This window comes from Geotrypetes seraphini, chromosome 4, assembly GCF_902459505.1.
Source record: "Geotrypetes seraphini chromosome 4, aGeoSer1.1, whole genome shotgun sequence".
Classification (NCBI taxonomy): Eukaryota; Metazoa; Chordata; class Amphibia; order Gymnophiona; family Dermophiidae; genus Geotrypetes; species Geotrypetes seraphini.
Genome location: NC_047087.1, coordinates 284,093,957 through 284,218,501, shown reverse-complemented (window position 1 = coordinate 284,218,501; position 124,545 = coordinate 284,093,957). Strand labels below are relative to the sequence as shown.

Below are 124,545 nucleotides of genomic sequence, written 5' to 3'. Positions count from 1 at the left end.
AGCAGTATTCTGGACTACTCTTATTTTTTTGAGAATTTTCTTATAAGCCCCTAAATATACAATGTTACAGTAGTCAAGAATACTTAAGATAGAGGACTGCACCAACAGGCGAAAGGAAGCTTCATGGAAATACTTTTTAATGGTGCAAAGCTTCCAAAGCACCAAAAAACATTTATTAAACAATAAATCAGTATGTTTTTCCAATGAAAGATGTTTATCCAAACCATTCACGTGTATCGTTGATTCTTTGATCTTATCATTGGGAGTTGCTAAGAAAAATTTAGTTTTTTCCGTATTTAGTTTTAATTTAAAAGCTGTTATCCAGAGCTCAATCTGATTTAAAATGGTTACAAGAAGATTTATAAACTCGGGTGACAGACAGGTTAATAGGTTGACTATAGTAATGTCATCCATATAAATGTATAACTTCAACTTTAAACTTTGCAGCAAATTTCCCAAAGAAACAAGATAGATGTTAAATAAGGTAGGGGACAAAGGGGAACCCTGCGGCACCCCACAAGAATTTTCCCATCGATAAGACAAGATATCATCCTTTAACACCTGGTACGATCTTTTACCCAGGAATCCACAAAACCAATCCAAGACATTTCCCGAAATTCCAATGGATTCCAGACAATCCAGAAGAATGATATGATCAACCAAATCGAAAGCGCTACTCAGATCCAATTGCAGGATCAGAGCACTTGTACCTTGACTAAATAGTGAGTGTAAGTAGTCTAAACAGAGAGGCTATGATTGTTTCGGTGCTAAAACCTGACCGAAAACCAGATTGGTTGTCATGCAAAATATTAAACTTGTTCAAGTATGTAACCAATTCCGCGTTTACCACCCCTCCTGTAGCTTAATGACCAGAGGAATACTAGCAATGGATCTGAAATTAGATGCAATAGTATATGATTCTTTAATATTTTTTTCTAATTGTTGTAATCATGATATGACCTTGTTCCTCTGGAAACATCCCTTTGGATAGTAAAGAATTGACCCAAAGTAACATTTTGGCCTTAAAATTAACCGGGCGGCTTTATGACATTCGGCTTAATGAGGTCCATTTCCAACACTGTATCTTCTCCAACATAAAAGTCCATCCTTTGCCAAAGACCCAGCAGATCCTGACTCTCTCCTCTATACAGTAATTCAGTTTTATATGTTTGGTCAGTTCACTGTGATGATGCTGTATGGGTCCAACTCCTACTATTCCCTTCCTGGCCAACTGGAAATTACTTTTTTCAAGAGTGTAAAAAGCCACTGTTAGAGGAATGAAACCCTGCATGTGGAAGGCAAGGAGAACATTGTGTTTGATCTAAATGTTTTGGCTTATGTATTTGTTTTCTCACCTATTGATTACTATATAAGTTTTTTAATGTGGGTCTTTGGAAGCAGATTTTAGCAGAATTATGATTCAAAATTGTGCTACTAAAATCGTTTTGGGTTAACTTAAATATGGAAAGTGCTTCACCTTTGCTTCGATCTCTGTACCGGTTTCATCATGGTCTGAATTTAAAGTTTGTTATTTATCCTTTAAATTACTGCAGCTATTGTCCGAATTATTTATCATCACAGCTAGTATTGAACTCTATTGGTTATAACAGTGGTTCCCAACCCTGTCCTGGAGGACCACCAGGCCAATCGAGTTTTTAGGATCGCCCTAATGAATATGCATTTAGCAAATTTGCATATCTGTCACTTCCATTATATACAAATCTCTCTCATGCATATTCATTAGGGCTAGCCTGAAAATCCGATTGGCCTGGTGGTCCTCCAGATAAACCAAAACACGGACTTGTGCACTTGATTATGTTATACTTTTTTTCTTTATGAAACCCTCAGATACCTGCGCTTTTCAAAAATAGCATTGAGACAGCAAACGTGCAGGTGGCAAGTTATCTTTCATCGGGCTTTCATGAATTTTAACGATGTGAATAATACCTAATTTAACCTTACAGTTATAAACAGCGATACTTATCTTTTCACTAGGTCGCTTGTTGTGACAGGACAGGGTTGGGAACCACTGGGTTATAATTCCTCTTCAAAGCTTTAAAAATGTTTTTGAACCTGCAAATAGCGTTAAGATAAAAAAAATCTACTAGGAACACAATTTTCAGAAGTTGTCCCTCTTTCCTGGAATGCCTTAATTTGCATCTAGAACAGACATGGGCAACTCCGGTCCTCGAGGGCCGGAATCCAATCGGGTTTTCAGGATTTCCCCAGTGAATATGCATGAAATCTGTTTGCATGCACTGCTTTCAATGCATATTCATTGGGGGAAATCCTGAAAACCCGATTGGATTCCGGCCCTCGAGGACCGGAGTTGCCCATGTCTGATCTAGAATATGATCTACTTCGATTTATAAAATAATTCAAAACTTTTTGATTTCCCCCCCAAAAAATGTTGACAATTTAATGTTTAATCAATTTATTGGTTATTTTTCTTCTTCTTTTGTAAACTGTTCTGAACTCTTGCTTAGAACGGTATATAAATCGGTTATTAATATTATTAACTGCTGAACTGGCTTTGGTTGGACTGGAGAGAGCACTGTGAAGAACTATGACAAGCCCAAATCGTGTTACAGCCTCAGACTTCTACCCCCACTGGTAGAAGTGACCCCGGGGGAGCAGGACAGCTTGGGTAACCAGAGGAGTCGCGTTGCCTTGGCCCTGGTAACTGCTGAAGCTGCCCCTGGAGGGCTTGTTGTAGTAACAGTGACCAGGGGCGGACTGTTGTCTCTCTCACAGCCCAGACTGGACTCACAAGGAAGTCAGAAGGAGGGATATTCAAATCCTCAGAGGATCCCGGAGCTGCAGAGTGGGGAGGGCACTGCACTGTGGGCTTCCTTTAAATTCCCTTTAATGAGGCTGAAAGTCAGTCTCATAACTGCTATTGCAGGAATAACAGAAAACGCTTATTGCATCAGATGCCCAGAAACTAGAATTCACATATGTGTTTCTTTTGATTCTTTTTGTGCCAGCCACTGTAAAGGAAGCGGGTGAGATGGAGAGCAGCAGTGCTAGTGAGCCGGGCAGCTCTGATGACAGCCTGCAGGAGGTGTTGACTTTCTCTCCAGACCTGGGACTATCTCCTGTCCTCAGCTTGGAGCAGCTGACCTGCCTAGACAGGTAATGTTTTCAGAAATACATGTGTATTCTATCATTGCGCCCCCTACCCCTACCCGTCTTTTAGAAATGCAGAGGGGCTGTGCAAAATTCAGGATTTAATTCGCAGATTGTCTTAAACAAGGAGGGAGAGGTTCACACCCCAACCTGGTTTCCAAGGATTTCCACAATGACTATGTATAAGATCTATTTGCATGGAATAGAAGCAGTGCATGTAAATAAGTCTCATAAATATTAATTGCGGCATCCTGAAAACCAGGCTGGGTTGTGAACCTTGAGGATTGGATTTGAGGACATGCAATAAAGCTACTAAGTGGTAGATTTAAAACAAGCCAGAAAAAATATTTCATCACACAACATGTAATTAAATGCTTGAATTCATTGCCGGCGAATGTGGTGAAATTAGTTAGCTTAGCGGGGTTTAAAAAAGGTTTTGATAATTTCCTAAAAGAGAAGTCCATAAGCCATTATTGAGCTGGCTTGTGGAAATCCATCTCTTATTCCTAGGATAAGCAGTGTAAAATCTGTTTTACTACTTGGGATCTGGGTTGGCCACTGTTGGAAACAGGATATTGGGCTCGATGGACCTTTGGCAGCTCTTATGTTTTTATGAACTGTTTTTTTACATTCAAGAAGGTGGACCTCCCTTCTGTTTTCCAGTTTGATAACCAGAAGCCTGAAGGTCGACCAAATGATTTAACTTTTCAGCAGGATGTTACCACAGAAATGCAGATCAAATGGCACCTTGTTTCTGCTTGACTTGTGAACATTGTGTAGAATAGTTAAGCATGTGTACACTGTGGACCAGATTCACTAAGGGCTCCTTTTACAAAGGTGCGTTAGGACCTTAACGCGCGGAATAGAGCGCGCTAAAATGCCGCGCGCTAGCCACCACCGCCTCCTCTTGAGCAGGCGGTAGTGTTTCGGGTAGCAATCCGGTGCATGCGCTAAAAACGCTAGCGCACCTTTGTAAAAGGAGCCCTAGATGGCACCCAAAGTTAAGCGCCGCTAGGCAACCTTTACAGAAGAGCGCTTGGCACAAGTTGCTGTGCCCAACTTTGGGCGCAAGGATTTACCCCCCACTGAAACCTGGCATAAATGCTGGCACACAACTAATGGCAGTTGGGCACATAAAAGACCCTATTCTTTAACACTGCGCTTAAAATTTGGGAATGCCCCTGACTCGCTGATGCCTCTTCTCTGGCCACACCCCTTTTAAGTTGCACATGAGACAATTTAGGCCTGCAGAGTTATAAAACAGCACATACCCAGATCCACGTTTAAGTCCTAATTAGTGACAGTTAAAACCAACAGAAGAATAACTATGCTGGGTCAGACCAGTCAGTGGTCCATCTAGCCCTGTATCCTGTTTCCAGAGTGGCTAATCCAGGTCGCAAGTACCTGATAGAATAATAATAACTTTATTTTTGTATACCGCAATACCACAAACAGTTCAGAGCGGTTTACAATGCAAGAGACTGTACGTACACAGCGAAGATACAATGCGAGGGAATGTACTATGCAGTTGAGAGCAGTTTACAATGCAGGGGACTGTACATATTCAGCATGGGTGTTTATACAGAGAAGATACAATGCAGATTTACAATGCAAGAGAACTGTACATATACAGCGGAGATATTTATACAGTGAAAATACAGTGCGAGAGACTTGTAGATCAAGATACGATGCAAGAGACTGTAAAATGCGGTTAAGTGGATTACTATGCAAAGATAGTTACATATATAGGGAGGATACAGAATCCCACATAGTAGCAGTATTCCAGAAACCCAAAGAGTAGCAAGATTTTGGAATCCCAAATAGGAGCAACGATCATGCTACGATCCAAGACAAGCAGTGGCTTCCCCCACGTCTGTCTCAATAGCAATACCTTTCCTCCAGGAACATGTCCAAACCTTTTTTTTTAAACCAGCTACGCTAGGATCAAGATGGCCGCTGATTGTCTAAGCTGAGCGTCACGAGTTGGTGAGCTCTTTACTTACTTTCAGATTGCCGGGTAAATTTTCCACAAGATGCCCAAAAGGAGAGGTCGGAGCACGGCTGGGGCCTCGCGGAGCTCCGGCGGACCCGGGCTGGGTAATATTGAGGAGCTGATCCGTCGCATGCAAAGTTCCCTGCAGTCAGAGGCGGTCCCGCTAGAGACGCCCCGAACGGGCAGAACGGAGGCGATCTCTCTGGGACTTGAGACCACGTTAAGCCCCGACACAAGGGCCCCGCCCCCACGCCCTCAGGTTACCAGCTCCCCGCGGGCGGGGGAACTCTACAAAGAGGGAGTATGTCCTGCCCTGGAGGCCGTTGTGAGTCATGGAGGGAGCAGGGATCCAGACTCTCTACATTTTCAAGAGAGTCTGTATGAAGAAACTGAGGAGTCGACAGCAGAGGAGAATGGACAGATCCAGGAGAGTGCTCAACAGGCAGTTTCACCAGTGGGAGAAGCGTCTGCAGTCTATTCTTTTCATCTTCAGAGACCCCGTGAGGTAACACTAGAAGCTATCTGGGACCTGGTTGCCAATATTCCTAATTTGTTAAAACCTCAATTAAATCAAATAGAAGAAAAAATAAAACATCATGATAAAGATATTCAAGATGTGAAGAAGGAAACAACAGAGCTTAGAAAAGAGTTTGTCAGCATTAACCAGGAGTCATCTAAGTCCAAACAAATTTATGAAACATTAATTAAAGATAATACCAATCTTAGGAGAAAGTTAGAGTCCTTGGAAAACTTTTCCCGTGGAAATAATCTAAGATTGGTAAATTTTCCTAAGATCTTAATGATTACTCCTGGGGAGAAGCTGAAAAGATATATGATGGAAATTTTGGGTTTGTCTGAAAATATGATACCACCATTTACACAAGTTTACTACCTTCCTATTAATCAACGGAAACAACAAGAGGTTGAGCAGGAAAATTTGGAGGTGACCACTTTACTGGAATCCTCGAATATTGAAAAGGCAGTCCCAGCAACCCTATTATTAACAGTGGCATTGGCCCCGGACAAAAACTGATTACTGAGACTTTTCTTTAAAAATAAACTGAAAATATTCTTAGGAATGCAGATACAAATGTATCCTGATCTCGCCAAAGAAACCCAGAAGCGTCGTAAAGAATTTCTATTATTAAAGCCAGGGGTGTTGGCCTTAGGGGCAACTTTTCTATTTATGTCACCCATGTAAATGCGTGGTGTATTATTCTTCTCAGAAATTTGTCTTCTTTGATCCTTCCCAGCTGGTGACCTTCCTGTCATTGTCTCGCTTGGAAAAAGAAAAGGATGATAAGATCTAGCCCTAGATCGGATGTTTTTTGGGGAACTTTGAGCCCAGCTTAGATCAATCTTAGCATTCTTTGTTTTCTTTCTTATTTTAAACTGTCCTTTGTACATCTAGATCCTCAAGTGGACTTGAGTTTAAAATTTAAGTAATATAATGGAGTTTTGTTTTTTTCTTAAATATGATGTACATGGTTATGTATCCTTAAACTTAAATTTTACTTTCTGTACAAGTTTATACTTGATAATTAATTATAAAATGATAAATTAAAAAACCAGCTACGCTAACCACTCCTACCACATCCTCAGGGAATGCATCCTATTGCTTAACTATTCTCTGAGTGGAAAAAATTCCTCCTAATGGTCTTAACAGTATTTCCCTGTAACTTCAAAAAGCGTCCCCCTAGTCTTTGTCATTTTTGACAGAGTAAAATATCGATTCACTTGTACCCGTTCTACACCACTCAGGATTTTGTAGACTTCAATCACATCTCCCCTCATCCATCTCATAACATTATTGTTGATGGTTCATTAACTAATTCAAGTTTCTAAGTGTATTAGGCACTTAATATACTGCCCATCAAAAAGAGTCTGCGTGGTTTACAAGATGAGAAAATATAGAATTCAAAAGGTTTAAAGAGGTTTCCTGACAAATTGAGGAGGGCGATGCATTATTAGTCTGGGCAACCTTTACAGAATCCAGTGGTGTAGTAAGGGGGGGACAGGAAGGGGGTGCACAGCCCCGAACACAGTTACGGCTCCTCATCTCTGCTCCCTGGTCCTTTCTCACCCCTCCCTTGCCATGCATGCACCTTCCCTCCCCCTCCCCCGTGTCTCTAACTCTTTGCCAGTGCAAGCACCTACTGCTCGCACCAGCCTCGGCTCTCCCTCTGAAGTCACTTCCTGGCCACAGAACCTGGAAGTGGCATTATAAGGAGAGCTGAGGCCGGTGCGGACGGCAGGTTGGAGATGCTGCTTGTGCCGGTGAAGTTAAAGAAGTATGGGGGGAGGGAAGGGGCGCGTGCATGCAGCAGGGGGAGGGCTGAGAAGAGCGGGTGAGGGTGCCACTGCCCTGGCCACCTTCCACCCTCACGACGCCACTGACAGAATCAGAGGAAATATGCATCGTCACTCAGAAACAGGCTACCAATACTGACACCGAGTTCATGATTATAAAGTAGGAACATGATCTATAATAAGTGGGGAAAAAGCAGCAAGGAACAAGAGGGAGAAAGCTGCTGTGAGCCTTCAGTTTACTTGCACATCATGTCCTCTACCTCCCCTTTACTGTGGGACCTCAATTGTTCATGGTGCAATCCTTCATTTGTTTCTTCCTTGCCTATTTAAAGCAGTCTCTCAAATAATCCCAGATTTGTACTGTACATCAAATGGAACATTTTGCAGGAAGCGTCATTGCAGTAAATAGAAAACGCATGGCCAGTAACTGAAGCAAACTTCAGAAATCTGCATTGTTCCACAAACAGATTTTCACCAGCGGGTTCAACAGTGCAGCCACTGGTGCAAACTCTGTACATGTCCTCCAGTGGAGCTACTGTAATTTCAGTTACAGGGCTGAGGATGGAGTCGGTCCAGAGAATGGCCACCCGGATGGTCTCGGGACTCAAGGATCTCCCGTATGAGGAACGGTTAGAAAAATTACAGCTATACTCGCTCGAGGAGCGCAGAGAGAGGGGAGACATGATCGAGACGTTCAAATATCTCACGGGCTGCATCGAGGCAGAGGAAGATGTCTTCTTTTTCAAGGGTCCCTCGGCAACAAGAGGGCATCCGTGGAAAATCAGGGGCGGGAAACTGCGAGGTGACACCAGGAAGTTCTTTTTTACTGAAAGGGTAGTTGATCGCTGGAATAGTCTTCCACTTCAGGTGATTGAGGCCAGCTGCGTGCCTGATTTTAAGGCCAAATGGGATCGACACGCGGGATCTATTCACAAGGTAAAGGTAGGGGAGGGTCATTAGGGTGGGCAGACTGGATGGGCCGTGGCCCTTATCTGCCGTCTATTTCTATGTTTCTATTCACTGCTGCAACACCTGTACCAGTAACCACAGTGCATTTGTGGAGGTGCCAGTGTGAGCCAGCAGAAACATTACTTTGCTAAGCCGCAGCAGGGAGGCAGGGAGTGTGCTTGGAAATCCTGCTGTCTCAGAATGACTGAAGGATTACGTTAGATCTCCATGGAACTGGACTTTGACCTTTCTGTATACCCTTCTAGTGACCACAGCTAGGCACTAATGTTCCTTCTTGCATTCTGTCTGATTGAACAGAGTGGTGTTCCTAAGCTAAGGGCTCCTTTTACGAAGGCGCGTTGGCCATTTGACGCGCGTAAGAGAGCGCGCTAAACCGCCAGCCGCGCTAACCGCTACCACCTCCTCTTGAGCTGGCGGTAGTTTTTCGGCTAGCGCGGGGGGGTTAGCGCGTGATGAAAAGTCGCACGCGTTAAACCCGCTAACGCACCTTCCATAAAAGGAGCCCTAAGAGTGAAAATTGGGACTTGGAAGGAAAAGATGGGGGAAAAAAAGTTGTATGGGACAGAGTGACAGCTACGAGGAGGTTCTCATCCCAACCAACCAATACTCCTAAATTCTGAGCGTTATTTTGCCACTGTAGTTGAAAAGAGTGTTATCTTATTTTGTTAAGTGACAATTTGCAGAAACACAATTTTATATATATATATATACCGTATTTTCACGCATATAACGCGCGATTTTACAAACCATGCATAACCATGCGCGTTATACGCTTGAGCGCGTTTTACAACTTTTTTTTTACATAGTTCCCCCCCCCCCCCGATGTCCGATTCACCCTGCAGGACCGCTCGCACCCCCACCCCGAAGGACTGCTCGCACCTCCACAGCCTCCCCACCCCCAGCCCCATCATGGAGAAGCTCCTACCGTTGTCCTGCTGCTTCCTCTGCTGGCGGTCCCGGCCCTTCTGTGAGCCCTGCGTCCACGCTGCTTCCTCTTCCGGTGGTACTGCCCTTTCTCTGACGCCAGAGGAGAGTCGGGGCGGGCGAAAGGAGAGTCGGGGTGGCCAGAGGAGAGTCGGGGCGGGCGAAAGGAGAGTCGGGCGGCGACGGGAGAGTTGGGGCGGCATGCACGGTATACGGGTGTGCGCGGTATATAAAAATTTCTTTACATAAATTACAGTTTCCTGCGCGCTATACCCGTGTGCGCGTTTTACATGGGTGCGCGGTATATGAGTGAAAATACGGTGTATATATATATTTTTTTTTTTTTTACATTGTTTCAGATCATTGATTCAACCATATCCATGTCATTCTCTTCTTGGTCAGGCTGAGAACTTTTCAGCACTCCCTTGTAATACTGCAGCGTTTCAGATTAGCCGATAGATATAAAGTAATTCAATTGCAATGCTCAGAATAATGTGTGGCTTGAAAAATTGTGATAAAACAACCCTGAGCAGACTGTCAGGTCTAAGGATAATGAGCAGAATAAATGATCAGCTCTTCTTTCGTACAGCATCACTCCAAGGAGACGATTGAAGCTGTCTCCAGATTCCCAGAGTCCGAGCCCCACTGCCACTCAGAGCCATCCTGCTGCTCTCACAGGTCAGGACAAGCATCTCTCTGATGGGAAAGTCCTTAATCAACCAGCTACTGTCCCAGGACAGACAGGGCTGTGGCATTGCCCAAAGTATGCTAGTCCTTTTAGGAACCAGAAATGGGTAAACTGGTGAAGAAGAAAGCAGAGGAAAATATTACCTTTGCATCTAAATAAACAAGACTGCAAGGTTAATATTTGGGGCAAAATGTGTAAAGGTTTTTTTTTAAATTGCTGGGTTGCTTTCGTTTGAAATTTTCTTATGGTATCACTTTTATGTGGGCTTTTGGTTTTACAATCAGAGTGTGCTTAATGTATATTTGCTTGCTTTTTTAGTAATTGTAATACCTTTTTCTTTTATTAAATATAATTTTTTTAATTAATAAATTACAGTAATATATGAGAATGCAGGGTAAGATAAGCAGAGATGCTGCTCTCTCTCTCTGGAATGTTCAGTGATACCTTTAAGCAGGACTTTAATAAACTGGCAGAAAATTATATCCTCCTGGACTGTCTTATTTAAAAATGAAGAGAAAACCAAAATATTTATTTATTCAATTTTCTATACCATTCTCCCAAGGGACCTTAGAACGGTTTACATGAATTTATTCAGGTACTGAAGCATTTTTCCCTGTCTGTCCCAGAAGGCTCACAATCTATCTAATGTACCTGGGGCGATGGGGGGGATTAAGTGACTTGCCCAGGGTCACAAGGAGCAGTATGGGTTTGAACCCACAACTTCAGGGTGCTGAGGCTGTAGCTTTAACCACTGCACCACTCTAGAAATCAAAATGTAGCAAAAGTGAGCCAAGTACAGAACGATCAAGCCATTGTGACATCACTGATGAGGTTGGCTCTTAGGCATTGGTGGAATGAGGTATTGTGATGTCACAATACCTGCTCTGGTTATCAGAGGCTGAAAATTGCCACACTATTTATTCATTCAATTTTCTATACCGTTCTCCCAGGAGAGCTCAGAACGGTTTACATGAATTTATTCAGGTACTCAAGCATTTTTCCTGTCTGTCCCGGTGGGCTCACAATCTATCTAATGTACCTGGGGCAATGGGGGGATTAAGTGACTTGCCCAGGGTCACAAGGAACAGCGTGGGTTTGAACCCACAACCTCAGGGTGTTGTGGCTGTAGCTTTAAACACTGTGCCACACTCTCCTTATGAGATAATAAGAAAACTAACAATAATTAGCATAACTATGGGGCTTTTAATTCAGGCAGGATCCTTAAGGCACTATACAGTTGTAGCTCATTCGACAGATGAATGCAGACACTTCTAGGGTGCAAAACCTGGCTGCAAAGCATTGAGAGGGTAAAATTAAAGTGTGACAGAATATATTGAAGGTTTTACGCATGCTGTATCTGTAGAACAAAGGGCTCCATTCAATATGGGGCACTAACGATTAGCATGCACTAAATGCTAAGAAGTCTATAGGAATAAAATAGATTTTTTTTTCCTAGCATTTAGAACAAGATAATCATTAGCACACATTAATAAAAGGAGCTCAAAGTACTGCATAGAGGGCTCAATGTTATTCTGTTTTATTTTAGTCCAACCATTATCCAAGCATAGGAGTTGCCCTAGAGCAGCGGTGGTTGACAGACAGAGTAAAATTTAATATTTTAAGTATGATGTCTTGGAGAGGGGATCAATTAGGAACCTAAAGCTGAAGGTATGGCAAGGGCCCTTGCACTGGCCCTGTGTTGTTGTTACCCCAATTACGCCTATTAAAAATCAGAGCCAGGCACACGATCGGCCCACTTGCCCACACCCGGCTGTCGCCACTGCTGTTTCTCCAGACTAACGGCCTCTTTTACAAAGCCAAACTAGCGAGTGCCCTGCGCTAACGACCCCGAAGCCCATAGAGATTTAAAGGGCTTCGGGGCTGTTGCTATGCGGCTTTGTAAAAGAGGCAATAAGTGCAATGGCAGCAGCAAAATAAAGTTAAACCCCCTGTTAGTCTGGAGAAGCAGAAACGGTGGCCGGGGTGTCGGGAGTAGCTGGATGCCGGAAGGGAGAGAAGGAAACAGATACACTGGATGTCAAAGGGGAGAGGAGACAGAGTTGATATATGGGGGAGATGGGGACAGATATGCTGGATGGAAGGGGAGGGGGGCACAGACGTTGGATGTGGGAGGGGAGAGGAGAGGATGTCAGACACATATTTAAAGGGAGGGAGCAGACACAGAGGATGAAAAAAGCAGGTGCTAGATGGATGTTGGGAGGGGGCAAGAGATGGCAGGTACTGAATGGAAGTGGGGAGGGAGATGAGACAATGAGGGTGCTGATGCTGGTTGAAAGAGGGGGCAAATGCTGAAGGGGGGAGATAGAGAATGGGAGCTGGAGCTGGGGATAGAGCTTGGCCCCACTCCCCCTGAACTACTACTTAATGTTTCTATTGGACTACTAGACATACACAGTGCTGTACATTAAACAGATCACAGCAGCCTTTTTAGAAGGCAGCCATCTGGAGGCAGAAGTGAGAGGTACCTTGGTAGGCCTGGGGGGGGGGATTGTGGGGTTGGAAGGGAGATTAAAGGGTCAGGGCCTGGAGAGGGGAGAGAATCTTGGCTAGGGGTTGGGAGAAGGTGGAGGGAGGGAAGAGAGGTACAGAAGTGCAGAGGCTTGCGAGAGTTGGAAGGAAGAAAGAGGGGAGAGAAGCTAGACCTTGGGGAGATAAGAGAAAGTGAGAGACCTGGAATATCTCAAACTCCCTTCTCTACCCATTGTGGCTCTGTAAATCTTGAGTCAAATTTTTAGGATAAATTGGCTCTTTGCTTTAAAAAGGTTGCCGGCCCCTGCTCTAGGGTATAGGGTTAGAGCTGTCCTAGACTAGAAGATGTGTGCAGGAAGCAACATTTTACATCTAGATTCCTGTGTTAATTGGTCTCTACATTCATCTAACTAATGTTCTCCTCCTGACAGGTATTCCTGTGGAATCATCCCCTAGCCCTGCAGAGCCTAAGAGCAATATAAGGTACTCCATATTCTCAGAGTCTTAGAAGGCAATTTTATAAAATGGTGTCTATATGTAGCGCAACAAAAATGCGCACCTAGCATCAATTCTCTAAATAAGTGATAAATAGTAGTAGAGGCACACCTAACTCATTATAGAATACCGTATTTACCTGATAATAAGACCTAACTGGAAAATAAGCCCGAGCATTATTTTTCAAGATACTCATAATATAAGCCCTACCCCAAAAATAAGCTACTGTAAAGATCGACCCCAAAGCCCCCCCCCCACGAATGTCCACGACAGGAGGAATGGCCAATTCCTCTTGCCGCTGGCCCCATCATCCCCCGCACCCCACCAAACACTCCCCAACTCCACCCCTGACACTCCCCATCCCCCCAACATGCCCCCGACACTCCCAGACTCCACCCCGACACTCCCCCAACACCCCAACATCCCCCTGACACGCCTCCACCCCGAATGCCCCCCGTATCTTTATCTGACAGCTGGCAAAAGGGATGCCCACTCCCTCCTGTACATGAAAAAACAAGACATCCCCTGAAAATAAGCCCTAATGCATCTTTTTGAGCAAAAATTAATATAAGACCTGGTCTTATTTTCGGAGAAAACCAGTAGAAGCACAAAGCCAATTTGGCGTGCCAAAGCTTAGGCACAACAGCTTATACCCATTCTGAACTCTCTGGGGAGGACGGGATGTAACAGCAAATAAATAACTAAATATAATATCAGGCATAAACTGGCATTTCTATGTGCACCTTGCAATGTGTGCATCTGATACTATTCTATAAGGTACATGCATTAGCACAGTGTCCCTCAAACAGTGTGGCACGGCAGTGGTGTGCCCCATAGAGATTCTGGGTGTGCCACGAGAAATTCCAGAATTTTACTTTATTTTTAAAAATTCCCTTCACTAGTATACACTAGAATATTTAGTAACATAACATAGTAACATAGTAGATGACAGCAGATAAAGACCTGAATGGTCCATCCAGTCTGCCCAACCTGATTCAATTTAAATTTTTAAATTTTTTTTCTTAGCTATTTCTGAGCAAGAATCCAAAGCTCTACCCGGTACTGTGCTTGGGTTCCAACTGCTGAAATCTCCGTTAAAACCTACTCCAGCCCATCTACACCCTCCCAGCCATTGAAGCTCTCCCCAGCCCACCCCCGTACATCGCATACGCAAGAGCCCGTCAATGTTGTGAGTGTCTTGTGTGTGTAAGGATGCAACCACACAGACAAGCATCATTTTTTGACGTGATTGTCCTTGAAAGCTAACGGCAAGTAATTTTATTTTTATTTAGATTTTTGATGCAGTAGCTATCCGAACTTGAGCAACAAAGCAATCAAGGTTTTGTTACCGTTTGGATCATCTTATCTTAGCTCATATCACCCAACACCCACAGTTGCACACGCACTCTTGTCACGCAAGAATAGTTTCACATGCAACCGCTCAAGGCAGTGGTAATAACTCAGGCCTACCCAATTTTCTGCTCTGGCAGAAATGAAATAGAAAAAAAGAGAACAACTGCAGATGGTGGATGATAAAATGCATGTTTGTTTGTCGACTATCAAGCTGCATTTTTAGTTAATTTGCACTCAAAAACAAGCACATCCTTCGCATGAAGTGGTTCTATGTACAGTACTTTAGTTTCACCTTACCCATATTTAGCTTAAAGAACTTTAGATAAATTTAATTAATTTTTTGTTGGTTTTGCAATTTTATAATTGCAATTATTATGTGCCGCGAAAAACATTTGCTCTGCATAGTGTGCCCAAGTGAGACACTGCATTAGTAGGTGGACTGCCTATGACACACCCATACTCCACCCACTGGTAAGGCCCATTTGCTGTTATGCACCATTCCCCAGATTCTGTATCAGGGATGTAGCTAGACGCCCAATTTTGGGTGGACCTGGATCCAAGTCGGGTGGGCAGATCTCTCCCTCTTTCACGCAAGGCCACCCCTCTCCTGTCTGAGTGATCCATCCCTCCCAGCACTCCAGTTTCTCAAACCACCCCTCTCCTGCCCAGGCGATCCCCGCTACCCAGCACTCTGGTGTCTCAAGCCTGCCGCCACATAGCTTTTAGAGAGCCAGTCTTCCGAAGCGAGCAGCAGGAGTAATACACACTGCATGAGCTGCATGTTTCAATCACGTTGCTTACTTACTGCCAATGAAGATCAGCTCTCTAAAAGCTATGTGACAGAGATTTCATGAGTTTTAAGCTAGTGGGGCTTGGGAATCCCCCACCAGCTACATCAGTGGTCTCAAACTCGCGGCCCGGGGGCCACATGCAGCCCGCCAGGTACTATTTTGAGGCCCTCGGTATGTTTATCATAATCACAAAAGTAAAATAAAACAGTTTCTTGATCAAATGTCTCTTTAGCTATAAATTACAATATTATTATCAAGACTTAGCTAAAAGGAAAGATTTATAAACTATAAAGAGTTTTACCTCATGCAAAATTGTCATTTCTTGAATAAGACATTAACAATTTTTTTTCTGAGGCCCTCCAAGTACCTACAGAGCCAAAATGTGGCCCTGCAAAGGGTTTGAGTTTGAGACCACTGAGCTACATGTAGATGTAATGTAATGTAATTTATTTCTTATATACCGCTACATCCGTTAGGTTCTAAGCGGTTTACAGAAAATATACATTAAGATTAGAAATAAGAAAGGTACTTGAAAAATTCCCTTACTGTCCCGAAGGCTCACAATCTAACTAAAGTACCTGGAGGGTAATAGAGAAGTGAAAAGTAGAGTTAGAGGAAAAATAAAAATAAAATAAACATTTTAACAAGACAGCATTGATCTAAATACTTTGGAAGGTAGAAGAGAGGAGAGAAAGGAATAGAAGCAGAAGGGGGAGCCGTTGAACAGTAGAATTCTGGAGAAATTTAAATGATAGAAATAGAACAAAACAAAGACAAAAGGCAAAACAATAGATAAGATTAAAGATAAATCATAAGCTGGAAAGAAAAATAAAATAAAACTTTGTCTTCAATCCACGGTTTCAGCGTCAGTGATGAAGTGGAGCAAGTAAGTTTAGGAGGAGCGATTGACGTTTCCAGAAAGGGCTTCTTCAGGGAAGAGACTTGGCAGACAGTCCCAGGATGCCTATGTCTCCTCCCCTGCGATGTTCTTCCATCCATGCATTCCCTCCCAGACACACTGCCCGTGCCCCAGCCGCTCCAAGGAGGCTGCCCCAGATGAGGCCCACGGTGAATGCAGGATTCTCTCCTCTGCGGGAAAGCCGCCCGGAGCAGACAGTCGATCTTCTTAGCGGATTGCATGGGGGGAAGAGTTCACACTCTTGGTAGGATCGGGTCTGTGTGCTCTCGGTGGTTGTGGCTGGTCTCGTTGCTGCTTAGGTGTAAAAGCAGTTGATCTCCACTGCTGCTGATATTTAAAAGCAGGCAGATTGATCTCTCCAATGGACTGCAGGGGGAGGAGTTCACACTCCTGGCAGGATCGGGTCTGTGGGCTCTTGGTTGCGGTAGGTCTCGCTGCTGCTTGTATGTAAAAGCAGTTGTTTTTCTACTGCTGCTGATATTTAAAGCAGGTAGATTGATCTCTTAAACGGGATATAGATGTGCTGCTACTGGTGGCTATTCCACTATTCTGTATACCTCAAGTAAAGTTGTGCACACAAATCTATGCGTATTTTGATTTGCGCCCACAGCTTGAAAACATAAGAATAGCCTTACTGGGTCAGACTAATGGTTCATCTAACCCAGTATCTTGTCTTCACGGTAGCCAATCCAGGTCACAAGTACCTGGCAAAAACCCAAATAGAAGCAACATTCACTGCTACTGATCCAGGGCAAGCAGTGGCTTCCCCCCCATGTCTGCCTCAATAGCAGACTATGGACTTTTGCTCCATGAACTTGTCCAACTCATTTTTAAAACCAGTTACATTAACCGCTCTTAACACATCCTCCGGCAACGTGTTTCAGAGCTTAACTATTCTCTGAGTGAAAAAAATATTTCCTCCTATTGGTCTTAACAATATTTCTCTGTATTTTCATCAAGTGTCTCCTAGTCTTTGTCATTTCTGACAGAGTAAAAAAAAAAAAATCGATCCACTTGTACCCTTTCTACGCCACTCAGGATTTTGTAGAGTTCAATCCTATCTCCCCTCAGCTGTCTCTTTTCCAAGCTGAAGAGCCCCAACCGTTTTACTCTTTCCTCATACGAGAGAAGTTCCATCTCCTTTATCACCCTGGTCACTCTTCTTTGAACCTTTTCTAGCTCCACTATATCATTTTTGAAATAAGGTGACCAGAACTAAATATAATAGTCAAGGTGAGGTCGCATCATTGAGTTATACAGAGGCAATATAACATTCTAAGAGCTCTTTTTACTAAGCTGCCCTAGCGTTTTTAGCACGCGCTAACCCCAAAAATTCTAACGCAAGCTCTTTGGAGGCGTTAGCGTGGCAATGTAGCGCGTGCTAAAACCACTAGCGCAGCTTAGTAAAAGGAGCCCTAAGTCTTGTTTACCATCCCTCTTCTAATAATTCCTATCATCTAGTTTGTTTTTTGGCTGCCACCGTACATTAGGTGGAAGGTTTCAGCATATTGTGTACAATGATGCCCAGCTCTGTTTTTATGGGGTGCTGACTCTCAAGGTGGACCCTAGCACCTGGCAACTATGATTCGGGTTATGCTTCCCAAAGTGCATCACTTTGCATTTGTTCACATTAAATGATATCTGCCATTTGGGTGCCCAGTCTTCCAGTTTCCTAAGGTCTGCCTGCACATTTTCACGGTCTACATGCATTTTAACACCATTGAACAATTTAGTGTCATCTGCAAATTTAATTCATTCCAATTTCCAGATCATTTATAAATTAGTTAAATAGCACCATTCCCAGAACACAGATCCCTGTGGCACTTCACTATTTACCCTCCTCCTTTGAGTTAAATGGCCATTTAAGCCTACCCTGTTTTCTATCTGATAACCAATTCCTAATCCAGAATTGAACATTGCCTCCTATCATGTGACTCTTTAATTTTCTCAGGGGCCTCTCGTGAGGAACTTTGTTTAAAGCTTTCTAGAAATCTAGATACACTACATCAACTGGCTCACCTTTATCTACATGTTTATTCACACCTTCAAAGAAGTCAAGTAGACTGAGGAGGTAAGACCTCCTCCCTTGGATGAACCCATGCTGATTCTGTCCCATTAAATGAAATTTGTCTATGCGTTCCACAATTTTATTTTTTTTATAATTGTTTCCAGTCAGCGCTGATAATTGTCAATTAGCAAGCAATTATTTGCACTAATTGGTACTAATTAGATTTTGCACACATAACTTTCTAAGCATATTCTATAAAGTGGTGCATGTAATGGTTTATTTTGGACATCCCAAAGAGGAAAAAAAAGCACACTTATTTGCATATGCCAATAAATAAACAGCCATATATATCTTAAGAATACCGAGTGGTTAGATGGATGTACCAAGAGAAAGATTTTATCCCAAACCCTTTCCTATCAGTTTACAAAAACCATGTTTTCAGTTCCTCTTCAGTTCTGATTTTCACTAACCAGTTTCCATGTGTTGTGTTTTGCCTTTTCTTTACTGCTACAGTCAGCCATCCTTAGGAAGCAGCAGCCCCAGATTGGTAAGTGATTTCTGAGAAATAATGAAGGGAGAGGGGAGCTTTGGTGTAATTGGTCTGGAGTTTCAGACATTAAGCTCTGAGACAATAATGACTGTACTGTGCTCAGTGTCTTTCCCCCTCCAGAACATTCCAAGATGCTGTGAAGTTCTTCCAAGTTATCTAGTTACAGGAGGGAGATTTTAGGACAGTCTTGGATTTCTGGCAACTCTATCCTCCTGCATTATGTGACCTGTAGATAGGTTTACCAGATGTCCGGATTTTCCCGGACATGTCCTCCTTGTGAGGACATGTCCTCCTTGTGAGGACATGTCCAGGGGTCTGGATGGCTTTTCAAAACCCGGCACTTTGTCCGGGTTTTGAAAAGCTTCCGACGTCGGGATGGCATCCGCGAATGTGCGGATGCAACGCAACATCATCGTGTCGCATCCGCGCCTGCTGTCCTGACACACAAACAAGTTAATGGGGTGGAGCCGGGGGCAGGATGGGGTGGGACACGGGCAGAACTGGGCGGGCCTGGGGACGTGGCCATGAGTCTAGATTTTCTTTCAGGAAAATCTGGTAACCCTACCTGTAGTACATATTCAAATAAGTAAAATCGGAGACTACAAATACCACATTGCTTTCTGATATACACTTCTCCCTCCGTATTCGCGGTTTCAGCATTCGCGGTTTCGATTATTCACAATTTTTAGCTTGCTGGCTCCTCCCCCCAAAATTACATCAGCTTGCATAGAGAAATCAATGATTCCAAGCATTTACAGAGAAAATCACCGATTCCCAGCACTTTCTTCACCGTGTTTTGCCTCTCCTTCAGGAACAGGCCACGTCTCCCACCATGTTATTCGCGGTTTCACCCTATTCACGATGGTTTTTAATAGAAAACAGCGAATAACATATGAAAAAGTTATTTGCGGTTTTTCTGTATTTGCGGTTCTGTTAATCCCCTATCACAGCAAATACGGAGGGAGAAGTGTAAGTTCAAAACTAGGACTGGCCAACAAACCTCTCTCCTGGTAGCTACCAAGAACAGTACATTGACCACAATGCAGAGCCACCAAGTTATCCAGTCCCAGGAGGGAGATTTGTTGGCTAGTCTTGGCTTTGAACTTCCATACCAAAGTCGTGTGGGAGGTGTAGCCCTTGATTCTACCCATTGAAATCAATCCTGCAGGCAGGGCCAGCTTAACCTATGGACCAGGTGAGGCTACGGATTAAGGAAGCAAATTGAAAAGCCCATAGGTTAGGCTTAGCTGCCGGCCCTATCTGATCCGCAACAGCCCACATGAGCATTTTTGTCTCCCCCCCCCCTTTCCACTATCTCTTCAGTCTTCCATATCACCTTGACCCCCTCTGTCTTGAGCAATTCAAGGTTAGGGGCGTCCCATAATGCATTAGTGGAGGGTTGTCAGAAATCCAGCAATAACTCAAAAATCACCCTCGGGAACTACGTGACATCAGTTTGGGCCTGACCATGGAGGATCATGAGATATTACATTTTTCACCCAAGTGCACTGAATTGAGAAACCATTTTTTATATTTTCCCTTTCTTTCTCACTCTCTGTCTCTTCAAGAGGAAATCTCTGAGAAAAGCCAAAGTGAAAGCAGAAAAGGCGAACAGGATGCTATTAGATACAAGGAAGGTGAGTGCCACCGCTATCCTGAGACTACAGTGTATGTAACAAGGGTGCAGTGCTGCTGGAAGCGCCTGAGCCCAAAATGGGAGAACCCAGGCCCACCCATGGCTATGTAGCTGATTTTAACCCTGATAAGTTAACTGTTGGCTGAAAAGATAGGGGGGAGGAGGGCGGAGTCACCCCTGCCCTCAGAGCTCTGCATACTCTTCCTAATCTCTATGCATTGTCCTCCAATTGACAAGAGGGTTGGGTTACCATATTTTGTGAAGAGAAATCCCCCCACCCAGTTTCGCCCCCCCAGTTTCACCTTGTTCCACCCCCAGCCCCACCTTATTTGGCCTCCAGCCCCGCCTCATTCCTCCCCCAGCCCTGCCCCTACAACGCCTCATCTCTTCATTCCCAACCTCTGGGCTGTGTCCGGAGGGCCTCCAAGCATGCACAAATGGGTGTGACGTCTTCCGCAGACGCAGCTGGAGCTCGGGAGTTCCCAAAACCTGGGAGAAATGCCAGATTTTGGAAAGTCCGTCCAGGCACCCTGACAGCCTTCTAAAAAGAGGAAATGTCCAGTTTTTCCCAGATATCTGGTAACCCTACAAGAAGGGGGTCAAGTGAGAAGCACTTGTTATCTGCTTCTTCCTCTACTGCTGGTTTTCCTCTGCATAAAAATCGGGGGGGGGGGGGGGGAGGGAGAGGGGGCATTTGGAGGGCTTTAAAATGTATTTGTTTAGAAGGGGGAGCAAAGTGCTTTTTTTGACCTAGGGCCCACCAAATAGCTAGTTCTGCTCTAACAGTGGCTGTAAAGTGAGTAAGATCTCCAGGGCAAATAGAAAACACATAGTTTTCAACTCCACTTGATTCAAACAGTTCTGTTTGGGGACTTGGATTACATAGAAACACAGAAACATGACGGCAGATAAAGGCCAAATGGCACATCCAGTCTGCCCATCCGCAGTAACCATTATCTCTTCCTCTCTTTGAGAGATCCCACGTGCCTATCCCAGGCTTTCTTGAATTCAGACACAGACACAGAAACAGTCTCTTTCTCTACTAGAGAATGACATGGTGGCTGTTACCCGCCGAAACGGTGTGGGGGAAAAAAGTGCTCACTTCGGGTACGGGGACAAGGCCATCCACCGCCCTGTGGAGCAGTGAATGGCCTTGTCCCCGCAGTTAAGGGAGGAACGCGCGCAGTCACCAATCACGCGCAGCCCCCTCCCTCCTTCCTAACTCCTGAATCTATCTATCTAGCTCCCTCCCTCCCCCTTACCTTTGCGGCGCGTTTTGAGTAACTTCTTCACAAAGCTGTTGGAGCCTGCAAGCAGTAGCGTGCGTGTGTGGGCGGAAGCTTCTCCTCATGAAATCACCAGACAACAAAGGTAGGAAAAATGATTTTATTTTCAATTTAGTGATCAAAATGTGTCCGTTTTGAGAATTTATATCTGCTGTCTATATTTTGCACTATGGCCCCCTTTTACTAAACCACAGTAGCGTTTTTTAGCGCAGGGAGCCTATGAGCATTGAGAGCAGCGCAGGGCATTCAGCACAGCTCCCTGCGCTAAAAACTGCTATCACGGTATAGTAAAAAAAGGAGGGGGTACGTTTGTCTATTTTTGTATAGTTGTTACTGAGGTGGCATTGCATAAAGTCATCTGCCTTGATCGCTTTGAAAAAAAAAACCAGAATATAAATGATAATTAACATTTTCTCTGCATACAGTGTGCTTTGTGTTTTTTAAAAAATTTTATGGTTGGTAGATCATTTTGACTTGGTCATTTTAAAAGTAGCTCGCAAGCCCAAAAAGTGTGGGCACCACTGGTCTAGAGCCCGAGACCATATCTTGTATTGTAATCCTTTCCATTCTCATTTGTACTATCATGCACACTCTCCAAACATTGTACAGATGATGACTTGTGCATTTTTAATACCTTTCAGCTAAGGAGAAGTCACTTGGGATCCAATACCAGAGCCCTTGATGGTAGCACAGTTATAATCATTTTCCATAAAGATTTCTCTTTATTTCTAATTACTCTATTTTACTTTCAGCAGAAAAAATCCCAGATGAAAGCTGCTGATCTTTTCCAGAGCTCTGAGTCTCTGCAGGCCGAGAACAAGAAACAGTTTTGGGGTAAGAAGAAACCAGACCTACATGGCAGAGGAAGACAGAGTTCCATGAGGAATGGTAGACAGCTCCTGCCAGTAAGTACAATGCATATATGCAAACCTCAGAGAGCGCCCCTTCCAGGCCCAAACAGATTGCTTGCATCTCTATAACACAAGGAACACTTATCTTGCTTTATTTAATAATAAACCACTTAACCACCATCTATTTGACACTTAATCACTGTATCCTCTCCTCCCCCTCCTACCCTCCTCTTCTCCTCCTTCCTCGCCCCCCTCTTTAAGTTGCCTTGAGCCTACCTAGGTATGAGGGACGCAGAAATAGAAGATTAGATTAGATTAATTAGTTTATCACAGGAGTTATAATATACAGTATAAACTAAAAATACCATTGATTAATCATACTTCAGGTAAATCAGCAAAAGAAAGGTAAAAAGCCAGCCGTAAATAAAAATGACCAAATAAACACATCAGAAAACTGTCACAAAGTTTTGCTGCGTTCAAAGCAAAGAAACCAGAGGTGGTAATGCAGAGCTGGAAGGAAGAGGTGTGTGGTGAGACTGTGGGCCATACACTTGCTTCAGTTCTACTAAATTTCCAAGCTACAAAAATAGCCAAATATTCTGCCTGTGTCAATTATCTCATCCAGAAAAGAGAGAAATATTTGGACAGTGCTGGGTCCATTTGAAGCTATTCCTTAGATTTATAACTCTACACCTCCAGATTTCACAGATTTGAGGCCACTGTACATTTATTTAGCTCGTATCACCCAACACCCACAGTTGCATGTACACACACACACTTGTCACGCAAACATAGCTTCACATGCAACAGCTCAAGGCAAAGGTAATAACTCAGGCCCACCCAAAATTTCATCTCCTTTAGTGTGGCTTGCAGCGTAGGGTTACCATATAGCTCCAGAAAAAGGAGGACAGATTGAGACATCTGGGTTTTACTTCCATTGCTTTCAATAGAAGTAAAACACAGATGTCTCAATCTGTCCTCTTTTATTCCACTACTTTCAAAACCCGGATATCTCAATCTGTCCTCCTTTTTCTGGAGCCATATGGTAACCCTTCTTGCGGGGATTCAAAGCCCCATAAGCCAAAGACCTCTCCGCTAAAAGAATTTACATTTTGGGCAGCCGCTGGAACTGTCCTGGAGCTGCCACTGTTCCCAGCCATAGGCCTCTCCCTCTCTCACGCATGTTCGGTTTTCACGTGTGCGCAAAACTTAGCAAATTTGCATGCAGCAGCTCCAGGACAGTGCTAGTAGCTGTCCAACATATAAACTCTTAGGTGGGTAGGAGGTCTTTGGTTGACAGGACCATGCTGGAGGGGGAAGAAGCAGAAATTAAATTTGGGTTTGCTTTAGTTGGGGGAGATTAAATTTTTAAGCCACTCTCTTTGCTCTCAGGCCCACCCTAAATCAGCTGCCTGGTGGGTGTGTTACATTTCAAATGTGCTAATAAAATGTCTTTGGCAGATGATGTGGCACCTGAAAACAGAAAGTTTGACTTGTCTCACTTGAACTCACTCCCACTTTGCACCTCTAAGGTATTATTAATTTTTTTTTAATCTTTATTGATTTTCCAAACTACAACTGTGCAAAACAAATATATATATACATATAATAGTACAAGAAGAGCACATTGATCCTACAGACATAAATAAACATCTATTTTAACCCTCCCTCCCACCCAATAATCAAGAAAAACACATACATAGAATCAATCAATAACTTTCCCATTTTGAGATTGCAATGCAAATCCCACCCCCTCACCCTCCCATCCTGGATGTGTATATGTATGTTAAAAGGGCCATAAAATAAAATCAGTTATCAGTCCTTACAGAATTTTGTCAATGGTTCCCAGACATCCAGAAATTTCCTATACTGTCCCTGTTGTATAGCCATCATACGTTCCAATTTAAAAGTATTACACAGAGATTCCCACCCGAAAGTGTAATTTAACCGATCCCAGTTTTTCCAATTCCTCAAAATAAGTTGTCATTATTAAGAGAAGTTTGTTATTGCAAAAAGATATTTGGCTTTTAGCTCTCATTAACGTACCAAATAGGATGGTATCCTACGCCAGTGCCACTTGATTTTCCAATAGTTTATTCACTTGATCCCAAATGGATCTCCAAAATTTAAGCATCAAGGGACAATAGTACAATAAATGATCCAATGTCCCAACTTCGAGATGACATCTATTAGACTTGGAACTCTCTAATTTCTGTAATCGAACAGGGGTCCACCTCTAAGGTATTGAGGCTGAATATGGGGATAGCACAGCCAGGTAATATGAGGTTACAATATTGTATCCTGACATCAACCTTCAGATCCTGGCTCAATTCTCCCAAGCCCCCACTATCAATTAGCCTATGATCTTGAAGGGCTTATTTCCAAAACTCTCTAAATTCAATGCAACTAAAGGTGGCAGAGGCGTAGTTACCATTGAATGAGCCTGGCAAAATGCCCAGGGATGCCCAATGGTAGGGGTCACCTGAAGCTGAACCCATAGGCAGCGGAACACTTTTTTGTTTTTTTTTGGGGGGGACCCAAAAGCTCTGCCCAGACCCCCCCCCCCCCTCAATAATAATGATAGTATTAATTGTAACACCATTTTTTCCATTCATTTTTCATATATACACACAATATAATCTTATTAAAAACACATAATGGTTAACCACAAAATTAAACCACACTAAGGGGTCCTTTTATCAAGCCGCGCTAGCGGGATTAGCGCGTCAGACATTTCATCACGCGCTAACCCCCGCGGACGGCTAAAAATCTAACGCCGGCTCAATGCAGGCATTAGCGGCTAGCGCGGCAGGCGGTTTAACGCACGGTATTACGCGCGTTAAACCCCTACCGCAGCTTGATAAAAGGACCCCTAAAAGTACTAATATATATAAATGAAACCCTAAGATTCAAGACTCTGCAGGCAGTACAACCCCCAGAGAAAAAGAAACAAATGTATTTCTTCCTGAACAGTGCAAAATATAGACAGCAAATGTAAATTGTCAAAACTAACACATTTCAATTAGTAAATTGAAAATAAAATCATATTCCCTACCTTTGTTGTCTGGTGATCTAATCATCTCTTCTCAGTCTCTGGTTGCACTTTCTTCTGTCTGTGCTCTTGTTTTTCCAGGGCCTTCTTATCCATTTGCTGTTTTTCTCTTCTTCTTCACTTTCTGATCTACATTCATCTTTGGCATTAACTTTTAACATTCAACTATTTTACATTTTTCTGCTTTCTTCTCAAAATGTACTTTTCCATGTCTTCCCTTCCCTTCCCATCTATCCATATGTACCATCTTCTCTCTCTTTCTTTTCCCCTATTCCCATCTATCCCATAAGAAGCATTTCTTCTATCTCTCTTCCCTGCCACACCCATTGCTGTGCACCATATTCTCCCTCTCTCTCCCCTTCCCCTCTATCCCTGTGCACCATCTCCTCCCTCTCTCTCCCGTTGTATGACATCTCTGCCTTCCACCTTATATGGTCTAGCATCTCTCTCTCCTTCCCTCCCTCTTCCCATGATCTAACATCTCTCTCTTCTCCTTCCCGCAGTCTGATATCACTTTCTCCTCTCCTTCCTTTCACTGGTCTGGAATCTCTCTTTCCCCTTCCAGTGGTCTGACAACTCTCTCTCTCCTTTCATCACCGTTCTCCAGAATATGACATCCCTCCTCTCTACCACTATCATTTCCAACAATTCTCCCTCTTTCTTCCTTTCCCCATGTATACCATCTTTTCCCCTCCCACTCCATGCACCTATGTGCAACAATTTCCTTTTTCTCTTCCCTCCTCCACTGACAGCATCTCTCTTTCCCTCCCTTCCCAGCACCCCATCCATACAGCATCTGTCCTTTCTAATCCCCCAGCCTATGCAGCATTTGTAATTTCCAACCCCCTCCCAGTCTGTGCATCTGTCCTTCCCAACTCTCTCCCAGCCCGTGCAGCATCTCATGCACGAGTACAGGATGTCCGGGGCGGTACTTGGAGAGACCTCCCAGGAAAGAGACTTGGGAATTCTGATCAACAAGTCGATGAAGCCGTCCACGCAATGCGTGGCGGTGGCGAAAAGGGTGAATAGAATGCTAGGAATGATAAAGAAGGGGATCATGAACAGATCGGAGAAGGTTATCATGCCGGTGTACCGGGGCATGGTACGCCCTCACCTGGAGTACTGCATCCAGCACTGGTTGCCATACATGAAGAAGGACACGGTACTACTCGAAAGGGTCCAGAGAAGAGCGACTAAAATGGTTAAGGGGCTGGAGAAGTTGCCATACAATGAGAGATTGGAGAAACTGAGCCTCTTCTCCCTTGAAAAGAGGAGACTGAGAGGTGACATAATCGACACATTCAAGATATTGAAGGGAATTGACTTGGTAGAGAAAGAGAGATTGTTCACCCTCTCCAAAGTAGGGAGAACGAGAGGGCACTCTCTAAAGTTGAAAGCGGATAGATTCCGTACAAACGTAAGGAAATTCTTCATCATCCAGAGAGTGGTAAAAAAAATGGAACGCTCTTCTGGAGTCTGTCATAGGGGATTCAAGACAAAGTTGGACAAGTTCCTGCTAAACTGGAACGTACACAGGTGAGGCTGGACTCATTTAGAGCACTGGTCTTTGACCTGGGGGCCGCCGTGCGAGCGGACTGCTGGGCACAATGGACCACTGGTCTGACCCAGAAACTCCCCCACTGTTATTTTAAATGTTCCGTCAGCCATGGCACAGCATCCAAGAGATGAGTCTTCTGCCGTCATCCTGCCCTGGAACCCTTCATTAAGTAGCAGCCTGCCTTGGCAGGAACAGGAAGAAGCTGCTGAATGAAGATTTCCGGGGCAGGCTGACAGCAGAAGGTTCATCTCGTGGATGCTGCGGTGTGGCTGCTGGAACATTTAAAATAACAGTGACGAGGGGGGCAGATTGGGGGGAGTCTGGAGCTGAAGAGGTCATGCCACAGGGTCCCACTGGGGGGGGGGAAGGGAGGAAGGAAGGAAGGAAAGAAGGAAGGAAGAACATATGCTACACAGCAAAGATTTAAAATTACAGCTGTCAGATGAGGAGGTAAGGAGGGGAGTTGAACCATCGCCAATTTTTGGTGAGGCCACAGTCCCCCATCCCACTCCCCCCCCCCCCGGTTCCAACATCTATGGCTGAACCCTCCATTCCAAATGTCGAAGTCTGGCACCTCCCCACCCCTCATGCTCAGCTACTTACCCACCCACAGGGTCCTTCACAGCTAAAGCATCAGTGACAGTGCTAAAGGCTGCCTCTTTGACTAATGGGACCTATCCTCTGCCACATCCTGCCACGTTGATGCAACTTCCTGTGGGTGAGGCACAGCAGAGGAAAGGTCCCGCCAGCCAGAAAGATGGCCTTTAGAGATCTGTATCTGACACTGTAGCTGTGAAGGACTTGGCAGGTGGCTAGGGAGGTGCCAGGCCTGAGGGGGTGCCGGACCTGGAGGTGCACTGTGGGAGGGCCCTTCTTGGTCCTCTTGCCCAGGGCCCATTGAGTCCCAGATATGCCTTTACTTAGTAGGTTTTGGAAATAAGCTCTTAACTTTTTTTTCTGCTCTAGATTCAACTATATAGTCAGTGGGGCAGAAAGTTTAATTGTGTTCATTATAAAATATATTAATGGTTCTTGATAAAAAGGATTAATTACACTGTCTCTCTACTATTAGGTAAGATTCAACATTCAGCAGATCCCAGGTTTAGAAACTGAAGATGAAAATCTGATTGGGGATTTCTCCAAAGTAAGTTGACAAGAGTTCTTTGAGATGGGCAGCTTTTCTTCTGTTCACATCCAGCCCATTAAGCTGTAATGTGCTGCCCACCTATCCTGTTTTTTGGTCCTGTGGTGGGGCAGAAAGTATTAGGGATATTTATCCAAATCACAAGGTTCAGGGTGGGAGAGTTAGGCATTAGGAAAGAAATGAGAGGGTCATGGTTTGTGTCCCAGTGGAGCCTTTTAGGTGCCCAGAATGTCTTATTTTTATGGGAGCAATTCAATAACCGTGTGCCTATAATTAGGCTTCCAGATTTAAAAAGCTGAACCTCTCAGAGCATCTAATCTTGCCCCAGCACTATGGAATTCATTACCTCAATATCTTAGGAATGAATTAAATTTTAAGATGTTTAAGATGGGTTTAAAAACATACGAGTCGACATTCAGCCCACGGTGGTGAGTGGCTTATCCCACAGCTGGATGTGGTTTGTGACTTAAACGTGGGTATTCAGTACCAGGGTCAGTGCAGCTCCTGGCATTTAATTAGATATGAGCGCCAATCCAGAAATTAACCGATTTAGACCAGTGACCAGTTAATTTGTCACATAAAGCTGGAACAGCTGTTTTACTGTCCTTTTTGTGGATTCTGGCCCTCAAGGACTGGAGTTGCCCACCCCTGCTCTAGTTCAGGGGTCTCAAAGTCCCTGCTTGAGGGCCGCAATCCAGTCGGGTGTTCAGGATTTCCACAATGAATATGCATGAGATCTATGTGCATGCACTGCTTTCAATGCATAGTCATTGGGGAAATCCTGAAAACCCGACTGGATTCGGCCCTCAAGGAGGGACTTTGAGATCCCTGATCTAGTGCGTGCGGTATTGCGCAGCTTAGTAAAAGGAGCCCTTAGTACTTTATACATTTTCTGTGGATATTTCCCATGGAACTCTTTAGAGGTACACATTACTGCCAGCTCATTTGTAAGTCTGACAAAGTCAAAATTTTGACTGTGAGCTAGATGCATGAAACAGGATCGGTAAGACCGCGTGGGTCCACTCCGATCCGATTTTTGGCTGACTCTAAAAGAGCCTCTCAAGAGGAACTTTATCAAAAGCTTTCTGAAAATCTAAATACACTACATCAATTGCTGGCATTCTTAACAAGGTCACACTAGACCACCAGGGTAGGAGACCCTTTTGGCAGGAGGGAGTGGGGCATCCTTCTTGCCGATCTTCCACATGGGTTTCGGTGGGGGAGGGGCATCAATGTTGGGGCACTAGACCACTAGGCTTGTTTTTGGGCTCTGCAGGAGGGGGGGAGGGAATTGGGGCCATTCATGGTGGCGGGAATGAGCTGCTTTATTTTCCTGTCAGTGCCTGAGCCAATCAGCACTCAGGCCCTAACAGGAAAGTAAGGCATACAACAGCTTAGACCCTGCCAGTAAATATCGGCCTCAATTCCTTGTAAATAGAGGGGCATTCCTTTTTCAGCATCACCCGGAGAGCTCATTTTAATATTAATGACCTTGTTATACTACTGTTTTAATATTAATTACCTCATTGTACTATATTTGCATAGTATAATTGGAGGCTGCTAGAAAGCAAGGAAATTTGATAATAGGGTGGTAAAATACATGCATTTAACGATGGTTTAGACCAGGGTTCCACAAAGTCCCTCCTTGAGGGCTGAATCCAGTTGGGTTTTCAGGATTTCCCAATGAATATGCATGAGATCTATGTGCTTGCACTGCTTTCAATGCATATTCATTGGGGAAATCCTGAAAACCCGACTGGTTTCAGCCCTGAAGGAGGGACTTTGGGGATCCCTGGTTTAGACCATCGTTAAATATGCAGTGACTTTAGAGAATCTGGGAATCAGTGTGGTGATTGTAGTTCTCTGGCCTACTGGAGCAAGACCAGCTCAAGCTGGCCTGTGCCCAGCTCGACTGTAAGAACTGCCCCACTTAGAAATCACTTTTGTGAACCCTTGTCATGGGTAACCCGACCCTGAAGAGCTGGCCAGCGCCGGCAGGTGGAGCCAGGGATACATATTTAATCAAGGAGAGCCTCTTAAAATGTTACAGCTCAGGGGCCACAATACACATAAATCTGGCCCTGATTATTTCCCATATACAGCTCCCGTTTCATTATTCATATCTGTTCCCCCCCCCCTATTTATTAGACCTACTGCCTGCCAGTGGAAGATGGAAAACATCAGGATCTCAAGTATATCAGCTCAGCCACTGTAAGTAAATCAGCTATCGTGCTCATTTTCTCTAGCCTTCCCACCGACCTGGCAATCTGAGCCAATTTGCAGTTATTTCTCCTTCTTGGAGTGTGTTTACAACAGTATGAAGTAGAAGATCATTGAGACTGATAGACTGAAGTCTGGCATTGAAAGAAGTTGGAAGATCTGAACATACTAGCCTATCTTTGCTTGAAACTGCTCTAAAAAGCCAGTGTCTGTCTCAGTGTGTTTAAGTTCTAATCTAAGCAGACTTTGGTTCCTAAGACAAGAGTACTGCCTGAAACTGCCACCTGGTGGTCTGTCTAGGGCAGTGCTTTTCAAACACATTTGGTACACACACACATTCATACATATACTGTACAGTATTTATTTATTCATCGCCTTTTCAAGGCATTCATTCAGAGTGGTATAGCAATACATAGAGGGGCATTTTAGAAAGGACATGTATTTTAGATATAGCCTGTTCTAACATACTTGTGAGATGGATGTCCATGTTGCCTGAAATATCAGAAAGAACATCTATTTTACAAAATGAAATATCCAAATTATGAAAGGGACACACAGATGTCCATGTGCAGAAATAACAGCAGCCAGCTGAGAGACAGAGCAGTGATCCAGAAGTTGCTGCTTCAAGTCCTAATGCAGCTTTTTGTTTCGTTCTTCATTTTTTTTAAACTGTGAGCACTCATGGGACAGAAAAATAATAATAACAGTTTATATACCGCAGGACCGTGAAGTTCTATGCGGTTTACATTGATTAAAAAGATGCTACAAATTGAATGGAATTAACAAAGTTAAGAGTTAGTGATTAACAGTTCTAAAGATCAGTTGTTGTGGACCAAGATTGTATAGGTCAGTTACCTAAGTACTTCAGGAACAGATGTGGTTTTAGGTGTTTCCTGAATTCCCTATAAGTAGTAGGCAAGAGCAGTTGTTCCAGATCTTTACCCCATAATGCTGCCTGATGTGAGAAAAGATGTTGATGATGTCTTTTAAATTTACAACCTCTAACCGGTGGAGGAACAAAGTTCGGATGTGAGCTTCTCTTATGTCTGTTGGTTGTGAAAGAGAAAAGGTCTGTTATATATTTAGGGGCTAAACCGTTAGTACCTTAAAGCCTTCTATGACTTCTTTTATCACCATTTAATGGAGAACTGCCTCAATCAGAAAAACTATCTGTAACCTGGACATGCCAAGTCTAAAAAACAACATCCATCTTTTTGAATATGGACATCCCTTCCCCTGGCCCCTCCCTAGTTCTTTCCAAAGCATGCCCATAACACTCCCCCTTGCCATATGGAATATTGAAATGATAAACATCCAACTTGGATGCAATATGGATGTCTAAATACTGATTTTCAGGTGTCCAAAATACAGAGTTTCTACAGAAAGCACCATAGCCAGTCAACAATGCTCCTAGCACAAAAGGCATATGAGTTTTGGTGAAGAAATCATTATCTACATTTTGGCTCCTCCTTCTGTGCTCCAGAGCAGAGAATAAGCTCGTCCTCGTCCCTGCGAGCTCGGTCCCCGTCCCGGCAAACCATCTAATCCCATCCACACAAGCCTCAAATAGTTTTATACTGAACTTATTTTATTAAAGTATAAAAAGAAACAATATTCTGTACAATTGTCATTTTATAAATCAAAGTTCTGGCTGCTGAACTAGAGAAAGAGATGTTCAGCTGGCATAGCTTTGTTTATAAATGTTTATCAACACAACTAATAACTACTTTATCCTAAAATGAAAATAAATAGAATTTTTTTTTTTAGTGAAAACTGTTTTTTATTAAACAACGAACCACAACAAGTACAAACAGTAGGCAAAAAAGCAAATATTGATTACATAACTCCCCTCCCCAAGAGGACTGGACTCTTATGTCCTCTCAGGTTACACGGTTCCCCATCCCCCCCACCCCCCCCAAGCACACCCCCTCCCCCCCCCAGGACCCCCCACCCCACCCCCCAGATCAGACAGGCGGAATGGCATACATCTGCAATCTATTCAAGATACGACTACGTATCCGGGGAGATAAACTGTCCAAATATGGTGTCCAAATATGAACAAAGTCTCTGCTTCGGCGGCGAGAAGCAGAAACCAGCGTGGCCTCCCACCCTAAAAGGTCGTGTAATTTATTTCTCCAGTACCAGAAGGAGGGCGGGGTATCCGCCAGCCAGAAGTTCAATATACATTTCTTCCCCAAAATATAACATTTGCTCAAAAACATTTTCTCTGCCGAGGTATACACCGAAAACAAAGAAAAATGAGCGAACAACATATGGTATGCAGAGACAGGAACAGACACCCGTAGGAGACCCTGAAGATAGGAAGCCAAGGCCCCCCAAAAACTCTGGATACTCTCACATTCCCAAAGTCCATGAAAATAAGAGTTCACCTCCGCCTGACAGGTGAGACAGTATTGGGTAGCGACACACCCCATATGGTAGGCCCGGCTCTGGGAGGCATACCCTCTTAGCAAGGTCCTAAAATGACATTCTCGAAGCTCCGCACTATGCACCAGAGTAGGAATATGACGAATAGCCCGCAGCAAAAACCCCACCCCCAGCTCCTGCCCCAAATCCCTCTGCCAAGCCTCCAGCACCACAGTAAAATCCCTCGGGGGCCCCAGTGCCCCAAGCTGCTTGTGATATACAGAGACCGAGATCCCAGAGGCCAGGTCCTCTCCCCCCTCCAAAAAGGCACGAAAACTGATCCCAAACTCCAAAGAAAGAGCGCTCCGCGGAAGGGACTTCACATAATGCCGCAGTTGACAATGAGCAAAGAGAAGGCCCGATGAAGGCAGACCACACCGCAACAACTCATCGCAAGAGAGGAGCGTCCCATCCTCCCGCATCATATGAAAAAGACATTCAAACCCTCGAGCCCGCCAACGCCCAAAAACAGAAGGAAGCAGCCCCGGGAGAAAGGAGCGATTACCAGTAATGGGCAATAACACACTAACATGAGGATCCTGACGCCATAAAGACAACACCCGTCTCCACACTTCCCAAAGGGGGCGAAACAAAACACTACGGCGACAAAACCTCGGCAGAACTGACAGCCGAGACTGCAATAGAAAGAGCAGATGAGAAGGATAAAAATAATCGCGCTCCAGGGATATATCAGTATAAAGGTCAGTACCCAAAACCCAGTCCCGGACATGGCGTAAAAGACACGCCTGATTATAAAGAGCCATATCCGGCACACCAAACCCACCCCGAGCCCAGGGACCCACCAGCAACTGCCACCGCAACTTCGGTCTCCGACCCCCCCAAAGGTATTTAGACAACAAGGACGAGAGAGCCCGGATATCATTACGCAAAAGATACAGCGGTAAAGTCTGTAAAACATAAAGCCACTTAGGGAATAAAACCATCCGAAAAAGCTGCACCCTCCCCATCAACGAAAGCGGCAGAGTACGCCAAGCGGCCAACACTGAACCGGTAATGGTGAGCAAACGAGCGACATTCAACCGGTAGAGCTCCCGAACATCCATGGACAACTGCACGCCCAAATAGCGAAACGAGGAATCCGCCCATTGCAAGGGAAAAGTCCCACTCCACGAACGCTGCAGGCCTGCATCGGAGGCCAAAGCCTCCGATTTCCGTAAATTTAAGGTGAACCCTGAGAAATCACCATACTCCAGAACACTCTCTAAAAGAATAGATAAAGAACGCTGCGGATCAATCAAAAAGACCAAAAGATCATCAGCGAAGGCCGCAATCTTAAAATGAGCGGCCCCCAGTTGAAGTCCCCGGATGTCAACATTAGATTGCAGCTCTCTGATCAAGGGATCCAAAGACAACACAAACAGCAAAGGCGACAGGGGACAGCCCTGACGGGTCCCCCTACAGATGGAAAAGGGGTCCGAATATCCACCATTCACCGAAATCCGCGCCACCGGGTCACTATACAACGCTAAAAGGGCGTTAAGAAAAAAAGGGCCAAAGCCATATGCCCGCAGCGTAGCAAAGAGGAATCCCCACTGCACCCGATCAAAAGCCTTTTCAGCATCGAAACTCACGAGTACAGCAGGGTCTCCGTCCACAGCAGACTTCTCTAGGGCCAGCAAGATACGACGAAGATTTTTAGATACCGGCCGATCACGCACAAATCCTACCTGCTGGTCCGATATTAAAGAAGGCAGCACCCTAGCCAAACGATTCGCCAGCACCTTAGCCATCAATTTCGTCTCATAATTCAGCAGGGAAATGGGTCTATAGGAGTCCGGCAAAGTGGGGTCCCTCCCCGGCTTAGGAAGAACTATTATCTGAGCCGAATTCAAATAACGCGGTAAAAACCCCTTAGCCACATTCAAATTAAAAATTTCGGACAACACCGGAGCAACCTCATCCACCAACACCTTATAGAATTCACCCCGGTATCCATCGGGTCCCGGAGCCTTGCCCAACGGGCTGGCACGAATCACCCACGCCACTTCCTCTACCTCCACCGGGCGCTCCAACATCGCCAAGTCTACAGGAGAGAGATGGGGTAAATCCAAGCTGTCCAAATAAACCCCCCCATCAAGCACATCCGGGCCAGGCGTGGCATACAAGTCAGCGAAAAATTCCCGCAGAATACGCCCAATATCCTCAGTCTTATGGTAAAGCGTTCCTTGCGCATCTCGCAAAGCCGAGACCCCCGCGGACCCACGAGAGGAGCGAGCTAAACGCGCCAACATCCGGCTACTCTTATTAGCGAACCTGAAGAGCTGGAATTGATAGTGTTCCCGAGACCTCTGAGCCCCCCTATGCAGGAGCTCATTCAAGGCCTGCTGCGCCTCCAAAAGCTGCCTCTTAAGCGCCAACGTGGCAACACTTGCGAAACGTTGCCGCAAAGTCCGAACCCTATGCTCCCAGGCCAGAATCTCCCTCTGACGCGCTCGAGCCTCAAAGGCAACAAAGGACATGATTTCCCCACGCAACACCGCTTTCGCAGCCTCCCAATAGAGTATGGGGTCCTCTCGATGTTGCAAATTCGTACTTTGAAAATCCCTCCATCTAGCCAACAAAAATTCATGAAAGCGGGCATTGCGATATAAATGACAAGGGAACCTCTATGAAACACCTCCTCCCCGAGGGGACCCCCACAGCCACCGCAGGCCCACCCATGCATGATCCGATATTTCAATCGGACCCAGCATGGCCTCCTGAACCCTCGGGAGAAGATTCCGGGAAAGAAGAATAAAATCAATACGGGAAAGCGACCCATGCACTCGAGATAAATGAGAATAGTCCCGCTCCACCGGGTGAAGAACCCTCCAAACATCCAATAAATCCAAAGAGGAAGCCAGCATGGTAGCCCCAGTACAGGCCCGCAGCGATTCCCGTCCCACCGAAGAAGAACGATCTAGCCGAGGATCAGGGACCTCGTTGAAGTCGCCACCGAGAATTAAGGGAATATCCCCAAACTGCAACAAAAGGTTACGCAACGTCTGAAAAAATTTGGCAGAAGGATTATTAGGGGCATAAAGATTACAAAACAACAAAGGCTTATTATTTAGAGAGACCGAGGCAATAACGTACCTACCCCCAGGATCCCGAACCACCTTATGGACCTGCAGGTGAAGGCCCTTACGAAAAAGGATCACTACCCCACCCTTCCCCCCCAGAGCCGGGGCCTCCAAATGCGTACCCACCCACCAAGAACAGAGCTTAGCATGCTCCACAGAGGACAACCGGGTCTCCTGTAGAAAAGCAATAGAGGCCCTCTTACGATTCAGTGCTTGCAATATTTTATACCGCTTAATAGGCGAGTGTATCCCCCCCACATTCCAAGAAATCAAATTATGTTCCAGAAAAAACTAAAAAGAGCACCACAAGCAGATACTGAATAACCCATCGCAGCATGCCAGAGGAGCGTCCCAGCCACCACCCCTCCAACCACACACTCAAAAATCCGCCCATCCCCCACCTGTCTGACCCAAAGGAAACCCCCATCCCCCACCCCCCACTCCCCCTTCCCCTAACCCCCCCAACTCCCCCCGACCCACCCCCGCCCCCCAACCCTTGCCCATCCAAATACTGCACCCCAATAGGTGCCACTTCCAGAAAGCTGGCGCGCCCGCAGCAGGCCTCCCTCAAACCCCTCAGCCCCCCCCCAAGCTTCCCATAAGCTAACAAACACTCTCCATTCCCACCACCAACAAGCGAACCCAACACCCCCACGGCTCTCCCCCATCCACTCCTCCACCCAGGCTATCAACCTCCCCGATACAACCCCCCTAGACAAACCCTACCACCCTCCTCCCTAGAGCCTCCCCTTCACCCAACCACACACAAACCAACACAGCCCAAACACTCTCCCCCCGCCCCCAACACAGCAAGGCACAACTAACACAAAATGCAGAGAACCCAACAAAAATGCTGAGTGTAAGCAGGGGAAGTCTCAGCGGCCATGGGGAAAGACCCACAAGGGAGACAGCGCAACACCCACAAAGTCAGAGTCTACAGCTGTCACTCCCAGCATCGCCAACCCCACCGAAGAAGACAGTCAGAAGATCACAGCGCCACCTCCGGAAACTTTTCCTCCACAAATCGCTGGGCCTCCTCCGGCGTATCAAACTGGTGCGACCGGCCGGAGTGCATCACCCTCAGCCTCGCTGGATACTGAAGAGAAAAAGGAATACTGCGCCGGACCAGACTGGAACAGAGTGGAGAAAACTTGCGTCGAGCCTGAGAGACCTCCGCTGAATAATCCTGGAAACAGAGGACCTGCTTGTTGTTGTAGAGCAACTTCTTCCCCTGGCGCAGGGCCCTAAGGACCGCAATCTTATGGCGATAGTTGAGCAGACGGCATATAGCCACCCGTGGACGATTCAGACCTTCTCTCCGGGGCCCCAGACGGTGTGCCCGCTCAATATAAAAGGGGCCCAGCTGCTGGGGGGGGGGGGCCAAAGACTCCATCAGCCACTTCTCCAGAAAGTCACCCAGGTCCGAGTCCCCCAGAGATTCAGGCAAACCCACAAACCGCAGGTTGTTCCGGCGGGACCGGTTCTCCAGGTCCTCCACCTTTGCCCGGAGCGCCGCCATAGAGGTAGAGTGGCCCGCCTGATCTTGTGTGAGCCGCTGCACAGCATCCTCAGTTGAGCTGACCCGTTGCTGTGTCTCCCTCACCTCCGAGGACAGAGCGGCAAAACGCTGATCCAGGGTGTCTAACTTATCCAAAATACGTTGCAGCTTGTCCCCCAGCGTTCCCTCCAATGCAGCCTGCACTTCCGCTGTTACCTCCGCGACCCAGAGGGAGCTGTGGGTTTCGGGCGATGCAGGCGCCACGTGCGCCGCCATTTTAAGTTCAGGCTGCTTCCTGCGCTCTCGGTCCGTCTTGTTCGGACGCGCGGCCATCCCCCAGACCGCCTCGAAATCACTACACGGACACCCGACAGCGCTCCCCGACGTGCTGACACCGGGAGCCGAGGTATTCAATGCCGCTCAATAACAATTACTGCCGCGGGCGCGCCGGAGCCACGAGCCTGACCTGCTCACAGCCCCATGCTTCCGCCGGAAGTCAGAATTTTTTTTTTCTACCATTGATGTCTGGTTTCTGCTTTCCTCATCTTCTCATTAAATTCCTTCTATCCGGAGATCACGTGACGCCATGCAGCGGGACAGACGCTAACCTGTGTCTCTCCCGCTGCCCTTCGCAGTTTCCCCTTTATTCTCGGGGTTTTTTTCGGCTTTTCAGCCTTTGGACTGGGCCCTCCGTCACCTCCACCCCTCCGGATCCTGTGGGTGAGTTCCGGGTCGATTTTAAAGGGGCATGTCGCTGAAATCGGCCCGCAAGGAAAAGGACCGCGGCAAGCAGGGAGACCTTAAAATGGCAGCGCCGCTGAGTCCTGGAGCCGCTACGGGGGGGCCGGCTTGGATCGCCGAAATCACATCGGGAGCAGAAACTCCTGCCTCTGGACCACAAGCTGGCTATGGTCCAAGCCTCGTTGGACGCTATGGGCCAGGAAGTGGGAGCGTTCCGGCAGCGGGTGAGTGCTGTGGAGGATCGGCTGCAGCACGTGGAGGATGCCCAGACTCAACATCAGCGCCTTGTCTCTGCCCTCGAGGACCGCATTGAGGACCTGGAAAATAGATCTCGCTGGTCCAATTTGCGTTTTATTGGTTTTCCAGAAGCTGTGTCAGAGCGGGACTTGAGGGGGGAGCTGGAAACCTGGCTGGCTGCCTCCGTCATCTTCCCTGCTGATTTGGGCCCGCTCCGTATTGAGCGGGCGCATCGCCTGGGCCTCCGTTCTGCTCATCAGGCCCGGCCGCGGGTGGTAATAGCAAAGATTTTGAACTATGCTCACAAACAGTCTATTCTTCAGGCGGCTCGGGGTGAGCCCTCTCTCACCTATCAAAACGGCAGGGTGCTCTGTTTTCAGGACTATTCTACCAAAGTGGCTCAGCAACAGCGAGCATTTGCTCCGGTGTGCTCTACCCTGGCAACCCGCCATGTTCGCTTCGCCCTCCTCTACCCCACGCGGTTGCGGGTTCATCACAATGGCGCTACTCAGTTTTGCTCTACCATAGCGGAGGCGCAGAACCTGTTGGATGCGTGGAACGCGGACCTGCCTTCTACTAGTGCTGCTGGTGTGATCTCCTCTACTGCTGGTCCGGCCTGATGGATGTCTGTCTTCGGAGATACTCTTTCTTCGGGCTCGGCTGCAACCCTGGGCTCCTCATTGGATTTCTGTCAGGACCTTGGATGGACTTGCCCGGCTCTGCCTTTGACTGTGGTGTTGCTCTGCTTTTTTGCTTTGAGCTGTGACTGTGCCCCGGGGCAGTTTTGTGGGGCTTTTCTGTTTACTGAAGGGGCCCAGGGTCTCTTTCCACTCCTGACCGGCCAGGGCTGTTTCGGGTGGCCGGCGGTCCTGGTTCACCTTCTGGAGTGGGCGTTGTTGAGCTTGATGACTGGGGTGAGGTGCGTGTTTGGGGATGTATGGTGGGCTGTTTGTATGTTGCGCTGGTCTAGGAGGGGGGGAGTGGTGTTGGGGTGGGGGTGTTGTGGTTCTTGTTGAGCTCATGTTTTGGGGTTCTTGGTGTGTATTTTTTGAGGGCTGTCTTGGGGTGGGTGGGATCTGAGATTGGGATCTTCGGGGTAGAGGTGCCCATCCTGGGACATTGTGGCATTATATGATGTCTTGGGTTAGTGATATGGGTTCTAATTATGTCTGATTTGCTCTTTGGGTCTAGCCTAGTCCCTTTTGTTGTTATCTGGGGGATTCTGGAGAGGGGGCGTCTGTAGTGATTGGTTTCCTTCGGGGACCGGAAGGGATGGGGAGGGTGGGGCAGGAGGGTCTTGGTGGGGTAGGAGCAGGTTGGTTGGGTTCTGGGGTTTGGATTGTTTTGGGGGGGGGGTAGGGGTGGGTTGGTTTTGGGGGGGAGGGGAGGGTTGGGTGGGGAGAGTTGTTCTTCTCGATCCAAGGTGACTGCTGGCACTGGCTTCCGCATGGGTATGGCCTTAGGAGGGGGGCTTGCTGGGACGCCTCTTCCTAGGCTTTTGAATTTTTTGATTCTTTGTTGGTTATTTTTATTTCACTTTTATGTCCCTTAAGCTATTATCTTGGAATGTGGGGGGCATTCATTCCCCAATAAAGTGACAGAAGGTGCTTCGACAGCTTCGGAGGAACCGGGCGGACGTGGCCTTTCTGCAGGAAACGCATTTGACAGCTGCGGAGCATGCCAAGTTGCGAACCTGGTGGGTGGGAGACGTCCTGGACTCCCCTGCTTTGGGTAAGAAGGCTGGGGTGGCTATTCTGGTAGGTAAACATCTTCATTTGGTGGTACGGGATGTCCTTAAAGACCCAGAGGGTAGGTATGTGATTGCTTCGGTTAGTTTGAACTCTAAACCTTATATTCTTTGCAATCTTTATGCCCCCAATAGCCCGGGTGTGGGATATTTTCATCACTTAGCGGATCTTCTGTCAGTCTATGGAGTGTTCCCCTTGTGGTGGGGGGTGATTTCAATGAGGTGGAAGATCCTCTTTGGGACCGCTTGTCTGTGGTGGGGAGGGAATCTCGAAAATCTGCTACTGGAATTGCAATTTTTTGTGCCTCCCTCGACTTGGTGGACGCCTGAAGAGTCTTGCATCCCCTGGAGAAGGATTTTACTCACGTTTCCCGGGCCCATGCTTCTTTATCCCGTATAGACTATATTCTTTGTTCCCGCTCTTTGTTTTCAGAGATCGTAGATTCTACGCTGGGACCTATAGAGGTCTCTGATCATGTGTGGGTGGCGCTGGTCTGGCAGTTATCTCGGACACCAGGGACCCCTCGTGGTTGGCGCTTTCCTAGCCATCTTTATCGTGACAGCAAATTTCATGAACATCTGGTAGCCCGGTGGCGCTTTTTTCAGGATACTAATGCGGCTCATTTTGCCACTCCTTCATTAGCATGGGAAACGGCAAAGGCTGTCCTCCGGGGTGAGATTATTTCTTATGCTAGTTTTCAGCGTAAAGCGCGCCAGCGAGAGCTGCTTCGGCTGGAGAGATTGGTTTCTTCTCTCCGTCGACGTTATGGCAGTACCCGGGCACTCCCGGATCGTGCTCGATTGTTGGAGGCCCAGTGTTCGCTTAATTCTCTGTTACACCAACACGCTCGTCGGTCTATGGAGCATTATAGGTTTCATCTTTATCGTTTGGCGAATAAGAGTAGCAAACTTCTTGCAAAGTTAGTTCGACAGCAGCGGGGTAGCACGCGTATTGCTTCTCTTCAGACATGGAACTCGGAGATAGTGCATACTGATAGGGACATTAATAGGGTTTTGCGAGATTTTTTTGAGCACCTATATTCTGCTCCCTCCGATCCTCCGCTAGATGGGGCGGTATACTTGGCTGGTCAGGATCTCCCGACTCTTTTGGCTTCTTCTCAGGCGCAGTTGGAGGCTGAGTTTATGGCTGAGGAGATTGAGCGGGCTATCTGGGCTAGCGCATTGGGTAAGTCTCCTGGCCCGGATGGTCTACATAGTGAGTTTTATAAGATTTTGCGAGCTGAGGTGGCGCCTTTGTTGGCTTTGGTGTTTAATGAGGCGGTTGGGTTGGGGGTGCTTCCTCGCCACTTGAATATAGCTCAGCTCATCGTTCTGTTGAAACCTGGGAAGGATCCGAATAGACCCGAGTCGTACCGACCGATATCTTTGTTGAACTTTGAGGCTAAGCTTTTCGCAAAAATTTTGGCTACCCGTCTTGCCTTGGTACTCCCGAGTCTTATTTCCGATCAGCAGGTTGGCTTTGTGAAGGGCTGCGCGATTGCTAAAAATGTACACCGTATTTTGGCGGCTTTGGAACGTACTGCACAGGATCAGGTGCCTTCTTTGATAATCAGCTTTGACGCCGAGAAGGCCTTTGACCAGGTGGATTGGGGTTTTCTGTTTGAGGTCTTGCGAGTGTATGGTCTAGGCCCTTGGTTTATTCAGGCGGTGCGGACTCTTTATGTAGACCCGGTGGCCCGTGTGTGGGCCAATGATACTCTTTTCGATCCTTTTCCAATTTGTAGGGGTACTCGCCAGGGTTGCCCCCTTTCGCCTTTGTTATTTATCTTGACCTTAGATCCTCTTATTCGGGATGTTCAGGGTAACCCGGACGTCATGGGAATGGTAGTGAGGGCTCATCATTTTAAACTGGCGGCTTTTGCAGATGACCTTTTGGTCTATTTGACGGATCCTCGGGCCTCCCTCCCTGCTCTCTTGGAGTGTTTTCGTGAGTATGGGGATTTCTCTGGGTTCCGTTTGAATCAGCAGAAGTCGGAGGCTTTGGCGTTCCCGGACTCTTTGCGGGTGGATTGGGGACCGGATTTTCCTTTGTGTTGGGCAGGTCACTCTTTTAGGTACCTTGGTATTTTGTTGTCCATGGATGTCTCCGCATTGTACCGTTTGAATGTTGATCGCTTGTTGCAGGAGACTAAGGGGCTCTTGCGTCGCTGGTTGAATCTTCCTCTTTCATTATTGGGCCGTGTTCATCTCTTTCGCATGATTATCTTCCCTAAATGGTTATATGTCTTGCAAACGCTTCCTTTGTTTCTTTTGAAAAAGGATCTCCTGAGTCTCCAGAGATTGGTGATCTCATTTTGCTGGGGAGGCAAGAAAGGTAAAATGCATCGTTCTTTTCTTCAAGGGTCCTGGGCATTGGGTGGTTTGGGTCTTCCCTTGGTTCATCTGTATAATTTGGCCTGCTTGCTTCGGCATGTCCGGGATTGGATTTTTCTCAGTTCTCAGTATACTGATCGGGAGTTGGAGGTTGATTATTTCTTTCCGTGGGCTCTGCCTTATCTTTTACACTGGGATGGGAAAGTGCGGTTGGGCCCTGGGGCCCGTAGTTGCTTGGTGGAGCCGCTCCGTCGGGCTTGGAGATGTGTTTCTCAGTTTTGGGGTCATTCCCCTTTTAGTTCTGTTTTGCTGCCCATAGTGGGCAATGCGGCCTTTAGTCCTGGACAGGAAAATGTTGTTTTCAAACGTTGGGCGCGGAAGGGGCTCTGCTCTTTGGAGCAGTTTCTACAGACGGATGGCAGCGCTGTTCCCTTTTTGACTCTCCAGGCGTCCTGGTCCTTGGGTACGACAGACCATTTTGCTTATATGCAGCTTTCTCATTATGTAGCCTCTTTGCCCAGAGACTCTTTGACTCAGTCTTTTGAGGTCACTTTACACGAATTTTTCTTTGATGCTCAGTGGGATTGGCTTTCTATCTCTCAATATCATCGTAGATTGGTGGCTTTGCAGCCTAGGCGGGATTACCAGCGGCTTTTGACTTTATGGGCCCGGGACCTGGGATGTCGCCCGCGGGTGGCGTCCTTGGCTCCTTTGGTGCGACAGATTCCTCAGGTGGTGCAGAGCGCTGAGAAATGTCAATTTCGGGTCCTTCATCGGGGTTATGTTTCTCAGCAACAGGCCTTTTATTTTGGGTGTGCCCCTACAGCTATTTGTCTGAAATGTCGCCGGGTGGCTAACTCTCTGGCACATGGGGTGTGGTTGTGTGCCTCTATCTCTGCCTTTTGGTTGGAGGTCCGGTGTTATTTGGAATCTTTGGTGGGATATCAGCTCCCCTCGTCGGTGGAAGGGACTATTTTTTTTTTTTTGGCGGATGGCTCTTTGGGGGGACTTTCTGCAGGCGACAGTTTGCTTATTCGTAAGGGTTATATTGTGGGGAAGAAATGTATTCTTAATCATTGGATTCAGGACTCCCCACCCACCATCTGGTATTGGCGCAATAAATTTCATCTTTTAATGGTCTGGGAGTCCATGTCCGCTCGGTTTTCTAGATCTCGGAGCAAGCTTTTTCTGTCCATTTGGGCCTCCTATTTGGATACTTTGCCCCCTATGATAAAAAGCCAGGTGGTCAATCGTTTGCGGAAGCCAGTAGTCACTGTATTGCCAGTGGGTTGAGGGAGGGGTTTTGGGGGTTGGGGGGATTGGGTTGAGATGGGTGGGTGGGTTGCTTTTCGGATTGGATCTGGAGGGCTCCAGGCTATCAGAACACAGGCCTGGACTCTCAATGTTGTCTAGGGTCTCTTGTTGGGTGGTTGCCTTTTATTTTGTATTGGGAAAAAATAATTGAGATCCCTATGTTATGCGTGTATTTTCTGCTCTTGTGAATAAACAGTTTATACAAAAAAAAATTCCTTCTATCCAAGGTCTGTCTTCTCTCTGTCTCTTTCATATACTCTGTTACTGTACCTCTCCCTCCACCCCCACCCCTCACCCCATTGGCACCCATCTTCTTCCTCCACTCCCCCCACAGTCTGGCATCTGTTTTCTTCCCTTCCAGCGTCTTCTCCCCAGTCTCTTCCCCATTTCCCTTCAGCGTCTTCTCCCCACTCTCTTTGTTCCTCTCGACCCCCCCTCCCCCATACCTGCAGCAACCACTTTCTTCCCACCGTTTTGGCAGGTCACCCACGGCTGCCACTGTGTCATTCTCTACCAGAGCAGACAGAGCCCACAATGCCTGAATATGTCCTGCCTTGTGTGTTATGGATAGCGCCTGCAGGTGAGCCTCGGTCCAACGAAACAACAGAGAGGTCTCTCTTTGCAATAGAGCACTCTTGGTACCTCGCTGTCTGTTGACATATGCCACTGCAGTGGAATTGTCCAAGAAGACCTGGACTGCCTTCCCCTCCACAGTCATGGCCAGTGACCATAAAGTCAAATGAAGGGCTCTTATATCCAACTTGTTAATGGACTTCCGCTGGGAGGGAGACCACTACCCTTGGACAGGATGGTCATTGCAATGCCTTCCCCTCCCAGCCAAAGAGACTGGCATCTGTTGTTAGTATTATCTACAAGGGAATGCGTAACGGAACTCCCTTTGTCAAGGACTCTGACCATAGTCACTGCTGTAAGTCCTGCATGCATTGAACATATTCCAATCTTTGAACTCTCCAAGCCTCGCTCCTGTCCCCAAATACTGAAAGGAATCAACAAAATAGAGCAGAAAAAACTATTTACATTGTCCAATTTGACACGGACAAGAGGACATGGAATGAAACTGAGGGGGGACAAGTTCAGGACGAATATCGGGAAGTTCTGCTTCACGCAGAGTGGTGGACACCTGGAATGCTCTCCCCGATGAGGGTTATTGCGGGACTCGACCGTCCTAAGATTTAAAAGCCAAACTAGGATGCAACATCTCCGTCTATGAGAGGCATCTTGAAGGATATGGGTGACTACAAATTATTTCAAAAAATAGCAAGAGGAATATATATTCAAAAAAACCACAAAAAATATTCCAATTTATATCCACTATTATAGAGGAATAAGACACCAGATAAGATATATATTTCTAAATGGAGAAAAGACCTCAGTTTCTTCCAGGGAAAGATAGCAATCACCTGGAGGATCTCTATGTCTGCCGTATACAACTTCAAGCAGCATAGGAAAAAACATCCCTGGTCAAAAACTCCATTATCAATAAATATCTGAAAAACTGTTAATATACAGTCCCGAGCATTATAAATCACTTATCTTTTGGATTCATTGTCCTCCAAGTGGAAATAGAATCAAAACAGTTCTATCAATGTCCCCACATCGACTTTCTTCCAAACGTGGGAACAGGTATTGTTGAGACTCCCGACAGGCCCTGTTTCGCTATGAAAAACGCTGCATCAGGGGAGGTCTCTAAAACGATACAATATCCATACATGAGTATTCTTCAAAAGATTCCAACAAAAGAAATAACCCATATTTACTTACACTAAAACTTTGAGCTACCGCTTCACAGATTCTCTTGAAAGAAATGGCCGCCTGGCGTTCTAGGAGGGGTTTAAGACGGAAAGTCATACTAATTCGTGAACCAATCGTCTTAGAGGGGCGTGGCCTATATTTTTATTTTTTTATTTTTTTTTTAAAACTTCAAAAAAAGGCTTGCCATTCCACTTTAAAGTTTAAACCTATAGGCATATATGATTTTAATTTAAACACCCACTTTTGTTCATTGTCTTAAAAACGTCTGAAAATCCCCACCTTTTCTCGAAGGAGATAACTTTTCAATGATCCAGCATTTCATTTCATTAAAGGAATGATTATGATCTAAACAATGCTGTACCATTGGTGCCTCTAGTTTTTTGCAACTTAAGCAAGATCTATGCTCAATTATGCGAGTCTTAAATGACCGAGAAGTTTGTCCTATATAAATTTTCTTACAGGGGCATTGGATTGCGTAAATAACTCCCCTAGAGTCGCATGTTGTAGAAGTTCTCAGTTTATATATCTTATGGTCTACTGGATTAGTGAAATGATCACAGTCTACCGTGATCTGACATATCGAGCAGTGCCCACAATGGGTATGACCAGCCTGTTCATCATTTTTCATTGTAATAAGGGAATCTAAAGTCCCTTTATTTGTAGGACAAATAGTTTCTTGTAGATTTTTATTACGAGAATACGCTGTTAATACTTTAATATCTCTGAAACAAGAATGAACAGCTAAACAATTCCAATATTTTTTGATAATATTCCCAAATTTCCTTGCTTGTTGGGAATGACGTAGAACACAGACTATTTGATCTTGTTCAGGTTCAGGTACTGTGTATTGTAATAAATATTCTCTATGATTATTTAACGCTCTATTGTATGATGATTTAATACATCGCTCAGGATAACCACGGTCTGCTAATTTTTTACTCAAGATATGAGCTTGCTCTTTAAATTCATGTCTAGTTGAACACAGTCGTCGATAGCGCAAAAACTGCGAGTTAGGCAAGCTCTCTTTAAGGTGCTGAGGGTGGGAGCTGGAAAACTCTAAAAAAGTATTTCTGTCCGTGTCTTTCCGATGTACTGTAGTATGAAAGGCATTCTCTTTAATTTCCACACTCACGTCCAAAAATGAAATGCATCTCAGGTCAAAGGATAATGTAAACTTAATAGTAGGCAGACAGATATTCAAAAAGTCTATAAATTTTTGTAGTTCCCCAGAAGTATCCTCCCAAATAATGAAGATGTCGTCTATATAGCGACACCAAAATGCTACTTTAGAAAAAAATTTTGAATTATACACAAATTTTTCCTCGAAATCAGACATGAAAAGGTTGGCCAGAGAGGGGAGATTCCCTTATTACAATGAAAAATGATGAACAGGCTGGTCATACCCATTGTGGTGCAGAGCCTGACAGGGCACTTGAAAATAAATCTCATGGCTTATATTCGAGTCAACTTTTTTCTTCCATTTTTGGGGTAAAATAGGTTGCCTCCGTTTATATTTGGGTTCGTTTATATTTGAGTGTACTCTATATGGTAAGTGAGGTCAGAGAGTTTTTCCTTCCCATGTAGGGATATAATTGTGTGATTTATTAATATTATGATATTGAGAAGACTGACTTTTCTTTCTATAGCATTCAATTGTGTCTTTCAGTGGAATTTTTCTTTTGGACCCTTTTTATAACTCCCAGATTACAAAATGTACTTCTGAACTCTCTCAACATACGAGTAGAAGCAGAGCAGGAGAGGGGGACAAGAGTTCGCTGATTACTTGGCATATCTAATAACAAAATAATTGAGCTAGTGACTTCAAAAAGTGAAAGTTATGCTACTCTCTTTAGGAATTCTTTTCTTCTCAATTGCGTAGCTCTTGATATATCAGGAAAAATCCTAACCAAGTCTCCACAAAATTCTGTCAACCTATTTTTAAAGTAAGTTTTCATTATTAACATTTTATCTATCTCACTCATGCATGTTATTACCAGAGTGGACCTACTCTGGATCACATCCTGACTATCCTCCATAAGAACATAAGAAATGCCTGCACCGGATCAGACCTGGGGTCCATCCAGTCCGGTGATCCGCACATGCGGAGGCTCAGCCAGGCGTACCCTGGTGCATACATTAGTCACTCATATCCCTCAATGTGTCCTGCAAGAAGATGTGTGTCCAATTTTCCCTTAAATCCTAGAATGGTAGTTTCCTCCACCATCTCTTTTGGGAGAGAGTTCCAGGCGTTCATCACTTGCTGTGTGAAGCAGAACTTTCTGACATTTGTCCTGGCCGTGTCCCCTCTCAGCTTCAGGCCATGACCTCTGGTCCGAGTCTGGGTCACATTCGCCAATGTGAATAAAGCTATTTCTTGCTCTCCATCCTTTCCCCCTGCTGGTGAGTGAGCTTGCTCCATTTTGTCGATTCCTTTTAGCAATTTAAAAGTCTCTATCAGATCCCCTCTCAGTCTTCTCTTCTCAAGGGTGAATAATCCCAGTTTTCTGAGGCGATCCTTGTAGCTCAAGTTCTCCATACCTTCTACTAGCTTCGTCACTCGCCTCTGCACCTTCTCCAGCAGTGTTATATCCTTCTTCAGGTATGGAGACAGTGTTGGACACAGTATTCCAAGTGTGGTCTGACCATTGCTATATAAAGCGGCATTATGACCTCCCTTGATCTACTCGTGATTCCTTTCTTTATCATACCTAACATCCTGTTAGCTTTCTTTGCCGCTGCTGCACATTGAGCCGACGGCTTTAGGGTCCTGTCTATCAGTACCCCTAAGTCTTTTTCTTGTTCGCTCTTCCCCAATGTTATACCAAGAACTCTGTCAAATTTATTTCATTAGTAACCAGGTGGTCCACCTCCTGGGCGGATTGTATTTTCTTTTGTGGAACATAATAATAATTATTAATTGGAAAATTTTCCGCATTGGGTAATCCCAGTATTTAAAATATTTCCTTAATAAAATTTCAGGAGACAATAAATGAGTTACTGGGAAATTAACCAAGCGGAGATTTCTCGCTCTATAAACATTTTCCATCATTTCCATTTTTGAGTGCAACACCAAAGAATCCTTAGCAGCACATACTGAGATAGCTTGAAGTGTATTATTTTGAGTTTCAACCACACTTAATCTTTTATCTAAACAATTCAAATTGGAGTCCACATTTTCAAATTTTTGAGAGATTGTGAAAAGTCCAATGTTTGTTTCACCGTTTCTCTGAGAATCACTTCAACTCTAGATATACCTAACCACAAATCTTTAAGAGTAATATCCTGTGTTTCCACTGCAAATGGTTGATTCTCTACTACATTTGAAAATTCAAGTGGTTTAGGTATTTCAGTAAAAGCTAGTTTACTTATCTGAGTAGAGGATCCCACATATTCAGTGGAAATAGCGGGAATATCTTTCCCGCTATCACCTGATACTGGATGAAGGGGGGGGGGGGGGTTCTTTCGAGGGGACTTATTGATGCCCCCGATATGGGAGATGTCATATCCAATAAAGTTTGTGGAGGATTATTAGTAGAAAATGTCAAATGCCTGTCCATGGGACCAGATAAAGCAGGTGTTGAACTTTTAGGTTTAATCTTTCTTTTCCCCATGACCTGGCTGATTAATATTTATACAACCTGAGTTCCTGCTCCTCGTTGCTCCAAGGGACTCCCAAGGGGCAGGACCTGCCCCTTTGGGTGCGCCCTGCAGCCACGCGGCTGCGGTGTACAATTTAAAGTAATTTGTGTGGAGACGGACCCAATGACGTCAGGAGGTCCGTCTCTCCCAGTGCCTGCCCGACTCAGCCGAATTAACTCCTACCGCTGCTGCGGGAGCCTCAGGGCAACAAAGAAAAGTCTCCTCCAGGCGTCCCAGTAAGGCAAGGGTGTCAGCTCCCAAAGAACCGCGGCAGCGGTGTACAATTTAAAGTAATTCATGTGGAGACGGATCCACTGATGTCAGGGGGTCCGTCTCTCCCAGTGCCTGTCCGACTTAGCCGAATTAACTCCTACCGCTGCTGCGGGAGCCTCGGGGCAACAAAGAAAAGTCTCCTCCAGGTGTCCCAGTAAGGCAAGGGTGTCAGCTCCCAAAGAACCGCGGCAGCAGTGTACAGTTTAAAGTAATTGTTATGCTACTCTCTTGTTATAAAATACTATAAGAGAAATGGGGAGAGAACGAGTTAAATGGGGGTGACGGGAAGAAAAATTAGTCATATTTCAGCTTCAATTTTACAGTTTCATGTTTAAGATTCTGTGTGATGTTGAAGACTTGAAATATATGTACTAATAATGATGACTCTTGGGAAAATTTATATTAGAGTGGAGGGGCACAACCCACTTGTTGACTTAGGACCTACCTTAGGTTTAATCCTGTCCTGACTGCAGCAGTTGAATATGAACCTGTAAATGTTTTTCTTGGCACTATGAATCCAGATTGGCATCTGAAGAGGTGTCTCAAAAGCCTACGAACAAGATGATCTTTGGATAATCATGTTGTCTAACAAGAGACATATAGTATTACAAAATGTAAAGAACACATACAGAGACTGAAGTGCTCTCCCTCTTTGTACATAGGTGGCTTCTCTGCTGAATGGACAATATGACCAGGTGGTGGAGGAATTTTATGTAGTGGACTGTCGTTTTCCTTATGAGTACACAGGAGGGCATATAAAGGTACAGGATTCCTATAATTCATGTTGCTTATCAATAGAAGCTTCAGGTGGGGGATATAGAACCTGGTAATGTAAAGTGTACATTCAGCAAAGGGAACAGCAGGATTGCTGCAGCTCAGAGATGGGGCAATGCTAGATTTACAGTTAGTGTAGGAACAGCAGGAATGCTATAGGGCATGAATATAATGAAATGAAAGGAAAGAGGAGGAGACGCACGTGGATGGAGAGGAGAGGAAGAGAGAAACTGCACATGGACAGAGAAAACAGGCAAAAGCTGGATATTCCAGATCCACTGTATACTTCCTTGTCAAGTCTGCAGAGGACCAGGGTGGAGGATGAAGAATCAGTGGCAAAAGAGAAATTTCCAGGCCCGAGTGCAAAGACTCTCCTATGCAAGCACACCACTAGAGCCCATGCCACTAATATTCACTTTAAGAGACTGGGTAGCATAATGCTGTATCTGCTGTTGTTGCTTCTTCATCGGAGACATTGGTAGGGTTACCAGATTTTCTGGAACTAAAATCCAGGCCCATGGCCCCGCCCCCACCCCATTTCCATCCAGTTCCACCCGAGTCATACCCTGTTCTGCCCCAGAGCGGCCTCCTCAACCTGTTCGCTTGTCGAGTTACCAGATTTTCTGGAACTAAAATCCAGGGCAATGGCTACACCCCCAGCCCCATCCGCGTCATGCCCCTCCCTCCCAGCCCCACCTCCTTAACCTGTTCATGTGTCAGAATGGCATCCGCACATGCATAGATGTGACACGATGATGTCATGTGCGTGCAAGTTGGAAGCTTTTCAAAACCCAAAGTGCTGGGTTTTGAAAAGCCATCTGGACCTCCGGACATGTCCTCAAAAGGACAACTTGTTTGGGGAAATCCAGATTTATGGTAACTCTAGGCAGTGCTGGATGAAGCAGATACTCTAGCTACAGCTGAGGTGCACTAGCAAATTTCCTCTGGAATAGGGTTACCCATTCTGCCTCCAGCGCCACCCAGTTCCACCCTAAGCCCCGCTCCACAAAGCCTCCTTTCCTTCTGGACGTGCTCCAGCCACATCCTAAGGGCCTGAACTATGCACGGATGTGTGTGACGTCATCCGTGCATGCTCAGAGGCCCTCCAGATGTGGCCAGAGCTTGCGGGGCTTTACAAAACCCGGACAGATGCCAGGTTTTGGAAAGTCCATCCAGGAGCTCGGACAGTCCTCTAAAAAAAGGACATGTCTAGGTTTTCCCAGACATCTGGTAACCCTACTGTGGAAGCTTTAACGGTGTTTGCCCTGCTGAATTCCTTTGTGACTCCCTACTGTATAGGGAACAGCATAGCGAACATTAGTTATAAAGGAGCACCCATATACTGTACATAATACAGCAAAAAGAAAAGGTCATTTCTATATATAAAATCTGCCTAGGTCCACACGAGCACAGCCTACTGTGAGGCTCTAGCAGACCTGGGAGCTGTCAGCTTCACAACAGGTACTGCCCACCCTTGCTGTGGAGAACAATGTGTGGTGGACTTGACACTACAAGCTGCAGAACCAGAGACAGCTGGTTTGGAACTCAGAGAGCTAAAGACACAGGCAGGAGGGGGAAAAGAGGAAGATCAGAGGTCAGATGAGGTGAGGAAGGGATGAAGATCACTGGATTTGAGAAGGAGCTGAGAAGGGGGTGATAAATGGTCAGGATGGAGGGAGAAAGGAAGGCCTCTAGTAGGGATAAATGAAGTGAAGTGAATCTGTTGAGTGGTAGTTGCCATTAACATTTACCCCCTCTTTTACAAAGCCGTGCTAGCAGCTGTCGCGCAGTAACGGCCCCGAAGCCCAGAGATTTGAAGGGCTTCGAGGCCGTTACCGCACGGCTTTGTAGAAGAGGGGGTTAGTTTTGATAAAAACTACATTGGCTTTAGGCTTTTTATTGTATAAAATGTGCTGGTTTTTAAAGTTATTAACAACAATGCCTTGATAAATATGTAAGCTCACTGCTAGAATTATCAACTTTCTTGGTAATTAAGATCTGCATTAAAGGATCTTCTTGACATTTCTTCTTTTTGTTCAGTGAGACTTGAGGAATATTGATCTTTAATTTTTTTATTGCAGATCTTAAATTATGGAACTGTTTGCCCCATACTATAAGGAGTATTAAAATTCTTAAAAAAAAAAACCTTTTTATTCCAGTGAGCCTTTGGTCTTGCACAATATTTAAGATTATAATTCATGTCTTACATGCCCAATTGAAGATAGTGCTGAATATTGGGCGATAGGCTATTTAAATAGCGGTTAGCAGCTATAATCTGAGTGGGTATATCACACAATAGCTGCCAAATTTAAGCACTGACTAGCCAAGTTCAGTGGCCAAATTGGGCTGCAAAAATAGCTGATCTATCTTTGGCCGCTATAACTTAGCCAGCCACAAATAGACATTCAATGCCGGTCACTGGAATCAGCCTGTCATTACATATCCAGGCTCAGTGCCAACTGCTGGAGTTAGCTGGTCTCCTGACTAGGGTCTCAATATCGGCCCCTATTTGGTATGTTTTCATATCTTGCATTGCTTCTGTTTTTGCATGATTTATGTAAATACATATTATACCCCTAGAATTGTAGATGGTGTGGGCTATACATTTATAAATAAATAACCAAATAAAATTGAAAGGAACACTGGGTCTCTACTTTTTCTATTTCCCAAGTCAATGAAGCCGTCCGCGCAATGTGCAGCGGTGGCGAAAAGGGTGAACAGAATGCTAGGAATGATTAAGGGGATCACGAACAGATCGGAGGTTATCATGCCACTGTACCAGGCCATGGTACGCTCCCACTTGGAATACTGCATCCAGCACTGGTCGCCGTACATGAAGAAGGACACGGTACTACTCGAGAGGGTCCAGAGAAGAGCGACTAAAATGGTTAAGGGGCTGGAGAAGTTGCCGAACAGTGAGAGACTGGAAAAACTGGGCCTCTTCTCCCTTGAAAAGAGGAGACTGAGATGGGACTTGATCGAAACATTCAAGATAATGAAGGGAATAGACTTAGTAGATAAAGACAGATTGTTCACCCTCTCCAAGTTAGGGAGAACGAGAGGGCACTCTCTAAAGTTGAAAGGGGATAGATTCCGTACAAACTGGAACACTCTTCTGGAGTCTGTTATAGGGGAAAACACCCTCCAGGGATTCAAGACAACATAAGAACATAAGCAATGCCTCTGCTGGGTCAGACCAGAGGTCCATCGTGCCCAGCAGTCCGCACACGCGGTGGCCCAACAGGTCCAGGACCTGTGCAGTAATCCTCTATCTATACCCTTCTATCCCCAAAGGGACAGGTTCCTGCTAAACTGGAACGTATGCAGATGAGGCTGGACTCATTTAGAGCAGTAGTCTTTGACCTAAGGGCCGCCACGTGAGCGGACTGCTGGACACGATGGACCAATGGTCTGACCCAGCAGCGGCAATTATTATGATCTTATGCTTCTTGCCTAATAATTCTCTGCTGTTAAACATGGGCATCCAGCTGCAGCAGTCACTTCTACTCCACCAGTGCTTTCCTTCGTTTATTCCTCCAACCTGGCTGTCACATTGAAGGTCCTTGGCTGTAAGACATGGATTGCACCTTCCTTTCACAGCTTGGCATAAATATACAATTGTACTAGTTAGTAAATAAAATAATAATTTTATTCTTATATACAGCCATACCAAAAAAGTTCTAGACAGTTCACAAGGTGAGCTAATACATGAGATACAGATAAAATACAAATTAGAATAATGGACTTAAAAACAGATAAAGACAGAAAGCATTTACAATATAATGCAGAAAATACCAGCATGGCAGGGAAAGAAGTAATACATAGAAAAGATAAAATACATCAAGTTGAATATAAGGAACTTGATTGAAAAAATGAAGCAGAATGCTATAGTCAGCCATCCTCCTTCCTTCCCTAGAGTGAAAAGGTGCTAGCTTTGACACTGCCTCTGTATTTCTTTTCATACCTATAATTGTCCTGTTCTGTTGCCATAGGGAGCACTGAACCTCTACAGGGAGGAGCACCTGAAAGAAGCCTTCTTCCAGAGGCCTCAGTGCATATCTTCAGATCAAAGGAGAATCATTATGATCTTCCATTGTGAATTCTCATCAGAAAGGGGACCACGACTGTAGGTGTTTACTGGGATTCTACCTTCTTCACTTGTATTCATAGCTGCATTAGTGGTAAAGCCAGATGTGCAACTTTGGATGGGCCAATGCTAGCTGGGCACAGCTCCTCTCCTCTGCTTACACCCTGCCCCTCACCCAATGACCCCCAACTCAAATTATAAATATCTTAGCTGTCAGGGATCCTCAAGCCTTGCCAGCTGAAGAGGTCCTCCTCTGTTGGCCAGAACATACCCCTATGCTTTACAGTTGGGAGCACTATCCATGAGCCAGTGCTAAGCCAGCCTTTCCTGGCACATGTTCAGTTTTTGAGCGTGCTCAGGGGTCTGCAGTAGCCCATGGACAGTGCCACCAACTGCAGAATGTAAGGGTGTGTTCTGGCCAACCAAGGAGGACCTCTTCAGCTGGTGAGACTTGGGGATCCCTGCCAGCCATAGCAAGGGTGATACAATTTTGGGTGGACCTAGACCTACCAGTGGCTATGCCACTAATGCATCATGTGATGGTAAATCATGTAATACTTCTACATCTTCAGAGATTCACTGATCAGGAAAACAATTATCCGAAGGGGACAGAAAATGACAAATGCCTGTCCTATATTTTGTAGACAATTCACCTTTTGAATATTTAAATACAAAGGTAATTGAGAATATTCAATCAACAATCACCTCCCTTATACAGTCCTTAACCAAAAACTATATAGAGATGTTTAACCTATAATAAATAGGTAACTAAAAATGTGCTGAATGGAGCTCAAATTTGAAAATTAAATCCAACCACAAACTAAAACCATACGATTATATCATCACAACATTCCAATGTCATATAATGCTTGAAACGGACAAAATCCCATCCATAACAGACCTGGAAATCAAAACTACCAAATACCCAATCCAGACCTCCCTCAAAATCCTGGGAGTGCTGATAGATAGATGCTGCACTATGCAGACTCAAATCAACAAAACTACCCAAAAAGCATTCTTCACAATGCGCAACTTACGAAAAATAAGGAAATTCTTCGACAAAGAACACTACAGGATCATTGTTCAATCCCTGGTACTAGGACTTGTGGACTACTGCAATATCCTATATCTACCATGTCCTACAAAAATGATCAAAAAACTACAGACCATTCAGAACACAGCTCTCAGATTAATCTATTCCCTCGGAAAATACGACCACATAACTAACGCCTACCTAGACTCACATTGGCTACCGATTAGAGCCAGAATCCAATTCAAACTATACTGTCTAATCTTCAAAGCACTCAACGGTACAGCACCTGCCTATCTAATCGATCGCTTACACCGCAACCTTCCACCCAGAATAAGAACACTGACACCATTCTCATACCCACCACTCAATGGCACTCATCGTAAAAAGCTTTACGATAACCTCATAGCAACGCATGCAGCAAAACTCGAACCCTCCATAACCAGATTGTTAACCTCAACATCTGTCTTCAAAGCATTCCGCAAAGAACTCAAAACGCTACTTTTCAAAACGCATATTCAAAACACCTAATCTCCTCTTCCACATACACCGACCAGGTTACCCACTCCCTGACACCATATCCTCAACCGACCAAAAAAAAAAAAAAAAAACCTAATTCATCCTACCGATTCATATTACCTACCAACGCCTGGAAAAAGATTTGATATGTAATGTAATATAACTGCTTTCATCCAATGTTACCAAGTCTATACTCATTCTGTAACTATGTCTTACCCTAAATGTCACGTACCCTCCTGGAAATGTCCAGCTTCTTCTTATGTAATCCGCTTTGAACCGCAAGGTACAAGCGGAATAGAAATCACTAATGTAATGTAATGTAATGTAATTATAAGAACATGCTATACTGAGATAGACTGAAGGCCCATCAAGCTTCAATACTCCAGCTGCTGTAAGAAGGTAATTTAGATTCGCGGCTACAGGGCAGGGAGGTTTGTCGGACCGGGCCTATTCTGTTGTCGGTCGGGCAGGGAAGTGCCACGAAGGTAAGGGGCAAGGAGAGAGAAAGGGAGGAAAGGTTTAGAATCAGAAAATAATATTAAATATTGAACTAGGCCAGTTACTGGGCAGACTTGTTTGGTCTGTGTCGGTGTATGGCCGTTTGGTGAAGGATGGGCAGGGGAGGGCTTCAATGGCTGGGAGGGTGTAGATGGGCTGGAGTAAGTCTTAACAGAGATTTTGGCAGTTGGAACCCAAGCACAGTACCAGGTAAAGCTTTGGATTATTTCCCAGAAATAGCTAAGAAGAAAAATAAAAAAAAATTTAAATTGAATCAGGTTGGGCAGACTGGATGGACCATTCGGGTCTTTATCTGCTGTCATCTACTATGTTACTAGGTGGAGTGGAGAGGAAAAGATGCTTAAGGGAAATGGGTAAAACTGAGGGGGGGAGAAGGATGCTGAAAGCACTGGGGAAGACAAAGGGGTGGAGAAGGACGCTGAAAAGACATGGGGAAGACAGAGGGGGAGGTGCTGAAAGGACATGGGGGAGAAGGACGCTGAAAGGACATGGGGAAGGCATGGGGGAGAAGGACGCTGAAAGGACATGGGGAAGAGAGGGGGAGAAGGACGCTGAAAGGACATGGGGAAGACAGGGGGGGGAGAAGGACGCTGAAAGGACATGGGGAAGAAGGACGCTGAAAGGACATGGGGAAGACAGAGGGGGAGAAGGACGCTGAAAAGACATGGGGAAGACAGAGGGGGAGAAGGACGCTGAAAGGACATGGGGAAGACAGAGGGGAGAAGGATGCTGAAAGGACATGGGGAAGACAGAGGGGGAGGAGGATGCTGAAAGGACATGGGGAAGACAGAGGGGGAGGAGGATGCTGAAAGGACATGGGGAAGACAGAGGGGGAGGAGGACGCTGAAAGGACATGGGGAAGACAGAGGGGGAGAAGGACGCTGAAAGGACATGGGGAAGACAGAGGGGGAGAAGGACGCTGAAAGGACATGGGGAAGACAGAGGGGGAGAAGGACGCTGAAAGGACATGGGGAAGACAGGGGGAGGATGCTGAAAGGACATGGGGAAGACAGAGGGGGAGAAGGACGCTGAAAGGATATGGGGAGGACGCTGAAAGCACATGTGGAAGACAGAGGGGGGAGAAGGACGCTACAGGACATGGGGAAGATGGGGGGAGGACACTGAAAGGAAATGGGGAAGAGAGAGTGGGGAGAAAACGCTGGCAGGGAAGAAGACAGAGATGCCAGACTATGGGGAGAGCAGAGGGAAGATTGGTGCCAGACCAATTTGGAAGGGGGGAGAAAGGGAGAGGCACAGTAACGGAGCAAATGGAAGACGCAGAGAGAAGAGAGATAGTGGATGGAAGGAATTGAATGAGAACATGAGGAAAGCAGAAACCAGGCAACAAAGGTAGGAAAAAAATTATATTTCTTTCTTTTTTTTTTTGCTTCAGGATAAAGTAGTATATTAGTTGTGTTGATAAAAATTTATAAACATTAGAGGGTCTGATAGAAACCCGTTTACAAAGTATGTATTCTTCCCAATTAATATTTCCAAATTAATAAAGTCTTTTTGCTTATTTGTAAATGGGTTTCTACCAGAGCCTTTAATTCAGTAGCATAATTAAATGAAATAACTATTTCTGAAGTTTATAGGGACGGGCGGGGATGGGATTCCTCGCGGGAACGGAGGGGATTCCTCGTGGGGACGGGTGGGATTTCTGTCCCTGCGCCAACTCTCTATTTCCAACAGCAGCCAACCCAGGTGTCAAATCTGCTCCGGGAACATCTAGGTGCTAACTGGGCATTTTCAGCAGCACTGTCTGGTTATGTGTCACTGAATATGCCCAGGTAGCCCTGAACAAGTGATTTAAATAGCTAGAGGAAGATATTCAGACTAAGGGAGGCAATGAACCCAGACATTCAATGCTGGGGCTGTATACGGCCACCAGCATTGAATTTCCAAGTTAAATGCAGCTGTTGAAGACTTAGCTGGCTAAGCTGTTCATTGACTGGCCAGCTAAGGCATAGTGGCCCAAGACAGACTTGCTTTTTAGACAGGTCTATCTGGCAGCTAAATGTAGCTGGTCAGTTAATGAATATTGGTGATGACCGGCTATGTTGTGCAACATAGCTGGTCACCAGCCAATCCACTGACTGGGATATTTAGCAGAAGATAGCTGGTTATCTCCTGCTGAATACTGGTGGATAGCCAGCTTAATGGTATTTAGCCAGGCGGGAGCCATTCCCAGCCAGCTAAATCGCACTGAATATTGGATGGTTTAGAAGCCATTTCTGACCATTTAAATCACTTTTAGGAGCATAATCAGAAAGCTAAAACACCTTAAAAAAAATGCCCAAGTTGGCACTTGGATGTCCTAATTGCCAGGACGTCCAAGTGCCGATAATCAAAATCATTTTCCTGGATGTCTAGCAAGATGTTTCAGCCCCTGTGTGTCCAGAGTTCAAAGTGGTGTGTTAAGAGGTGTGCTTTGGGCGAGCTAGGCTTGGACATCTTGAGAGGATAATCAAACCTTTTGCAAAACATCCTGCATGAAACTTAGATGTTTTGGGCTGGATCTCTTTTGAAAGCTTCTAAGTGCCAAAAAGGTACCCAAACTGATCAGACGACCTCTCGAGGGATTAAGTGATGATTCCATCACACTCCCCCAGTGGTTACTAACCCCCTCCCACCCCAAAAAAATCTGAATGAAAGAATACATACCTGTCTCTAGACTAGCAGGACCTAGTATGGGAAATCCTACTACAGCATCACACAGGTATCTTAAGTAGCCAGGTGGGTGGGCTAGTAAACTATAGAAAGGAGAAGCCAGTCTCAAAAGGCACTCTAACCACAACATCTATGGTGTTAAGTATGAGCCCACCAAAGCCTTACTATACTGCCATATAGGTATCACCTGCAGCCATAAGGGCTATTGGGGTGATAGGTGGGTATAGTAGGTTTTGGGGGAGTTTTGGAGGGCTCACCATAAATTATAAGGGGTAAATAGTGAGATGTATATCTGGTACCCTTTATGTGAAGTTAACAACAGTGCCCTCTAAGGTGCCCCACTGCTTTGTTGGAATGTCTGTGTGGCCAGTCCATTAGAATGGGGGCCCCTCCCATGTGTAAATGGAACTGATTTGGTCATTTCTAACTTGGACAGTTTTGTGGTCAAAAATGGCAAATAACCCCCCCCCCCTCCTTTATCAAGCTGCGATAGGGTTTTTTTTAAATCACAGGCCGTGGTGGTAAAAGCTCTGATGCCCATAAGTTTTGGAGCTTTTACCGCCGTGGCCTATGATAAAACCCTAACATGGCTTGATAAAGGGGCGGGGGATGTAGGAGTCACGTCCTGATGGTCTACACCAGGGGTGCCCAACAGGTCGATCGCGATCGACAGGTAACTCGCCAAGGCAAAGTGAGTCGATCATCCAGGACTCCCTTTGCCTTGGCGATCTATCGGGCCGATCAATCTTCCTCTCCCCGACGTCAATTCTGCCGTCGGAGAGGAAGTTCGGGCCAGCCAATCGCTGCCTGGCTGGGCGGAACTTCCTCTCCGACGGCAGAATTGATGTCGGGGAGAGGAAGATTGATCGGCCCGAAGCAGAGAAAGCATGGTGCGGCGGCGGCGGCTTTGGGGCCTGTTATCCATTGGTGGCGTTTGGGTCCTGTTCCCCGATGGCAGCGGCAGTGGCTTGGGGAAGGGCAGGGAGAAAGAAAGAAAGGGGCGCAGGGAGGGAGACAGAAGGAAAGAAGAGAAACAGGAAAAAAAAGAAAAGGGGCATGAAGAGAGAAAGAAAGAAAGGGCAGGTTGAGAGGAAGAAAAAGTTGGGGGAGGGAATGAGGTTTGGAGGAGAGGAAGCATACAGGCTGAAAGAAAGAGTTGATGCACAGTCAGAAGAAAGTGCAACCAGAGACTCATGAAATCACCAGACAAGGTAGGAAAAATGATTTTATTTTAAATTTAGTGATCAAAATGTGTCTGAATTTATATCTGCTGTCTATATTTTACAATATGGTCCCCTTTTACTAAACCGCAATAGTGTTTTTTAGCGCAGGGAGCCTATGAGCGTCGAGAGCAGCGCTGGGCATTCAGCGCAGCTCCCTGCGCTAAAAAATGCTATTGTGGTTTAGTAAAAAGGGAGGGGGGTGGGTATTTGTCTATTTTTGTATGGTTGTTACTGAGGTGACAGTGCATAGAGTCATCTGCTTTGACCTCTTTGAAAAAACCCCGGAATAGGAATGATGATTAACAATTCTATGCATACAGTATGCGTTGTGTTTTTTTTAAATTTTATTGTTGGTAGATCATTTTGACTTAGTCATTTTAAAAGTAGCTCGCGAGTCAAAAAAGTGTGGGCACCCCTGGTCTACACGTTTTGGCAGCTAAGATGTCCAAGTAGTTGATTTTTTTAAAAATTATTTGGACTTTCTTGTCGAAAATGGATGTTTCTGTGCTTCCAACTTAGCAGGAAACGTCCAAGTCAGACTTATATGTCCTTGTCGAAAATGGCCCTCTTTGAATATCTATCCCTTTTTTTATAAGATTCATATTTTCCACTGACAAAGTAGTATCAAACCTGTTTAGAATTTATTAGAAGGCTTTCTGCATTTGAAACGGAAGGTATTTACACTCTCTCAATCTTCCTAGATTTTCCTTTTAGTAAATGCCCCATGCACACTTCCCTGCTGCTACACAGTTAGAAGGTATCATATGTAAAAAAGGCACACAGGTCACATGGCCTTTTCTTATTCTATCATGGCAGATGTCGCACTCTGAGGCAGCTGGATCGGAACACCAACTCATATCCCTGCCTGTATTACCCCGAACTGTACATTTTAAAAGGTGGCTACAAGGAATTCTATGAAAACTTTAAGGTAACAAACTCCATTTGTTGATTTGCAAACTGGAATTCAAATGTGTGGAATAAGCCTAATGTAGTGCCCAAAAGAAGAGGGAAACAAAGAAAAATGAAGGCAGATAAAGACCATATGGCCGATCTAGTCTGCCTAACCATACCCTCTACTATCTATTTATAGCATTTGGGCTATTTCTCCAACAGGAGAAACAAATCTTCTATATTCTTATTTCAGCTTCTGGTCTGTGGGTGTTTTAAACAAGATCTGCTCATACATATACTTAAACCCGCCCCCTTTCTAATATTTTGCCCCAAGTGGTTAGAACATTTGTGATACACTGCACTAGAACAAAGACTTTTTGTATTGCTGGTGTTAAGTTGTGAAATGCTTTGGTAGAGCAGTTACGACTATGCTCAAACCGGTTGCAATTTAAGAAACAGTTTAAAACCTGGCTGTTTCTTAGAGCATTCCTGTGATGTATTTGGTTGATTTTGGAGTAGAAGAAATGATTTAAGAGTGAAGATTTTAACATCTTCGTTTTGTGATGTCTATTTTATGTATGTTTTATTGCTGTAGTACTATAAACCACTTAGTTTTTAGATGGTATATAAATTTTTAAATAAATAATTTTTGTGACCAGATAAGTAAATAAAGCCCAGTTTTACTCTTCTTAAATTGCCAATTACAAAAAAAATGTTCAGTGTTAGTAACATTTACTTCTTTTTTTTTTTAATTCTTTATTCATTTTTACATATTACAACAAGTGTATAAGAAAAATCATTCGAACTTATAAATATACACTTGATTAACTTTCATATATCATTAAAAATATAACTTTTCAGCCAATACCTATATTCTATAATATTTTGAATATTATGAACTATTCCTAGTATCTAAACAATTGATACCAAGTTAGAAAACCCTCCCAATCCCTCCCTCCCCTTACAAAAGTTCTATTCCCCTCCATGTCAAATATCTTACTTTGGGAAAACGTTAAAACTCATTACAAAAATCTGTTAATGGTCCCCAAATCTTCTGAAATTTACCAAAATATCCTCTTTGTGTTGCTATTGTGCGCTCCATTTTAAATATATGACACACAGAATTCCACCAGAAACTGTAATTTAATCTGCTATGATTTTTCCAATTGAATGTAATCTGTTGAATGGCAACTCGTCAATATAAATAAAAGTTTGTTATTATTTGACGAAATCTGACTCTTCACTCTCATTGACATGCCAAATAAAATAGTATCATATGTCAAGGCTACTGGATTCTCTAAGATCCTATTGAGACCAGTTTTTGGTTTTTTATTCATAAATCCAGATATTAATTTATACCACTGTGCGGCCTGGTGCCCCATGAAATCTATCTGAAAGCATAAGAATTCCAAACTATATTGATTATTAAGAGTTTTCCATTCAGGGAACCTCGCCTGAATGGCCTGCTTCAATTGTAACCATCTAAAACTTTGTGATTTGTTGAGACCAAATTTATGTTGCAATTGTGAAAATTCAAGCAGCTTACCATTAGATATTACATCTTCCAATGTACGTATTCCTGCCAGCATCCAATGCTTCCAGATAATTTTAAAACCGCCAATTTTGATCTTGGAGTTAAGCCAAATCATTTGATTTGTTGATTTATTTATCGGAATAGGAGTTAGACTATTTACATATCGTAGAGTTTTCCATGTATCAACAAATATTCTATGTTCTTTATATAGCCTAGGCATTTTGATACTAAGTACATGACCAAGTCGCAAAGGAAACATGAGTCACCATTCTAACCAAAACCAATCTGGGATATTATCAATGGGCTCTGGGAGAACCCAATACATACCTTGACGCAAAATATAGGCCTGATGATACCTATAGAAATTAGGAAAATTTACCCCCCCTCCCCCATAATTGGCTTTTGCAAAGACACTAAAGCAATTCTAGGAATTTTACCCAGCCAAATAAATTTTGTTAGAATACTATTTAACTTTTTATAAAAAGACCCCTGAAAAAAAACTGGTAACATTCCCATTTGGTAACAAACCACAGGTAAAAATCATCATTTTAACAGTTTGTACTCTCCCCCACCAAGATAAGTGCAGAGGATTCCATTGCTCACACATTTCTGTTACCTTCTGTAATAAACATTTTTCATTTACTTTCATTGTATCATCCACTGTAACATTTACTTCTATCCTCAGGGTCTCTGTGAGCCTCAGGCCTATGTGGACATGATGCATCAAGACTTCCAGGAAGAACGGAAGGAGTTTCACAGGGAGACCAAGTTCCGTACAGCACGAAGGATTCGCAAAGAACTGTTCAAGCCACAGGCACCGAGATAAAAACCCTCTGACCTGGTCTTTCTGTCATCATATGAAAGAATAGTGCTTTGACTGCAAACAGGAACAGTACTGCCACCTCTCTGTACTTTCTTTTTTCATTTAAGGATGGGAGGCTCTGAGGCAGAAACCAAGAGAACAAGAGCTTCCAGTACCAGAAAGGAAATGCTCTGACTAATCCTGATTTTGAACTTACATTCCAAAACACTATGATAATTTTAATCCGTGATTCTATTTAAATAAAATCAGTGTTGCAGATCTCATAATCCATCAGGAGAAGTCTAGGACTGGCCTGAATTCTTCCTGCTGAAACTGGGTCCCATGGCAGTTTTAGTGAAGAGATGTAGTAACTAGGTTTCTCAGTGCTTTGAAATGTCTGTCGTGCTAAAAAATAATGGGCCTGACATTCAAACACAGCTAAAGGGTCAATATTCAAAGTAAATTAAACAAGCAGGAAAGTTCCCTATCTGTTTAAATCACTTATGCCTGTCTAGCCAAGTGTTATTCAGCAGCAATTAACCAGACTGTTCTGCTGATTATTACACTCACTGGCCATGCTGGAAGTGAGGGGCAGTACAAGGGGAAGAGCTGGGTGTTATGCGAGTGCTGGCAGTATTCAGACATGTAGGCTATTCAGACATATAGGCTGAAGCTGCTCTGCACTCCCTCCCATCACTCCTGAACATAGTCCAATCTACCCTTTCTGCCCTCTCAAATGTAGTCTGATCCCCCTCTAGGTCTGACTCACCCCTTTAGCAAAGCCCAATACTCCTTCCCAGTCCTCTCCCCCCTCCCCCCAGTTGTAGCAGGCCTACCTGAAGAAACCCGGTAGTGCATTAGTGATCAGGGCAGAAACTATCTGTGTTTTAAGGAAAGATTAAGTTCTTACCTCGGTAATCTTCTTTCTAGTAGACACACTCTATCTCCTTCTCGTGAGAATTATTGTAGAGAGCCTCATTGGAATTCTTTTGCTCCGCCTTCCATGCCAGATCCATGAGAGAGAAATCCCAGGTGGTCCCCCCAGTAGCTGCAGCCCAGCTCTCCAAATATCTGCATTTAAAGGCCAGTCCTCTGAGAACCTCATTTGAGAGTCTGCCTGCAAGAATGTATTTTAAGCCAACCCCCAAGAATCTCATTCTAAGGCCTGCTTGCAAGAATTTATTACAAGGCAGCCCCGAGAATCTCAATCTAAAGCCTGCCTGCAAGGACCTATTTTAAAGCCTCCCTCTGGGTTTAGTGATAGTTAGTCAGTGATTGTAGTTAGTGCAAGAAGGGTGGAAAGAGCCAAACTGAAAGGACCACAGAAGTCACTGATGTTGGGGAGGGCTAGTTAGGAATCCCCTTTCTCCTTATTCTTTCTTTTGTATTTATTTAGCCTTCCCATCTCCCCTGTCAAGCCCTCTGTTGCTTTTATTAGACAAGAGTTTTCCTTTGTTAATTTGTTTTTAGTAAGTGTAGTAGGTACTCCGGAGTTCCTAAGTCAATGAGCTGACTTAGAAACACAGAAACATGATGGCAGATAAAGGTCAAATGGCCCATCCGCAGTAACCAATATCTCTCTCTAAGAGACCCAACATGCCTATCCCAAGCTCTCTTGAATTCCTACACAGTCTCTGCCTCCACCACCTCTTCCGGGAAACTGATCCATGCATCTACCACACTTTCTGTAAAAAAAAGTATTTCCTTAGATTACTCCTATCACCTCTTAACTTCATCCTATGCCCTCTCACTCCAGAGCTTCCTTTCAAATGAGAGAGACCAACTCATGCGCATTTACGCCTTGTAAGTATTTAAACGTCTCCAGCATATCTCCCTTTTCCCACCTTTCCTCCAAAAGTATACATATTGAGATCTTTAAGTCTGGCTCCATACGCCTTATGATGAAGACCACATACCATTTTAGTAGCCTTCCTCTGGACCAACTCCATCCTTTTTATATCTTTTTGAAGGTGCAGCCTCCAGAATTGTACACAATATTCTAAATGAGATCTCACCAGTCTTATAAAGGGGCATCAATATCTCCTTTTTTCTACTGGCCATATCTCTCCCTATACACCCTAGCATCCTTCTAGCTTTTGCCATTACCTTTTCAAACTGTTGGGCCACTTTAAGATCATCACATACAATCACACCCAAGTCCTGCTCTTCTGTCATACACATAAGTTCTTCAACCCCTAAACTATACCTTTCCCTTGGGTTTTTGCAGCCCAAATGCATGATCTTGCATTTCTTAGCATTAAATCTTAGCTGCCAAATTTTAGACCAGTCTTCAAGGTTCACCAAGTCTTTCTTTTTGTTAAGAAATATTTATTAAGAATTTTATATCAAAGTACAAACCACAGCACAAAGCAATTTACATAGAAATGATCTGAATACAAAAACAAACCAACCAAGAAATACAGAAATCACAGAGCACTACTCAAAATAACTAGGCTAGTCATATTCGCGATTCATCCAGGCCATTACAGCTCTGGAGTCTATGCTAAACAATCTCGATATATTAGACCATGCCCCAAAAATGAGCTCACTACTAACTGCAGATCCCTGCTACCCCCACATAATCCCAACAAGCAATAAACCCTTTTCCTCCCATGCTCTTTACTCACCATTCCATATTTCCCCCCACCCTTCTCCAGGTCTTTCTTCATGTTATTCACACCATCCGGGGTGTCCACTCTATTGCAGATTTTGGTATCATCTGCAAAGTGGCAAATCTTACCCAACAACCCTTCAGCAATATTATTCACAAAAATGTTAGAAAGAACAGGCCCAAGAACAGAACCTTGAGACACACCACTGACATCCCTTTCCTCAGAGCAATCTCCATTGATCAATACCCTCTGTCGCCTTCCACTCAACCAGTTCCTGACTCAGCCCGTCACTTTGGGACCCATCCCAAGGGCATTCAGTTTATTAGATGTCTGTGTGGAACACTGTCAGAGGTTTGCTAAAATCGAAATATCCCACATCTAGCGCACTGCCTCCATCTAATTCTCTGGTCACCCCGTCAAAGAAATTGATCAGATTTGTTTGACAAGACTTACCTCTAGTGAATCCATGTTGCCTCCGGTCCTGTAATCCACCAGATTCCAGAAATGTCACCATTCTCCGTTTTAAAGTGTTTCCATTAATTTGCTTACCACAGAAGCCAGACTTACCAGCCTGTAATTCCCTACTTCTTCATTATTTCCACTTTTGTGGAGAAGGACCACATGTACACTTCTCCAGTCTTCTGGTACCACTCCCGACTCTAGAGAAGCATTGAAAAGATCAGTCAGTGGAGCCACCAGAACTTCTCTAAGTTCCTTCAGCACCCTCAAACTTCAGCAACCTGTGGAGACATGGAACCAAGGATCATGGTACCTAATGCAAGACAGCTACAATGTTTACAGAAACTTTACTAGACCACAAACTAAATTTAGTTTGTGCACACAAACTAAATGTAAAAGGCCGGGGTCACCTCAAAAAAACATGCCTCAGCTGCAAACATTTTAATTATTTTTATCTGTTTATTGTATAATATTTACCTGAAGAAATCCTGGTTAAATGTGAATTTCTTGACACCTGTAACGGAAAAATAGAAGCATTTGATAAAAGAACCACAGCCCTAGTGTGTAAAACAGCAAACTACACAAGGGAAGAAAGGTTTTGTACTCATCTAATGTTAAAAGTCCTTGAAGGCTGTCTGTTGAAAAAAATGAGTTTCAGTAGCTGGTTTACTGAGGATAGTGAGGTAGTTATTAGGGTTTGTGCATAAACATGTGACATAGTTTGTATCCCATAGAATGTAACCTAAAATTCTATAAACTTTTTAAGTGGTAAATTTAAAATCCTGGTAAGTTTACCAATTGCTACATACCACCTAGCCCTTAAAATTGGTACCTATCCTGAAGACCTCACCCAACGCTCTTCACATTTTACCTAATAAACTTTACAGATCTTTTTTTTTAAATTGAATCCCTTGGCTGTGTGGAGTTATTTGGGAACCCTATTATGGTAAATAGGTGATACTTCCACTAATTTTATACTTAGAGGCAATTACTCCACTCCACCACTAGAGGGCTCACAATATACATAGTAAATGACGGCAGATAAAAGACATGAACGTGTGTTTTATATAAATTTCCCAAACTCTTTATATGGTTTTGTTTTTTTTTAAAGCTGTTCTAAGTACATCAGTAGCATCTTTGTATTTGTTCTAAATATTGAACGATATGTCCCAATTGGTCTCCACCGTTAATCAGATTGTGAGCCCACCGGGAAAAAATATGGAGAAATACTTCAGTACCTGAATATAAACTATTTAGGCTATAAGCAGTGTATAAATACTAAATAAAAATAAGAATGTTTCAGTACTGCTCTTATAATAAATTCAATAAAATTACGTGAACGAAAATAAAAGGTTACAGCAGCAGACCATGAGATGAATCCCAGCCCAACAACTGTGTGCCAGTTAGTTCCGTTCCACAGTAGCACGAAGCGCACGTAGCCGTAAAAGGGCGACGTGACCTTCAGAAGCGACTACTGCGGAAGTACCCGGGCGGAGGTCCGGTGGCGCCAAAGCCGTTGATTATCACACTCATCATATACAGTAATGCACGAGCAATAGGTAGGAAATAAGACAACAATGTACAGTATAACCAAGGCCTTTTAGATTTGAACTTCACTGTAGCCCGACTCCCCTCAAGTTCCACTTCCTGGTTATCCGCAGCCAATCAGCTGAGCCTGAGCGTTTCTCCGCCCCTTCTCCTGCAGCACTGCTGGGAGGGAGATAGGAGCGGAGGCGAGGCTTTGCTCTCGTGCCCTTGTCTCCTCCAGGTTCCTGCAGTCGTATGGCGTGGCGTTCTCCATTGAAGTGGGCGGAGCTGCGCTTGCGCTCTCCGCTGCCCGGCTCTTTGCTGCTTTTAGTTGCAGTGCTCCTGATCAGCAGAGCCCTCTTTCGAGGTAGGTAGGTAGAGTGCAGCTTGCTGTTGTTCACTGGCTGTATATTAGAATGAAATGAAAGGCAATCCGAGTAGAGTTCTCCTGCTTCAAATAAGGGGGTTAGGGGAGGAAGCAGAACTTACTGGTTAAATTTCATTGCCTTGTGTGAAAGTAAAAGCTCGGGCTCAGCATGGTGGCCTATGTGCTAATCTCGGGTTTTAGATTCTGTGGCTCCTAATAGTGAACCAATTTCAGAGCTGATTTATTTATTTATTTTTTTTTGCAAAAGACGTTTTAACGTGTACATAGTTTTCAGACTGTCCTATGTCACAGACCAGAACTATAAAGAGCACGTGAAGAATCAGACGAGGGACCCTGCATGGATAACCAGTGAAGTAAAGAAGGTGATAGGAGACAAGAAAATATCATTTCGGAAGTGGAAAAAAGATAAAACTGAAGGAAACTGGAGAGAGCACAGGAAGCATCAAAAAGAATGTCACCGAGTAGTCAGGAAAGCCAAGAAAGAGTATGAGGAGAGACTGGCCAAGGAAGCAAGAAATTTCAAACCATTTTTCCGATATGTGAAAGGGAAACAGCCAGCGAGGGAGGGAGGAGGTGGGACCCCTGGATGAGGGTGACCGGAAGGGAGTGGTGAAAGAGGAAAAAGAAGTGGCTGGTAGGCTAAACAAGTTCTTCTCGTCGGTCTTTACAATAGAGGACACATCCAGTGTGCCAGAACCGGAAAAAATCTTCAGGGGAGATCAAGAGGGGAAATTATGCTTGGAGGTAAGCCTCGAAGACGTTCTCAGGCAGATAGATAGATTAAGAACGGATAAAGCTCCGGGCCCAGAAGGGATCCACCCGAGAATACTGAAAGAGCTCAGAGATGAAACAGCAGAGCTACTGCAGCATATTTGCAACCTGTCCTTGAGAACAGGGGTAATCCCGGAGGACTGGAAGATAGCGAATGTTAGACCGATCTTCAAAAAAGGATCGGGAGGCGACCCGGGAAACTACAGACCGGTGAGCTTAACCTCTGTTCCGGGGAAGATGGCCGAATCACTGATCAGGGAGCATATAGAAAAAAATAATCTGATGAGATCGAGCCAGCATGGTTTCTGTAAAGGCCGATCATGCCAGACAAATCTACTGCATTTCTTTGAGGGGATAAGTAAGCAATTGGACCAAGGTGACCCAGTAGACATTATATATCTAGATTTCCAAAAAGCCTTCGACAAGGTGCCCCATGAGCGCTTACTGAAGAAACTGTGGAGTCACGGGGTGGAAGGGGACGTGCACAGATGGATCAAAAATTGGCTGGCGGACAGGAAACAAAGGGTAGGAGTAAAGGGGCACTACTCTGATTGGATAGGGGTCACAAGTGGTGTTCCGCAAGGGTCAGTGCTGGGACCACTGCTGTTCAATATATTTATTAATGATCTAGAAACGGGGACAAAGTGCGAAGTTATCAAGTTCGCGGATGACACAAAACTCTCCAGCAGGGTCAGAACTGTTGAGGAATGCAAAGAACTGCAGAGCGACCTGAACAAACTGAGTGAGTGGGCAAAAAAATGGCAGATGAGCTTCAATGTGGAGAAATGCAAGGTCTTGCACATAGGGAAGGGGAACTCCATGTACAGCTACGCGATGGGAGGGAGGGTACTCGGGGAAGGCAGCCAAGAAAAAGATCTGGGGGTATTGGTGGATAACACAATGAAGCCGGCGGCGCAATGTGCAGCGGCCTCAAAAAAAGCGAACAGAATGTCAGAATTATCAAGAAAGGTATCACTACCAGAACGAAGGAAGTTATCCTACCACTGTATCGAGCAATGTTGCGCCCACATCTGGAATACTGCGTCCAATACTGGTCGCCATACCTCAAGAAGGACATGGCAATACTCGAGAGGGTCCAGAGGAGGGCAACGAGGATGATAAAGGGTATGGAGAACCTTTCATATGCCGAACGGTTAGACAGGCTGGGGCTCTTTACCCTGGAGAAGCGGAGACTGAGAGGGGACATGATAGAGACTTATAAAATCATGAAAGGCATAGAGAAGGTGGAGAGGGACAGATTCTTTAGACTAGCAGGGACAACTAAAACAAGAGGTCATTCAGAAAAACTGAGAGGAGACAGATTCATAACGAATGCAAGGAAGTTCTTCTTCACTCAGAGGGTGGTGGACACCTGGAACGCGCTTCCCGGAGAGGTGATAAGACAGAGTACAATTCTGGGGTTCAAAAAGGGACTGGATGACTTCCTGGAAGCGAAGGGGACAGATAGAGGTTTACCTTACAGGACATTGAGCGAATAGGGTATGGATATTTTAGGTTAGGTAGGGAACACTTTCAGGTCATGGACCTGGGGGGCCGCCGCGGGAGCGGACTGCCGGGCACGATGGACCCCTGGTCTGACCCGGCAGAGGCAATGCTTATGTTCTTATGAATGAACCGTAAGGGCTGGTGATGCTAAAAACTACCTGTGCAGCACAACAAAAACGTGTACTGCCCCATCAATAGGAAGCTAAGCGAAAAGGAGAGAACTCACCGGTTTGCACTGTGTGCCACTGCTGTATTTTGGGGATAGGGGAGTGAGGAAAGCCATGCTGAATCGGGCTGTAGGGAGAAGATGAGAGTAAGGAAAGGCTCAAAAGAAGCAGGGGAAATAGGAGAGGAAGGTGTCAACAAATGTGAACAACAAAAATGTTTTAAACTAAGCAAGTTACAATTTTTTTAAAAAGTCTCTTCTGAAAAATATTTTTGATAAACTTTAAAATGTGTGTGCATGTATATAGATGGAGCAGGCCCATCTTGTGTTGTGGCTGTTTTAACCTCTGGCCCAAGATACTATGACCCACACCAAAAAATAATCATCACAGTAAATGACTGTAGAAAAACACTCTCACTGTCCATCCAAACACACACACTTGAGATGCTTTGCAAATTTAGACTTAAATCACTATCTCGCTATACTTTGAAATGTGCATCTTTATAAAGTGTAGGTGTAGCATGTTTTGGGGTTTATTTTGGAAATGTAATCATTTTTGATATTTAAGATGATGACTTGTATTTCAGATCTACGGATAGACCACAGTGTACAATACAACCATGGCTGCCTATAAACTAGTGCTGATCCGGCATGGCGAGAGCAACTGGAACCAGGAAAACCGATTCTGTGGCTGGTTTGATGCAGATCTGAGCACCGCTGGGAAGCACGAGGCAGAAAGAGGGGGGCAGGCCCTAAGAGGTACCAGATTTGGGGACAAAAATAAAGAATCGGTGCATGAGCCTTGGAGATTGTGAGGATCTATAGGGGGTGAGTGTGGCACAGTGGTTAAAGCTGCAGCCTCAGCACCCTGAGGATGTGTGTTCAAACCCATGCTACTCCTTGTGACTCTGGGCAAGTCACTTAATCCCCCCATTGCCCCAGGTACATTAGATTGTGAGTCCACCGGGACAGACAGGGAAAATGCTTGAGTACCTGAATAAATTCATGTAAACCGTTCTGAGCTCCCTTGGGAGAACGGTATAGAAAATTGAATAAATATAATAATATATATAAATATATCCACCAATGCTGAAATCTCACTGGAGGGGAGGGAATGTTGTTAATGAGCCCCTCCTGAATTTTCCCACAGTATACCAGTTGCCCTTCTCTCTTTCTGCATAGCGAAGTTTTCTTAGCTTGAGTTCTGATATGATAGCATTACTAGCTCTATGCTACCGTGGAGTGGAAGTAATGGATGCTTAGAAAGCTCTTTCACAGAGGTAGTGAGGACAAAAATAATGACAGAACTCAAGAAGATGTGGATTAAACACAGGGGATCACTATTTGACAAGAGGATAGAATAAAAGTATAGAGCAATTCCATTCAAAGCAAAACAAATTAACTTTTGCTCTTTTTTTATTATTATTAAGAGGCAGGGGAGATTACACCGTGCAGAACAGGAAGTACAACCTTCACCACTGATCTATAAATGCCACAGGTGGCGGCGTAGGGTAATGGCTAGTGCAGTGGACTGAGTTCCTGGGAACTGTGATCAATTCCTACTGTAACTTCTTGTGATCATGGGGCAAATTGCTTAACTCTCCGTTGCCCAAAGTACAAAAAAAACTCCTTAGAATGTGATCCCACTAGGTACAGAGAAAATACCTAAATATAGTTTATACAGCACTGCATGTCTTTAGTAGCATTATAGAAATGATCAGTAGTAGGTTCAAGTTCTTTAACTGGCAAAGACACTACAAAGGAGAGAGGTGATAGTGATTGGGGTTTGATACATGACTCACTGGGAGATATCAAAGTAAGATCTTGATAATTTAGCAGGGATTGTTTAGGCTGGGTTGTGTTACTGGAGGGTGGACACCAGTGTTTGGAGTGAAGGGAGCGAACTCAAGACAAGAAAGAAGCTAGGCGACGGCTAGTAATTCCCAAACCTGTTCAGGGCACACTTAGCTGAGCAAGGTTCCAGGACGTTTGAGAAATAGGCATAAGGTGAATTTGGATAAAATGAAAGTTCATGCATTCTGATGATGACTATTCTATAAAAACTAGGGGCCTTCAGGAGAACTGCCAGGATATGGCATGGTATTGTGGCGTTGAACTAACAGTATTAATTTCGTCATTAATGTTAGAGGTAAGATGCTGTATTTTTTAGAAGCCTAACAGTAGAAGGGTATTCAGTCTGAAAGGGACGTGTGTATGAGGATAAATATAAATAGTGTCAAGTCTGATTTCTTGTACTGGGTGACAAGAGAACTGGTTGAGGGCACCTGCTGGATGTGATCTGTTTAGATGTCAGCATAGATTTTGACATAGTTTCTCGTTGGAAGCTTGTGAACAAATTGAACAGAGTTACCAACATGGTGAACTGGTTTAGAAATTGGTTGTTTTAAGATGTCAGAGAGTGGTAGTAAACTAAATTATATGGAGGAAAGAAAAGTGAGTAGTGGTGCCAGTACCGATTAGAGAATGACACGGTGACCCTTTCTCGCAGGTGACCACAGTAAAACCTCAGGAACGGGTAAAATTTATATCTGTTCACTGCCGGCATGGAGACAAACCTTTTCACCGCTCCATAGAGCGGTAAAAAGCTTTGTTTTCATGGGGAACCCCACCACAGCTCCCCGATGCCGCCTCCCCCTCGCTCATGGGTCCGGTGGCTCCAGCATAGTCCCCCCTCGCTCGTGGGTTCGGTGGCTCCAGCCGGCTTCACTCCCTCCCTGCCGCTGCCACACACCTTGCAGAGTGAGCCAATCTCTACACAGGGCTGCTGAACGATGCTCACGGCCTTCCTTCTGCCAGCCCCCTCCCTCTGGAATGCAATGCCATCACACCTTCGATTGGAAAACTCATTTGACAAATTCAAAACCAAACTGAAAACCTTTTTATTTCAATACACATACTAAAATTCAGGATAAGATCCTTTTTCCTTTCATCTTTAACGGTTAAAGAGAACCGCTTTTAAGAAGCAATCCCTCCTCCCTTATTTGTTCTCTCCCTTCCCCTTCTTACCTCCCCTTTATTTTTATTTTGACTTTGATGTAATTTGGAAACTTCCCCTTCCCCATTACCTATTATATCAACTTTGTCCGGTCATTATGTTGCCCTATTTTACTTTTTTATTATTATTATTTTTTTAAACTCCAATTTTAGCAATTGTAAACCATCCAGATGGTATATCAAACTGTAAATAAATTTGGAAACTTGGGTTGCACCTTATGATGCAACATCCTTTTTTCACAAAGAGTCCTTTCTTTGTGAAAAAAGGAAGTTGCGTCATAAGGAGGAGCCCGGCAGAGGGAAGGCCACAAGCATCGTCGAGCAAGCCTGTGTTTGGCTCACTCAGCAAGGTTTGTGCCAGCAGGAAGGAGGGAGGGAAGCCGTCTGGACCCGCAAGCTAGTGCTGTCTGATTCATCTCCCGGTTTCACTTTAAAAACTAATTACGGCCTGTGGAGGATCGCCGGTGCACTTTCCCTCTACTGCGGTCCCCCTCACCCCCCCCCCCCCCCGACCTAAGGTCCTCTTTTGGTCTGGGGTGGACCGCAGCAGAGGGAAAGTGCACTGGTGATCCTCTGCAGGCTGAAATTAGTTTTAAAGTGAGACCAGGGGGATGCCGGATGATGATAGAGAGAAAGAGAAAGCATGCTAGCCTTTGGGGAGGGGAGGCTCCCTGGTGTAGCTATTAGAAGTACGCCGTTCTGAGCTCTTTGGGGACAACAGGATAGAAAACGAATTAAATAAATACACGGAGGGAAGGAAGGTTCCAAAGAGAGGGGCATGTGCCGGACTAAGGGGGAAGGTGGAGGGGAAGAAATAATGGGTCTGAAAACAGGAGAGGGAGATGTGTGCGTGGACAATGGGATGGAGGGAGGGAAAAGAAAGGGAGAGAAGTTGAACCCAAGGGGTGGTGTGCAGGGAGGGGGTGATAGAGATACTGGATAAAAGGGCAGTTGGGAAGAGAAAGGGACAATGGGATGGAGGGAGGGAAAAGAAAGGGCGAGAGATTGGACCCAAGGGGTGGTGTGCAGGGACTGGATAAGAGGGCAGTTGGGAAGAGAAAGGGAATGTTGGACAATGGGATGGAGGGAGGGAAAAGAAAGGAAGAGAAGTTGGACCCAAGGAGTGGTGTGCAGGGAGGGGGGGATAGAGTTCCAAGTTTATTAAAATTTTGATAAAACACTAATCATAAATTATAAGTGTTTTACAATAAAAAAAGAGGGAAACATTTATCAGACTAAAAAAAAACAGGACAAAACTTGACAAACATGGAAAACAAGAGAAAAGTGGGGAGAACTACAATTATAAAAGAAACTGGATAAGAGGGCAGTTGGGAAGGGAAAGGTGATAGATCCTGAGGTAGTGGGGAAGGAGGGGGAGATGCTGGATGAAAGGGTAGTTGAGAAAAGGAGAGATGGTGGATCTGGGGATGGTAGAATCCATTGCTGCAGCTGCTCTTTCATTCTTTGGGCCGCCGGCAGCTTGATTGAAGTAAACATGTTTCGTTCTGTGGCTGGAAACTCCCTCTGCTACTGCTTCCTGGCCCCACTTAGACACGAAGCAGTAGCAGAAGAAAGCAAGCGCAAGACTACTGTTTTATCATTTCCCATGGAGGAGAGGAACGCAGGGGTGTCACTGGAGGATTGCGGGGGAGTGGTCATTAGAGAAATGCTGGACTGCGGGAATGGAGTTGAAAAAAGGAAAGATGCCAGACCTCCGGGGGAGGGAAGGAGAGGACAGAGATGGAAGATGGATGGTGAGCACGGAGAAAGAAGAAAACGTCAAATGGACAGGAGACCCTGGCAAGTGAGTTATCAGAAGACAAACAGAGTCCTGGACCAATATGATTTGACAACCAGACAAATCATTTTATTGTCTGAAATGTTTATTCTACCGGTGCTAGTGTTAGACATGGATAGAACCCAGGGCAGAAATTTGGGAAGGGACCCTAAAGCCCTCTACTAGCCTATGCCATCTTCAGCTTCCAGCAGGCTTAGGGCTTTCTCTAGTCAGGGGGCAGTTTCTCTAAATGCGCTCATTGGCCTAACACTATCCCTGGCATGTGTGATTTTTATATTTTGCACAGATTAGGAGGAAATATATTTTTATTTCTTTGGTGGTGTATTATATGGAAGGTGTGGCTTCTTGGGATTTTGTTTTAATGTGTTATCATTTTTGGTCAGTTATGTATTTGGCATTTGTGTTTTGTGTGTGTGACTGGAACGCCCTTCCACGGAAGATTATGAAGATAGTGACAGAATTGAAGAATGGGTGTAATATACACAAAGGAACAATGATGGAATCTAATTAAAGCAAAACTTAAATGACCTCATAATTGGAGTAAACTTTGGTGGTAGCTTTAGAGGTTGGAAAGTAAGATAAATGCAGGGCAAACTTCTGCAGTCTGGGTACCATAAATGACAAAAACAGATCGGGATTAAGGCTGGAACTGGCTTCAACAGCAACTAGTAGTTAAGAAGTAGGACTGTTGCTGGGCAGACATCTACAGTCTGTGCCCCAAAATTGGCAGGGAGAGATGGAGATTAAGTGAAGAAGTGAAACCTGTGCAGAGTGCCTGATTCAACTCTTCCTCATGTTTGACAGACTGAATGAACTATGCTGTCTTTTACTGTGTCACTATGATATGTTCACATACACCCCTTACAAATAGAAAGTACTGTAAAATTATCTACTAATCAGAATCAGACCTTAAACTCTCTTCACAAATTTTCATATCCACACCATAGATGTTAAGAACCTATTTTAATTGTTACTGCTGGTGTGCAGCTAGAAGAAAATCAAATCCCCCGCCTCTTTATTTAAAAAAGTGAAAGTTTATTTTATGTTTTGCTTTGATTGGAATTACTCTATACTTTTATTTTATCCTCTTGTCTAATAGTGATCCCCTGCATTTAATCTACACCATTAATCTGTCACCATTTTTGTCCCTGCTATCTCTGTGAAAGAACATTCTAGGCATCCAGCACTTCTACCTCACGGTAGCATAGAGCTAGTAATGATATATCACTAGTTTTTCTTTAATGGGGAAAAAACCCCAAACATTTCCAATGTGCTACTGATTTTTGAGGCCTGATCATTCTGATGTGATATTGAAAGACTCTTTAAGATGTAGCACATTGTAAGAGAAGATAAAAAAATATTTATGTTTCCATTAAGACTAGAGGGTAGAGTATATATAGAGAGAGAGCTTGAATTATTAGTACTTTACACTTCTTAGCAAGGTTTAGCTTTTGTGACTCATCCCTTTGAATGCCAAGATATTGAACCATTTCTCCTGGGTGGGTTAGCGAGTGAAAATGTGAAATGCAGTCATTCCTGACTGCAGTACACAGCTCTGTTGATGTGTGCACAGAGGAAATTAACTGATATTGCCAAATTTATATTCTGTTCTGGAAAAGGCTTCCTTCTGAATCATCCTGCACAATTCTGTAAAATTCCCCTGTATGTTCAGGAAATCAGCTGTCCTTAAAACACATCTGGGGTAACTTATAAATATATTTTTGTCTTTAAGGCTATATAATAGTTCTTATGTTCTATGGTCTTTTTAAATGCATTTTCTAATGTAATAGCGGTGTCATTCTGGACAAGTGGGTTATATCCCAGTGCTTTCGAGCCTTGCAGAAGGAATCCACTCCAGGTTTTGAATCTCTCCTACTTCACAGAGAGGGCTCTGCTGCTTCCTACAGTTTTTCTTCCTTCTGTATGCGAGCCAGAAGAAGTATTTCTGATCTGCTTATTTCTTAATTTTTGTCAGTTATTTTTGGGGTTTCTTCTTGGAATTTTTGCTTGATTTCGGTGCTGAGAGCTCCCCTAGTCGAGGGTTCAGCTTTGCTTGAGTGGAAGAGAAGCAGACTGAGGCCTGCAGCTGACAGGCCAATCCCTTGTGGTACCTGTTGGCCACTCTGCAGAGGCCTTTTTGTAGCATTGCTTGTCTACTGCATTGCAGGGGCTTGAGCGCAGGCTGTTAGGCATCTGTAGGGGGCTGACTGCATTTCGCCTCTCCCCTTTTGCGTCCATGGATCTATAGGAGTTGGAGGCTCTGTCAGACACTGATCAGACTGGCAGCCTGAAGTTTCAGCACTGGAAGGACACTCCATTTTGAGGCAGTGATTTCTTTTCACAGATCCAGCTACCTTTGGAGCTGAGGCAGGCTGCAGCACATTGCCAGCACAAGTCACAGGCTGTTACAGCTTATGAGGAAAATCAGGGTGGTCTATTTTTAAAGGTTTCTGTCTGTTCCTGCATGTTCTCCCCCCTCCCCCACTAAAATCGTGGGTGGGGGGGTTAGCGTTTTGGAGTTGTTTTTTGGCACCAAACGCTGTTGCGATGGCGATATTGGATTTCTCCATTTATTTTTTCTCAAAGTTCTCCAGATGCTTCAAATCACTTCATTTTGCCTCAAAACTGGTAAGGATAGAGTCCTCTGTCTCTTTTACACCTAATTCATGCCTGATTTGTGCTGTTTGGATGCCAGAATACCACCCTTGCACCATTGCCATGCAGCACACAAAGGGGGGGGGGCAGAAGCATCGGGCGTAGTCTCCCCTTTGGTCTCTAGGGTTGAGGAACATTTCTTGGGTAAAGTAGGATTTTTTGGCTTGTAGGATTTCATTGCTGCTTTCCATGCCAGTTTGTGGTCTGGGATGGGAGTTTTTTGCCATTGTCTTAATAAACAGCGGCAGTTTTGTTTTTTTTGTCTTAGGACGACGTCGTCGTACTGTGGGGATTGTTTGGCTGTCTTGATATTCTGGGGGCATAGGGGAGCAATGGTATCCAATGTCTGGAGAGTTGCATTGTCCTTGTTACTTGGCTGCCCTATCCTGGCGGTGTCTATAGTTGTCGACCCACATAGTTGGGTAATTACAGTGGACCAAAATTGTTGGGCTCTGTTTTATCTCTGCTTAAAATTTTTGGGGTTTCTGGTTTTAGTAGTGCTACCCATGTAGAGGGGTGGAGGGGCATAATAAAAAAAACATCTTGTCTCCTTTTGGCCTAAGGCCCTAGGCGCACATAGTAGAGAAATTTCCATTCTCGAAAAAAACATCCAAAATGTGTTGTTGGTTTGTTTTTTTTGAGAATGGCCTACTTGTACATTCAGGAGTTTAATCGCCCAGACCGCCACTACGTCTACCTTTAAGCCCTATTCTCGAAAAAAAAAAAAAAAAAATTGCCCAAGACCCAAACGCCCAAAACAAGACCTTTTAGGCATGGGAGGGACCAATCCTTTGCCTAAAAACACGATTCTCTAACCAGCGTCTGTCATAAGCGCCGGTTAGAGAATCATGGAACCATCCCCCCATCCTGCAATGATCGCGGCAGGAGGGATGCCCAATACCTCCTGCCGACACCTTGTGAAACTCCCCCCACCAATGATCGGTGACAGAAGGGATACCCAGTCCCTCCTGCTAACCCCCGTTTCACCTTGTTTCATTAGCTGGCTGGACGGCTCCTTTCTGCGTCCGGCCAGCAGGCCCACATTTGAAGAAATGGCAGGCCTGCTTCTTCCCACCGGGGAGGGATCTAAGAGCCTGATTGGGATGCACTAGGAGTGGCCTAAGATTCCAATTGGCCAGATCCCTTGGGCCACCCCCTATGAGCCAAGGTGCCTAATGCCCCTCCTACAGGATATCTGGGAAAGAATAAGCGATTGAACCACAAGTACAAAAACTAACTTATTAAAAAATATTTACGAACTACCTGTAATTTCCTTAAAAGAAAAACTGATTATTTTACTAATCAGATTAACTTGATGCTTCAAGCTCAATAAATTACTGTATCTAATTGACTGCCCAAAACTCTAGTTTGCATATTAGAAATGTAATTACTTTGGCCAAAGTGTAATAATCCAATCTAGCCTGATCTTGTGGGCCTAGCCAAAGAACCTTTGTTTTGTCTATATTTATCTTCAACCTATGGGTTATAACCCATTTCTCTATAGTATTACTACTACTACTAATCACTTATATACCGCTAAAAGGCATATGCAGCGCTGTACATTTAGACATATATAGTTCCTGCCTGGAAGAGCGTACAATCTAACTTAGACAGATATGACTTATAGGGTTGGGGGATGCAGAATCCAAGGAGTTAGGAGTTGAAAGCACACTCGAAAAGAGTATCAAAAGAGCACTAACTTTAATGCAGTCCAATCAGAATCATTATTAAAAGGCAAGAGAATACTGATGTCATCTGTATAAATGTAACTGAATACATTAAGATTTTCAAGTGCCTTACCCAAAGATTGCATCATGACATTAAACAATATTGGGGACAAGGGGGAACCCTGTGGCACCCCAAACCCATTTTCCAACTGATAAAATATAGACCAAGAACCCATCTATCCAATTCAAAATTTTGCCCAGGGCAGATAATTCACAGAATAGCAAACCGCCCAGGGAGAGTGGTCCTCGTAGCACCGGATTGGGCACACAGGTTGTGATACGTGGACCTTGTGCATTTTTAGAGAGACAAGGGTCTCTGACTGCAGGTAGAGCCTGATATTCTGTCTCTAGACCCAGTGATCATAGAAGATCCAGAGCACTTTGGACTTTTAGCATGACTCCTGAGTGTGCGGCGTTAGAGCGCAAAGGATACACAGAGGTAGTTATTGCTACTCTCCTCAGGTTCAAGAAGCCTACAACGGTCTCTGCTTACACTAAGGCATGGGAGACATTTCAGTAATGATGCATGAAAGAGAAGGTGGAACCATTTAGTGCTCCATTCGCAGTGGTGCTAGCTTTCTTCCAAGCAGGTTTTGATAAAGGCCTCACAGTGCCATCGCTTGGGGTTCAAGTGGTGAGCCTACCATGTTTTAGAGCCTGTGGACACAAAGCTTCCCTGTCTTCTCTTCCAGACTTAACCAGATTCCTAAAGGAGGCACTAAGACTCAGACCAGCAGTAAGACAACCATTTCTGTCGTGGAACCTTAATGTGGTTTTCCATGGCCTTAGTCAGGCTTCTTATGAGCCTATTCAAGAGGCATCCTTGTCGGATCTTACCGTTTTCCTTGTTGCCATTATGTTGGTGAGATGAGTCTCGGATCCGCAGGCCCTGTTGTACAGGGAGCTCTTCCTCAAGACCATGGAGAGTTTCCTTGTGCACGGTCACATCCCTTTTGCTAAAAGTTGTTTTGTCATTTCATATCAATCAAATTGCCAGCATTGCCAGGGTCGAAGAAAAAGGACTAGAGAAAGCTGGATGTGAGAAGAGTCCTCCTACATTATCTGAGGGTTATCGATTAGTTTTGACTGTCAGACCATCTATTTGTGCTCACCAGTCAGGCTAGATGTGGTAGACAAGCGTTTAAGGCTACCATCTCAAGATGGGATACAGATGGTCATCTTGTCAGCATATTGCCTGTAGCAATCAATTGCCAGTCTCCTTGACAGCACATTCCACAAGAAGCGTGGTGGTTTCGTGAACAGAAGCTCACGTGATTTCGCCCAGGGAGATTTGTAGGGCAGCGAACTGGTCCACTCTTCTTACATTCTTTAAATTCTACAGAGTGGACTTGGAAGCACCGGAGGACACCGTCTTTGGGTCCTCATTGTTATAAGCAGGCGCAGAGGTCCTGCCCTAGATTTCTGGGTCTGCTTTTGTACATCCCTGCTGTCCAGAGTAACACACCTTTTGCACTAGAAAAAGAGGTTAGGTTCTTACTTTGCTAATATCTATTCTAGTAGATAAGTGTGTCATTCCAGAACCCTGTCCTGTCAGTTAAGAACATAAGAATAGCCTTACTAGGTCAGACCAATGGTCCATCTAGCCCAGTATCCCGTGTTTGCGGAGGCCAATTCAAGTCACAAGTACTTGGCAGAAACCCAAATAGTAGCAGCATCCCATGCTACCGTCCCATGTCTGTCTCAACAGGAAACAATGGACTTTTCTGCCAGGAATTTGTTTAAATCTTTTAAAACTAACTACATTAACTGCTCTAACCACATTCTCTGGCAATGCGTTCCAGAGCTTAATTATTCTCTGAGTGAAAAAATATTTTCTCCTATTGGTTTTAAAAGTATTACTCAGTGACACTGGAGTTCTGGGGAGGGTATAGGGTGGGATTGGGATTGGGAGTTGATTTTTGAATTGTCTTGTAGAGTTCTTTAGTCTCCGTGCAGAAACCCCGCGGATGACTCTTTATCTTCTGTTTTGCACTAATTTTGTATATGTTCTGACTGTTGTATTTCATTTATATGTGTCTTTTCAAATAAAACCAAATTGGAAAAAAAAAAAAGAAAAATATTACTCAGTAACTTCATCGAGTGTCTCCTAGTCTTTGTAAATCTTGATGCAGTAAAAAAATCGATCCTCTTGTACCTGTTCTCATCACTCAGGATTTTGTAGACTTCAATCATATCTCACCTTAGTCGTCTGTTTTCCAAGCTGAAGAGCCCTAACCTTTTTAGTCTTTCCTCATATGAGAGGAGTTTCATCACCTTTATCATCTTGGTCGCTCTTCTTTTAACTTTTTCTAGTGCCACTATATCTTTTTTGAGATAAGGAGGCCAGAACTGACCACAATACTCAAGATGAGGTCACATCAGTGAGCGATACAGATATTTACTCCACCTGCCTACTGTCTCAATCTGGAAGGTTGAGTCAAAACTGAGATTTTGATGTCAGTCCTCAAGGGTAGGAAGAATAATCTATTGCTTTAACAGCTCCTTAAATGTTTCTGATTGGTATGGTTATTTTGATGTTGAAAATATTAATTGAACACTCGAAACATGTTCGTTATAGTTTCAGAACAGATTTGTAGTTCGGGAGTCTCCTTATGTGTTCTTAAATAGGGCTATTGCCTGCTTTGGTACAAACTGAAGTAGCAAGCAGAGCCCTCTGGAAAAGGAAGAGGAGTTGAAAGCCTGGAATGGATTCCTTCTACATAGCTCATGAGCATGGGGAGAATACCGTACTGTCCAGAATGACACACCTATCTACTAGAAAAGAAATAGCAAGGTAAGAACCTAATCTCTTATGCTTGTCTCTTTTTAATACTAGAATACTGTATATATTTGATTACAAGTCAAGCCCATGGATAAGTCTAAGCGCAGTTTTACAGCTAAAAATAAACAGAAATGCTGTGACCCTGACATAAGATGAGGCTCCCCTCTGGCATCTATTGCTCCTCCCTGTCAGCATTGGCATTTCAACACCTCCCTGTGTACCTTCCAAAGTATCTTTAGAACTGCAGAAGTGCAGCAATCTTCCTCGGCTGCTTGCTTCCTGCCTTAGAGCACTTCTCTTGACTGTCTTGCCAAACAGGAAGTTGAGTCAGAGGTGGTAGGATGGACCAGAGAGACTGCCCAGGGAACGAAGGAGGCAGCCTAGGAGGATTGCTGTACTACTGTGGCTCTAAAGAAGATACTTAAGAGGCTACATACAGAGGGGTTGAAAAGCTGAAATGGCAGGGAAGAGATCATACTGATGATTGGGTTGGGGAGTGCTAATATTTTTTTGACTGCATAGATAAAGATGATCATGGGGGGGTGTTTGTTGTTGTTGGGGGTGTTTAATGCCATTTTAGCCATCGCTTCTCGATTTTATAGTTAAGCATATATGATAATTAGTTTTGATCCTGTTTTCCAGATGCAGGCTATGAGTTTGATATTTGCTACACTTCTGTCTTGAAGCGGGCAATCCGCACCCTCTGGTTTGCACTGGATGCCATTGATCAGATGTGGCTGCCTGTTGTGCGAACTTGGCGCCTGAACGAGAGGCACTATGGTGGTCTGACAGGCCTCAACAAAGCCGAGACAGCAGCCAAGCATGGAGAAGAGCAGGTGAAGATCTGGAGACGCTCCTATGACATTCCTCCACCACCCATGGACACTGATCATGCCTTCTACAGCGAAATTAGCCAGGTGAGCTGGGGGACACTACAATCTGGGGTTGGTTCTAGCCTTCCCTAGACTCATAACATAGTAGATGACGGCAGATAAAGACCCGAATGGTCCATCCAGTCTGCCCAACATGATTCAATTTAAATTTTTTAATTTTTTCTTCTTATCTATTTCTGAGCAAGAATCCAAAGCTTTACCCGGTACTGTATTCCAGTGAGTTATTGGAAACTTTGCTGGTTTTTACTAGATACTAAGCCACTTCATTTCAGATGTAGCCTTCTCATGGAGGCTGCATTCTGCTTTCATGATTTTGAATAGTGTTGCTTGTTTTTCTCACAGCTTTTCCGTCATAAATAAGTAAGGAAAGCGACAACAGCATGGCTCAGGAATTCTCTCCAGTCTGTGAGTGTGCCTTTATGCATATAAACAAGTGTCTGTGTCTGACCAACAGGAAGGGAGAGATTCTCAGTGGAGTGTTCCAAAACTCTGCGATATGTTAGTAATTTAACATCTATTCCAATCTATAAATCGACAAATCAAACTATTTGGTTAAACTCCAAGATTCAAAGTGGCGGATTTAAGGTCATCTGGAAGCATTGGATGATAGCAGGTATACGGATTTTAGAGGATGTAATTTCAAATGGTAAACTGCTTGATTTTTCACAGCTGCAACAAAAAATATGGTGTTAATAAATCACAAAGCTTTAGATGGTTGCAACTGAAGCAGGCCATTCAGGAAGGGTTCCCTGATTGGAAAAATCTTAATACGCAATATAGTTTAGAATTCTTATGCTTTCAGGTGGACTTCTTGGGACACCAGGCCGCACAATGGTATAAAGTGATAACTGGATTTATAAATAAAAAACCTAAAACTAGACTTAGGGACATTTGGAGCATTGAGATTAAGCATCAAATTACTGCGTCTCAATGGCCACGAATTTGGTCTTGGAGAATGAAATGTACAGTGTCCGCATCTATGAGACAAACCTGGTTTTTCCTTTTACATAGAACATTTTGGACCCCAGTTAGATTACAGAAGTTAAACAGCTCTAAGTCTAATAGATGCTGGCATTGTAATCTTGCGATTGGGACATTAGATCATTTATTATACTTTTGTCGCTTTATCTTGACCTTTTGGAAATCAATCTGGACCCAAATAAATTGTTTATTAGAGAATCCTGTTACTTTGTGGTATGATACGATTCTATTTGGTATGTCAATAAGAAAAAAGAGCCAAATTTCATCAAACAATCTAAAAGCTTTTATTGATTATGACAGGAGTCGCAATACAACATCACTTATAATTGGAAAAATTGGAGCAGGCTTAATTACAGTTTTTGGTGGAACTCATTGTGTCACATTTATAAAATGGAGAGAACAATAGCCATACAAAAAGGGAATTATAAGAAATTTAATGAAATATGGGGGCCATTGACAAATTATTGTAATGAATAGATACCATTTTTCATTATAATACAGTACAAGTAAAGGAGTGGGAGGGGGGGGAATTCTGAATTTTATTCAATGTTTAGATCAGTAGAAAAGATTCTTTTATAGGTTATATTTGATTGCATATGTTATGGCAGGGGTGGGTGGGTGGGGAGGGATTAAATTTTATGTATAAATGTTAAATATGATAGAAATACAAGTGATGTATTTAATTTCAACTGTCATTTATTGATACACTTGTTGCAAGGTGTAAAATGAATAAAGAATTTCAAAAAAAAGAAAGCATGAAAACCGAAACCGTGATTTTATATGTAACCATTAAATGGCATGATGAACAGATTTCAAAAGGATAGATTTTATAGTTTAACCACAGCGTGCTACTATCCCAAAGCAATTGGCATTACTTTAGTTTACCATCAGTAGGTAGCAAACATAACCAATAACAAATTATAGAACATTCTCGATTATCTGATGTAAAATGGGGCCGACATGTTCTCAGATAATTGTAACATCAGAAATGTGGAAAATAATGGTATCCCCCCCTTAAATGTAGGGCAAACGTACTTTATGCATAAAGAACAGGCATAGGGTATCTGTATTTAAAATATTGTTTATTAACATTAATAAGCAACAAAAAATGTAAACAATTGCAGGGAAAAAAGTCTCAGATCAAAAATAGTTCCCTCGCTGAAAAAGCAGGAACCCAGGTCCAAAAATTGCTGCACATATGGAAAAGCATGGTCTCGGCTCTGACATGACTTCCTTGTAGCATGAGAAGCTGGAAACCAGGAAGAGAAGCCATGCACTTAATGGTGATGTCATCAACTGGGGAGGGGGGTCCATGGGATATGCCAGATGGTTGATTTAGTGAAGGTCAGATAACTGAGACTGTACTGTAGATGATTGAGTCACTAGGTTGGTTCAGTGTAGCATAGTAGAATTTGCAATGTGAATCGCAATCACCTGCCCAGTAGGGACAAGGAGTACTTTGTACTGGAAGTGGTATGTACCCAGACAAAAGTGGAGGTATTTCCTGTGAGCTGGTAGAATGGGGGTAAGCTTCCCTGAGGTCCAGAGAGCATAACCAGTCGTTCTGTTCCAAAAGTGGCAACAGGGTTCCCAGAGAGACCATGCGGAACTTCTCCTTGACCAAGTATTTGTTGAGAGCTTGGAGGTCCAGGATTGGATGAATCCCTCTGGTCTTTCGGAATGAGAAAATACTTGCAGAGGAACTTCCTCTATGGTATTTATCTGGTAGAGGGCTGAGTTCCTGCTGAAGGAATTCCCATTGCTGGGAGTTGAAAAGAGGGTGGTTGGGGGTGGAGGGTGGTTGGGAGGTGTTACGTGTAAATGAAGGGCATAGCCCTGTTTTACCCCCTGAAGGACCCAATGATCTGAGGTTATGAAAGCCCAATGTTGATTAGTAATGGGCAAGAACCCATGGGGGTAGTGAAAATAATTTTACATAACATGTTATAATATGGTATACAATATAAGGTGATTGGAAAGTACTTGAAGGGTGGGGGGTGGGAGAGGGGATAAAAAAAATTTGTTCAGAATATTATGTAATAGATATAAAAGTGATATTGTGTATTCATTAGTTGTAACTCAATATTTTGTACACTTCATGTAAAATATGAAAATGAATAAAGAATTATAAAAAAAAACAACTTACGTTTCATCCTATTGGCAAAACATGCCACAAATTTTTAATGTTAAGAAACTGCTCTCCTTGCCTATCAAGCAAAGCGGGAGGCCTTGTTTCTTATAGCCTTTCACCACACCACAGAATTTATTTTATTTTATTGGATTCAGTTCTGAGCTTTGACTGGGTTACTCCTACTTTCATGTTTTATTTTCTTTTTTTTCTTTTTTTCAATAGCAGAATGTAAAAAAATGTACAAGATGCAGTACACTAATGGTCAAAGTGCTTGTTGGCCTTTTTGCTGTTCTTGCCTGGCATACTAGTGCCGTAATTAACTTGTTTGTTATTGGTCTTGGCTTAGGCACATGATTATCTCAGCAAGAGATCTTTTGTGACTGAGTAAATTTGTTGATCAGGTAGCTTATATGTAATGTCTGCATATCATACAGTAGCAACATTGCATTCAACCCTCCCCACAATCGGTAAAGATCAGGGGTATGAAGCTATACTGCTATGAGCCTTTGTGGCAGGTGGAATTTTTCTTGTCGATTCCTCCTCCTTCTAACCCCTTCTACCCTGTGAGCTATCTTGGTACAGTAATTATTATTTTTTTTATACCTTCTAACTCAATGGAGCATCCCACTCTGTTTCCTTCTACCTCCAACTCCAGTGGGATTGTGCATCCCTCCCAAAGCCACTGGCGATCTCTCTTCTGTATTGTTAAACTACTGTTCAGTGAGTTTAGATCTCTCTCTTCTATCCCTTATTTGTAACTTAGAATTTTTATTTTTTTTTAGGACCGTCGTTATGCAGACCTGACAGAGGACCAGCTGCCAACCTGTGAGAGTCTGAAGGACACTATTGCCCGGGCGCTCCCTTTCTGGAATGAAGAAATTGTCCCACAGATCAAAGAGGGCAAGAGAGTTCTGATTGTAGCTCATGGCAACAGCCTACGAGGGATTGTCAAGCACTTGGAGGGTGAGTAATACAAATCATTTTGGGCATTCGCTCTTCTTCATATATAAGCAAAACGGAAATCAAGTACTACCAACAGTGGGCATTTTACCCTCCAAAAAAACATGAGCAGTGAAGGAATGAAACTGTCTCATAGTTTGCCATCCTTTGTTATCTCTTGGCTCTCAGATAATATTGGTATTCTTCCAGCAGAATTTGGTTCAACTTATATTTCTTTGTACAGAGAGTTGATTGACTCTTCAAAGTGCACAGTACTGATCACCGTGGACTAGATGGCCACCAGCCTGACTGTCCACAGCTTTGACTTTTCAGTGTGGACTGTCATTGACGGGTTACAGTCAATATGACAATGCCTTTTAAAAGTGTTTTTGCTTTCATTTTTATGGTGGAACATGATCAGAGCAGCAGTGGGGTTTACTCATCAAGCTGGCCCAGATCTCCTGTTTCAGTAGTGCTGGCAATGTAGTCAAATAGCAAAGGAGATCAATGCCTGTATTAAAAAGACAGCCAGCAATGAATAACTCATTAGCACTCTGATAATTTCTAGGTCCAAGGCCTATTATTTTTTGTTTAATGGCAAAACTATGTTAAAGGGATGTATTAAAAAAATATATTTCTTTCATTTGTTTTTTTACCTGGTACTGTAGGGTTGGAGTCATATGGGTGGACCCTATGGATATTAGGACATACCTGAAGTGAGGCTGTAGCTCTCTGCATATGTGAGCATGCTGAAGATGGGAACCAGGCTGAGCCATGCTTGGTGGTTGAAATGGCCGCCAAGACTTCCAGTAGCAGTCTCGTAAGGTTGCTGGAAGTCTCTGGCTATTTTTTGCTGCACAGAAAGAATGGGCAGATGTAAGTGGGAATTGCTCCTGTCCCAATGTGCTGCTAGACCACCAGGAAATCACATAGGCCTGGGGGGAATTTACTCTTGCTTGGGAGAGAGAGAACGCTATCTGCCGACCAGTCGGGGTAGGGGCGCAGGCACACGCTGAAGACCGCCATTTCAGAGGGGTTGGTGGCAGCGGAGAGTGGAAGGCTTAAATATAAACTGAGTTTTTTTGGCTCAAAAATCTGTTTATATTCGAGTGTATACGGTATGTGCATTTCTCCTTTACCACATGCTTAGAAAAAAAAGGTACAAACTGAAGTAAAAGCTTTCCCGGCTACTTAAATTAGCAGCATTATGGTCTCTGTCACGCCCAGCTTCTTCAATTTCACCGGTGGATGAGTGTTTCATTAAAATTGTTTTATTGCAGTTGGGAACTCCGCAGTTTGGCAGGGTTCAGTATATTTTTGTGGCTGAGGGAGTTCTAAGATACTCGTGCTGGGGATGGCATCGAGCACCGGCGGGTCTATATTTGGATAACTGTACCGACTCCTCAGTTGGGGAGGACATGTTGGCAGGCGCTGCCTTGTGGTGGTCCCGCATGGGGAAGGGGAGACCATGTTCTCCCTGGTCATTTGTGACCATGTGGAATCGGCAGGCTGTTGCATGCTCTGGTCCCTATTTCTCCTGGGTATGATATTTGGTTTACCATCTCGGTTATTCAACTGCGCACTGAGGTGTGTGTGTGTTTAGCTTTAAATTTTTTATTACTGTTGGCTCCTGCAGGGTTTGTGAATCGGCTGTTTTTGCCATGGCAGCAGCTCAGTGCTGTTCACACTGTGGGGGCCGTTTGACAGCACTGGGGTTAAGTTCAGCTGGCTAGCTCAAAGCTGCTCCTGCGGATACGGTGGTTACAAGCAATGACGATGTTTCTCCGTGAGCAGAAGGGGCAACCTCTTTTGTTTGTTGCCTCTTCCTGTGTTTTTGGGAACACTTGAGTTAGGGGACTGGCCATTATAACTTCAACTTCTACTCTGTTAGAGGGTTTGGAGTTGGAGCAGCCTTTGTCTTCGGGGGCTAATATCTTTTTTTTTCCCCCCTGCATTTATCTTGAAGCTCTACAAGACTTATGGGAGTCCTTGGCCCCCTTCTCAGATACCTCCTGACACTCCCTGCTTCTCTCTGAGGGCAGTGGCAAGCACAGGAGGCTTCCATCAGCTATAGAGGGGTGGTCTGTATGAATTTCTGACCCGGACACACGCACAAGCTGTACTTCTGGAAGTGATTTAGAGTTGTAGCGTTGTTTTATTGCCTTTGGGACTATTTTATCCAGGATAGCCTCTCAGTTTGCATCCCGGAGATCCCTTTCGCAGTCCATCTGCATGTTCTATCTGGGGTGTCTCTCTCTGGTGCCATTTCCTTATAAAGTTTAGCTATCGTATTACAGATTTCTCTTTGCTGCATGGGCTACGTCATCTTTCAAGTGGCATGCTTGTTCCTTATATATCCCTATGCAGGGACCCAAAGTCTGACAAATAGCCAGAATAGCTAGAGCAATGGCCTGTACACCAACAGACCCAAGTTTAAATCCCACGTTGGCGCCTTAACTTCTCAGGGGCTGGTTAGAAATTCTGTTAGGTGGTATAGTGGCATTTATTTCATTAAACCCCATGGCATGCTGTCATAGGGATTGGCTGGGGGGTCTTGTATGCTCTTCTGAGCACAGCAATCTCCTAGGTTAGTGATCGGCAAACTGCGGCTCTTTAGCCACTTGAGTGCGGCTCATCTAGAGCAGGGTTGCCTAACCTGCTTCCCTTCCCTTCTCACTGCCCTCCCCCAAACCACCACCATTGGGGAACAGGTTGCCACTGCCGCCATCAGGGAACAGGCCGGCGCTGAGTTCTGAGCTCTCCCTGCTTCCCTTCCCCGCGGGGCCGACCAACTCTTGCCACCCGACGTCAATTCTGACGTCGAAGAGGACGTTCTGGGCCAGTCAATTGCTGCCTGGCTGGCCTAGAACTTCCTCTCCGACATTAGAATTGACATCTGGTGGCGGGAGTTGGTCGGCCCCGTGGGGAAGGGAAGCAGGGAGAGCTCAGAACTTGGCGGTGGCCTGTTCCCTGATGGCAGCAGTGGCAGCCTATTCCCTGGCGATGGTGGCAGCATGTTCCCCAATAGCGGTGACTTGAGGAAGGGCAGGGAGAAAGAAAGAAAGAAAGAAAGGGGGGGACAGAGAGTCAGAAAGAAAGAAGGGAGACAGACAAAAAGGGGTCATGGAGAGAGAAAGAAAGAAATGGGGCACGGAGAGAGAGCGAGAAAGACAGACATACAGAAAGAAAGAGGGCAATGGAGAGAGAAAGAAAGAAGGGGGCAGGGTGAAAGAAAGAAAAAGTTTGGGGAGGGAATGAGATCTGGAGGAGAGGAAGCATACAGGAGGCTGAAAGAAGGGAAGAAATATTGAATGCACAGTCGGAAGAATAAAGTGCAACCAGAGACTGATGAAATTACCAAACAAAGGTAGGAAAAATGATTTTATTTTCAATTTAGTGATCAAAATGTGTCCGTTTTGAGAATTTATATCTGTTGTCTATATTTTGCACTATGGCCCCCTTTTACTAAACCGCAATAGCGTTTTTTAGCGCAGGGAGCCTATGAGCATCGAGAGTCGCACGGGGCACTCAGCGCAGCTCCCTGCACTAAAAACAGTTATTGCGGTTTAGTAAAAAGGGAGGGGTACATTTGTCTATTTTTGTATAGTTGTTACTGAGGTGACATTGCATAAAGTCATCTACCTTGATATCTTTGAAAACCCACAGAATATAAATAATGATTAACATTTTCTCTGCGTACATTGTGCTTTGTGGGTTTTTTTAAAATTTTATTGTTGGTAGATCATTTTGACTTGGCCACAAAGGTAAGAGGGAGGGAGGGGAGCTGCTGAAAGACATCTAGTAATCCTTGCTGGCTTGACTGTGCAGGGAATTATTTTTGTAAAATCATGTTTTGTTATGTGACTGGCATTATTTAGACTTTAATTTCTATGAATGAATAGAATGAAAATGATATAAAATTGCTTGCTTGTTTTTATGTGTGTGCGTTGAAGGGAAGTGGAAAGAGAGTGGGCTGAGGATGCTGAAGGGAAATGGGAAAAAGAGTGGGGAGAAGACACTGATTTATAAATTGATAATTGTCCAGAATATTGTTTCTTTTTATACTTTTAATATAGTAAGTTCAGTATAAAACTATTTGAAGCTTGTGTGGATGGGATCAGGTGGTTTGCGGGAATGGGGATGGGGCGGGGACAGAAACAAATTTTTTCCCCATATCATTCTCTAGGCTCTGCCACAAATCAATTTCGATTATGTGCGGGCGAGCGGGGTGTCAATCAGGTTGACATAGCCATCGTAGCGCAAGCGGGCATGGGGTATGGCGTTCAAAAAAAATCTTAATTGTTGTACTGCTGATTTTTGAGTTTGCCTACCACTGTCCTAGGTGACCTGGTGGCTCCAGCGTTCTAGGTCACTTAGGGATAGCATTTGATTTAGTAGCAGTATGCCCAGCCTGCTTGCTGGAAGGCAGGATAATTTGAGGCTACCTGGTGCAGAGTTTTTTTTAAGTCCTATGATAGTAGTTGCCCTGGAGGCCAAGTAGTGCTAATGCCCTTATGATCAACAGACTGTTACATCTTGATATTCTGCAAGAATGCAGCCTCTCTTGGACACTGCTGGTGGCAGCACCTCTCTTGTGCTGCTAGTGGTTTTAGAGTAGTAGCCTGATGGTTGGTGCAGTAGCCTTTGAACAAGGGGGAACTTAGATTGATACCCAAGGTACCTCCTTGATACTTTGGACAAGTCCCTTCTCACTCAGTTGAGCCAGGCACAATAAGGCCCCTGTCTATAATAAGGAATCCTCTTTGATTTTAATTCAATAGGGTGGTGTACCAAATTCTATCCCCTTGCCTTGTGCTGCTTTTTTTTTTGTAGCCTATTTTTAGGTAGAGGGCTCCTTAACTATTTCCCAGTGTCACATGGTCTCTCTCCTACTCCATAATAGCAGCATTTTTTTGTCTTCTCCTTGATGGTGGCATCCTTAGGCCACAAGGGAACAGCATCCTAATAGGTTTGAAGTGCAAAGTCTTTTTAGCGGGGTCAGTTTTGCATCCTTGTTATTTTCAGGCTGCATGGTGGCTACTCTCTTTGAGCTGTATGGGGGCAATATACTTTATGCTGCAAAGTACAAACACTCTCCTATGCTGGGCATTGGCAGTAGGCTGAATATTCTCAGTATCCTCATAGGATCTACAGCGCCAGATGCCTTCTCTATCTTGGTATACTATACCAGTTCCAACTTCTACCACTCTATGACAACAGTTATTAGGTGTTTCAGGCAACCTTCACTTTCCAGAGCTATTTTAGTATTTTCAGGCACTGTGTGGAGTCCAGTCTCTGGGTCTGTGGGGTGTCAATGCCACAGATGTGACGCAATGGTTTTGGCCTCAGGCTGCTCTATGGCAACCCAGGGAGGCATAAGGATGACAATTCAGCTTAGTCTTGCACTGTGCAGGTCCATCTCATTTTTCGTATACAGTTTGAATCCGTTTCTTCAGTACAGGACCAGTGTCGTCTTTTGCTTCTTCTTGACAGTATCATCTTTATCTAGGATAACAGGGTCTATCTCTGCAGTGCAGTTCCAATCTTGTCCTGTTCTTGCTGTTGCCCAACTTCCGCTGTTACCCAGCAGTTATACCATTCATTTTAGTGACATCTGCTTCTTCTGTGTGGTGGTTCTGGATTATCATGTCTTTGACTGCTGCTCTGCGTGCAGTGATTTCTTGCCAGTGGCATGTTCCACCATTACTATCTACAGGAGTTCCCAGTTCTCTTTAGCAACAGTTTGGTGGTGGTTTGGTTGGGCTGCATTGGGATTTGCTCATCAGCTCCAAGGTTAGCCTGGCCTCTTCAGTCTTCTGAGTTTCTAGATCAAAGCATGACCAAACAACAATGAGCTAGGTGGCTCCCATATGCCAGCATAACAAGTGTGAAGCAGAAAAGACAGATCTCGGGATCACAATTCTTTCCTCCACTGTAGCTCCAAAGACAGCATATACAAGGACAACTTGTATGTGAGAACCATATATGGGGAACATTGGTGTGGTATACAGAGGGGACCTTGGACATAGTGGCTGCAGAAGCCACCATTTCATACAGGGGCTCTGCAGTGTTGATAGAGGTAGGAGCCTCGGGCGTATCTGAGCAGTGCAGTTGCAGGAGTGGTCTTGGCTACACTCTAATCGGTTCTATGTCTGTTACAGTAGTTGTGTGTATTGCGCTCATTGCCACAATCTATTCTTTTCAAAGCAGTGGGCTGTTTTTCTTCAGCTGCAGTATTGCAGGGGCTATATTTTGCTCCAACGCCATACTTTACAGAGCACCTAACACACCTGCTGCTCTGGAATTGTGGAGGTCTGCTGGTACAGTTCTAGGAGCTGCTTTTGCTGCCTTGACAACATCTCAGTATATACAGGACTGGCGAGTGTGTGAGTCTATATTACCATTACAAGCGTCTCTTTCAGATTTCTCATTCCTCCAAGAGAGTCTGTCTAAGAGCCTGGCTTACAGATTCAGGTGGTGGTACTTCGACTACTGCAGGTAATGTTGCAGTTGGTTCCCTCCTTTCTGCCATAGGTGGTTTCACCTTTTTGTGTCAACCAGTCTGTGGTCCGCCCAATCTTGGGTAGTCGGGAGGGCTCTTTGGAGCAGAGACCGTTGCGCAAGTTGGATGTCCTTAGGGTCCTTCGCTCTTATGTTCAGCGGACCCAGGAGTTCCAGAAATCTGGTCATCTTTTTGTCTTTTTAGCAGGTCCTCGTAAGGGGAATGGTGCTTCCAAGGCTACCATTGTGCACTGGATCAAGGAGGCTATCGCTGTGGCATACCTTCTTCAAAAGAAACCTGTTCTGGAATTTCTCAAGGCTCATTCCACTCGGGGTCAGGCAGCTTCTTGGGCTGAGTCTTCTCTTGTGCCTCCGGTGGATATCTGTAAAGCTGCGGTTTGGTCTTCTCTCCATTCCTTTGTGCGACACTACAGTGTGGATGTTCAGGCGCTTCAGGACACGGTGTTCGGGGAGTGCGTTCTAGTGACGGCCCTTTATGGGTCCCACCCATGATGGGTACTGCATTGGTACATCCCATCCGTTTTCTGTGCAGGTCTGGAGTGATGATAAAGAAGGAGAAAATAGATCCTTACCTGCTAATTTTCTTTCTTTTAGTCCCTCCAGACTGATATAGAACCTGGCCCTGTTGTGTTATTCAGAGTTTTTCGCGAAGAGTATGTTTTTTTTCTGCGGGTGTTTGGTTGTTGTTGGGGAGTTACAAAGACAGCACCTTTTGGTTCGTCTGGTTTAGCTGGCAAACTGTGGGATATTTTGGGGAAAGTTCTTGTTGTAATCAGTATCCAACAGTGTATTTTTCCTGGTCCGTTTGGGCTAGACTTATGTCTTCTCCATGTGAGTGTGGAGTTATATGTTCTGGAATAAGCCTAGTTTATTTTTGCTTGGCTATTCGTAAAGACTGATTGTAAAAGGGACTGTACAGCCCACTTGTACTGATGTCAAAAGTTAGTATTTGTTTCCACCTGCTGGCAGAGGAGCGTAAACTGATCTGTAGGGACTAAAAGAAAGAAAGAAAATTAGCAGATAAGGCATTTGCAAAAGAAGGAGAAATTAGGTCCTTAAGAACTATTTCTTTCAAAAACTGATTAATTGTTAATGCTATACATACAGATCAGTGTAGTTTTTCTTATTGTAAATTGCTCTAGACCTTTGAAGGATATAGCAGTCTAAAATACAAGATTAGACATTAAGCCCATTCACATCATATTAAGAACTACATAATTTATTTAACAACTAAATTTTGGTATTAATACACAATTTGTTTTGTAACATCTAATTCTGTTGTGGTCTAAATCTTTTTTTTGTTGTTGTTTGTTTGCTTATTAATGAGTTTAGTGTATTTTGTACGCCCTTGTCTGAAGAAGGTAAATTTGTCTGAGGACATGGCCATTGACTACAGTTACTGCCTTTAGAATAAAGAATAAAGTTAGACTATAGAACTATTTTTGTAATATAGAACAAAGTTTATGGCAGAGAGGCTTGGGTTGGATAGAATACCAACAGAATAGACTTTAATTATCCTGTTTTGAATTGTGTAGGTATGTCAGAAGAAGCGATCATGGAACTCAACCTGCCCACTGGCATCCCTGTTGTTTACGAGCTGGACAAGAACCTCAAGCCCATTAAGCCTATGCAGTTCCTGGGGGATGAGGAGACCGTCCGTAAGGCCATGGAGGCTGTGGCTGCTCAAGGCAAAGCGAAGAAGTGATCAGAGTTCATTAGAAAATGAGCTTCAGACAGCAATTCCTCTTCTTCCTCCTTCACGTACCCAATCGCTGTATGCTTAGGAAGTCTGAAATATGGCTGTCAGTAAGATTGCAAAAGTACTTAGCAACTCATACTGAATAATTAAACCCCGTTTAAAATAAATACAACAGCATGGATATTGATAGAACAAAATGGACCAGCACCTTTTTTTTTAATAGATATGTTTACATCTTTCCAGAATGGTTACTTTTGCTGAGTAGTGAGTTGGATTAAACCCTATCTCTAATCCCTCTAAATAGGTTTATGCACAGTTTACAAAGATTTGGCTCCCAGTTGCATTGTTGGTTAAACTTTCTGTGTAGTGGAGAGAAGTGAGGGCTCTCTTGTATTCTGTAATTCGCTGATTATCCAGCCCTCTTCGATGTGAACCGCCTAGAAGTCATCTGACTATGGCGGTATAGAAGAATAAAGTTATTATTATTACTCTAAAACACAGTTCAGAGCTACCTAAGATGACCATTTTTTCCAGGACACAGTTGGATCTTTTTACCTTCTCACAACTTCTCTCACTGGGCCAATATCACTTTCACAATATATAGTTAAGGAGTTATTTCAGATTTTGCAACTATGGATCCAAGTTTGACCAGGATTATCCTTTCCTGGCTCATTTAGGAGTCCAGGATTAGTAGCAAGCATTCCATATTTTGTTTGGAAGTGTGCCTATTAATGTATGCCCTTAAAAAGGACAATTTGTATTCCAGCCTTACAGCTGGAGTGCTTTAATAAGTATAACTGTTGAGGGTTTAAAAAAAAAAAAAAAAAGATAATATACTGTAGTTAGGGGTTTTTTTCTGATCATTTTGTTTAGTATATGTCTTTGTAATTTAAGATGTCATGGATGCTGAATGAGCTGATTGTTTCAGCTAGGAATCTGCACCTATATTTTAGAATTCCTATGAAGTGCTGAAAACAGCCTTGCTCACCCCCCCTCCACACACCCCACCAATATGTTGTGCCAGTAAAATGAATTGAGATAATTTATACATGTGTGTGTTCCATCATGGATCAAGGCTTCATTGGAGCTGTTTCTGTTGCTCTTTGCCTTCATGTTTGCCCCTGTAGTAAAGACTTTGCACTGTAACTATGATATATATTTCTATTCCTTTGTTTCAACCCTATATCAATAAAGGAATAATGTGCAGTACTTCTGGTATTTTTTTTCCAAAGTCTGTGGAAGTTTTCTTTTTTATTTATTTCTTTATAGATTTTCAATATACATAATCAAGATTATACTTGTACAGAAAGCAAATTCAAGACATACAGAATAACACAGCATAATTATAATAGAAGAAAGAAAAATATCAGCTTAAATCCAGCTCAAGTAGGATCCAAAATATAAATATGAGTGAGAATAAAGAAAATCCGTTCTTAAAGAAATTAGGGTAGGATAGCAGAGATAAAGGCACCTATCTTTCACTGAGCACTCTCCAGTCGAGACATCGACAAAAATGTTGTCAATTGGGGAAGGTCAAAGAAAACAAATTTATGTGATTTATAATTAATTATACATTTACATGGATGATGAGGAAAAAAGTAGCCCCCAAAGCGTCTTTGTGTCTCACGTGCTAAGTCTGGAAACATATTAACTTTAAATCCCAAAAATTATTTTTGTTTATTTTTGAAGAACATTCGTAGCAATCAAGTCTTATCTAAAGTAAAGGCAACTGTCAAAAGTAAGGTAGCAGGAACAGCTGCTTCCCTATCCAAGGATTCTAATAAAGCTGAAACATTCAATGAACGCTGGTTCATATTTTGTTGGATATTTTGCACCTTACTTGGAAGGTAGTAGACTTGTGTGAAGGGAGATAATGAAGCCTCAGGGACCTCCAATATTTCAATCAAATAGCGTTTCAACATTTCCCTAGGAGTTGTTGTGGTAATCCTAGGGAAATTAATCAATCTAAGATTATTTCTAGAAGCATTTTCAAGTGATTCAAGTTTTCTTCTTAGATTTGTATTATCTTTGATTGGCATCTCTTGTATTATATTTGTTTAGAATATTTTATCTCTTGCTGCATATTTTCTACTGAAATTTTAGTTGCCAGTCAATTGCTTTAAATTGGCAATATCTTTATCATGTTCTTTTAATCTCCCTTCAATTTGTTGGAATTGAGGATTAATAGTCTTAGCCAAATTAGCCACGAGATCCCACAAGGCGTCCAGTGTTACTTCGCGGGGTTTTTGAAATTGAGAGAACTGTAAATGTAAAGTGGAAACGCGGGTGAAATTTAAATTCGGTTGCTTTTGTTTTAAGGTTCTATTTGGTTTGACTCCTAAATATATAAATGAACTTTTTTCTTTTATAACCAATAGATATAAGAGAAACTCACATTTGAGTTTTGTTTTTCCACCTGTCAAAGGATGCAAACTTAAAAAAACATCACCAGCATCTTCTTTCATATCGGGCAGCAGCAGCATGGGGCAAAGATTTAAATCAACTGCTTCTTCTTAACGAAATTTATGGGGAATTTAGAAAACACCTAAAAACACATCTGTTTCTGAAGTATTTAGGTAGTTAATTTGTTAAATTTTCTAATTATGCAATAATGAGATCTTTTAGGGTTTTTAGCCATTGGTTTTAATTTTCTTCAACTTGTATTGTATTTTAAATTATGTATTTTTAAACGATGTAAACTGCATAGAACTTCACGGCTTTGCAGTATATAAATAAATTGTTATTGTTATTATTAAAGTACTTTGCTCACCCATTGGCAAGTCTTCCTGTCGATGTTTCGGCCAGATTAATCCAATCCCTGATGTTATCAATTCATCCGAATCCATATTCAGACTCCCTTGTAAGATCTGAGAGTCCGAATCTCCAGCCCCTGTTATGATCTCTCTAGCCTCTGAGGGAAGTTGCATTCCGACTCCCGGAAGCTCCTCCGCCCGCTGGGAGCTGGTCGTTTGCGGATGCGGTGCTCTCATGTCAGGACTGAAAGTTGTTTCCAGACCCTGGGAGCTCTGCTGCATCTCGTTTCTCTGCAGTGTCTCCAGCGGGGAAGTCGCTGACATTGCCTGCATTCACCGCATGAGTTCCTCTATGTTCCCGAAGACGGCGGTCCCGGAGCATCACGAGGCACTAGCGGCACTTCTCCCCCTCCTCTTAGGCATTATTCAAGAAAAAATGCCAGGTAAAACAAAGGAAAAGCAAATTTCTAGAACAAACCCATAGGAGCATGTAACTCGCACTCCTATTCAGCAGCCATCTTGGATCAGAATTTTTCAGGTATAAAGTGTGACCTTATATTTTTGCTTACTAAAAGTTAAGTACATCTCTTCAGATTACCTGATGTGATATTGATTCCTTAGAATTTTAACTCGTCTACAAGTCTATATGTATCGTTCTAAAATTCATGCTGCTGAGTGGAAGAAATCGGCTCCATGCTCAACATCATTTTAATGACCTTTTGCTTAACAGTTCTCTCTATATAACCATTAAGCTAGGAAGGCACCAAGCTTTAAGCTCCCTGTTAAGAATCGACACCAGTGTAATAAAAAAAAATATGAACTATAAGGGAACCTCAGTACGAGCTCAGTCAACCCTTCGATTCATTTGTAGCCCTGGGCGAGTGCTTATAGATGACCATCACCAGACCTATAAGGTCTAAATAAACACTGCCCCGTAACATCATGATGTCCCTGGTAAATTTTTCAAAAAATTAAATATAAGTGCTAATAAACACTAAAATACTAAGTGTGGATTCAAAACAGAAACAAAAAAGACTAAGGGCTCCTTTTACAAAGGTGTGCTAGCGGTTTTAGCGCACGTACCGGATTAGCGCGCGCTAGCTGAAAATCTACCACCTGCTCAAAAGGAGGCGGTAGCAGCTAGCACGCGCGGCAATTTAGCGTGTGCTATTCCGCACGTTAAGACCTTAGCGCACCTTCGTAAAAGGAACCCTAAGAGGCGTTTTAAACCCCCTAGAAAAAAAGCTTCAAAAACAGTCAAAATAATTATAAAGAGATCCAAGATGGCGATTTGAGACAGGACGCGCTGAGCTGCGTGTCCCAGGACTGTGCTTTTTTCAATTTTCTTAACGGTAATTACTTACCGCGATGCCGAAGAGACGGGGCCGGAGTGCCGCTTCTGCCTCGCGGCGTCCTGGAGCCCCGGGTCTCGGGAATATTCAGGATTTACTGCGGTGCATGCAGGAGGTCGCAGTGACGTCGGATGGCGGCCCGCTGACAACACAGGGAGGCGAAACCAACGTGGATGTTCCTGGGCCCGACACTACACTGAGCCCCGACGTTAGGGCACCGCCCCCGCAACCCCAGACGACCAGCTCTCCCAGGGGCGGGGAAACCCCGGATTCATTGGTTTTCTCCTCTCCAGAGGCAAGGGAAGAGTTACTGGAGAGCTTGGAGACTGGGGCCCACTTTTCCAGGGCCCCTATGGAGGTATCTGGGGGAATATCATCTCAACATGAGGGGGAAGGGCTGAAGACACCCCCCGAAGGACTTCAGAACGGTGAGCACTCTACACCTACACAAACCTCAATTGAATTGATTAAACCTGCAGAAGTGACTTTAGACTCTATCTGGGACTTATTGGCTGGTTTTGTTAAAAAAATTACTCCTACACTCCAACAAATTGAAGGGAAAATTAAGGAACATGATAAAGAATTGAAGGATTTAAGGAAAGATATTTCTAATTTATCTGTTCAAAAAATGGAAAAAGAAATTGTATCATTGAAACAAGTTCAAGAGGCTTTAGTTAAAGATAATATTAACCTAAGGAAGAAGACTGAAATGCTCGAGAACAATTCACGCAGTAATAACTTAAGGTTAATTAATTTTCCAAGACTCGAGTTAGTAACACCTAGAGAAATGCTAAAGAGATATCTAGTAGAGAACTTAGAGATACCCGAAGATTCATTACCACCATTTTCACGGGTTTATTATCTGCCTGATAAAGAACAAAATCAACAACTAAAAGAAAAACCCTCAGATCAAGAAATTCCAAATATATCGCAGATCTTAGAAACATCTGAGAAGGATTTAGCATCACCAGCCACCATGATTATTACTTTAGCTTTGCCAATTGATAAAACATGGTTGTTAAAACTTTTCTTTAAAAATAGACAAAAAAGCTTTCTTGGTTATAAAATACAAATGTTCCCAGATTTGGCACGGGAGACGCAAAGGCGTCGCCGTGAATTTCTTCTATTGAAACCTGGGGTTTTATCTTTGGGAGCAACTTTTTATTTGAGACATCCGTGTAAATGTATTGTATATCACCGTACTCTTAAATATGTGTTTTTTGAACCATCACAATTGACAAACTTTGTGGCTATGTCTCGCCTGAATGTTAACAATCTTTGAGCCCTATATTTAGGATATTGTGACCTCATCTCAGTGCTATAGTTCTCAGTTTCTTTTACAATTTTCTTTTTAGATAATTTCGCCAATTTTCAATAATTCTTGGATCCTAATTGTGGACTTGAGCATAAATAGTATATTTGTTTAATTTAAGATTTATATTGCTTTGTATTTGATATCTATCCTATTCTTGCTTTCTGTACAAGTGAAATACTTGAAATTTAAGTTGAAAATAATAAATAAATAAAAAAAAAAAAAAAAAAGAAGTGCAAAAATCATAACAATACTAAGAGCAATGTTGCTAAGATATAATTCAACGCCTCTTAGTCTTTTTGCCTCCAGTTTGAATCCATACTTAGGCCCTCTTTTATTAAGGTGCGCTAATTGAATTAGCGCACGCTAAACGTTAACGCGTGCATGTTAGTGGACGTGTTAGCGTTTAGCACGTGCTAATTTGATTAGCATGTGCTAATCAGGGCACCTTAGTAAAAGAGGGGGTTAGTATTTATTAGCACTTATATTTAATTTTTAAAAAAATTTACCAGGGACATCATGATATTACGGGGCAGTGTTTATTTAGACCTTATAGGTCTGGTGATGTCATCTATAAGCACTTGCCCAGGGCTAAAAATGAATCGAAAGGTTGACTGAGCCTGTACTGAGGTTCCCTAATAGTTAAAATTTTTCTTTATTATGTTGGTGTTGATTCTTAACAGGGAGCTTAAAGCTTTTGCCAATTTTTTCTTGTTCAGTTTTCTTTTTTATTTGTAAAACTTTGGGGTTTTTGAAGTCTACAATCAAAGCAGTCATCTTATTATATACAGGTACTTATTTTGTACCTGTGGCAATGGGGGGTTAAGTATCTTGCCCAGAGTCACAAGTTGCTGCAGTAGGAATGGAACTTTGTGCCCCTGGTTCTCAGGGCACTGCACTAAGCTACTGCTATCTGCCATTGTAGATAGGATCCAGCCAATAGGAAGGCAGCTCTAGTCACTGAAAGGGAAGAGTTGATCTGTTTTTGATAGATGTGTCCAGAAGTCCTGACTATAGGTGATTTTTTTCCCCATACTCGCAAGTTGTATTGCAGAAGGATGAAATTTACATTCTTTAGCTCCACATCTTTCTCCAACGGCTATAGTGCCCCTTTTCAGTTTGTACCAAAGTAATCGATCAACACTACAACATAAGAAATAGGAAGGAGAGGAACATCCTCGATAATACATTTCTGTTCTGTAAAACAAAACTGAACTAAGTTAATCAACACATAACGTAAACCCAGGTGGAATGAACATACCTGTCAAATTGCAACCAGCACTAACACTTAGAGAGCTCTAATAGACTCAATTTATTATTATTATTATTTTTTTTACATTCGATATCTTAAGCTTTATATCAGACTGGCAGGCGATCTCCAGCTGTGGACATAAACTCTGAGACAGTAATCAAGTGAATTCTAACTGACAGAATGGGGCATCAGAACTCCTAGACACATCTACCAGAAAAAAGATTGAAGTAAGAGCTTAATCTTCCATTCTGGTACAATGTGTCTGGGAGTCCTGACTATAGGTGTCTTAGCACAATGTTCTTCAACCGCCGATCCGCAAAAATTTCCTGCTGGTCTGTGAAGAATTTGGTATCACCTACAAGCACGTGTCCGTCTTCCTTCTGGCTTGGCTGCGCCTTATCTTCAGTGCCAGCTGCACGTGGCTGACCCAGAACCAGCTCAGCGGCATGCAGTGTGCAAGAGCCGCTGCACGCTGTTTCGGCAAACAAGTGCAGCTGGCACTGAAGATAAGGAGCAGCCAAGCCAGAAGGAAGATGGACATGCGCTTGCAGGGGACACTGATCTGGCTTCGGCATAGGCTGGACGGCCCTGAACAAGTAAGGGAGAAAAGGGGGGGGATGAGCACGTTGGGACATGGAAGGGGCATGAATTTGGGACAAAGGTTGGCAGGCAGGGAGAGGAGGACATGAACTTGTGACATGGAAGTGAGGAGGCATGAACTTGGGACACAAGGGAGGGGATAGAAAGGGAGAATTGTTGGGATTGAGTATGTAAATGAGAGGGAAAGATGGTGCACATGAAGAAATAGGAAAATTGTTGGGCATAGAGACAGGAGTGAAGAAGAGATACATGGGGAAGAGAAGGATGAGGGAGAAATGTTGGATATGGTGGTGGAGAGGGAACAGGGACAGATTGAAGGGGATGCAAGGGGGATGGAGGGAGAGGTGTGGTATGGTGCTGGAGATGGGTGATAGAAGGAGAAATGTTGGACATGGGGCTGGTGGGCAATAGTGAAAAATGCACATGATCTGGGGATGAGGGAAAAATGTTAAATATGGCAGTAGAGGGAGTAGAAGATGCACAATGGATCTCTCTTTCCTCGTTCCCTGTACACAGGATGGAGACAGGAACCAAGTTCATGGGGACTGAGCTATGGGGATGGGGCGGAGACGGGGTTTTTATTAATTTCAGTCTTAGTAGTTTGCCGATCCACAAAATAATTCTTTTATTTCCGCCGGTCCATAGGTGTAAAAAGGTTGAAGAACACTGACTTAGCAGACTCCTGAGTGTAGGGTGTTTCAGACAAGCCTGCCCTTAAAACCAAGAACCCAAAATTGGAATTCTCTCGTGCTGTCACATCCACCCTGTCAAATTTTGTAAATATATGAAGGGTGGACTATGAAGCTGCTCTACAAATTTCTTCAGGAGGAACTGCCTGTGTCTTCAAGCCAGAGATCTTTTCAAGGTTCCAAAGATTCTTGAGGGACCAGGCATCACCAAGCTTCAGGATCCTGTTCTGCCACAACTCTCAAGAAGCAGTTAAAGACACCAAGTCGTCAGCTAAGCCTCCATGTATCAGAGGGAGGTTCTTGGCCTATTGGGGAGCGGGGGCGTAGATCACTACAGACCACCAGAGGGGTATACACTCAAGTTCTTTCATCCCCTCCCAGACCTTTTTTTCTGGACTATGTGACTGGGAAGCAGCAGCTTAAGTCCAAGCAACAGTGCAAAGGCTGCTGGATCTGGTAGTTGAAGTCCATACCAGAGAAAGACTGGCTCTGGCAGATGCTCGATATACTTCATAGTGCCCAAGAGAGGCTGAGAAGAATAGAGACTGATTTCTAGGCCTCAAAGCCAAAAAGGTGGTCCTCGAGCTTCCTTTGGATAGAGACAGTGTAGTAGATGATTGCTTCAGTGGCACCAAAGGAATTGCTTGCCTCCCTGGATTTGACAGAGGCCTATCTGCTCATTTTCATTTTTCCAGAGCACAAGAAATTGTTGCATTTCCATGTGCTGGAGCAACACTTCCAGTCTGTGACCTTGTCCTTCGGGCTAGCCACAGCGCCATGTACCTTCACCAAGGTAATGGTTGTAGTTGTAGCACACCTGCGCAGAGTGGGCATACAAGTACTTCCATATCTGGACGATTGGCTAAGAAGTCAGTTCAAATCCAAAGGTTTAGCAATTCAGAGTGTTTCAGCTGCTCCAGAAGCTGGGCTGGGTGGTCAACTTCTGGAAAAGCCACCTAGAGCCAACACAGATCTTAGAGTATCTGGGAATCTGATTTAACACAAGGGAGAACAAGGTGTTCCTTCTGGAAGCCTGCAGTGAACTGTTTCTGCGTCGGATATGGATGTTTCAGAGCGAGACTGCTCCAATTGCCTGGCATTATTTACAGGTCATGGGATAAATGGTGGTGACCATTGGTGTGGTACCCTGGGCAAGAGCGCACTTGCATCTGCTCCAGGATTCACTCCTTTTGCATTGCTGCCCGCAGAGGGATGCACTGCAGCAGCAGCTGGCTTGGTCAGCAGAAACTTGTCACAGTTCAGCCTGGTGGTTGCAGCCTCAGTCCCCTTCACATCTCTGAATGGATGACCCTGACTACAGACACCAGCCTATATGGCTGGGAGTCACATTGCAAGGGACGTCCAGTTCAGGGACAGTGGTTCCCTTCTTAGAGGAAGTGACTGATCAACTGCTTGGAACTTTGAGCCATCCACCTGGCACTTCAGCCATTTGGGAGTGCACTGCAGAACAAAATGGAGTAGCACTGAGATTTGTTTACTGCCTTCTTAAAGAAATTCACCCAAAACAATCTAGACCAGGGGTGTCAAAGTCCCTCCTCGAGGGCCGCAATCCAGTTGGGTTTTCAGAATTTCCACCATGAATATGCATGCGATCTATTAGCATACCATGAAAGCAGTGCATGCAAATAGATCTCATGCATATTCATTGGGAAAATCCTGAAAACCTGACTGGATTGCGGCCCTCGAGGAGGGACTTTGACACCCCTGATCTAGACATAGGCAGCAGAAAATTACAGCAATAAATTTTTTTTTATTTTGGGAGATGGGAAGTTTGTTTGTCTTTTGTTTTAAATGTTAAGCAACTAAAGGGTGATCAGGATAATATGTATTTAGCAAATGGAGGCACGACAAATCTTTAAACAACCTCATTCTTTTCAAAGAATATACAATTTTCTACAAAACTAAAATAATTGTGGCAAAATCAAATTATTACTCCCAAAAAATATCAAAGGCTAAAAACTGCAACTCTTTTTAAGATAGTACGTTCTATGACCACAAAACATCACAATGAATCCATCGTTTCTCAGCTTCCATTAGCCCAATCTTTGGCTGAGTTTTTCATAAAGAAAACCTTAAAAATTAGATCAACCATTCAATCATCTGACCAAGCAAAAATTGACAGCTTATCTCCTTTAAACTTCACATCTTCACATATATGAAGTTCAAAATGTTCTAGGTTCAGGATTCCCTCATTATCAGAGATACAACAAACCATCAATACACTGAACTGTAAGGGTTCCTCTGTTGAAATCATTCCCCCTATTATTCTTAAGCGTTATTTTTCAATATTTGGTCCCCAAATACGCAAATTGATTGAAACTAGTCTCACTACAAGTACTGTTCCTAAACATGGAAAGAAGCAATCATCTTTCCCACAATTAAAGACAACAAAATAAGTGCAGCAGAGATCTCCAACTACCGGCCTATTTCCAATATCCCATTTTTGGCTAAACTTACAGAAAAAAAATAGTCTTTAATCAACTCTCTGATTTCATCGAACAAACAAATGTCCCCCATACTAATCAGACAGGCTTCCGTAATCACCATTCGACTGAATTATCCTTGATAGGGTTAACTACTAACATCATGTATCAATTAGATCACCAAAAATCAGTTATACTTATTTCACTGGATTTATTGTCGGCCTTCGATACATAGATCATCAATTATTAATCCATAGGCTCGGCGACATAGGGATCTCCGATCAAGTATTAGATTGGTTTATATCATATTTTAAAGATTGTTCCTTTAAAGTCTAGTTTAATGGTTCTTCCTCTAATACTTTTTCTAATAGTTATGGGATCACACAAGGTTCCATTCTGTCACCTAAGTTGTTTAATATCTTCCTCGCTCCACTCATCACACTAGGGCAATCAATAGGGTTTTCTATCTTTGCTTATGGGGATGATATTCAACTTACTCACCCCATTGACCTGGATAACCCTGCAGATATTTCTTCCATCAATTCGAAACTGAATCAAATCTGTCACTGGTTAAATACAAATATGTTAGCCCTCAACATCAGTAAAACCAAAGCAATGATTTTCCCAGTAAAGAATGGCTTCTCCTCTTCCGTCCCTATTACAATAAACTCTGTTCCTGTTCAAATAGTTACTTCTATTAAACTTCTTGGAGTTATCCTCGACTAAAAATTCTCGTTTCATGAACATATAAGTTCAGTAGTCAAGAAATGTTTCTACCGCCTCCGAATTATTAGATCTCTTGCTACTTTATTAGACCAAACTTCTTTAAATACTCTTATTCATTCGCTAGTCATTTCATGTCTAGACTATAGCAATGCATTATATAAAGGCATCACTAAGAAAGAAATAAAACGCCTCCAAATTATTCAAGATACTGCCATTAAAATCATTTCAAAAGCTCAAAAATTCGATCATGTCACACCACTTTTGATTAACGCCCATTGGCTTCCCATAGATCATCGAATTACTTATAAAATAATATTACTGATACATAAGACCATAGCTTCTGGTCTACCTGATTTCATCAACAGGTTATTAATCCCCCACACCCCCCATCGCACATTACGTTCTTCTAATCAAAACTTGTTATCTATTCCCTCTTTAAGACACATTAGTACCATGCGCACTAATTTCATCACTTGATAAATTTAAAAGTAGCTTGAAGGCCTTTATTTTTAAAGACGAATTTGGAGTATAATAGTCCTTTTAAGGACTTTAATTGAATTTCATTCCTTGCCTTTTCTTATTCATTTTAATCTTTTCTACAATGTATTTCCACCCTTTTTTATTTTGTTTCGGTAAGTTAATGTTTGTCTGTTTTAAATAACTATAATTTGTTTTTAACTTATGCCTTTTTATTCATTGTTTTTATATATTATGTAAAACTGCTTTGAATGTTGATAAGGCGGTATACCAAATTTTTAAATAAACCTGAAATAAACATAGGAAGTACATAAGAAGTCAAGCACGAAGGAGCACATATATGCCTAGAAAAGCATCAAAAGGTGAGGGAAAATAATTTCACTGCAGCGGAGTGTGATCCTGGGGAACCCAATGCCCCTGGTAAACGTATTCCACTAGGGACCTAGAAAGTACCTGCATTTAACATGTACAGCGATATAACAAATGATTAATAATATTAACAAACCAAGATTCTGTCAGGCATTGGCCTAATATTGAGCAAGCATAAGGTAATACCTAGCTAAGTAAAGACTGGGAAGGTTAATTGGAAGAAGGCTAGGTTCTTTGAGATGATCTTGAATTCAGCAAATTAACCTCTTATAAAGGCAAGTTTATTCCAGTGTAGGGGAGACTAGTCCCTAAATGAGCAGCAAAGTACAGTTTCAGTTTTGATAGCAATTGCTGAGGACTACCACAATAAACAGTGTAATGAAGATTTAACAAGGTTTGAGGAGATACGAGAGATCAACAGCGATATTAAGGAAGATTTGTATCAGAAGTGACTTTTGGGGTGGAGACCAGTGCTGCTGGCTATGCAGTGCCCCTGTCCTTCCGTTTCACCTTTCTCCCAGCCCTTATTTAGTTAGTTTGTCAGTGCTTACTCAGCCTTCACTCTCAGTCAGTTTTCGGGATTACCATGATGACCACACACGAGACAGATTTACGTGTAATGGGTTCTTTAATATACAAATTTATCGCATGCATATTTGTTATAATAATTCTGAAAACTCGAAGATTTAGGTATGGCTCTGAGACACAAGGTTTTTTGTTTTTAAGCAGCGGTTTTTAAGGCACTAAATGTCAGCCCTATTACTACGGCTGCTAATTATTTCTATAGCTACACAGCGCTGTACAGAACATCCTGCCCGCTAAAACGCACGTGCCGGGGGGGGGGGGATAGTTAGGAAGCCTAAATCGACAGCTTTGTTTTTGTTTTTAATTCGGAGCTCTAAAATTCGTGTCTGTAATAATCGCAAAGCCCGAATCCCCAGGAGCTGGCGAGGGCCGATGCTGATTCGCCCCCATTACAACAGTCCTCAGGGACAACGGAGTGTAACATAGGAAATGATAGCAGGCAAAAGACCCAAATGGTCCATCTAGTCTGCCCAACCGTACCCTCTCTTTAAGTTACTGATTTTAATTTAAATTGTCCTTTTTCCTAGCGATTTCTGGGCCAGAAACCCAAAGCTCTGCCCGTAGATGAGCATAACTAACTCGCTGAACAAGCAGCACAGGAGGCAAACGAATAGTCTTTTCCCGCCTACAGATCTAGTCGCACACATGGACTCGTAGCTGCCAATCCGTCGCCACTTTATGTCGTCTCCCAATAGGAGTTGCGCTTGCTGGCGGGTCTGAAGTAGGTCAAGATGGCGCCTTCGAGGTATTGTGTTCCTGGTGAGTTCGCCTCTAAAGTTAGTTTTTTCTCTGGTTCTGGACCGAGGAGCGTGAGAGTTATGTTTTTTGGGTTGTTGTTTTTTTTTTTTTGTTGTTGTTTTGTTTTTTTTAAAATAATGCTCCGGAAGCTTCATGCTGGGGTTTAGTTAATAAAAGAAAATTTGGTTTGCGTTGAGATTCAGGAGCTGGAATCTCTGGCTGTGGCCCTGGGCCCAGCGAAGGCTAGTTTAAATGAAGCGGTGGACTAGGGAACTATATAAAACTCCTCAAATCAAATTCTGAACACAACGCCTGGTTTAAAAGAAATAGTACAAATCTCACCAAAAGCTGCATATCTCCAAAGTAAGTAAGGGGGGGGGAGGCTTAGGAGGTCACTATAAATTTATTAAAGAATCCATTACAAATTCTAAAAGAACTGCAGTTTAATGGGGCGTTCAAATTAAACAGTCTCAGAGAGCATTTTAAATAGACTTAAAATAACAACAACCAAAAAAAAAATCACAAAGGGAAATTATAGTTTTTAATACATGAAAATAAAACCAACCTGACATAGATAAGATAATTTTTATCTTAAAAAAATTAAGGAAATTGATTGATAAGCAAATAATTTGATAGGCACAGCTTTTGCACTAAAAACCTTTGCTAAATCAATGATTAATGTTCTTAATCCAAGACTATGTTTGTGGAATGCTTTGCCAATGGGCATTGGATATCTTTCTGGGGTTTTGCAATTTAGAAAACTGTTGAAAACATTTCTGTTTGAATGTAGCTATCAGTGATTTTACATCTGAAATCTGTATTTATTTAGGGCTCCTGGTACTAAACCAGGTTGGAGCTTTTTACCACTGGCTAGTAATGTAAATGCTCCCATGCTCATTCAATTCCTATGAGTGTTGGAGGAGCATTTGCTGGCCCACAGTAAGAAACTCCACTGCGATTTACTAATAATAATAACTTTATTCTTCTATACCGCCACAATCTTGTGACTTCTAGGCGGTTTACAGTCAAGAAAGCTGGACATTCAGCGAGTTACAATATGCAGATATTATTTTTTTAAAATTAGGTCTTGCATTGTAATTTAGAGTTCCTTTTACAAAGCCATGGTAGAAGCTGCTGCTACAGTAATCGCTCCAACGCCCATAGGGATTTAATGAGTGTTGAAGCATTTGCCGCGTTGCATCTGCTATTGTAGCTTTGTAAAAATGTGGGTGGGTTAGTGTATTACTATGAATGTTTACTGTAATTGTACCCTGCACAAAACTGGAGGATGTAACAGGCTATAAGTTTTAAAAATAAATGTGGGGTCAGATGTAAAAAATGTTTTTACTTACACTTTAACATGCTAATTCTCCTTTAAAATTGCAATCTAAAGTAAGAACTTCACTACTGCTATGCCTGAGAGATGGGTTGGTGTCATGGAGTAAGGCTCCTTTATTGTATCAAGATCTAGATGGCTTTCCATCATTGATGGAACCATGGATTTTTGCTTTATATTAGAAAGTTCTAGAGGAGAATGTTGGTCCATTCCTCTATGAGCTGAAGCTAAGCTAAAAGTGGGTCATGCAGCAAGATGATCCTAAATGAAATCTACTGCTGAATTCTGAAGAAGAAGATATTTTATGATTTGGATTATCAAAGTCAAAATCCCAACCTAAATCCTATTGAAATGTGTAGCAAGACCTGAAATTAACTGTTAATACAAGCAAGCTCTCAAATGTCCCAGAGCTGAGATAGTTTGATGTGAAACAATGGGCCAAAATTAATGTAGCTGAAGTTATTGCTACTCATGGAAATGCCAGTTATTGTATGAAGAGTTCACGTATTTCAGACAAGTATACTTACTGCTGAATAAGTAATCAAATATACCCTTTTCTTGTCTGATTTATTTATTCAGTGTGCTTATCTCTCCTATAAAGGTTTTAAGGTAGTGCATAACAAATGCCTAAGAATTAGCAAGCTATTTCCTTGGTAGGATCAAGAGTGTACAACTAGAAATTAGTAACACAACACGCACCACAAACTCTGATGCCCAATCTGACCCTATCCTTACTGACTACTGCACAGTATATGAAATCTGGGACACTTTTGAACCTCTCACTCAAAGTGAAGTACTCTCTCAGCTAAATAAAGTGACCACCAAAAGCTGCATACCGGACAAATGCCGTCCCCACCTGTACTCCCACATCCCAAATGAGCTTATTCTCTGGTTGGTCTCACTACTGAACAACCCCCTAAAAGCAGGTCAACTACCCACAAGAATGGGTTGCATTGCACTCGCCCCAATTCCAAAAAATCAAGGAGCAGACCTAACCTTACCATCTAATTTCAGACCCATAGCTGGAATACCTCTGCTCATCAAGTTATTCGAGGCGTTAGTCTGTACAAAACTCAAAGCCTACATAAATAAATTCTCCTGCCTACATCCTTCTCAGTATGGCTTCAGAGCCCAACCCGGCACTAAATTTTTACTACTCACTCTAACCACCAAAGTCAAACAAATGTTGAGCACTGACCAACAGTCAATTCTCTTACAATTTGACACATCTGCTGCATTCAACTCAATCAGTCATGAACTTCTACTGGCCAAACACAAATGAACAGAGTCTAACTAGAACAGTCCTCAGCTGGTTCAAAGAGTTCTTGACCAACCAAGGATACTGTGTATGGAAAGATGGGTCCTTCTTTCAAAGCTGGAAAGCTCTCTGTGGTATGCCCCAAGGGTCCCCACTCTCTCCAGTACTATTTATATTTATGAGCACCCTAGGCAACCTCTCCTTCAGTGACGGTGAATGTCTACTGTACTATGCAGATGACATCTTTCTCCTAATTCCTCTCAATTGTGATGCTAAGGATGCTTCAATCAAAGTTTCCAATGGCATTGAAAAAATCTACCATAAAAAACTCAAACTAAACACCACCAAAAACAAAGCTACTCTGGTTCCATTATACCACACAGCCTGTCCCCACTACCCTATCGCTGCCCTTGGGCACAACGCTAAACTTGGAAAAGACTTCCAAGGTGCTAGGCATTCTGCTTGACTTTACTCTGTCCTATGAACCCCCAAATCTCCAACCTTTAGAAAAAAGCAACTAAGACTGGTCAAACTTACTACAACCACTGCTTTACTATACTAGTCCAAATGCTCACCCTAAGACAACTCGATTATTGCAACACCCTATATGCTAGCATAATCTTTTCTAATATGTGTAAGCTCCAAATAATTCAAAATGCTGCAGTCGGATTGATTTTTGGCTTTTAAAAATTTGACTCCCCCCCCCCCCCCCCCCCCTGTCCACCTACTGCCGACAACTTCACTGGCTTCCCATAGATTCTCAAATTAAACTGTCCTGCATTACCTTTGTTACCAGCACTCCTGAACAAATAATCCACTTGTTCTCCAATTCATCCTTCAGAATCAGCAACATGCACCAACTGCTCCTCCCATCATCCAAGGGAGTGAAATACAGATATTCAATACCTTATTCACCTATGCAGCCACAATGACCTGGAACAACCTTCCCACAGCCATAAGGAGTTATCTCACCTTCAGGACAAAAAAAGCTTAAAACATTTTTGTTTGATATATTCCTTACTAGTCAGTGACTCGGCCTCACTTCAGTGCTAAGAGCCATCTGCGATTGTTACCTCTTCTGACTCAAATGTATACAACCCCCATTCTCCATTTGTAATCCATGAATGCCTTCCCCTCCACTGTTTTGTTATTTTGCTCCCTTCTATGCGGCCATTACCTTCTCCCCGCTTCCCTATCTATTTGCAGCATTGTATATTTCTCATTGATTTGATGTATCCACTATTTCCCATGCTTCATTATGGGCTTCTTAACTGTAAATTGCCCTGAACCGGTACTGGATAAGTGCGATAACAGAAATTCAGATTAGAGTAGATCCTAATTTACAACCACAGACTTTTTCTTAGCACTGTAGAGCAAGCAGTAACAAGGTTGTGTTAAAGCAGGCTTTAGATCTATGTTCCAGGTTTAATGTTTCGTTCTTTTTACTCATTCAGAGTTAAAGACCTGTTCATTCAATCACAATATTGTAATTAATCTCTGATCCATTAGTCATGCATTTAGGCAGTCTTGAAATTTATTTTATTGAATTTAGATTTAAATAATTTGACTTTTGATGCTCTATCACTAATTTTCATTGGTGAAAAAGACCGTCATGCAAACATCCGAGCAAAATATATGGTATTAAAAAAATGGTAGGAACACATTGACAAAGTGTTTTTCATAGGGTTGTTAAGACTGGAGCAGATTAGAGGGGGTAAGGAAGAGAAGGGCTGATGGTTGGACACATTTAGAGGAGGGAAGAAGGATGTTGCAGATTTACCTATAAAATAATCCTAGTAACTTCAGTGGGAGAAACACCAGGGCATAATCATTACCTGTACTTTTCTGTTCTATGGAGTGTTGAGACTTAGTTTAAATCTGTATTTTCTTCTAGGAGAAAGGCTATGTAACATTGAAGAGTGTTCTGCTGGCAGTGGGACCTATTGCAAGCATGGCTATGTCTTTGCCTCGCTATCAGGATATCTGGTTAGGAAAAGTGAAAATGGAATGGTAAGGCAACAACTCTGAAAATATTTGTTCTTAAAATATGACATTTAATGTAGTTAATGTGACTTGTTTTCTGTAACAAGTGGGAAAAGTATGCATACGAGATGGCTCATGGTATTCTTTCCAGTGCCTCTGCATGAAGATGCATATGCATGTGTAGGGGTGTTTTCTCCTTTTTCTTGTGTTCTACTGTGTGTGGTGGTAGGAGGGGATGTGTGTGTGTGCTTTTTGTGTGTTTGATCAAAAGAGATGAATGGGGAAAGCAGTTTGGCAGGTGCAGTTCCTTAATTACAATGTTACAGTGGCCAAATAGTTAGAGCTGCTGTCTCAGCAGCACCCTGAGGTTATGGGTTTGATCCCAGCACTGCTCCTTGTGACCCTGGACAAGTCACTTATCTCTCCATTGCCCCAGGAACTGTAGCCAGGACAGATAGGGAAAATACTTAGAGTACCTGATTACTATTCAATGTAAACTGCTTAGAATACAAGCAGTATATAAATAAAAATCAGTATATGTATGCAGCAGCTTCTCGCATCAAAATGCATTTTGGAAGGAGTTCCTTTATTTTCCACCTCCCACCAGATACAGAAACTTCCCTTTTACAGCACAGGAGCTTTCTCCAGATCACGTCCTGTGACAAGATCTGTCTTCTAGTCTTCCACACCTCACTGCCTTCTTATTGACTGTATCCTACCTACAGTCTCTGCTGCTTGTTACAATAGAAGCAGGTAGGGCAGGCTCAGTCACACCTTGGGCTCGGACCCCCTTCTAACCTGAATTGCATCCATTAAATGGCTGGCAGGGATGCCAAAGTCTTGCTAGCTAAAACATTCCCTTCAAGTTGCTCCCCTCCTCCTCAAGCTGCAAAGGCAAAATGTGACCACAACAGAATTTAGTATTTCTGTGGTGCACTTAAAGCCTTCATTCTACTCCAAACTGTGCGGAGGTCTGCTACTTTCTCTGCTGAGCTCAAAATTGTTCACATTACAGTCCCTACTAGACTTCTGAGACCACATCAGTTCTGCAACACATTTTGATTTGTGACTAGGACACAAAGTTGGGAAAAGAACTCTGAAAGGCTATTGGTTCAAATGTTGTGAAAACTGAAACAGAAGGGGTTTATAATGTCCTTTGTTATAACTAGACCCCCATGAAGGAACAATGCAGGAGGTCTATTGGTTGTCAGTTTGACTTGTTAGGTTTATATTATGGAATTTGTGATAAATTATAATGCTGTATATGCAAAATAAAATATATAAATAAAGGCCTAGGAGAAAGGGTACTTGCAGTTAATTTTGCTCCTTTGGCTATTTAATTAAGGGGTTCCTTTGCTGCAAACAGCAGTGGCTTCAGTAGAAGGTGGTTTCCAGGGTTGTTCAGCTTCTGGGTAAGTGTTCCTTTAAGTTTTCTTATTTAGTCGGGCACTCATGGTTTCCCTTTCACTTTTTCTTGGTGGCTGAGGCAGTTAAATGTTGCTCCCAATGTGGGAAGTAGCAAGCAGTGTTGGGAAAATGTTCTGGGGATGTGAAAACTTGATTCCAGAGCACAGGGCACCTTTTCCTGATGACTATTTCTCTTCTTGTGTTGAGGAACTGCGGGAATACTTCCCTCAGTACACTGTTGGAGATGTGAGTTTTTCTACCATTACTGTGGCTGTGTTTTCTCAAACACAAGCAGCTTCAGAGGCTGACAGCCAGCTTCAGTCTTTGGTCTTTATGATGCCTTTCTCTTCTGCATGTGCCTTTTTAAGGTGGTAGTGCTGCTGTGGATACTAGAGAGCTTTTTTTCTCTGGAGTTCATTATTCTCCTTATTCAAGCTTGTCTATTGAAGCAATATCCTACCTCTATCCTATTGTTCAAGGCAAGCTGGATAAACTCAAATTATCTAAAGTGGATGCTTCCAGTCAAGGAGGGCATAGCCTTAAAAATGTACAAGATAGAAAAATAGTCATCATTGAAGGTCTCCTTTGTGGTTTCTGCCCTTTCCCTAAAGGTGGTCATTTGCAGCTCTTATGCTGCTTGGGCTTGCCTGAGTTAGGTTCAGCAAGCAGATGCTGTGGCAGATTCCAATTGTTTTCACTCTCTGGAATTTCTGAATATGGAGATGGATCTCACTTGTCTAACTGATTCATTATATAACCTAGTCAGAACTTCAGTGAAGCAGATGGTGTTGGCAGTTACTGCCTGGCATTTATTATGGCTTTGGCACACAAAGCTGCTTTTCAGAAACTGTCTTCTTTTTGGAGAAGATTAGAAAAATTGGTTAAAAGACCAGGGGAACTTGAAGACACCAGTTGCCTGAGGACAAACCCAAGTCCTCCTTTCAGTGTGCTCAATTAAGATTTTGGTTGAAGGGTAGAAAATGCTTGATTGAGCTTCAGCTTCCTTTCAGAGGCCCAGATTTCAGCAGAGACGGCCCTTTTGTTCAAATAAATGACCTTTCTCCCAGTGTGCTCAAATTGCTCCCGCAGCTAGACCTTCACAATGATGGGGAGGGGAGGACATCTCTCTCTCTCTCTTTTTTTTTTATGAAGAGTGGACAAGAATTACTACAGACCTGTGGGTTCTCAAAATTATCAGAAAAGATTACAAATTAGAATTCTCTCCACCCTTCACTTACAGGAGTTAGGGCGGTGGTAGCGGTACGTGCTGCCAAAATTGGACTAGACTGTTACTTCATTTATTTTGTGGTTCCAAAGAAAAGGGGTTCTTACCACTCAGTGAATTTCTGATGTGGTCTTTGAGCCAGCACAGCCATTTGTTCAGAAAAGTGTTAAATGCTCCATTCAATAGAGCACAAAAGGAAAGACTGAGCCATCTAACTTCAGAAAGTGTTAAGTACCTGACCAGGGTGGATAACAGGATGTAGGCCAGAAGACCAAATTCATCTCTGAACTACCCCAGTCTGAACAATAGAAGCTCATTTTTGTGTTAAATGCACCTATTACAAAAGAAAGGACTAAGCCAATCACCTTCAGAAAGTGTTACCCTATAATAAATAATAAACGGTTTATATACTGCAGGACCGTGAAGTTCTATGCGGTTTACAATGATTAAAAATGCTACAAATTGAGTAGAATAGGCAGGTTAAAACTAGTGAATAGCAGCTCTAGAGATCAGTTATTGTGGGAAAGATTGTACAAATCAACTGCCTAAGTACTTCAGGAACAGATTTGTTTTAGGTGTTTCCTGAATTCCCCATAAGTATTAGCAAGCATAAGTAATTGTTCCAGGTCTTTACCCCATAATGCTGCTGCTGAGAGAAGATGTTGATGATGACTTTTGATTTACATCCTCTAGCCTGTGGAGTTACAAAGTTCAGGTGTGAGCTTCTCTTATGTCTGTTGGTTGGGAAGGAGAAAAGGTCAGTTATATATTTAGGGGCTAAACCGAATAGTACCTTAAAGCAGAAACATCCGAACTTAACTTCACACATGCCTCCATCGGCAGCCAAGGAAGGAGTCACATGGTCAAACTTTTTCAACCCGAAGATCAGTTTGACCGCTGCATTTTGCACCAGTTGTAATTGTTGCATATTCTTTTGGGTAATTGCCAGATAGGCGATATTACAGTAGTCAAGTTGGCTCAGTATAAGGGATTGAACTAGAATTCTGAATGATGAAGCATCAAAATATGCTCTGATGGACCGAAGCTTCCAGAGAGTAAAGAAACCCTTTCTAACCAGAGTCCACCTGGTCTTTCATGGTTAGGCCCTGGTCCAGTATTGCACCCAAACCTTCATAGTAGGTTGAATAGGGTAGCTAAGATTATTGATGCACAGTGATGTTTTTGTATCAAGCGGGTGAGATGAAGCTACAAAGAATTTTGTTTTTTCTGAATTAAGCTTCAATCTGAATTCAGTCATCCATTGTTCCATCAAGTCTAGTACTTTTGTTGCCATTGGAGTAACTTCAGAGAGAGAGGTAGCAAATGGGATAATGATCGTAAAGTCGTCTGTGTAGCTAAATACTTTTATCCCCAGCTGGGTCAGCTGTGCACTTAATGATGACATGTAAACATTGAAAAGCAATGGGGATAATGGTGACCCCTGTGGAACGCCAGATGGATTACTCCAGGTGTTGGAGAGATTGTAGTTTAAACATACTTGATATGTGCGGGACATAAGGAAACCTCAGAACCAGTCTAGCACCTCTCTGATACCAATTGCATCTAAGCATTGTAACAATTTCCCATGGTGTATAATAGAAGGTGTATCAGTGGAACAGTCTGCAAGATCAAACAGAAGTCCTTCACACCAAATTCACCTCCGGGATTACAAGAGCCCTTCACACCAAATTCATCTCCAGTAAGTCTGCAAGATCAAACGGAAGCCCTTAACACCATTTTAAACTACTCAAAGAAGATTCAATCAGATGACCTCATCTGCCTAGAACAGAGGAAAACCACTCGGACATAGATTCACGCCACTTTCAGCAAGGACAAGTAACAATACTCTGTATTGGGACACCATTTTAAGCCAGTGTAATTCAGTCATGACATCACCTAGAAACAGAGGGAGTTGAAAGACTGCTCTATGATTGGATGTGATGCCCTGTCAGCCTCAGGGGTGGAACAACTGCTATGCATCATGGGTCTGGAGACCTAGGATTCTATTTTTAAAACAGGTTTCAACCCAATAAATATTAAGTGGAATCCTTTCTCAGGAGGGAAGATGCTCCCTCTCCCTCTAAAACCAGCCTGGATCAAGCTACAATTCTCTCCCTGGATCACCATATTGCAATATCAACCATGTGCTTAGCTCTCCAGCTAGGCCATGCGGCCTTATAAGGACTTTTCAACCTGCATTTGTGAGTAAATGTAATCATTTAATCTTAGAGAAATTTTGGCTAGTGTAATTCTATTAATTCTTTGCTTAATGATCCTACTGCTTCTACCGACTTGATTGTAATTTCATAATTGCTCTAAAAAAAAAAAAAAAACTTTGTTTGCTTATAAATGCTCTGAGTCTTAGCCCTTGAATAAATATTCATATATTATATATTTAATTATTACAGAGCTAAGTTTTAATCAAGCGTGCTAACCTTCCCCAAATTAATAGTGCTTTATAAGTTATATTCCTCTCTTGAGAGTAAGATAGCTTATTGGTGGAGTTCCATCCATTTAATAATAATTTTTATAACAATACAACATAACATAAATATTTATTTATATACCACAGTTCCTTGTGAGTTCTATGCGATTTACAAAAGAAAATTGAAACAGTGACAATAAAAACAAATTACCTAGAAATTACAAAATTTTCTTAAATAAGTTAGGTTTTGAATAATTTCCTGAACTGCTGGTAAGAGACAGAGGTAAGAACATAAGAAGTTGCCTACGCTGGGTCAGACCAGGGATCCATTGCGCCCAGCAGTCCGCTCCCGTGGCGGCCCATCAGGTCCATGACCTGTAAGTGATCCTTTGTCTAAAATTTTGCAATCCCCATTATTCTATCTATACCCTTTCATAATCCTATCTCTACCTCTTTCTATATTCCACAGTCCCCGTATCCTTCAGGAACTTGTCCAATCCCTCTTTGAATCCCCTTAATGTACTCTGTCCTATCACATCCTCCGGAAGCGCATTCCAGGTGTCTACTACTCTCTGAGTGAAGAAAAATTGGTTCTAAACCTGTCCCCTTTCAATTTCTCTGAGTGCCCCCTTGTTCTTGTAGTTCCCAATAGGCTGAAGAATCTGTCCCTTTCCACCTTCTCTATGCCCTTCATGATGTTGTAAGTCTCTATCATGTCTCCTCTGAGTCTCCGCTTCTCTAGGGTGAAGAGCCCCAGCCTTTCTAGCCTGTCTACATATGAAAGGTTTTCCATACCTTTTATCATTCTTGTCGCTCTTCTCTGAACCCTCTCAAGTATCTCCATGTCCTTCTTTAGGTATGGCGACCAATATTGGACACAGTATTCCAGATGCGGGCGCACCATCGCACAATACAGCGGCATGATGACTTCCTTCATTCTGGTTGTAATACCCTTCTTAATAATACGCAACATTCTGTTTGCTTTCTTTGAGGCTGCTGCACATTGTGCCTTTGACTTCATTGTTGTGTCCACCAGCACACCCAAGTCTTTTTCAAGGTTACTTCCCTCTAGTACTAATCCCCCCATTTGGTAGCTGAACATCGGGTTCTTTTTCCCTATATGCATGACCTAACAGATTTACAAACTTTTTATCACAAGAAGCTGACTGAAAAGATAGGAGTCGTTGAAAATAGCTCTTGTATAAACGACCCTTTACCGATGGAAAATCAAACAAATTACAATTATGTCTTGGGCGATGTGAATGAATGAATAAAAAATGATCCACAAGATAATCAGGTGCTAAACCATGTAAGACTTTATAGCATATAGCAAACTTAAATCTGACTCTGACCTCAATTGGTAACAAGTGTAGTCTTTGGTAATAAGATGTGAAATGATCTGATTTGTTTCAGGTTGAAAATTAATCGGACTGCCATGTTTTGTATGATGCGGAGTCGGTGAAGATTTTTCTGATAACCTGCTAAGTAAACTATATTAGTGTACTCCAAAATACTTAGAATTCACGACTATATCAACAGTCTAAAAGAAGAAACATCAAAATATGGTTTAATAGTCTGTAATTTCTACAACATATAGAAACTTTTCCTTACTACAGCATCTGTATTTGAATTCATTGTGAGATTCTGATCTAAATTAGCCCCTAGATTTCTTATAGTGTGGGGGCTAATCTTCTTACAGATCAGAGTTGGGACAAACTTCAGAGATATTTGAATTTTTGTTGCAGAGACTGAGTCCCTGGGCTTGGGATTACGTTCAAGTTCTAGGTTCTATGGGGCAACACTTGAGAGAGTTCCTTGGGCCACGGCACACATGCAGCCTGTACAACAGGCTCTTTTGGGTCAGTGGTCTCCAGTTTCTCGGGACATTTCAGGTGAAACACAGCAAGTCCTGGTAGCTCTCCCCAACCAAATCTCTGTCAAAGGTTGCCCCTAGGAATCCCTCCTTGGATAGTAGTGATAACAAACACCAGTCTCACTGGTTGGAGAGCCCACTGTCTTGTGGAACAAGACGAAGTCCCTGTGGCCTATGAATCGGCTCGAACTCTGTGATTTAGCTGGCCCTGTGGGCATTTCAGACTATACTGGGTTCTATCTGACAACATGATAGCAAGTAGTATACATCAACAGACAGGGTGGGACACAAAGACTCAACTTCTGTTTCTTTGGGTGGAATGTCACTTGCAGCAGATATCAACTTGGCTCTTGAAAGGTCTTGGTGAAGGAGGAAAGGTTATGCAGAAGATGTTATCGCCACTTTATTTCACATGAAGAAGTGCTCTACTTTGGCTGCATAAACTAGGGTGTGGTGAGTTTTTGAGACCTGGTGCTCAGACAGAGATCACTTTCAAACTACTTTACCACAAATTTTGGAATTCCTGCAAAATGGCCTTCAGAAGGGGTTAGCCTATAATTCTCTTTGAGTACAAGTGGCAGCTCTGGCCTGTTATCGAGATTAACTTTTCAACTCTTTGGCCTCTCATCCAGATGTGGTGCGTTTTTTTTGAAAGGGTTAAATCATTTTAGGCTTCCTCTTCATTGTCCTTGCCTGGAATGGAACTTTAATTTGGTTTTTGGGGCTCTGCAGGAGATTCCCTTTGAGCCTTTGTAAAAAAAAAAAAAATAACTTTGAAAGATCTTACTCTAAAGGCAGTTTTCTGGTAGCTATTGCTGTAGTGCATAGAATTTTGGAATTATAGGCCTTATCTTGTAGGGATCCCTTTCTGCGGTTCATGGAAATAGGGGTGACAATTCATACAGTCCTTTCTTTTCTTAGTAAATTGTCTTCATTTCATCTCAACAAATTGCTTTTCCTTCCCTCTTTTCATTAGAAAGATTATGCAAAGGATATTCTTATGCTCTGATCTCTGGACATCCATAGTGTGCTGCTGCTCTATTGATAGGCTACTAATAACTTCCATTGTTTAAATTGCCGTTTTGTTCTCTTTTTGGATCCTAATTAAGGTAATGCAGTTTCCAAACCCACAATTGCTTGTTAGATGAAGCAGGTGATGTCTAACATTTATCTTTTGTTGGACAAGAAACTTCTGATTTCTCCACAAGTTCAATCCACTTAGGCCTTGGCAACATCATGGGTGGAGTCTTAGATCAAGGGTGCTCAATACGCCGATCGCGATCGACCGGTAGATCAGGAAGGCAACGCAAGTCAATCTCAGAGCCCATCCCGGGTTCCGTGATAGACTTGTGTTGTCGTCCCGATCTACTGGGCCGATCAGCCTTCCTCTCCCCAACGTCCCCCATCGCTGCCCCAAGCTCTCCCTGCAGAAGTGTCGGACCAACCAGCATTCTGTTCCCCGACGTCAATTCTGACGTCGGAGAGGAAGTTCTGGGCCAGCCAATCGCTGCCTGGTTGGCTAGCCTGGAACTTCCTCTCCGATGTCAGAATTGATGGGAAGCATAATGCTAGTCAGCACGACGCTTCTGCAGGGAGAGCTTGGGGCGGTGGTGGCTTGGGGGCCTGTTCCCCAATGGTGACAGTGGCAAACCTAGTGGCTTGGGGAGGGCAGGGAGAAAGAAAGAAAGGGGCAGGCAGGGAGACAAAGAAAGAAGGGAAACAAAGAAAAGGGGAACAAGGAGACAGAAAGAAAGGGGGCATGGAGAGAGAACTTAACATCTGTGTCCTGAAAAAGACAACTTTTTCAGGATATTCATTCCAGGTGACACTCTATTCAGATGAACTGGGGTTTGCTGAGGATTGTATTTAAAATATATTTTTTGCCTCTGAATGTCTCAGTTACTATTCTATTACTATCTGCACCTTTATCTTTTTTATGTAGCTGCCTGTTTTATCTGTGGTTAGAGAAACAGAATCCCAACTTCTTCCAGATGTGGGCGCTGTTGTCACTTGTAAGGTAAGACTGAAATACCCTTCCTGATGGTATACAAATGTGGATGTGACTCTCTTTAGGGTGGAGGAAAAAAGCGATGTAAACTTGGCCAATAAACCAGTGTATCGCAAACTATGCTGCAGCAAGATTCTGTGAGACACATCCTGTAGGCAGTCAGCCGGCATCTGTGCCTCTTCACACTCGTGCCTCTCCTCTTCTTGCTCCAGTACTGCCTACTGGCGTCTCAGGGCCCAGTCTGGAGGGCCTTCGCTCAAATGTCAACGTGATGACATAACGCATGCATGTTATGTCATCATGTTGACGTCTGTGCATTTCCGGGTGCCCTTCAGCCGCGGCCAAGAATTTACTGTGCTGCCGAGAAAAAAAAAGTTAGCGGGACACTGCAATAAACAGGAGAGCAATCCAAGCAATGGTGTTTGGAACACATCTCCTTTACAGTGGGAAAATTTATCTGAAAGGAAGCCTTCAATTAAGGTAAATTGGATTTAATTGCTAACCAACGTTTTGTTTTTCCCTAGGAGCGGTTTTCACAATGAGAACTTTTAAGCTGAAAAAGTGCTCATTATGCTCCAGGCACGCTGTCGATGCGTCCGGCGTGTGCACAAAGTGCACCAGCTGCTGTGAAGGGGAATCCTCTTTGGGTTTGGTTGCCAGCGAGCAGGGTTCCCCTTCGTGTGTGCACTTATCAGCAGCAGGCAGTGGGGTGGGGAACGAAGACCACAATCCAGTTAGGTTTTCAAGATTTCCCCAATGAATATGCATGAGATCTATTTGTATACAGTGGAGGCAGTGCATGCAAATAGATCTCATGCATATTCATTGGGGAAATCCTGAAAACCTGACTGGATTGCGACCTTCTTTCCTCACCCCTGTTTTAAATTTGTTTGTAAGTTTTGATGGGTGGAATAATGTGCACAATGATACTGTTGTATGTGCTTATATAATAGAAAAATGGAATGTCTTTCTTGCAGAAATAATTGATACCTCAGGAAATGCACATACAACAGAATACTTACAGGAAGTAGTAGCAAAAGCTATAATGTGAACAAAAATTCAAATGTCTAGTATGCAGTTTAGTCACAGACAATGCTGCAAATGTATCCAAGATGAGAAGAAATTTAGAAGAGCATGAAGAGAATACCAAGCTAATAACATATGGTTGCCGTGCTCATTTATTGCATCTTCTAGCCAAAGACTTCATTGTCCCAGACAGTGTTCTCCCCAGAATTTTTTTCCAGCTGGGTGGCATGAAAAAGTAGCCGGGCGGGGTGGGGAAATTTGGTAGTGGGGAAAATTAAGGGCTCCTTTTTACAAAGGTGCGTTAGGGCCTTAACACGCGGAATAGCATGCGCTAAAATGTCCCGTGTGCTAGCTGCTACCACCTCCTCTTGAGCAGGTGGTAGTTTTACAGGTAGCGCGCGCTAATCCGGTGCGTGCGCTAAAAACGCTAGCGTACCTTTGTAAAATGAGCCCTAAATGTGTACTATTTTTATTAGTTATTATTATTGTTTTCCAATGCTCAATATGACTTCATTTTTTAAGGTTTGACACTTGTGCCAGAATATTTTTACTAAATTTAAGAAGTATCCAATTCTAGAAGTGAATAATTAGATATGCGCCCTCTTTCAAATGGTATAGAAGTTTAAAAAAGAGAAATGCGTTAATGAAGTCATTA

The 124,545-nt window shown here is 43.5% G+C and overlaps 3 protein-coding genes across 11 annotated transcripts in view; all 3 read left to right on the top strand.

Annotated features, from left to right (window-relative positions):
* Positions 1-2,923: 2,923 nt before the first annotated feature.
* Positions 2,924-63,724, top strand: LOC117358833 (M-phase inducer phosphatase 3-like). 2 transcript variants are annotated; one of them, XM_033940580.1, is made up of 12 exons: positions 2,924-3,135; positions 9,915-10,003; positions 12,935-12,986; positions 18,583-18,616; positions 20,188-20,256; positions 22,294-22,446; positions 28,075-28,146; positions 30,295-30,357; positions 50,095-50,193; positions 54,199-54,332; positions 61,071-61,182; positions 63,365-63,724. In XM_033940580.1, the coding sequence occupies exons 1-12, from the start codon at positions 3,011-3,013 to the stop codon at positions 63,503-63,505; spliced, it is 1,143 nt and encodes a 380-aa protein (XP_033796471.1). In that variant the 5' UTR covers positions 2,924-3,010; the 3' UTR covers positions 63,506-63,724. The 2 variants fall into 2 exon arrangements, with proteins under 2 accessions (XP_033796471.1, XP_033796472.1); XM_033940581.1 differs by lacking the exon at positions 2,924-3,135 and adding an exon at positions 5,497-5,627.
* A 4,570-nt stretch (positions 63,725-68,294) lies between these two features.
* PGAM1 (phosphoglycerate mutase 1) lies at positions 68,295-97,261 on the top strand. 2 transcript variants are annotated; one of them, XM_033943372.1, is made up of 5 exons: positions 68,295-68,446; positions 71,498-71,669; positions 83,530-83,804; positions 87,675-87,855; positions 95,889-97,261. In XM_033943372.1, the coding sequence occupies exons 2-5, from the start codon at positions 71,531-71,533 to the stop codon at positions 96,056-96,058; spliced, it is 765 nt and encodes a 254-aa protein (XP_033799263.1). In that variant the 5' UTR covers positions 68,295-68,446; positions 71,498-71,530; the 3' UTR covers positions 96,059-97,261. The 2 variants fall into 2 exon arrangements, with proteins under 2 accessions (XP_033799263.1, XP_033799264.1); XM_033943373.1 differs by having other exon boundaries at positions 68,341-68,450.
* An 11,242-nt stretch (positions 97,262-108,503) lies between these two features.
* Positions 108,504-124,545, top strand: part of EXOSC1 (exosome component 1) — a 47,109-nt gene continuing 31,067 nt past the window's right edge. The window contains exons 1-4 of one of the 7 annotated variants that reach the window (XM_033940248.1): positions 108,504-108,642; positions 109,139-109,370; positions 113,838-113,953; positions 122,799-122,873. In XM_033940248.1, the coding sequence (XP_033796139.1) occupies positions 109,343-109,370; positions 113,838-113,953; positions 122,799-122,873 (219 nt within the window). In that variant the 5' untranslated portion in view covers positions 108,504-108,642; positions 109,139-109,342. Of the gene's footprint in view, positions 108,717-108,870; positions 109,371-109,492; positions 109,713-113,837; positions 113,954-115,271; positions 115,339-122,798; positions 122,874-124,545 lie in introns of those variants that run through there. The other 6 variants (XM_033940246.1, XM_033940252.1, XM_033940251.1 and 3 more) reach the window with 6 other exon arrangements.

Excerpts from the sequence above, each read along its gene's own strand:
- LOC117358833 (XM_033940580.1), top strand. The coding sequence starts at position 3,011 with ATGGAGAGCAGCAGTGCTAGTGAGCCGGGCAGCTCTGATGACAGCCTG. Across the intron at positions 3,136-9,914 it reads CAGCTGACCTGCCTAGACAG|CATCACTCCAAGGAGACGAT; the intron begins GTAATGTTTTCA and ends TCTTTCGTACAG. Across the intron at positions 20,257-22,293 it reads TGCTATTAGATACAAGGAAG|CAGAAAAAATCCCAGATGAA; the intron begins GTGAGTGCCACC and ends TTTTACTTTCAG.
- PGAM1 (XM_033943372.1), top strand. The coding sequence starts at position 71,531 with ATGGCTGCCTATAAACTAGTGCTGATCCGGCATGGCGAGAGCAACTGG. Across the intron at positions 83,805-87,674 it reads TCTACAGCGAAATTAGCCAG|GACCGTCGTTATGCAGACCT; the intron begins GTGAGCTGGGGG and ends ATTTTTTTTTAG. Across the intron at positions 87,856-95,888 it reads GATTGTCAAGCACTTGGAGG|GTATGTCAGAAGAAGCGATC; the intron begins GTGAGTAATACA and ends TGAATTGTGTAG.